Below are 106,035 nucleotides of genomic sequence, written 5' to 3' on the forward strand. Positions count from 1 at the left end.
AAACAGGGTAAAATCAAATTTATTGTAAGAGAAATCAAAAATTCCTTACGAAAAGAATACCGTCAGCTTGGTCAGTGCCGAGAGGGCGTTAAGTTCAAGGGCACTGCGCTGGAAAAATTAGTAAGACTCCCCTTCACCGTTATGATCACAATAATGATTGCTTCGAGCTTACTTGGAATTGAAAAAAAGAGATATGGGTACCGAGTTTAAAAATCCAAGGGACCCCCTAAAGAACAAGTTGATGCATTTGTACGTACATCGAACTTCCTGTTAGTAATTCAACATTTCTCTAGCACGACCAGCGACTTCACCACACGTTAGAGCTCTTAAACTGGTCTAAATGTGTCTAAATGCATTTTGATTTTTTTGGAGAAAATCAAGAAGCTAGGGTAGAAAATAAAAGCGGATTCATGAGCCGCAAGTATAGTAGTATGTTATATTATAAAATTTAAATGACGTTTACTAAAAAATAACTGAAGGGACGTCGTCAAATTGTTGCTAGGGATGATTCACCATTTTTTTTAATACCGTTTTAGCATCTACACGACAGACATAACATATATATAAAATTTTACAACAATCGGTCCAGTCGTTTCGGAGATTATCTGTGTAATAAAATCGACACAAACAGACGACAAGTAACAGACGGACGGAAACGCGAGATTCACTTTTTCATACTCTAGGGCTCATGAAATTTATAGAAAACATGAAAGTACTTCCTAAACTTACGCAACGCTCGAGAATTAAAAATAAAATATTGTCGATATTCTGGTTATTTCCCCAAAATCGTTGGGCGTTATTCTGGTCGACAACCCACAAATCCAAACACAAATTAGAGAATAAATGGAAAACTTAAAAAAAATATGGAAACGTAGGTGTAAATTTGTGTATTGTGAGCTGTCTTCGAAGTGAAATCAAACCGCTTTCCGGACTAATATTGTTTAGGTCTGTCTTTCAATTTAGGCTTTTATCTTTGTTAACACATAAATACAAATGTAAAAAAGAACTGTTTTAATTGAGATTAGCTGGATACGTGACAATAGCAGGTATTCAATTGTTTTAGATTTTCCCAGTTATAAATCGAAACGAGAACTTTTCCCCGGATTATCGGAGCGCGGAAAATATGGTGTTAAATCAATTTCTTCCTGAAAACTGTCCCGGAACCCATGATTAATTTTTGAAGTGTTCGTAAGCTTTTATTTTTTTATTATTACATCGTGTCAAACTTAAAAAATTATCTGATTTTCCCACAGGCAGCATTTTGTTACATTTACGAAACAAACAAAGTATTCTGGATGTAAACTGATTGGTAATAAAGGGGTTATTAAACATATTAACCAATTTTTCAGTTACGTTCATTACCGAAATTCAGATGAGAATATCATCAACGTCTCCTTGAATTAATTTCAGTATAGATTCGAAACAAGTTCCTGCATATCTTTTTCTCGATGTTGACGAACTAGGAATATTGATACTGCAATAACAATAACTCTTCAAAAATGTTTGAAATATGTGTGCAATTTACATATGGAAACGTTCATTCCAAGAAGAAGATTGCATAGCTCTCCTAAAATTCTTTTAAAATTCTTTTTAGGAAAATTTTTACTCCATTTTTAAATTCATTGTTGAGATTTTTGTCTTCGTGTGACTGGGATAAGTAATACTTGTATTCACAATCAATTTTTCTGAGTCGTCAACTTTTCGACTGTTTGCTTTGACATTTATGAAATTCACGTACTCACCAACAAAATCACTTAGAATGATATTAATATTTGAGAGTTGCCTTCTGTTAAGTTTGAAAGGTAAAAGAAAGGGATAAAAAAACCAACGCATGGTTGTCAACTTTAAATTATCGTTCTTTCCACATGCTTGTAAAATGTTGTAAATATGTGGGTGACACAGGGATTACTCTTGCATCACAATTTTAAATAAATTACAAAAAATAACAATTCCGACCCTTATAATTTATACTTGTGACAGTGAAATCGCAACACGCGTAGAAGAATAAAATTATCGTATTAGCAGGCGAGTTATACACATAAAACAATTATATTTACATTAATATGTATGTTCATTTATTTGTTTTACTATATCTGAGGAATTTCGTTTATCCTACTTACCTTTACCTTATCCTCCGTATTTTAAGAAAAGTGTCAAATATCTAAATAATACATGAACAAGATGTTATGTTACAACCCTTTTTTATTCTGGTCTTGCGTTAACAGGGGCGGATCTAGTTGTATTTCGAACATTCCTTTTTATCAGAGTCTCCCATAACTTTCTATACAAGGCATTGTTCTAATCCGACCTTAATCTTCTCGACTCGGATTCCGCTTAATTCATGTTCCTCTCTGATTTATTTTCTCCAGAAGCCGTTTCTGTCTGTTCTGAGAAGCGTTTTCGTCTCACGAAGACCACTTTTATTTACTTTTTATTTTCTTTTAAAACCTTATTTTCCTGCAGATATCTCATGGGGTTAGTACAAATAAGTTTCATTAACCAAGATTCGACACAAACGTTTTATTACTTTCACTCAACAAATGCTTCACAGTTACATTGTTGTACCAATTACATTAAAAATACGACCGGAAATTGTTCACCTTATAAAAAAATAACGTTAACATTATTTTCTGCACTTGAATTGATTTTTGTTTGTGTATTTATTTAAACAGTAAAATTCAAACCACAGTAAAACCAGGAATATTTATGCATTGATTTTGGTGTTTAATAACAGACAATTTAACTGAAAATGTGTTTTATAGCCAAAAATATTATATATACTTATAATAGAATTATTATTGTGTTTCTCATATTAGTTTACCAAACATTTCAATCTAAAGCACAATTTACAACATTTCTTTGAAATACACTTACTTAGTCAGACACAACACCATCTTGTCGCGACATATTGCGACGGCATATTGCACAATACTTGAATTATTAATTTAAATGGTCAAAAATTCATTACCATAATTTTTACATAACTTTTCAGGCTTCGAAACATAAGATAAGAAATTTGCGATCTTTTCCACGGGTTTGCTAATTTATAATTTGCAAACAAATTTTACAATCAATTAAACAAATAACTGCTTCCTTGAAAAATAATTCCTATAATAGACTCTAAACAAAATAAATCGGCACCCACTGGATATTAAATAGTGAGAGCATAATTATTCTAGGTACCTTAATAATAAAACATCTGTATAATTTTATACTAGAACAATAAAAGTATGAATCAGTTTTTAAAATTAATTAATAATCTACATAGATTATGCACAAACAATTCTCTTCTTCACTTCTCCCCTTTTTCGCCTTCATATAACTTCCAAACAAATTTGGGCTTTTAAAAGCTGCCTCATCACTGTATGTATTTTTTATACTTGTAAACCGTCCTCCCAGGTTCGAAAAATTTCGAGGATGATTTGATTAGCATCGATCCTCCCGAGCGAGCGTTTTATTAATTAACGGATATTAGTCGAGCTAAAGTAATGATACGAATTTGCGCGAACAATGGTCGCCAACCGCAGCCGTCTTGAGAATTACTTATTGCCATTCATAACCAACACCGTGAGGAGCACACAACACGGGTAAACGCAATAAGCGGTCCTGATAATGCCACTTAATACACGACGAATGCTAAATTTAATTTCTACCACCTCTGGTTTTCGTATAGACAACGACGACAACGATAACAGAAAGCAGGGGAATTACTCGGATACGATTCCGCTTTGCGCGGTTGAGCTTGTGCAGAAGCACTGCACTGTCACAAAAGGATTCGGATTGTTTTGTTTATTTCCTGATTTATCTAATCTAACTCGATGTTTCCACTTTGATGTTTAGTAAATATTTGATATTTAGTAAATGTCTGCCAAAAGGCGAGCAATACAACAACTATGTGGCAACTTAATTATCGTGCAATCAATAGTAATGTCCCGAGTGCATTTCAAACTGTCGAGAGAAAACTGTGAGACAATTTGTTGTGCATGAGAAGAATTTAAATGGGAATCTGATGTTTCAAAATTAATTTTATTTTAAATTTTGATCTGACCAAACTTGTTTTTATTCAAAATTTAAATCGCTGTTGTATTTTAATAACCGAAACTAAATTATCTTCCCAAGCAGTAGATGCATTAACCCCTTGACAGTTACTCTGTATTTCGCGAGGACAGGATAGATCTCTTAGTGGTTGTCGCATTTATTTAAAAAAATCTGTTTTTATTTTTTATTTTATTCGAAAAGTTAAACTCCTCTGACAATGTCCTATTCTGTCCAAGGAACAATGCAGATACTGACTAATATAAACTACATCTGTTATAATTAGAGAGCGGATTTCTAGGTTTAATGCTTTTTGTGAAAAATGTAAGCACTTTAAAACTTTTTTATATCTGTAACTGATACAATTTGGAGTCATTTGACACATTTTTTTATGCTTATTTGCTTTTTTTCTCAATTTTATGCATATTAAAACTTATATGCTTATTTAATGCTTTTTTCAACGAATATGAGTTTTAATGCATATTTTGTTCAAATGCCGGCCTTGTCGGGATGACAAATACTTGTTAGTTAGCCGTATCGTATCGTATGCATTTTACCTGGACTTGACTATTGAAGTACACTTACTCAAGGCCCTTTCTGTGAATAGGTTCCGGTCGTTTGGGTAATAAAATTTTATTATAGGATTGGAAAAATACTCCATAGATTTTATGACTTTAAATCCTTACTTTCGTTGTTAATGAATTAAAGCTTTTAACCAGATGTTCTTTTTCGGCATTTTGCGGCAAGACCGTTGAAGATTTTCTAGAAAAAAGGATTATTGCACCCAACTACCTACCTTAAAATTTTTCTAATGGAAACTTTTAAGTAAATGAACCGTTTATTTCACAACCATCAGTCTATCGCATCTGTCGTAGTACAGTGTTATACGTGGTTCACCCTTGTTGCATGTTGAGTTCTTTTTGGTAATATTACTAATATTTTAAAAGAATGCCGAAAGTAAAATCGACGCCGGATGAGTGGATAAGGGATTTTCCAGAATTAAAATTAAACAACAAAATATTCTGCAGAGCTTGTGTGAAAACCGTAAGCCCACTAACTTTTTTTTATCTATTTTCCTTTGTTAATTCTGTATATGTACGTTGTTTTAGATTCAAAGTGATAAAAAATATAACGTGACGCAACATGTCAGAACGACTCTTCATGTAGAAAGGAAGAAAATGTTTAAAGGTTCTAAAATTAAACAGCAGACCATACATGAATCTGTTGCATCTACTTCCACAAAAAATGAGCAGTTTCAGGTTAATTTCGATTTATGTAAAATGATGATCCAGTCCAATATACCTTTAAAAAAATTGGAGAAAGGCCCTCTTCAAGAATTCCTTGAAAAACACTGCAATCGACATATTCCGGTTGAAAGTACTCTCCGAAAAAATTATGTAGGCCCAGTGTTTCAGCAAGTTTACAACGAAATTAAACATCGCAGTGGAGATAATTATAATTATTTATGGTTCGCTGTCGATGAAACAACCGATAGTTGTGGAAGATACGTGGCAAGTTTAATTGTTGGAATCTTAAATGAAAATTTCCCTAGTCGAGGGTATGTAGTAAGTTTGAAAATGTTAGATAAAACAAATGGCAATACGATTACCAGATTTGTAAATAACAGTCTTACGTCACTATTTTTGTCAAATGCCGTACCGGCGAATAAAATTTTATTGATGATCTCGGTTGCAGCTCGTTATATGTTGAAAGCAGGGAATAATCTAAAAATATTGTACCCCAATTTAATTCACTCTACTTGCATTGCTCACGGTTTAAACAGACTGGCTGAAGGAATACGTTTGCAGTTTCCTACTGTTAATAAATTAGTGCCAAATGGTAAAAAGATTTTTGTTAAAACCCCACTAAGAGTGCTACATTTTAAGGAAAAATTTCCAAACATACCATTGCCCCCAGAGCCGATTATAACGAGGTGGGGAACATGCTTACAGGCCACATTTTATTATGATAAATATATCAAAGAATTTGAGGAAGTAGTTACGGAGTTTAGCGAAGATTCTTCTCAATCGATTAAAGATTCCATAAATATTTTGGAAAACAAAGATTTCCGACAAGATCTAGCTTTTCTAAGAAGCAATTATCAATTCGTATGTGAGGTAATAGAAAAGTTAGAAAAACCCAACGTATTGTTGGTAGATGCCATAAACTTAGTGAAAGAATTTAAACAACAAGCAAACGCAGTAGGGGGTGATATTGGTACTAGAGTATCTCAAAAACTTGACGAAGTGTTAAATGAAAATGCAGGTTTCGGTGTTCTTTCCGACGTTGCTCGTGTTTTACAAGGCCAGAAGGTGGAAAATTTGGAGTTAGATTCGACATTAGTTGTAAAATTCAAATTTGCGCCAACAACGAGTGTGGATGTTGGACGCATATTCTCCAATTTTAAACATATTTTAAATGCTCGACGAAAAAATTTTACAGTGGACAACTTGGAACATATTACAAACATAAATTGTTTTAAAGAAAACTGAAATACGTGTGTAAAATATAAAGTCTAGGATTATTGTAATAATATTTTATCCAAAGTTCTAAGAAGTGTTCTTTGATTTGTAATATGATTATGTTTTTAATGCTTTTTTGCTTAAAATAAAACTTTTTTATTAAAAATGTTGTGTTTATTTAAGCGCTTATTCTTAATTTTTTTGTGCTTATAAATCCACTCTCTACACAGAAAAAAGTTTACTTGTAAATTTACTGTGAAAATCACAGGTAATTTGTAACCCGAGATAATAAGGGTAATATTCCAACGAAATGTATTTTTAAGTTTGAATGTGATATTTACTTTTTGAATGTAAATCGAAATTACAAAAGAATATGTAAAATTACAAGTAAAATGTAATTTTGAAGATTGTAAATTTACAATAAAATATGTAAATTTCCGTGAATGGGTATGTAAATTTCCGTGAATTGGTATGTAAATTTCCGTGAATTGATATGTAAATTTACACAAATTATTGTTATTTTTAGTACTAGTTTTAATCAAAGAAACCATGTCGGGCAAAGTGAACCTTTTATTTTATGGTGAAAAACATAATAAACATGTAATAAAATCATAAACACAAAACAAAGTCATTGATGTTGTATATACTTTACATTAATTTAATTTGTTCATAAGGCCAATTACTTTGCGTTTTGTTGGTGTTATTCTTTTTGATTTGGATCCTTGATCTGGATGTATTTTCAAAAAAAATCTTTGCATCATTTCCAAAACTGCTGATACTTCGTCTGGATATTCTAAATTCATTATAAAATAAAATCCAAACGCCCAAGATACTGCATCTTTTAAAGTGACAACACTTGGAATCACTACTTGTCGTTCTAAAACTACGTGAAAAATTGTTTGTGGATCGCTCTCTAGAAAAATACAAAAATACATTAAAATGTTATAGGTACAAAGACGTTTTAAATACTTGCCTATTTCAATTGCACATGGCGCAGCCACCTTGATAATTTCATTTAAATTATTCATATCATCACCCTGTGATAAAAATTGCATTAACATAACAATTAAAGATGACATGGGCAAATTATAGTAAGTAATTATCCGCCTGGAAAGTATACTTTTGTAACTGGAGGAAAATAGTAAACCAGAATAGTAAAGTACTTACCTTTAACAACAAAATACACTATTTTGTACAAAATATATTACCACAACTAATGCACTCCAACTTGTTATAACCTGCAAGCGTTATAGTAATGATTGCGTGCGCATCAACAATTCACAGTATGCATGTGATTTCACCGGTAGACTGGATTATTTTACAAAGTTGGAAGTAATTGTAAAAAATGTTAGTATATTTACGGTATTATAAAGTATAATTCATTTATAAAGTGAATATACATTTACAATTGCGATTCTGTATTGTGTTTTTTCAATTTGACTTGTGAAAATACAAATAGTGACACAAGTTTACTTATTTTATGCACAATGCTGCTAACTTACGTAAATTTACTAAATTTAAGTAAAAAAATAAATAAAAAGCAACAGTAAAATAATTGTAAATTTACACGACTTTTTTCTGTGTAGTTATAATAATTATAATTCTAATCTGGTAATTCTAAAAAATAAACTGATCAGTGTGGAAGGCGTCGAACGCAATCTTGAAATTAGTTAGAGTACTCTCAGAAGGAGTTGAATTCCATGTGTTGAAAATTCGGTTGAGTAAAAAGAACTGCCTAATTCTGGTCCGAAAGTTCTCTTTCTGCAGTTTGGACAGATGACCGCGAGTTCGAAGATTAACAGAGGTGGAGGAGAGTAAACGGATGGGTGATCCTACATTGCTGAAAGCTTTAAAAGTTGTTATTATATTGCCCCGGATTTTCCGGTATTCCAGCTTATCTTCATTTTTAGGATGACGACGACTAAAAGGGACACGGATAATACGACGTTATATAGATTCTATCGCCTCCTTATCTCTTACTAGGACAGGGTGCCAAACAGTGTTACCATACTCCAGCAAGGGTCTCACATAGGACCTATGCAGCTTTACTATCGTTGCAGCGGATGCGTAAAGGAATGCCTTTTTATTAGATACACGACAGTTTTTTTACAACATTTAATGTGATTGTTTTCCGGGTTGGGACCATGTCAATTGAGTTTTTGGGCTCAACGTTTCGCACACTTTCGTAAGTGGTATCTTCAGAACCAGGATTGAGAAATTAAGAAGAAGGCAAAAGAGTACGGTAACTTAGTAAGTATGTCAACCATACCAGAGGCGAAACTCTTCTGGCGAGAAAAAGGTGCTTGTGGCCTTTTATAGAGACGTGGTGAGGGAAACCGTCGTGGTTGAAGCGAAATGGCCGGCTCCGGGCGGAATTACGAATCAGAGAACACACTTTTGTCAAAAGGCTTTAATTTTGCCACCGCTCCTAAGAAAATTCCAACTGAAGAAATTATTAGTGCTGTCGAAAATTCCATCAGAAATCTGCCAAGAGAAAACACAGACTCTATTCGCTTCGAAATATCCAAAATACTGCACTCAGGACGCCCCCAATCTGTCCAAAGAAGAAAGAATCGCGTCCTTAACATTAATCCGTGAATTGCTTTATAGTGATGGACAACCTGCACTTCTTGGCGATCTCATGGAGAAATGTCTAACCTCCACATATTTTACCGTCCAAGGCCAATTCTACAAACAAATCTCTGGTACTCCCATAGCATCCAATATTTTCATGGAAGCTTTTGAAGACACAGACATTGAATCCGCCCAACTCAAACCCAAAGTCTGGTTCCGCTACATGGACGACACATTTGTCATTATGGCCCCATGCTCAAAATGCCCTTTCACGACCATCTCAACAGTCAACACCCCAACATTCAGTTTATCATGGAAGTGGAAACCAATAATTGTCTTGCTTTTCTTGATGTTATGTTAACCAGCTTACCCGAAGGTCGACTTCGTCATTCAGTCTATCCAAAACCTATCGATATCTTCAAGTCCTATCACCACTCCGCTCAAAAACGGTCTGTCATTGACTTCCTAATTCATCGAGCCACTACCATTTGTGAACCAGACAAACTCCAAAAAGAATTAGAACATATCCAAAGATCCCTTCAACAAAATGGATACGACCATCACACTTTCAAGTCTGCCATTCAACGTCGGCTTAATCCTAACTCTGACAATACTTCAAATCGCCCAACTGATCTCGTATCGACTGAGGCAAAAAGTTACAACAGTCTTCAAATCTGCAACAAAAATTGTACAAATTCTTCCGTCCGTCAAAGATCCTCACCAAGCTCTAGACTGTAGAGGAATCTACAGCATTCCCTGCTCCTGTGGTATAAAATACTTGAAATAAATTGGAATTCAAGTCCACAAACATTGTCTCAAAAAAGGTCTTCTGTTCCACTCTGCCGTACCTAAGCACCAACATGAAACCGGTCACACCATTCTATTTGAAAATTCCCAAGTTCTGTCCAAAGCACCACATTTCTATGACCATAAAATCGGTGAAGCTATTGAAATCCATAAATGTCCTCATAATCTCAACCGAGACAATGGTTATTATCTGTCAAATTTTTGGAAGCCCACACTGAATGCAATTGCTCGGTTATCTCCGGTCAATGAGCTTCAACCACGACGGTTTCCCCCACCACGTCTCTATAAAATGGTCACAACCACATTCTTCCCGCCAGAAGAGTTCCGTCTCTGACATACTGAGTTACCGTGCTCTTTTGCCTTATTCCTAATTTCTCAACCCTGCTCCTGAAGATGTCACTAACGAAAGTGTGCGAAATGTTGAACCCAAAAACTCACTTGACACGGTCCCAGCCCGGAAAACGATCATATATTGACTCCGACCGTGGAAGTTTCCGAAATTATTTAAAATCTGTGCCGATAAAATAAGTCGGACGTGATAGTTATACCTACATCAACTTGCGAATCGACATCGTTAAATAAAAGAGATTCAAGGTAATATTTAAATTTAGGATTATTGCTAACAAGGTGGAGTATACGACATTTGTCTGTGTTCAGAAGATGAAGCTATTCATGCGCCCATTTTGATATAATTTTGATATGAGCATTTAAAAAATCGCAGTTAACCCAGGAATTATACACTTTTAGATCATCTGCAAATAATGTGAATGACACTTAAGAACTCGGGCAAAATCGGCTGAACACAGAACCTTGTGGAACTTCGCTTAACACTTCTCGCTGAGAACTAAAGAAACTACTAATTTTTACCCTGAAAGTCCTGTGAGATAGAAAACCTTGAATACACCTTAGTAAACCCCTGATACCACCATCTGCTAATTTATGCACTAGACGGCGGGTGGTAACCTTGTTGAAAGCTTTGGAAAAATTATTGTAGACAACATCGACGAGATTGCCGTTGTCTAACTCTCTACTCCAATAATAATTAAGTCTACAAAGGAGGTTACTCGATACGGATCTGTCAGAAATAAACACATGCTGTTCAGAAGGAATAACTTTATTGTCTATTAGGAATTGCATCATACCATCGCTGATAATGCATTCCATCACCTTACCAACTGTAGATGTTAAACAGATTGGACGATAGTTTCCGGCATCAAGTTTATTACATTTTTTGAAAATAGGTTTAACTGTAGCTGTTCTCGACTCATCAGGTACCTGCCCACTATTTAGAGATTGCCGCATAAGCAAACTCAATGGCCTTGCTAAAACAGAAGCACACTTCTTCAAAATGGCAGCAGATATCTCGTCAGGTCCGGGAGATTTGGTTTCATTTAGCTTCTGGAGCTTCACACGGATCTCATCCTCAATAAAATCAACATTATATAAGGATACGCCGAACTGAGGAGTTGCGATATCTGGAGGACTGTCTAAAGGTTGTATCGTGAAGTCATTTATTGCAAACGAGTCAGCGAAAACGTTTGCAATGTCTTCATTTTCTGTGATTATAGGGCCAGCAGAATTTCGAAGTTGAGGTGTTCTTACGGATCCACCAAGAATATCTCGAATATATCTATAGAAGCATTTTGAGTTTTTACTGCTAGCAAGACGAGTTTTATAAGCGACTTTGGAATCTTTAACCTTCGATGCTAATAAATTAGAAAAAGCCCTATGAGCTGCATAATCCATCTCGTTACCTGTTCGTTTGTATGTTTTCCACAAGATTTTCTTGTTTCGAACCGTGTAATATCTGGTAGTATCATGGTGTTTGGGCCGAAGGCTGACTGGTAAGTTGGCCACAATCGTTACATGATCTGATTTACCAATGAGACTAGTAAACTCTAAATTAGAGAGCAAGTCGGGACTGGAAGAAATAACAAGATCTAAAACCGAGGGCTATTGATTGATTATATACCTAGTTGGTTTAGAAATTAGTTGACACAAATGAAAATCGTTTAACAAATCCAATATCAACTGATAAGAAGGATGATGAAAGATAGTAGTGTTGCTAAAAGCCAACTCAAGCCAAGCGTATTAAAGTCGGCAAAAATAAGAAGGTCGGTACAATCGTTCTCCAAGTCAGATATTATTTCAAAAAGTTTGAAATCACTATCAAAAAGGACTCGATATTTAACGTAGGTGTATCTATGACAGTTATTGTGAAGTTAAGTAGACATCACATGAACAAATACATACATACAAACTCCTCCTCCTCTACTAAATTGCCTATCTTTTCTAAACAGATGATAGTCAGACAAAGATTTTAAGGCACCAAGTAGGTAACTTAGGGTTAAGTCACGTTTCACTGACTAAAATAAATGAAGGCTTATTGACAAAAAAAAAGCAGAGAACTCATTAAACTTTGAATATAACGACGCAAAGTTGCAGTACATTAGGGGCAACAAGAACCGAGAAGTAGAGGGTTTAGTGACGTCCATGAATTTGAAGAGGAAAATTACTCTCCGTACTACAACTCTGGTACCGAGAATAAGCCTTTTTAAGTTTCCGCTGCACTTTCAAACAATGATTTCGTAAACTAGTAGCTATAAGAGAGCGATGGATAAATATGTATGACGTTGATCACCCAGGAGGCCGATAATGTCACTCGTGTAGTTAAAAGCAATGGTTAAAACGTCCGATTCACTCACGACATCTTCCATAAATTTCACAAATTCGGAAAACTCTGAGACAAAAAGCTGATGTGCCCGTCAGGCTCTCGGTGGAATCACTTGTTCTAACCTTTTTAAATGTTCGATCAAAGGAACCTTTCACTGCTAGGGATCGAAGGTTCAGCCACGGGTGAATCAGTGGAAGGACTTGGTCCTTTATTTATGGATGCTTCAAGAGAGGATCTACCTTTTTCCTGCAGGTCTTCAGATTCCATTGTTTCATTTGTCGCCGCATTAGCGTTCCTAGTGATAATGTTATCTTGGGCTACTGTAAGGGTAGTTTTGGGCTCTGTAATTTTCTGTAATTTCTTTCTGGTTATATGACCAGCCAGATGACACTTAAAACAAGTTTGGTCGTCGTAAGGAAGGAAAATGCAATAATTTATAGCTTCATGTTTTATTACCAACATCTAAAACTGAGTACATGACTATACTCCTATTTTGAATGCCTGCCCTTAAAAAGGACACTGGGAAGACGGGTTTGTAACCTAGCATTTTAATAACAGAAAGGATACTGTGGTGGCGGATGGTAGGACATACGTTTGAAATAATTATTCGTTGTGCGGGGGTAATCAGCCGTCGAATCCCAACTTCTCGATTGTTAACAGTTAAAGAAGAATATTTCACCACAAGCTCGTCTACTAAAAGTTTATCCTTTAGATAAATACAAATACGGTTGTTCGCAATTCTTAGGCTGGACTAAACTACGAAGAGCGAGAACATATTCAGTTAATTTCGTCTCATTACCGGAATTGAGTACAACAGCTTGGTACTTCTTGGGGAATCTAACATAATTAGCAGTAGCAGGGGATGAACTCATAGTTGAAGATCAAATCGGTGCACAGTAAAGCTGGTTGCTTAGTTTTCTTCTATAAAAGCCAGTATATACCTATCTACTGGAATGTTTTTGTGAACAAAAATCGTTTGAATCGTTTGCTGACTACACGAATGAGGTTAAAGCTGTTCCCTCACTAAGAATTGACCATTCTAGTTGAGTTTTTTAAAGCGCTCACGATTCAGGTAAAATTGTTAATTAATGAAGCAATGTTTCAAAAGAAACACTCACTATTAACACTATATAACTGCGTTAACGAACTGTGACCATGCATATTCCATTCGTTGTTTGATTTCAAACAGTTTACTATAACACGTTATCAGTTCAACTCTCCAGGTCGTGAATCCATCGTTCTTCACTTATTTCACCTAAATGAATTTACGTACACTATTCAGTTTTATAGAAATTCTGTCTCTACATTCTAAAAAATTGGTAATTTTCGGCAACTTCAGTTTCCTACATTTAAAATGACCCCCGTTTGACATCAGTGGTAGATCTGAAGACTTCTTAAAAATGCTAAATAACTGTGGACTACATCAATCCGTTACAGACTTCATCAAAATCCATCATCACTTGATTTTCTTAACGAATATTTCACAGTTGTTCTCAGAAAAAGAAAAACTAATATTCCGGCGGATATCGAAGAAACATTCCCCCTGAGAATAAATAACTAAAACTAACCGTTAAAAAACATGCAACTAAATTTGCGCTAATTATAAAATTAAATACATTCGTAAAGAAAGACAAGCAAGAGGAATCGTCCCAAAACCCACCTAAAATATCCGGATCGTGAACTCTGAGGGCTGAACCCGGAAACGGACGAAACGTTGGATTAAATTTCATAAAACATTCAGAAATTTATCCCCAGAGGTCCCCTGCACTTTAAAAGGTCGAGAGTAAGTCCAGCCTTCTTCCGGATTTCACCAAACTTTTATAAGTCCAGCTTTTTTCAAGTTGGAAGATTTTGACAGTTTACAGCAGCAGCACGACCTATGGCACCTCGAAACTTGACTAAATGTTGCTTCCTATGTTTAGTGTGTAATCGTCTTAGGCCCGGTTGTACAATCGCTGGTCAAAAGTGCTAGTCAGCCAACTGGTAGTTAGTTAACTAATAGTTAAATCAGTAATGCGTATTTCAATCCTGTTCCAACTGTTGGTTGGGTAACTGGAAGTTAATATTAAATTTCCTTTCGTTGGTACTAAACACTGTACTTGTAAGCATGCGCGGCTAGTCAGCTGTTCACTCGCATTATCAATCTGTGTTGTCATATTTTGTTGACGTTTTGAAAACACGCGTTATATTAGTTCCTTGTTTTTTTTTTTATTGTGATTGAAAATTGCAATAACATTTTCTTTTCATAAAGTTATTGTGTATACTGTCTACAAAGGTATGTAACAATCAAATAGCACTATATCAATTGTTTTAACAATATTTTACAATCTACAAAGTATTTGATTAGCTATATAATAATTGTAGAATGGATAAAAAAGACAATAATAAGCGAAGCGCAAATTTTTCGAAAGAAGACGAAAATTTACTTATCGATAAAATAGCAGAAAATAAAGACGTCATAGAGAATAAGCAATCTGGGGCTCAGCACTGGAAAGATAAAGAAAGATCTACAAAAACATTAAGGGACAAATATAACAATTTAAATAAAAAACTAAAGAAAAAATTCAAAAATTATTTTGAGCCGATGTTGATGCCACCGTATTAATATATTCATTAAAGCTGCGAGTTTCAAAATTTTCGTAGACATTTTTTTTAGTTTCTATCTACTTCTCAACATAACGTTCAACTACACAATTGGACCATGTCTCTTGAGTGTTAATAAATCTACACAACGTCAGCCAGTAACGATATGGACAACCTTTGAAAACAGTGGCCTGTGTATTATTCCGAATTTTCTCCACGGGTAAGATAATGTTCTTCATTATCTTTCACATATAACAAAGATGATAAAATATAAGCAGTTGGGAGTGCCTTACTGGACAACTGTTTAAAAAAAAAAAAACAGTGTTTGCATTCAGCTGAAGAACTTGGGTTGCAGATAATTCCGATTGGCCGTCTTAATCTCTTAAATAAATGGCTATCCGGCCAAAGAAGGTCCCCAGACCAGCATCTTATAGATAAGTTTAGAGTATACAAAAGTGTAATAAACCGAAATGGAATTATTCTTTGAGGCAATATTACGTAGTGATTTTAGTAAAAAGATATTTTTCCTTCTGTTAATTACCAATATCAGCTACTTAAAAATTATAGATTTGGGTTTCTCATCATTTAAAGAAAGAATTATATTTTTGCTTTTATGTTTAGCATTAGATTATTATGAATAGCAAGTCATTGAGATAAACTATATTTTAGATCTGGGTCATATTTTAGGTATAGAGTGACATTATTAAGTTTCGCGGCATTAGGCAAAAATATGCAACTCATTAAAGATATCAAACTATAAACAATGAAGTGCCTCAAATGCTTTATTAATTTTTAAGGCAGTTTATGCAATATCAAGAGAAGTTATGAATGTTTTTCAAAATAGTACTCAATTTCAGCTTGTAGCCCATTTTCCTAATAATGGAGTAAATAACAACGATTTTAAAGCATCTGGATAATATTAATAACTCAGTTTTATACATTCATCGGATAAGATAATAATTAGTGAATGTAGCCTTAAGTTTTAATACCGATTTTACAAATTTTAAATTAAGGATGAGGACATCTTCTGTTAAGAGTTTTTTTACTGAAAGGTGATCTCACGTACTTTATTGAAAGTTAACGTCTTAAACGTGAACTTCTCAGTTGAATTTATTTTATTGTGTGTCGCTGAATCAAGAGAACGTAAATGTTTTATCAGGTTACTTGCTAAATTTACAACATAACAGTTTACCTGTTTTATTAGCAGTAAATGGAATAGAATTTTTTATAATAAGATCATTATTTTTATAAAAAAAGATTACACATACATGGCTTGTTACGGTAACTAAAGTTAACATGGTTTCAGATCGAATCCAAGGACTAACTTCCTTACTATTTATTTATACTTGAGTGGTGAGACTTTACAAATGTTAACTGTCTTAATTAATTGACTACGTTTCATCGATCCTGTGACCATTCTGAAAAATTTCAAGGAAACTGCATTTCTTCGCTTGTACTACAGGGGCGAAAGAAGTAAATAACTTACTAGTTTCAATTTCATAAAAGGACCGTTTTTTAAACAAAATGTATAGTATTCAAAGCCACAGTCCGCCTCCAACGAGTGTAATCAGTGCAATATCAGTTTATTAATGATTCGATAATTTGATACTTTCGTGAATTCGTCAACACGTAATTTTGGTTTTATCGTTCGTAAATTCACAGTTCATGTTGATTTTCATAGTTCTAACACAATCTAACTGCAAGGTGTAGATGTTCGAATAAAACATGTGGTAGAAATTAAGTTATTGATGTTCAACTAACATATACTTACCTAAAAGTTCTGGATATTTTTACTCAAATTATTACATTATCCACACTTCATAAATTTCTCACTGGATTGATTCATTTTGAGAGAAAGAACCTTGAAAATGTTCGTCTGTCAAATTAGTAGCATGTGAAGTTTAATTTATGTGTTTTTTTTTAAGTTGTTGTTCGACAAGCTGAATCTGGAGTTTTTATTGTTGAGACATTCTCGCAACGTGGGACGCGCACAAAACCCACCTCATTTGGATTTGTTTGCATGAAATGTGGAATTTACTTTCGGTCCACGGTGATGTAAACTTGATAAACTTCATTTTGATTGGATCTATAACTTGAATTAATGCATAATTTGCCATCATGTAAATTCTTTGTTGTTTGAAATTGTTGATAGAGTGTGGCATAATTTAAACTCATGTAAATTCTTTGTTGTTTAAAGGATTTTATAGAGTGTGGCATAATTAAACACTGCTTGCTCCATTTCTGGTAATTCTAGTACTGATCATTATAAGTTAGGAGAAAGATAGGATTTGAATTTTAATTGTCATAAAGACACAAGATCGTGTGGTGAATGCAGACCACTCAATTTAAAGTCAAAGCTGGCGGTTTTTTCTCTCTTGTCATTTGCCCTATCAGATTTAAAAGCTTGGTTAAATAGCTGGCTGTTTTGTGAAGACAGGACAGAGGGTATAATATGCGGCAAATTTTTTGCGTATAGGGATTTGGGGTGTCTTTTATACCTGTCAGTAAATAAAATCATTATTTGAAATACTGATAACAAAATAATGAGGTAATTTATTGTTTAGTCACGATAGATATAACTGGAATACCTACCGGTACTGTTCTGGACTAATTTACATCACGAGAGGGCTAGCGGAAAATAAAAATGTGTTTGCTCTAAGAGACTAATTTAGTGTTATATTGAAATTGCAGATAGATTCACCCAGATGTCTGCACGTAACAACATTTGTCACTCAACCGTATAGCCCGCAGGACTATTAGGTTAAAAACGTAGTTAAAAGCAGTCCGTACTAATCAGAATTACTTCTGTGTTCTATAAATTCTATTGTGTAATTGTATGCAATTCTGGATTATCACAGCACAATAGTAAAAATTAATATCGTGTAAATGCTCAATTTACAACAATTACGTTACCGCCGTTTACTAGAACTACTTAGTCAAAAATACAAAATTAATACAAGTAAATGAGAACCAAAAGGAAACTGATAACATTGTCTGTTAGTATTTAAACAAAAAACTTGACATACGTTGGGTTTCTATCGATAATTCAGCTACATGGCGCAGTAACGGTCTGAATACTACTAATCGATTCACTTGGGACCAATTCAGCAAAACCAATTCAAAAGTCGCGAAACTGGTGTAAATCCCCCATTATCGATTTAGAAACAAAAACGATTTCACGATGCAATCCATTGGAAAAAATTGCCAACGTAAACAGAACAGGTTTTAATTTGAGAAAGAGAAAAACTTCGAAAACAGAGCCCATTATCCGGCGAAAACGATATATTCCCGTATATAACGATCAAAGTAAATGTTTTTTTATTGTTCGCGTGTTGGAAGCTGCCGTTGTCACCTCCAACACACGTGAAATTTGTTTTGCGATTTGTCATTGTTACAGGAAGGAATTGTTTGCTCGTTCTCGTGTTTCCCGTAGATGTTTCTTTAACATCAGGAAGAATTGTAAAACAATAACGCTTCTTTCTACCCCCTCTCAAAGCAGCATTTTTCCGGACTCGAACATTTCTCATATACATCGATTGCATCTTTTTCTCCAACACAATAGACCAGAACAACCTATCGTTCTATTTCCGGTTGCAGATAATCGCGATAATTTCTCAAGTCGGCTGAAATAATCACATTTGCGCTTTGTTTCAGCGAGGGATGACCGGAAAAGGGCTATCGTTCTCTGTGTGCTCTAAAAAATAAGAGCTATTGAAAAATGTACGTTTTCGCTTTGTTGAGTTAAGTGTTGGAGGCTTTATAATCTCCTGGCTAAATATTCAATGCAATGTTATGCTTAGTCGTACATGCACATATATCTACTGAGTTAGCGGCTGTTCTGCTACTAACAGATTATACTAATACCGCCAGAAGCAGGATGATCCTACTCCTGATATAAATCCCCCGTCTCTTTCTTGCACGCTGACTCGGCAGGATTCCCAATGAAACGATTTGCATATTCATAGCGTTGTTTACAATTTTATGGGACAATAAGTATTTTACTTGTTTTTTTACTGCTATTCCGATCATTTTTAATAACGTTTTGCTGTTTCCGGGAGGAAAACCGTTTACAAAAAGGGGAAACATGCCGGGATCGTTTTTTATTTAAATTGTGGGATAATCACCGGTTCAGGAAATAATAATACTGTAAAACTTTTTGCTCGTTTGGAAAAATGATGCATTATAAACTGCACCACGCTTGACATAACGACGAACGGCCTTTTGTTGTTTTGTCGGAAGTTTTTAATTGCTGGTACTTTACGTTTTGATCATCACTAATCGCCAAAGCTGAAAACAAAAGGACGCAGATAGGAGTTGTTTGTGAAATTCCTTGGTCATCAAGTGTAAGAAAACTTACAGGAAGTTCAGTGGAGCACAAGTTTCAACAAAGGAAGGCGGGTAGTAAATTACAAAAATTGATCTTTAAATAGAAATTTCCTTGCCTCTGAAACATGCATGTTTGGGGGTATTCTTCAATAATACTGTTTTCGTAATTTTTCGTAAGGACTAATTCAGATGAATTTAAAAATTGTGTGTTATTGTTTGTAAATTCACAGTTCATGCTAAAATTTTTAATTCTAGTTCTAGGGTAGTTAACTTGCAATAATGAAAATGTTCCTGTAAAATAAGTGTAGCAAATTCACTTATTCAGACTTTACTTATTTTTAACTAGTAGCAATATATCTAAAGATCTGAATGTTTTTATTTAAGTTATTACGTTATCCACACTCCGTAATTTCTCACTCGAAATATATAAACATTCATTCTTTTATTCATTACATTTAAACTAATCTTAAACATCTTTACAAACTAAAAGAAATTACATTGAAAATTATCATCAGTTAAATTATTATCACCGCAGACTCGAAAACGGGATTGAATTTGAACATTTATTCCCGAATTATTATTTTAATGTTGACCGTGTTTAATATGCCGCTGATGTGCTTATTACATATTTGCTTTGTTTTATGGCATGATTTTTGGCAACTCAAATATTACATTGTCACTATTCATGTATTTTTTTCCTGCTATCTCTCTCGGTTAAACACGGACCCAGAGTTTGTTGACCTATGATTTATTGCTTTCAACATCTTACTCGTCTTTTCGGCGACAAATCTTTGGGTACTGCAGTTCAGTTAATGAACTCTTTGTGACCACTGAAATATAAAAAGAATAAATTTTGAAATGGGACGAAAAGTCTAAGATTCCGCTTTCTAAACCACGAACAGTCGAAGAAGATTATTCAGGTAAAATTTCCATGATACGTAAGAATAACATTTAAACAGCAGGTTTTTGCAGAAACGAATATTTGGTTAAAAAATATTCTTCTAAGTCGACAAGTGCATCCAAACATTCGTTAGCGAGCACTTAGAAATGTTAATATCATTAAAATAAAAAGGGGAAATTTACTTCAATTTAGAACGAGATTATCACATCATCGTTTTAGACAAGACTATCCTCCAGTTACCATAACTGAACTAAAGCACCCGCGATGCTTTTCCATTTGAAAATTTAAATGAAATTAGAAATTATTAGTATTGAAAGAAAAGGATTAGACTCTAATAAGAAGGTATTTCCGTATTAAAAAAAAATAATAATAAAGATATTATGTAAAAATATTTACAGAGAAGAAGACTTCCCAGTAATTGGTAAGCGTGTAATAAAGGTTTCGTATTTTTCTGAGCAGTGCATGGTGTTCCCCAATTACCCCGTATTTCCTTGTGCGTCTCCTTGTGTGAAACTTCTTAAAGACAAGATTTGTGTCAAAATTCGTTCTACAGAGTGCAATCTGTAAAGTTGAGCATATTGTTCATAAATTGATGATGACAAAAACTGGGGGAAACTAATACAGCTGCGCTGATTCCCGACTTAAGGGGGTCGTCTGCACGCGCTTTAGGAAAGTCCGTTCGAAAAGTCCAAGAAGTGCTGTCCTCTGGTGGTGAGTTACTGAAAATATCGGTTAAGGTCTAACTGTTCTACAGATCTCTATTCTACGGAAATAAGTTCTGCGTCCTGCTCAAGCCGATCGCAGTGCTTGTCAACCCACAATTGCAAGAAAATCCAGCTATCTGCATCTTATTATCCTTCGGTATTAGCGATCCGTTTTATTTCCAACTTTAACTATTGAAAATGAGAACACATTTTTATGAGCCTCAGGTATCATCAATTGTGCGTATAATCTTTCTTTTTATTATTATTAAGACCCACCACTGACCCGTAAATGACCGGCATTCAGGCAAGACTTCTATCATTACGGGTACTAAGTAATGATATGCATTGATTAGATTATTATTAAAAAACAAATATGACTCCTATGTTTTATTGCTGGAGAACACATAATTTCTCAATTTTTCTCAATTTATAAATAATTTAATAAATGTATAATCATAAAATTTTTGTCTAATGAGTTAAATTACGATCCGACGGTTATAGGTTTTCTAGTATGTGCGGCGATCATGGGTGACTCACCGTCCGACGGCGTTCGCTGAAGAAAAGCCTGGACGCGGACGTCGCGATGGGTATGCCAGAACAAGCCTAGAAGCGGTGACGGAGACCTTTGAGAAGGACCGCGCGGCTATTTAAATGGGGAATCTCCGTTGGGAACAGTTAGCTATGTTCAGACAATGGGAGAAGTAGAGTCTAGTGAAATCCAGTTATTAAGAAATACATTTTTTAGTTTTACCCACTTCGATTTTAATCACCGATCAACGTAACAATAGGTTCCATTTGACAAACGTGTGCTGTGAAATTTGGTTTACAATTATAATTATGGCGTGAACATCAGCAAGATATTAACAAAAAATTGTCTCTTGTTGAATGAAATTGAATTCAAAATGTGCAAAATAATACGCTTTCTACCTGTCGTTGATTCTTTTCTTCTTTTTAATCATCCATATGCTTAGTTTTAGAACAAGATTTTTGTAGTTGTTTACTGCAGTTGCAGATTTTTTAAGGTTATAAATGATATCACAAGAAAATGACGCTTTTCTTTGGGGTACTGAAAACACAGCATTTCCTTAAAAAATACATGAACGTGTCCGTTTAAAGGGGTCTAAAAATTAGTCAAGTTTATAATTTTTTTATTAAAAACAGCAGAATAGACACGAATATAAATTAGGAGGTCCCCTCAAGTTTGTTAATTCGAAATATATATTTTTTTAAGCGATAAGATAGAACTAAACCAGATCAGATGCAAGGCGTAATGGATTGGCGGTGTCGCTGAATATACGCCGTACAGATTATGCAATAAAACTGCGACAAACTTAAATGAAATTTTCCAGCATAAATGTTGGCAGTCCATGATTGATGCTGGAAAAGAAGAAGTAAATGCATTTTTTGTTTTTATTGCACGATTTTCCTTTAATAGTAAAGTATTAAGGTGACTTTCAGAATAATTCTTTTACGAAATAAACCCATACTCCGGCGCCGCCCCGATACGACGCCTATGGATTTTCTAGTATGTAGAGAGATGAGCGGTGCTAACTCATCATTAGTGACTGCGGCATTCGAATAGAGAAAAGCCTGGTTGCGGTGCCGGGGGTCTCGATGGCAAACTCCAGAACAACCTCGAAGGTCGAAATTAGTATAACTAAGACATAAATTGTTGATTTTTATCCACGCCGATTTTAATTACCCATAATCGTAACAATACAATACCATTCAGTAATAGAAGTCCAGGGGATGTATACAAAGAAAATAACCCGACAGAAGAAAGACCAAGTTATGTTTATTAGTTAAAAAAAATAATTATAATAAATACCAAAGACTGTTATGCAATTGTATTGATGGTTGCGTTTTAAATTATAATTATTAGTAATCCGGTTTCAAAACTAGTTGCAAGATAGGTAATCACTATTTGTGTAGAGTGATGTTAGTTTATTAAAATACCAGTAATTTTATCGTAAATAACAATAATAAATCAAAAAGATGGTAATATTGCTTGCATTCAAACAAAAAAGACACATTTGTCTCTGGATTTATAGAGTTGTTTTTTTATTAACCAATTACAAACGTACCATCAACAAAAAAATTCTTTAATTGTCAGTAATCAACTAATCATTTTATCAGTTACCTTTTTCATCTCATTTAGTCGGTGGTGCACGGAAGAAAGACAGCTTGGTTTTTTAGTATCGAAAAGAACCTGATTTTCGTTGACGACACTTGATGCAGAATACATTATAACAATGGTTCAGATTTTGTTTCACATTATTTAATCATGGAGTCAAAAACCAGTGGCTTGCTGAAACATACACAGTTTAATTAAACGCACGTATGACTTAACTAAATATTTATAAATATCTGTATGCATAATGATCAAAAGCTTGTATTTTAAAATTTATTATTTGTTTTCTGGAAATGTGTATTTACATTTATAAGTTGTTTTTCCATGAATGTAGGTACTTCCATTTTCCCAGGAAGAATGTATTATTTATTAATTTATTTTTTTTAATATCTTGTTTAAACAATCAAATTTTATTCTTCTAATGTTTTATCAATAATTTTAACGAATTTTAAATGACATAATTTTACAACACTGTCTTATCAAAGCAGTACCTAGTAGATTTTTTTATGAATATTATATGTTTATTGAGGGAAATCGAGTGATAATTTTACCAGGCAATTAATTTTCGACATTACATTTAACTGACTGCTTTGAAAGATTGCACGTACTTAAAAATTTTCATGGATATGGTGAAAGGCTAACAACGTGTGAATACCAACCCCTTCTAAACAACTAATGACGTCATCTAAAAACTTTTTTGTCGACACACTCTCAATTGGAAAAAATACACCATTGTCAAAGACGTTAACCGAACACACGACGGCAACCAACTGATACATGACTGGCTCTTATCGTGTTTTTGCACGTTGTTTATCATTTTTGCTTTTTTGGTTCGTAATCCTAGTCGTTCTGTGCCATTCATTGAATAGTAGTTATGGTAGGTCAAGAAATACTACCGTGGTGTGTATAACAGTTTATATTTAATTTCAAATTGTTTTTCCTAGACATTTTTACCATTTGGGAACGTAAATTTTACGCAGTAAAATAAATCTTATTGTAAACTATTTCCCATTTTTTTATTTCACACATTTCAAAAACACCCTGTAGATAATTTAATAATATTTTTTGCAATAGCGTTTTAAAGTGTAGACGTACGTAAACACTAATTAAGTAATCATATAAAAAAACTGTGTAGTCAATCCTATAAATTAGACATTTGCAGCCGCTAGGGTGCATCCCTTAGCAAATAATATATTTATAAGTTTACTCATAAATAAATTCAAGAACATTATTAAAATAGGAAAAACTTTTCCTGAGCTCCATTTTCAAAAATACTTAGTTAAACTTTTTTGGATCAGGTAATATTGGTGTGTCCAACACAAACACGCCATTATCCCCACGACACCAAAAATTTCAATAAGCCTTGATAAGTTTTGTATATGAAATCACTGTAATGAAAAGTAAACAACTTTAATTACTAATATTGTTATCACACCACAAATTTCAAGAAAATTCGTTAGGTTTTAGGTAAGAAAATTTTTACATGAGGCACATTTAAAATTCAAAATAATAATCAGTTTTGCAGTTTCCGAGATTATCTGTAAAATCTATAAAATCATCAACAGACAGCGGAACTTCGGGAAATGGAGAACCCATATTTTCATATTCTACAAGTCGTAAAACGACATCATATTAGACATCAATCGTCCAAATGACCACATTCTTTACCTGACGTTCAATGGGTAATAATAAGTTCGAATAATCAACATTTACTTTTTATTTCAGCCATCACACCGGGTGATTTTTTAAATTTCTGATCTAGTTACCCATGACGCTTAGGTTAGCAGTAACTTCAACTTGAAAAAATTAAACTATTCAAAGTTGATGCCCCCAAGATTTTAATTGTAACTTATAGGAGTTATTGTAAAGATATTAAATTCGCAAAATCATATTTTACAATTTTTCTAAAAAGCTGGATTTGCTGAACTACTCCTCACAGGCGAGGGAGGATCTATCAAATACTTACCAATTATTCACAATGCTGCTGGAATTCAGCTCCTGCCTTTATCCAAAAATAGCTCTTCTCAAACTGACACAAATAACTTGCTCTTTCAAACCGAAACTAAAATCGGAAAATTATAGTAATCCAATTTCGTATGATAACAACCCGCCAATATTCGTCTGTTTACCAAAGTGGCTGCTGTGCCAAAAATTAAATCAAAATTGAATTTTACTGTTTATCCGGAAAACATTTGCTAATTTCTCCCTCATCAATTTCAGTTAATTATCATTCTGTTTACGTTGCGGAACATATTTTACGTGCATACACACCCAAAAATTTTTCAAGTTGATTATCTAGATTACCGGAAATTCGTTAAAACCATGACGCCGTTACAATTTACAAATGGGGATTAATCAAATTGCCGGGAGGAAAATCCGTTTTCCGATTAGAAGTTGGAGAAGTCACGCGTTCCATCACCATTATCATATCTACTGAAACTTTCGCCATGATGCCAGCATTTTTAAAAGGATTTAAGAAAATTAAATCGAGGATCCTATCCGACAAGGAGCTTTTTTGCTGCTGACGATGATTCAACCAGAAAGGATGACAACATCGCATTAAAAATGAAAAGCCAATGGCGGTATGCTCTTTATTGAATACATGGCTTCCAAACTTACCATAAAAATAAAAAGTTTTTCGTGTAGTTTTCATGAAACCTGATTTTATGCTTTGACGTGCCTTCATTGTTACGTTTAATTAATATTTATTTACGTCAGATAAAACATAATACATGTCGATGTAAATTTCCCAGTGAAATTCAGTAAGTCTGAACGTACTTTTTTTTTCTGAAAAGAACATGAATTATAACAATTGCGAAATTCTCCATAAATATGAAAGGTAAAAGCGATGTCCAATATTTGACCCTTCATAATATTTTATGTGGCGTTTTTACGTACAAAATATATACCTACTTTTTAGACAAATGGACAGCTCTTTGTGTGACTGGTATGAAAACGGCAAATTAGCTCCTTTAATAATGTTCCTGCTAACAATGTTACGCTCAACTTTTAAATTTCGCGGTTTAAAAAGGTTGCCTACACGACTCTCGCATCGAGACCGTAAATTAGTCTATTTTTGTAAGGTCTATGGTTGATCGATTGAAAGGCCTACGGTTGATCGATGATTAAGTCGATGGGATGCGTGCGATGATGCGTGGTAGAAAGGTCGGAGAAAAGATGGCGAAAGGACGCTAGTGTGGTGCCCAGAAAATTCGGTCTCCATCCATATTTTGTGAGGTTCCCGAAGGAACGAAGTTTGTGTTTTGGCGATGAGAGATTGTCTGGGGCACATATTTGTAAGTTTTGCCGACCGCAGTTGTGTAGCCACGAGTTAGTGCGAAGCACGTGGAGATCCCTTTTGATAAGGTAATTTTCGGGTTGATTTTGGTCTTTAGCTAAAGTTAATTACTTTAGGGATTAAGGCTGGAGTAAAGCAAGGTAGGCTAGCTTGTTGTTGAAGTGAATGAGTCAGATTCACCAGTATTTTTGGAGCCAGAAGTTGGGTGATATTCATTCCACGTTTTTTTTGAACAAGACGCCATTTTGTGGAGAATAGAAATTTTTCTATTAGAAGCCGAAAAGCTTTCTTAGAGGTCTTGAATCAAGCAGGACATGGTGTTGTGATAGCCAAGCGAATTTTGAGCGTAATCGAAATTTTGAGCGTGATGTGATGAAGTAAAGACACGTGGAAAGGCAACGTGGCCATTATCCGTGGCACTAGGGTCAAGCAAGAGCACTAGTAGGTAGAGCTTCTGATGGAGCTGTTGTTGTTGTCGAGGTCACCACGTAGTCGACTTCAGTATATTTTTTGAAGTACGAATCGTAGCTAGGAGGAGCAACGAAAGTCGTAGTCAGATAAGTTTAGTTAGTTAAGTTCTTATTTCTGGAATTGTTAAAGAGTTCTAATATTTCACTTGTTTGGGGGAAGGGTATTTAATAGCGAGAGCGAAGCGTTCAAATAAGTACTTATTTTTCGCGCTTTCATGACTATTGATTCTAGTCAGATATTTTGAAAACCCACAGTATTAGACATTTTTTTTTTTGAGCGTTGTTGTAGTTCCAATAGTTCTTAGTAAATCTGAAGTAATCCTTTTTTTTTATGTCAACTGCTTAATTAGAATTGTCATTATTTTACTGTGTAAATAAATCAATTTTAATAAAGGGATTGCTCGAGTCATTATCCTGCTTCAGGATCAGTAGTGCACTCAGTTCAGTCAGAAGTCAAGGTAAGTTCAAAGAGAGACAAGGAGAGTCCAATTAGTTTTTATTACCGTTATCGTTCCGGCAACGGGAACGTTAAGTGACTCAGCAGGTCGTTGCTGGCGCCCATAAATAAATTAATTGAATCACGAACCCTGCTCCCAGCGAAACCCTGAGTGCCGGTGCTTAATGCTCGTTTCGTTGGGTATAACAGCCCTGGGTCACTTAAAAAATAGAACGAGGCGTAGCATTATAAAATAAATGGCGACCAACGTGTGGGACCCGATAGAATAAACGGAGACAACGTATGAGGCCGTTGATGGTTGTGCTTTAGTTAGATGCTTTGCAACTCTCTCTCTTTCAACTAAGTTTTGCGTGTTGATTTTTGAATTTTGAACTTCTTGACATCCTGAACTGTGTGAACTGTGCTCACTGACTTGGAACTAAGGTATAGGCTTACTAAGGAACTATTTGAGAAGAAATCTTGACTTCCTGTTAGAACTTGTAAACTTTCTGAATTGAAACTTTGCGTTTTTTGTTAAAATGAGTATCGAATTTTCCGCGTGGGAAGCGCGATATTTGAGTCTGTCTGAGTTGGAATATGAATTGAGAATACGAAAGCTCAAGCCAAAAAGCTATCACGCGAGTAAAGTTAAAGCTCTAGATCGGGCTGTTGCACGAGAAGTTCCGGTGTGTATAGATCCCAAATATTCGCTTGTTACGGAGATAGAAGCGATCGAGGCGTCTTTGACTAGTATAACGACGGCGATTATAGAGTTAGATGAACAGGTGTCTGCGAATGACATAAATGTTTGTAGAATTAAGTCTCGTTTGGTTCATATAACTCAGAGAATTGAACGTTTTCCTCCAAAACCTGCCGAGGATGGAGAACAGATAGTAGAGGAGAAGAAGGAAACTTGGCTCGCGAACTATCTAGAATTAGAGTCAGACTTGTTAGAAAAGGTGGCGATTAAGGCAAAGGACTTGTCTAGTAGAACGTCTAGTTTGTTGCAACCAAGCGTAAATGCGGTAAAAGGAGTACCGGTTTATAAGTGGGGAATATCTTATGATGGGAAAACCAACCTCATCTCTTTTCTGGAGCAAGTAAATGATCTTATGGTCGCTCGGAATGTTTCTGAGGATGAACTTTTTACTTCGGCGTATGATCTCTTTAAGGAGCCCGTGTTAACGTGGTTTCGCTCGGTTCGGAGTACCGTAAATGATTGGTCTTCTCTAGTGACTTTGTTGAAAACTGTGTTTTTACCTCATGATTACGATGACAATTTGTGGTCGGAGATTTCAGTGCGTATCCAAGCAAAAGACGAACCCGTTCCAATTTATGTTGCCGCGATGAATACGTTGTTTGCGCGTCTGTCGGAAAAACCGTCGGAAGACCGAAAATTGAAGATAATTAAGCGTAATCTTCAGCCGTGCTATCTTACTGCGTTAGCCCTTCAAGAGGTAGATTCCGTTGAAACTTTGTTGTCGTTGTGTAAAAGGGTAAATGAAACATTGGTAGATAAGAGGAAATTTGTGAAGACTGCTCAGTTGAATGCCGCTACAGCTCGTGTGTCTGTTGTTACTAAAGAGAGCGATAAACCTAAAGGTCGCGAATTGAAACCAAAGCAAAAACCGATTACTTCGTCTTCGGCTAAATCAACTTTAATTTGTTGGAATTGTGGAGGTCCTAATCATGTCTTCAACCATTGTATGTTGCCGAGAGGAAAATTCTGCTTTCGTTGCGGACGGAAAGAGGTCACGACAGCTTCTTGTTCAAAAAACTAATTTCCGGATCACTTTCCAGGGGTCGCGGTGATCCAGTCCGTTCAAATAGTATAAAGGCTCCTAAATTCGAGAAGTCCTCGTGGATTTCCTGGTTAGGAATTGTTCGTCAGTTCTGTCGTAAACCGAATACTCAAGTTTCACCTTGTTTAGTTTCTAAAGTACAGGATAATCGTCCTTACATTCAGTTTAACATTCTTGGACGTACAGTCGCAGCTTTATTAGACACTGGAGCATCAGTATGTGTTATAGGGAAGGATAGTATGAATTTAGTGAAACAACTTAACCTGAAAATCCAACCTTCCAAACAGATTAGAAGTATAACCACAGCTGATGGCCAAACTCATCAGGTGCGAGGTTTAGTGTATCTTCCAATACAGCTTCAAGACATTTTTCAAGTTTTGCCATTTTTTGTAGTCCCTAACGTTCCCGGTGGTTTAATTGCAGGAACCAGTTTTTGTAAGGCATTTAAGATGCGGTTAAATTTTGAGGATGACACTTGGGATTTAGTTCATCAAAAAAGTAGCGTTCCAATTCACACGTTGGATAAATTGTGTAGTACCGAGGTAGAACCTTCTACGTCAGTTTCTAATCTGTCAAATGAACAGAGGGAAATCGCGGAAAAAACCGTTTCCTTGTTTAAAGTTCTAGGTGATGATCGTCTCGGAAGGACGGATAAGATTGTGATGAGTATCGATACGGGGGACAACAAACCATTTAAAGTGAGACAATACCCGTTCTCACCATATCTCTTACGTGTTCTTAATGAAAAGGTTGACGAAATGTTGCGGTTTGGCGTAATAGAACCCTCCCAGAGTGCATGGAATTCTCCAGTCTTGTTAGTAAAAAAACCTAACAAGGAGTATAGGTTCTGTTTCGATGGCAGACGTCTTAATGCAGTTACTAAAAAGGACGCGTATCCTCTGCCAAGGGTTGATCGTATTCTGAGTATGCTAAAGAGCGCTCGATTCATCTCGTCAATAGATCTCAATTCGGCATTCTGGCAGATTCCGCTAGATGAAGCATCCAGGGAAAAGACAGCTTTCTCAATTCCGGGTCGAGGGTTATTTCAATTCAGAGTAATGCCATTTGGGTTGTGTAATTCAGCTCAGACACAACAACGATTAATGGACGCGGTCTTTGGGCCCCAGTTTGAACCTAACCTTTTTGTATATTTAGATGACATTATAATCGTCTCGTCTACTTTTGAGGAACACATTATGATATTGAAGGAGGTATGTTCGCGTCTCTGCGAGGCCAATCTCACAGTTAATCTCGGCAAGTGCCAGTTCTTTAAGCAAAATCTTCGTTATTTAGGGTATGTAGTGAATGAAAGGGGTCTTCAAACGGATCCGGATAAGATCGAGGCTATAGTCAGCTACCCGCCTCCCACCACCACTAACGAGTTAAAACGATTTCTAGGTCTCTGCTCCTGGTATCGGAGATTCATTCGTCAATTCTCCTCTGTGTGTGCTCCGTTGAACGAGCTGCTGAAGAAAAGGAAAAAGGGTCAGTCCATTGTCTGGACGGACGAGGCAGAAAAAGCCTTCTTGGAGGTGAAACGATCTCTCGTTAGTGCTCCTGTATTGTCGAGTCCTGATTTCACGAAACCATTCACTCTGCAGTGTGATGCCTCTAATACTGGATTAGGAGGTGTTCTAACCCAGACTATAGAGGGCAACGAACATGTTATTGCTTTCGCTAGTAGGTCGCTCTCAAAGGCCGAAAGGAATTATTCAGTGACGGAGCGAGAAATGTTGGCTCTCATTTTTTCCATAGAAAAATTTCGACCATATATTGAGGGAACTAAGTTTACGGTGATCACGGATCACTATTCATTGGTATGGTTGAACCGGCTAAAGGAACCCACAGGACGACTAGCTCGGTGGGCGGTGAAAATACAACAGTATGATTTTGAAATGATACATCGTAAGGGAAAGTTTCATGTAGTACCGGATGTTCTTTCGAGAATTCCTTATGAGGAAGCAACCGTGAATGTTGTTGATAGTACAGTTAATGTTAGCGATACGTGGTATGAAACTTTAAGAGGAAAAGTTACAAGAAACCCTCATAAATTTCCTAAGTGGAAGATTCACGATGATTCATTGTATAAGTATGTACCGATAAAGAGTAAGGTCCAGACGAATAACTCGCCGTGGAAATTAGTGGTGCCTGAAGGTCAAAGACCAGAGATTTTGCGTGCATCGCATGATGTCCCGCAAGCGGCACATTTAGGATTTCAGAAAACCTTGAAGAGAATACAAGAAAATTATTATTGGCCCAAGATGCGAAAAGATGTGGAGACCCACATTGAAAGATGTAAGATTTGCGGACAAAATAAACCGTTGAGACGCTTACCTTTTGGACTTATGGGAAAGGAAAAGAATGTCCAGTTTCCGTTCCAGATAATCTCTGTCGATTTAATAGGTCCCTTGCCTAGGTCCAAAAAGGGCCACACCTTCTTGTTAGTCGTAAGTGACTGGTTCACTAAATTTTCGTTGTTGAAACCGTTAAGGAAAGCCACCGCGCAAGAAATTTCTTTGTTTATGGAGAATCAGGTATTCTTAGTGTACGGAGTGCCGCAGAGAATCATAGCAGATAATGGTACTCAGTTTGTCAGTACGCAATTTCAGAGTTTGTGCAAAAGGTACAAAGTACCAAAGGTATGGTATACCGCAAGGTATCATCCTCAAGCGAATTTCGTAGAGCGAAATAACCAGACGATAGGTACAGCGATTCGGTCATTTCTGACAGATCAGCATCGGCTGTGGGATGAACACATTCCTCACATCCAATTTGCGTTGAATACAGCAACTCATGAAGTTACAGGGTTTACACCCGCCTTTTTGAATTTTGGAAGGATTCTTCCTATATCAGGAGAGTTTTACGGGAAGTTCCCAGAGACTAGTAGTAATGGAGATACGTATCCCCCTTTGCTTCCTGAAGACCATAAGCAATACGGCGAGGAATTATCGCAACTTCCAGAACTATACCGTTCAGTTCGAAAAAGTCTGCAGAAAGCTTACAGAGAGCTTCTACGAGGTATAACCTTCGTCGTCGTCCTCTCTCATTCAGACCAGGCGATAAAGTATGGAAAAGGAACAAGGTCTTATCAAACGCTGCCAATTATTTTGCCGCTAAACTAGCACCAAAGTTTGTTCTTTGTGTCGTTCACAAGAAAAAGTCTGCTGTGGTCTACACCTTCAAAAATCTAGACGGATCACCAGCAGGGGATTGGCATGTGCAAGATCTTAAGCCATACAAGGAGACCGACGATGTTAGTCAGTCCAACCAGTAATGTTTTTTTGTTATCAACTTTCAGCATTTCATCCTTATGAGGAAGACCCTTACCAATTTTGACCTTTACCGATTTTGACTCTTACCGATTTTGACCATTACCGATTTGACGCCGTTGGCCGTGTGACACGCGCAGTTGTCGAAGCCTCATTAAGGACCTCTTTGTGTGTTAGGACATTTTCTTGGTGAAAAGGACGGACATTTGACAGATGACTTGTACAGTCTGGCCGATGGAGTATCGCCACGGTGAGCGAGACCGTGCTGCCAGCGAAGCAGCACGTGGTGTCGTCTTGGTGGACACTACCACACCACGTTAACCCCAGGATTTGACTTTTAGTTTTTTTAGTTAGTTTTCTACAACCCTACCGCGAGACTCATGAAGTCGAAAAACTCCCTGCATTAGGCGAGGGTCGGTAAGATTTTTCTCAGGGCTGTTAGGACGTGCCGATCGAGGATGAAATTCCTTCTAATTTTATTTTTTTGGCAGTGCGTCAGTTTACTTTTGTGATACGGGATCGGACGTGATGTATCAGCGTGAGTTCTATCTTGTCGAGATATTTTTTTTGTAGATTCTTACCGGATGTTTAGGTACAGAACAGTAAACCTTTGATTGTGGGTATAGAACATTCGATTTTCTTGTCTAAAGAACTGCTTGGTCGAGCTCAAGAGCCTGTCGATGGCCACGACGCGTCTCGAACATCCTTTCGCGAGGAATTGACAGAGCGGAGCCTCGGTTCGCGTAGTTTCCGAAGGCCAGAACGTCGTTTGGTTGGTGCTTCAGTTCGATGAGTGCAGTCCTCTATCTGACATTCCGTTTTAGTAGGTTAAGTACAATTTTACGGCTTAAGCCACTCTTTCGTTATTTTGATTTGTCTTCATTCAACTTTCTTCCTTATTTTTCTTTTCTGCAAACCCCGTCAGACCAAAACACGGTGGTGAGTGTTTTAGAAAAATGATGACTATTTCATTCGAATTTCCAGATTCTCGTCCAGAGTCTTCGTCTACTTGTTGCTGTCCAGCATTCTGGTTAACTTCTCCATCAGCATTCTGTTCTGGATTGCTACAAAAAAAAGTTTTAGATACTTCGGTATACAATATACTGGGTATTTTCTTACCTATATTCCATGTAATGTCGAAGTGAAACAACAAAACGTTGTTGCTCCTCAGGCGAGCTAAACATTATCAAAAGGTCAAGTCTTCTTCGATCCAAAAAATTAATTGTTACAGCATCGATCACTTCATTGTCAAAATTCTCAATGTCCTCTTTTACAATAACGTCTCGTTTTTGTCTATCACTTACGTCAACGGGAATAATCGTTATTCCGAACCCTTGAAATATCACTACATTTGCACTAAAAATTTAATTGTCGGCACCTTGCTGTACCCGCACATTGTTAAATGTAGTCATATTTGTTTTGTTTTGGCGACGTCGTTGAAGTCGTTCAAGTTGTAACTGGCGCAACTCGCTTATCATTACCTTTAATTCCCTCATGTGTAAAATAATCACAAAATACTATTATTTTATCACTGTTTTTACACGTACCTTCTTATTTTCTTTACCACAAAAACACACAACGTGCACACAACGGTCCTGGTCGTTTTTCGTTTTCGATTACTGCGCAAGCTCATTAGCTTGCAGCCGGATGTATAAATAGTTGCATAAATTGCAAGTATTAATTCGATTATTCCTCGACGCCAGGCTTCTACCTGTTATTTCCAAACTACATATTTGCAAGTCTAGTATGCATTATTATTTAAGCTCCAGATGTAAGAGTAAATTACCCATTTTATAGATTCGTTCAATAAACCGCCAGTTAAATGAAATTTTCCCCTCATTAGATATAAATTTTTATAACTTCATCTCGAATACTGAAAATTAAACTCATTATTCATACCTACATTAAATATTTCTTTTAGAGTAAACAAATGAATTGAACCACAAAATATTTTTAAAACAAATCATTTTAAGTAAGGTCAACAGCAGGTACACAAATTCAGTTTTAGGTACCTTATCTCCCATAAATAAATAAATAATAATTGTAGTTATTTGAGTAGATATTTGAATTTTCCAATTTATGTAAAAAATTACATAATAATATGTAAGTAAAATGTTGAAATTTACTATAACAGGATTAATATCCAAACGGTATTGTGTCAAAGTTTTCCAGAATAACTCTCTTGTCATAAACAAAACCAAATTCCTTTGTTTCTATTTTATTTAAAAGTTCTTTAGTTTTAGTATCTCTGGTAATTCGATTATATTGTGTACTGATTTTACTGTCTTTGTGTTCTAAAATATTATTCATGCTATCGGAATTAATCTTTTCGGACGTTTCATAGTTTAATGTAAATCCTTTAATTTTGCAAACAACTTTACCTGTATTAGTTTTATAACAATAACTTTTTGGACCTATTGATACCCAATCAGCAATCCATACGTCCTTACCTAATTCATCGGTCCAATCTCCCAATAGACAACCTGTTTTAACAGTGTTTTTACCATTATCTATATATACAATGCTATCTGTATCATAATATATTACACTTTCTCCTAATATGTTTAACATTTCGTACAATCTTAGTCTAGCATTTGCGGTTGTAAAAGCCGCTATGAATATATTGGTATTGAAATCATTTTCTACATAGCAACCTTTATACTTGTAATCAATTTGTAACATATTTTCGTTTAATTCATTGATATGTATATTATCAAGTCTGTCGTCTAATAAGATCTCATAAAATCTCTTAATATCTGTAACATACTCTGTTGCCCCCATATTTTGTCTTTGACCAAATTTACCCCATAAGGAATTTAAACAGATTTTTGCAACAGCTCTCTTTCCAGGATTATTTTCTATTTTACCCAATTCAATACCTAGATTTTCTTTTACGGCTTTTCTATATTCTTCTTCTGATTCAAAATCATTTCTCCATTCACTTGTCTCTAACTTTATTTTCATAAATTCTTTTACATATCCTTTAAACAAATAACTCGATTTTTGTTCAAAATGCCAAACTTCATCAATAGTTATTATTTTGTATCCTTTTTCAATTGCTTTTCTTACTTCGTTTGTACACCAGGTTCCTCTGATAATTCTTTGAGATTCCGTATGAGTACACTTATCTTTTTGATTATTTAATTTTGCACACAATTGACATAATGGGAATGTTAGTTTTTCATCGCCAGATTTCCTTTTATTTTTAACAGGTAAAATAGGGTGATACAAACCTCTTGGTGGTAAAATTGCACATTTTATTAAACCATACCATTTTGAATTATACGTAGGAGGTTTGAATATTTTAGTAGGATGTCCAACTGGATAATCATCATAACATTGTACTGTTGGATATAAACTACAAATATCTATATATTTCATTTTCTTTCCATTAACTTTTAGTTTTGTAGCATTAGTTCTTCCTCCGAAGAACGCATTTCTAGGATTAAGTTCTTCAATTTCTTTATATTTGCTTTTAATTTGTTTCATTTCTTCTTTATATTCTTTAGATTTAATCCAATTGCATTCCCACATTTCTATTAAATTATAGCCAGCTTTTTTTATTTGCTCGCTTCTTTCTATTGTTTGTTCATAAAGATCTTCCATAGTTGTTTTATTCTTATTATTAATAAAATTTGAACTATAACATTTTGTACAACCATGCTAAAAACAACCGTGATATTGATAGACTGTATTAGATTTTTCATCAAAGCCATCAACTTTTGATCCACATATTCTCACTTCACCATCGTTTAATGCATGTTTTATATTTGGATTATGAAAACTATTCAACCAAGAAATTGATTGTTGAGAATATTGATCTTTTTTTAGATTATCAACAACTGCAATTGTATCTTTCTTAATATATTTTGATCTATATATAGCCATACAAACACCAGCAATTGTAATGTATCTAAAAGGATCTATGTTAGCTATTTCTAGAAATTGTTTTCTTAATTCAAGACATCCTCTTCTTAATATATCCACATCAGAATTACAATAATCATAAAGTTCATTTTTAAAATCAAATAAATAATTTTCTTTTCTTTTTTGTTTATGCCATTCTAAAAACTCTTGCCTATCTTTTATTTTCATAGAATTAACACCATAGTATTTTGTATTTGGAATTTTTCCAATATAGTTCTGATTTTCTGTTGTATTGAAAAAATGTGGAAAATAACCTTTTTTAAGTTCGTTTAGGCCGAATGTTTTGGGGAAGTTTTTTAAAGGTCCTTGAACAAAATTACTACTATCAATAATTCTTAAATTAATTGATTTTATTTCCATTAACATTATTTTAGATCCATTATATATGCAGAAAGGTTTAATACCGTTTTCAACGCAATATTTTAGAATAAAGTAAGAATCATAACCTTTGCCATAATGTGCAATAGCTGTGTATCCTTTATGATCTCTAGAAACTAACCATTTACAGAAATCTTTGTTAGTCTTAAAAGAATCAACATTACCGTAAAAATCGTGAGCTATAACTAAATTAGGTACGTGTTTGCCCGTTTCTTGCATCGCCTCATAATCAAAGAATAAATATTTTTGTGTGTAAGAGCATTTAGTTGTACTAAATGAACATCCGCAATTAAGACATTGATAACCGTTTTCGTTCTTTGTCTTCGACTCCGGGATTTTTAAATCCCCTCGTGAATCGTCTTTGACTTGTGCTCCGCACCCTTTGGTAAACTCTGGGCTGACCCTGTCAGTCTTTCTTGGTATTTTAACACAATTTTTACATTCTTTACATTGATAAATGTGAGATTTTACTCTTTTGTTTGTTTTATCAGGAAAAGTTACTGTACAACCTTTTCTATCACAATTTTTACAACCTTTTACTTTGTATTCTTTACTACCGTCTTTTATTTTAGTTTGACAGATTCCACCTTTTTGCCGCTTCCATTGCATGTAACATTTATGTTTACGTATTTCAACCTCTTTATAACAATTTCTACATTTTTCCCAGCCACATTTGTGTTCTTTACTACCCTCTCCTATCATTTTATTACCTCTTTCAATAATTTTATTACATTTTTGGACCATTTTCGGTTTTGTACAAATTAATCTATTTCCTTCTTCAATCATTTTTTTACCTTCGTCAACCATTTTATCACCTCTTTTGAGTATTTTATTACACTATAAGCATTTATGAAATCTTTCACAAACTTCAGAATGATTTTGTAAACATTCTTGATTAAAACAGTATCTATTGCATTTTTCGCAATATATTCTTTTAGCAGAGTCTTCTTTGTGATTAGATTTGAAACACATTATGCATATTTTATCCTTTGTTTTGCATTTATGTTTATCTTTGTTTTGATATGGTTTATCACATTTTTTACAATAATAAGATTGACCATAGAAAGCTGTCATACTACCAATTGTATCAAAATGATTTCCATTTTTATATAAATATATTTTTATATCTTTTTCGGGCCCCGAATATATTATGGAATTAAAGCATTCCGCTGCTACGACTTTTATTTGAATATTTAATACTTTTTCTATACTTGCAATATCATGTAAGGTAAAATACTCTTCATTGTGTTCTTCAAGCTGATTACATAGCTCTTGAGCTAAAGTTGTTTGTAAATTTCTTCCCATTCTTATATATTTTAATTCATTATCATTATATTCCTTACCGAGTATAATGTTTGTATGATAAGTTAATCCAACAATAACGGCTCTTGGACAACATAATCTATCTTTATTTTTTATTTGTGTTATACTTTTCTTTGTTCTTGAGTCTTCTGCTATATTTAACAATCTTTTCGCATTAGTGGCACCTTTAGGCATATTAACTACTTCTACATGAAACGTACAACCGTATATATCTAAATCTTGATTTGAAGTTAAGATACTTTGAATTTTGTTTAATAAATTATCAATTTTAGAAGTTCTTGATAACCCTGTGGAAATAGGGGACCAAAGATCATTGTGATTAACTACTATATTTAATAAGTCTCCTTCTTTGAAATTTGTTTTCTCTTTTACTGTTTTAATCATATCATTTAAACCCTCTCTAATGGCAGTAATTTTTTTCATAATTATGTCTGAAAGATCAGACTCGGATGATTCTCGCCTGTCTTTCAATAATATAACTTTATAGTAAACTTTATGTTTCTTCCATTTTTTGCTGTATTCAGCTTTTGTTTCTATTATTTTAATTTTAGGTTTTTTTGAAAACTCTGTAAAATAATCATCTTCGATTGCAAAAGGTTCCTCACCAATTTTTTGTAATAATTCTGCCTTCTTCATTTTTGAGTAACCTTTGATATTCTTTTCTTTGGCAAGTTTTCTTAGTTCCTTCAACGTTTTATTTTGAGTCGATTTCTCTAATATTTCTTTCAATATTTCTTCTAAACTTGGCAATTCAATTTCATTAAGAATTCTGTTTATATTATCATTGTTTACATTATCTGAAATTTGTTTCAATAGCTCTATTTGTTTACTATTTCTCTTTATCTTTAAGTTTAGTTTGGTAGCAATTGATTTTAATTTTTTAATACTAACCCTGCTTAATTTTCTATGCCAATCTCCAGCATCCGACTCTTCTTTTAGAATTAGCCGTATAAGAACTGATTTAGTCTTTGAGTTATATTTTGAATAGTTCTTTAAGCTCTGTTTTTTTGCAATAGATTTTAATTTTTTTAAGCTTAGCTTATTTAGTACAGATTCATTATTTGACGGTAGTGGTAAAAAATATTTATCCATCCAAGACAATTTATGAGTTGAAGATGAACTAGAAGACGATTCTGGTTCGACATCTTTATTAATTTGTTCAATTATTTCACCCACTTTTTTTAAATCCCCTTTAGTAAGTTTTACAATTTCCTCAAGACTCATTTTAAGAAGTTGATCTTTCTGTATTTCCATTTATAAGAAAAAAGTTTTTGCAAAATATTTTTTTCAAAACTCTTAAACTTTATCGATGATTATAATATGTTAGTAAGATATGTTTTGGATAGTATTGCTTTCCTACTAATTTACCGCACTTGCATAATATTTTTTTACCTCTATATTGTTTATTCCAACATATGTTACACAAAGTTGAATAACCACCTTTGCTTTTTTTATTTGGATAAAAATTGTCCAAATCTTTTTCAGTATTGCAGTTTTTACAAACTTTTTTATCCATTTATTAGGAAGATATTATTTCATAATAAATGACTCATAATACCAAAAGGGAACAGTCAGCTAAACAAAAGATAAACATAATAATTAAAAAAGATTACACATTAACAGAGTCTAGTATTCCGTCAGTGAAGAATTTAAATAATATGCGATCAAGACAATTAGCATTAAATTTTTTAGCACAAAAAGGAGACCCTACTTCTAAAAATATTACCTTAAAAGAGTTTGCTAAACAGAATAAAATTGGTGAAAATACAATTAGGAATCAAATAAAATTTCTCACTGGTGAAACATTAATTAAACATAACAAAAAATCAAACAATATAGAACAATATAACAAAAAACAGAAACAAATTAAATCTAAACACAAATCAAACACATCCCAATCAGATTACAAAGCGTCCCTGAAAGCTGGCAGTACAAAAGAGGCTGAAGAAGAATTTGATAAAAATTTTAATAAGACTATAAATTCCCTATCTAATAAATAATGGCACTAATTGATGTTGCAGACAAAAATCAGGTAAAAATTATTCTAAATAGAATAAAAAAAGACTGCATTGAGTTTAATAATTTATCTGTTGGCAATAAAGTTAAAGCATCTAATCAACTGTATATGGAAAACAGAATTTTAAAAGAATTAGGAAATGCTGCAGTTGAAACAATAGAAAAGATGGACGAAGAAATCGAGCATAAAGATAACAAAATTAATGTATTGGAACAAGAATTAAAAGATGTAAATAGTTATGATGAAGAAAAAATAAACGCATTACTGAATAAAAATCCTGTTATTAGGTATAACAATAAAGAACGAGCAAAAAGACGTTTAGCAAACACTCTTTCTCTAGTTAATAAATGAATACAGCGAATTTATTAATCAAGGCAAACTTAAAGATTGTTGAATTAACAAAAGAAAAGAAAAAAATTATATTTATTTTTATTTGTATTATTTCAATAATTTTTATAATAATGTTAGTTGCATTTCTGCTTCGTATATACCCTCTTTAATTTTTTCACCATTAAGATCAGAAACAAAATAAATCCAAACATTATATACACGTTTTTCTACAACTGTAAATATTTCTTCTATCCAATTTGTTTTTAATTTGTTACGATATACGTCAACCATATTAGATAATCTAATTCTATCGCCAACTTCAAATTTTGGTTTTTTATTTGTTAATGTAATCATATATACGGTTTCTAACAATTTTCTTTCATTTCTTTTATTTACATCTTTTGGTTTCATTTTAATAGTAGTATGATAAGAATTGTTATAGGATTTTATAATTTTTGGAAGTGGTGAAATCCAATCAAAACTGTCATATAATATTGGCTTGAATTTATTTCCTAAAGTACGGTTGAACCTCTCAACAAAGAAAGCTTTATTCTTTGTTCCTGTACTGTAAAGATTGATATTGTATTTATTTAAAACGATCCTCATATCTTTATTATAAAACTCTTTTCCTTTATCAGCATGTAAATTTTTTGGTGGATTGTGTTTATCTTTAATCGCTTGTTGTATGATTTTTACAAATGCATTAGCTACTTCTAATCCTGATTTAGTTTTTAAAGGTTCTACCCATACAAATTTAGAAAAGGTGTCTTCAGCAACTAGAATATAGATAAATCCCTTGTTGATCTTTTTAAATTTATTAAAATCATTCGTCTTCGCCTTTGGCTCTTTTGTTCTTAAAGTATAGCTTGGATCTTCTGATTTTCCTTTTGGTCTGTAAAAAACATAAATATCCATTTGCCAAGTATCATCAAGACCTTTGTGTTGGAATACTCGTGTTTCATAGTTTTTCCTAGCGGGTTTGAATAATTCAATAATTAAAATATCTTCAGGTGATTTTGAAAAATTATTTTTCACTGATTGACAATTTCTGCAAGTTGATATTCTTCTCCAGCGTTTATATTTTACAATAAATTTCCTTCGGTCATGAGCGCTTCGCACGAATTCTGGTTCTTCAGTGGATTTAGTTTTCGTTTTGCATATTTACCATAATCCATTTATTTGATTCTAATTAATGAGCGTCCCTGAAAGGGACTACGGCTCCGCAGGCCGATTTTTTTATATGTACTTTTTTTTTACCGCATGCAAGACATACTGATGAGTAATAATTCTTACCCTTTTTATCTTCTTTAATAACTGTATTTTTGTTACCTGTGTTTGTTTTACATTTAACACAATAAGTATTCATTTATAAATATGAAAATTACGTTAAAGAGTTTAATATTTTAAAACAATATAAAATCGCCGAAGGGAATTAATCCTAACCATTGAGTATATTTGATAAGAAAAACATAATAATAATAAATGATCTTTTATACTTCATTCAACATGGAATTAAGAAAGATTTAAAGAAAATTCGTCTTCGACTCATGAAGTGTTTCACACGAATTTTAGAAAAGAATGGAACAGAATATCAATTAATAAATTACGATTTGCTTCGCATGATACACAGTGGTCCACTTTGGCTTCACCCGAATTTTAAAAATGTTTTCAAATGTTTTTTCATTTCCTCATAAGGTAATTTTGTTAATAATATAATACCAATTTTTCGTAAAATTTCAACTTCTTCATCTTCTGTCAGATTAAGTTCAATTTCTTCACCATTTACTATACAACAGACAGTAGAGATACCATTTTCATTTAAATTGATTACTATATTGTTTTCCATTTATATGTATATGTTTTATTTTGTAAATAATTCAGGCGAAGCCCTCATGAGCGTCCACACAGTGGACTTGTGCGTAGCATGCGAAGCGATTGTGCGTAGGTCAAAGACGTTATACAGAAAACTTGACTAGCATATAAAAGAAAATCGGAGTACTTAATAGATAAGGTTTATTATGATTATAACCACCGAGATTTTCATCCGTGTTTACTTTTTCTTTTTTTATCATAAAAGATAGAAGATCAGATTCTCTAACAATAAAGGGTTTAGAAACATCTATTGTTCCTTTATTATTACTGATATTCAAATCTTTCAAGAGAGCTGTTGAATAGAATTTTATAACTTCTACATTCATTGGTAATCTAAGAAATCGTTCGCCATCAAAAGAAAAGTCAAGCAGATTTTGTCCATGAACTTCCTTAATAAAAATAATTTTTCCTACAAACTGTAAAAAAGAATAATGAGCATGCAAAGCACTAGTCAAAGACGGTTTTTTCATGAATTCTGTTTCAAAATTAATTAACCTTTCTCCGTAAGTATCTAGTTGTCCTTTATTGACAACATCATACTTATCAATTGCATCAGCAGTTTTAACTAATCTTCTATTACCAATATCGATATATCTTTTTGTAGTGGTTAGATTCGCTAGCGGAGCTCTCTCATCTTTTTTAATCATATTACTGAGTTCGGGTTTAACAATTTTTAGAATACTCTGAGAATCATCTTTTTTAATCATGTTTTCTAATTCGGGCTTAACAATTTTTAAAACGCTTTCTGAATCATCTTTTTTAATCATATTACTGAGTTCAGGTTTAACGATTTTTAAAATACTTTCAGAATCATCTTTTGTAATCATATTTTCTAATTCAGGTTTAACAATATTTACAATAGTTTCTGCTGCAAAAAATGTTTCAAAGAATGCAGAAAGCGATGATGTAAGCGTCCCTGAAAGGGACTACGGCTCCGCAGGCGAATCAGATCAATTATTATCATTACCGAAATCACCTTCGGTGCATACCGCAATAAGTTCAGCGAAGCCTCACGAAGAATCAAAGATTCTGAGTTTAGATCCGGATAAAGATTTCAATTTTGATATTATTGAAAAAAAATTTAAATTTGAAAAACCTTCACATTTATTATCGTTAGACATTAGAAATCGAAATACAAAAATTGATACAACTATACCCGAAATATCAACTAAATTAAAATCATTAAATGCACACATTACAAATGCAAAGAAATCACAAGAGCAAGAAAAAATTGATAATTTACAATATGTGTATTCACAGTTGAAAAAATATAAACGTGCTTTAGAAGATATTCGAAAAATTCCTTTCTACGAAAGACAGCAAACAGGAAGCAGTATTTTTTCAGATCCGAATGAAATGGTAGAACGTCTTGATCTATTAATTGCGTCAAAAAATGCTGGAAATGATTCAATTGAAGTATATAATGAATGCGTAGAAATACTTGATAAATTGTTTAAAATGAAACTTATAAAAAAGTCAGATCACAAAAAGATATTCACGACACTTGGCATGCTTTTTTAAGCTGAATAAATGAGCCTAATACACATCAGATCTAAAGAAAATGATTTTGAAATAAGTTATTCTGAAAATCCTATTAATTTATCAGGATTAAAAGGTGAAATTGCTTTAAAAACAGCAAGTCTCTGGTATAGTTGGGATAACATTACTGAAGAGTATAAAAATAATGAAATAAAATACAGGTCGTCCCTAAAGGGACTAGTGCAGCGCATGTCTAAAGACCCTCGTGAGCATAAACAAAATGAAATTAGAAAAGATGGGGTTCGGGTTGAACAGGATTGGAAGATATTAAAATTACCAAACGGTCTGTACGATGAAAATGAATTAAATAATTATATCCAAGAATATTTTGGAACGTTTGAAACACCCCCGTTTTATTTTGATGTAAATTATGCAACTAATCGTTTTATGCTAATTATACGCGACATAGATTGTGAAATTGACTTTTCCCACGGAAAGATTCATGAGCTTTTAGGATTTGATAAAAAAATATATAAACAAGGAATAAACTATGCAACAAAAATTGGTAATATCACCAAAGATATTGATCAAATTTTGATTCACTGTTCCTTAATTTCATCTAGTTATCAAAACAATCTTAAAAGTGATGTTATATACGCTTTTACTCCAAATATTTTCCTAGATCTTTAATTAATATTGAACCAACGCATCCAAAATATTTACCAATTAATCGTACGGATTATATATTTCATATTCGCATTTCTGTTACAAATCAGCTAAATCAATTGATAAATTTTAATGGAGAGTGCTTAAATTTTGTTCTAGATATTCAGTAATTGGCTTCGCCTTTGGGGGACGTCTTACCTGATTCTTTCTTGTAGAATAAATGGTACTTGTCGTTCATAGAAAACAATTATTTCCGAAACAATATGGGTTTGGTCTTAAATATCACAGAGATATTAGAGGTGGAAATATTTTTCAATCTATGAAAAAATTTGCTATACCAGCATTAGGCTTCTTATATCGCAATATACTAAAACCTTTTTGGAAAAATAATAAAGAGGATATCATTCAAGGTGTAACTTCAGGGCTTAAAAATATAGCGTCTACATACGTAAAATCACCGCCGTTTTCTACATATAAAGAGGAAATTATAAATCCCATTCTAAACAAAATGAAAGAAAAATCGTTGAATGAACATTTACGAGGCGACGGATTAAAAACGGTTAGGTCAAAAAATCGACTAACTAAAAAATCAAAGGATACTATTAAAAATCTGATAAAGCCACAGAAAACAATAAGAACAACGGATTATACGTGGTATGAAAATGTAATTACAGATATACTCAAAAATAATCAATTTGAATATGAGATAAAAAAGAATAGAAAAAACTCTATGGATATTTTTATAAAAAAAAATTATGATGAAGAAAGATTTAAATATGGAGTAAAAGAAGCTCTAGAAGATATACCAAACTGTGATGGAGATGGTGTGCAAATTAATAATCCACGGCATATTAGAGATATACATTTTTCGAAATCTGATATGACGTTTAGCTTTTACAAAGGGTCTTTGACTAGTGCTCCGCACGCTTCACATGCCTAATTCATTTTAAAAGAATGTAAGCCGGGCATGCCCTTTTTTATTTAAATAAATGGAAAACGTTGTAGACAATTTATGGCGTATTGATGAAATGCCTGTAATTGATGAATCAACAAAAAGTTATACTTACAATGAAATAAGAGAAAGTAATATCAATGTGAAAGAACTTGAACAGTATACGCTCGAAACTAACATAAGCGGATGGAAACATTTATCAGGTGCTTATATTTTTGTCAAATCTAAAATTAAAAACGATCCAAATAATTATGCAACTATATCAAACAATGGAATCAATGATTTTGACTATGTGAGGCTATTCTATGAAGAGGCATTAATAGAAGAAACAAATTATGTGGGTGTTGCTACGTTAATTTCAAATCTGATTGAATTTTCAGGAGATGTATCTGATACTTCAGCATCACAATTATGTTGGTATCCAGACACAGCAGATTCAGCAGATACATCTCAATATAAATATGATGCGCAAAATAAATCTGAAAATTTTAAAGATTTAGATGTTGATATAAAAACTATTATTTCAAAAATCACAAATAATTCTGCATTCAATAAAGGATATTTAGAGAGATGGTTGTTAACAAAAGATGAAAAAACTATTACAAAATTTATTCCTTTATCTAAAATTTTCCGGTTTGTACGAGACTGTAACAAAGTTTTGAATGGAAAAATTCGCATTGAATTACGTAAAAATAGGGTGAAAAATATATTACATGCTAAAGTTGATGGAAATTATGATTATGAAATATCTGATATTAGTTTGTGGATCCCAATAGTTAAACCCTCATTAGAAACTGAAAAAATGTTATCTTCATTATTAGTTAGCAAATCTAACTTTCTTTGTGGATGGAATGCACTTAACTGTTACCGTAGTAATTTGTGGTCTTCTGGAAGTGGAAACTGGCGCGTTGTAAATAATCAAAATAAAATATCTAGAGTTTTTATAGTTTTTTCTAGAGCTGAACGAAACGATAATTTTACCAAGACAATGTTGATTTTTGATAATATGAATTTAGAAAGAATAAATATTAAAATCAATGGTACCCAACATCCTACTTACGAATATCAGGTGAATAATGAGGATTTACAACGCTTGTATACCGCATTCCTCTCTTGTAATTATAAAAAAGATTTGGATGAAGGTACGTGCGTTAGCTATAAAGATTTTTGTAACCTCTATTTAGTTGTTGCTTTTGACGTAACAAAAGAAAATGATGAAAATTTATTTAGTAAAACAAAATCATCTGAACTAGAAGTTAATTGGACATTAAAAGATTATCAAAATGTTAATTACTATATGTATGCCGTAGTTGAATCTCAAAGAATTGCAAATATGAATATCATAGATGAAAAGATTTATTTGGAAATGAAGTAAACGAGCTTTTATTTAATTAAATAAATGAATGATTATAAAGTATATTTATCACCCAATCAAATAAAGAAACTCCGAAGTTGTAAAGAAAAAAGAATAGATTGTAATATAAGATTCGATTTAACAGAAAGACCTAATAATACTATTAAATTAAGAGAAAATCAGATTGATAAAATTAAAAAGTGTAAAAAAGAGAAGAAAAAATATTGTAATATCAAATTTTCTCCAACACAGATAGGTGGATTTTTACCTGCTTTAATTCCTGCAGCGTTAGCTGTAGCCAAAGTATTGGGGTTAGGTGCTGCTGGTTATGCTGGTACTAAATTAGCACAAAAAGCCTTTGGAGATGGTATAAAAAAAAAGAAGACCGGCAGCGCCAGCTCAGAGTCAAAGACGAAGACAAAGACATATGGACAAGGAATAAAATTGATAGGAAAAAGGGGTTAAGTAATATAGAAATATCTAATATTATGAAAAATTCGGGTTTGTCTCAGGAAGCTACGCGAAATTTTCGAGGTGTTTTTGCAATTGACATGTTACCAAAAAAAATTAGAAAAGATGAATCAGGTATAATTAATTTTCAACCCTCTAATTGTTATGGCTCACACTGGGTATGTTACATAAACAAACCATATTTAAGAAATATTTTATATTTTGACAGTTTTGGAATATCTCCACCAGAAAAAATTAAAAAATATTTACTAAGTAGTGGAAAAAATATTGCGTGGAATAGCACGCAGCTACAAATGAATTCTTCTGTTTTATGTGGTCATTACTGTATATATGTGATAATTAATGTCAACAGAGGCAAAGATTTTTATGATATATTATATTCTTTTAAACAGCAAATGCCCACTGTCTGTTGTGGGGGAGCAAAGACACTAATGATAGAGGAAGAACACTAGCTGAATATCTTTTATCAACAAATCTAGAGATTCTCAACCGAGGCTGCGAACCAACTTTCGTAACATCACGTAGTCAGTCAGTAATAGATATTACACTGGCTACATGGGATATCTCACAATATATAATGGGATGGCACGTCTCTAAAGAGGCGTCAGTGTCAGACCATAGATGGATCATGTATACATCAAAATGTATAGACATGGAGATAAAGACGTACAGGAACCCTAGGCTGACGAACTGGGCTTCATACAACGAAGAACTGGACGACAGACTGGGGACCTCCGTGCAGTCTATACCAACAGAATACAGTTCGACAGAAGACATAGAGAAAACCTTGACCATTATCAACGACTCTCTAATGTCAGCGTATGAGAAAAGTTGCCCCCTAAAGAAGGAAGGTCTGGGCAAAGGTACACCATGGTGGAACCGAAGGCTCAGCCTACTTCAATCGGGGCTAAGAAAACTTTTCAATAGAGCAAAAAACACTAAGAAAACTGAAGACTGGGAAGCCTATAAAGAGCACCGGAAAGAGTTTAAGAAAGAATTAAGAAAGAGGAAACGGGAAACGTGGAGATCCTTCTGCAGCGACATAACGTCGACTGCTTCGGCCGCAAGGCTGAAGAGAGTTCTCTCGAAGGACCACACACATCAACTAGGTTTCCTAAAGAAAGAAGATGGCACCTTTACAGCCACCTTAGAAGAGTCCGCAGAACTTTTGCTGCAGACCATGTTTCCAGGCAGCACACGGACTACCTCCCATTCCAAAAGGGATGTAGTCGGTACTCAACCTTCCCCGAAGGACTGGGCGCTGGCTGCAAAGGTAGTCACGGAGGCAAGACTGGAGTGGGCAGTGGACAGCTTTTCCCCATACAAATCTCCAGGAGTTGACGGTATTTATCCCGCCCTCCTGCAGAGGGGAATGAGCAGACTACGCCCTATTTTGTTGCCAATGCTTCGGGCGTGTCTGGCTTTCAGCTACATACCGAATGCATGGCGAAAAGTAAAGGTTATCTTTATACCTAAGCCAGGACGACAAGATTACACCTTGGCTAAATCCTACAGACCAATTAGCTTAACATCATTCTTGCTGAAAACGCTAGAAAGACTAAGCGAAAAAGAGATTCGGGAGACTGCTTTGAGCAAGCAACCTCTACATCCGAACCAACATGCCTACATCCAAGGAAGATCCACCGATACGGCCCTACACACAGTTGTAAACCGTATAGAGTGGGCGATGGAGAACAAACTCTTCACCTTAGGAATGTTTTTGGATATTGAAGGAGCGTTTGATAAAACGACTTTCAAAAGCATAGAGCTAGCCCTACGAGAGCACGACGTGGACCCCACCCTGAGTAGGTGGGTGGCCGGTATGCTGAGGAACAGGGAAGTAATGATTAATGTAGGTGGCACTGAGATCGAGGCTGTTGTAGACAGGGGATGTCCTCAGGGAGGAGTTCTCTCTCCTGTACTGTGGGATACTGTCGTTGACAGCCTGATACGACGCCTCAATGATCTTGGCTACCACACAATTGGATACGCGGACGATCTAGTCATTCTGCTAACAGGAAAAAACGTAGATACATTATGTGAGATAATGCAAGCTGCAGTAAAAATAGTCGAGGAATGGTGCAGCAGACATACCCTCTCCGTTAATGGAGAAAAGACGAAACTAATCCTGTTCACCAGGAAAAGGAAAATTGGCACACTACAGATGCCAAAAATATTTAACACAACGCTTCAACTTTCGGACGAAGTCAAATACCTGGGAGTTGTATTGGACTGGCGACTGAATTGGAAGAAGCATGTAGATGATAAAGTAGAAAAGGCACGCTCGGCTCTTTGGCAATGTCGTAGGGTGGTGGGAAGGTCGTGAGGTTTAAATCCCAAGATCGCCCTCTGGATCTACACGGCAATAGTCAGACCGATGCTGTGCTATGGAGCTTTAGTTTGGTGGCCCAGAGCCAGACAAAAAACAACAGCCCTGCAACTTGAACACGTTCAGAGAATGGCGTGTCTCAGTGTTACAGGAGCAATGAGGACCACTCCCACAGCGGCTCTGGAGACTCTTCTTTGCTTAGCACCTCTTAACCTTTACATAGAGGAAGCGGCAATGACGACGTCTCTAAGACTTCACTCTCTGGGAGTATGGAACAAACAAGGCCGCACAACGAAGCACACTCGGATCTTAACGGAGGCGTTCAACAGAATACCCTTGTTAAGGATGGGCTGTGACCGAATGGGCACAAAATTAATATATGAGAAGACATATAGAATATCAATGAATGATAATTCAGAAGGACGAGCCGACATACATATCTATGTCGATGGTGCCAAAACAGATAGTGGTTCAGGAGCCGGCATCTACTCCGAACAACTGAACGCACAAATTAGTGTACCTCTCGGCACCCACACGTCTGTCTTACAAACAGAACTGATGGGAATAATGCTGGGAGCTAGAATCATTGCTGAACGTGAAATCGGCAACAAATCAATACGCATACTTACTGACAGCAAGTCTGCACTACTAGCCCTGGACAGCTGTATGGTTCGATCCGGGCTGGTTTGGGAGTGCAGACAAACGCTAAAGTATGTAACGCAGAGGAATAGTGTGGAACTTTGTTGGACCAAAGGACACAGTGGCAACGAAGGAAACGAGAGGGCAGATGAGATGGCGAAGCGAGCCGCGCGCATGCCCTTCTGGGGACCCGAACCGGCAATCACGCCTTCGGTCGCCCTCTCGAACGAACTCGTAAAGCAATATACCCAGAGACGCCATGAGCAGATATGGGTGAAGTTGAGCAGCTGTCGGCATAGTAGAGCTTGTATGGCGACACCAGACCGTAAGTTGACGAAATTTTATCTCTCACTTTCAAGGGACAAACTGCGTAAACTGGTAGGATTCCTTACGGGATATTACCAGTTTAACAAACATCTATATACGATAGGGGTGGTAACAGACCCAATCTGTCGTGGATGCAATGAAGAAGAGGAAACAGCTGAGCACATTCTTCGTGAGTGTCCAGCCCTAGCCTCCTACAGGGAATCCATACTAGGGGACATCTGGCCTAGTATGGCAAATATCAGGGAGTTTCCACCCTCTGCATTACTCAAGTACATTCAAGCAGTTGGGTGGCTTGACGAGTAGAGGAGCGGGAAAACACCTTGGGGAAGGTACAATGGGCCCAAAGGCGAGGCCTAAGTGCCGGCTGGCCACGGTCAGCCCCCATAAATTAAGAATCCAGAATCCAGAATTCTTTTAAACAGATACCGTGTCGTTTAAATGAGAAAACTACTATTTCAATATTTGAACGTAATTAAAAAAATATATTATCTATATGTTATAAATGGAAACATATCTACAAAAACGCTTGTATGTATACAGAAAAAGTTACTTATATTTTTATAAAATTGGAATCGGATTATCTATTAGTAAATTATTATTTAGTGCATCGGGATTATCATCGTTAGCACTACCTCCACTAGTTTGTTTATCTCTTGGCGCAGGGGTAATAGAAATCTTAGATAAGAGGTTAAAAATATCAGAAAGAATTGAAGAATATAAGTTGGTTTATAAATTTTATCGACAGTTATTGCATTTATATAAGGCTGATAAAATAAACGAAAAAGAAATAAATTTACGTGAAGAGGAATTTATCAGTAATTTTAATTATTTTCCTAGAGAGAAATACCTAGAAAAAGTCCGCTTAAACGGAAATTAAATTCGTCTGCGACGTATGAAGTGTTTCACATAGTAAATAATTAAATAAGACAATTATTTTTTAAGATATTTCAATTGTTTAATTTGATATTTACTCTAATAAATGAAATATATTATTCTTTTCTTATTTCTCACTACTGTAAAAAGTTCAGATGATGTCTGGCACGGCCAGCCCAGAACAGAAGGCGATGTTAATATTAATAATTATTTAGAAAAATTTGGGTATTTAGAGAGTAATGGACCATTAATAACTGAAACCAGTGAGGCATTAATAAAGTTTCAAGAATTCTATAATTTACCTGCTGATGGAACATTAAATCAAGAAACACTTGTTTTGATTAATACTCCTAGATGTGGTGTTAGAGATAATCCAACAGCTTATAGAGTTCACACTAACAAATGGTCTAAAACAAATCTTAAATGGTATTTTTCGTTGGCAACAAACGAAATGAAACAATTAGCACAAAAAGCCTTTGATCAATGGGAATCTGTTTCAAATTTAAAATTTGAGTTTAATAGTATTAAACCGGATATACTTATTTCATTTGCTAATATGCCGTTTCAACATAATCATAATTCCCGGTGTCAAAAAGGAGTATGTTCTAACAGTTTCGATGGGAAAGGTAATATTTTAGCACATGGATTCTTTCCAAATAATGATGAATGTCGAGGAATTCATAAATCAGAAAACTGGTATTTTGGAGAACTAGGTAATACCCCTGACGGATAAACAAATTTTTATACGGTATTATTGCATGAGATTGGACATACTTTAGGTATTGAACATTCTGCCAATGATAAAGCAATTATGTATGCTTATTATAAAAGAGATAGTGATAAATTAACGCAAGATGATATTTGGGCAATTCAATATTTATATGGAATACCTGAACGGTCAAAATATGAATCAATACCAACTACAACTACCACAACTACTGCATCTACCACAACTAAAAAACCTATTACTTTGACTCCTAGAAAGACTGATTCATTACCTGATTTATGCAGCTTAAGTGAAACTATTAACACATTTTTAATAGCAAATCATAAATTATATATTTTCAACAAGAAATATGTCTGGATTGTTAATTTAAAAGACATGAGCTATGATAATAAACCAAAATTAATTACAGATTATTTAACTTTTTTACCAGATAATTTTCAAGAAATATCACATATTTATCAGAGACCAGATGGAACTATTTTGTTAACAACAAACAACTTATATTATATTATTGATTTTCCTAGTTTCGTTGTTAAAAATGGTTATAATGGAAGATCTATCACAAGTTTGGGTGTTCCTAGTGGAAAGAAAATTAATGCAATATTTAGTACTTATTCTGGTCAAACTTATGTATTTTATGACAACACAATGTTTATACAATTTGATGAATGTCTGTTTAGACCTAAGAAACATGGTATGATAGCTGAATTGTTTTCTAGTATTCCTTCTAATGTTGACAAAGCGTTTAGATATATTAATGGAAAAATTTATTTCTTTAAAGACAATAATTACTACGAGTATCATGAATTTTTGCAAACGACAAAATCGTATAAATTTGATTTATCTATTTTTGGAATTAAATGTATTATAGATAAAATTATGATTTTACTAAATAAGCTTAAATAATTTTTTAATATAAATGGATACCAAAATAACCTTATCTTCAAACAGGAACGGTGTTTCTAATCTTTGTTATAAAGTAAACGAAGAAGAAACTAAAATTGATCTAACACCAGATGAAGAAATTGAACTACTACGAAAAATTTCTGTTATTATTCTCACAAAATTACCTCCAGAAGTAGCACATAAACATCTGAAGAAATTTTTGAAATTCGCCTAATTTGGTAAATTAATTTTTTATATCAAACTTCATAGTTAATAATTATTTATTTTTTTAATAAATGACAGAACCAAAAGTTGATTGGGAATGCATATCACGAAAACAAAAATTATCTGAAGATTTTATAAAAGAATTTCAAGATAAAGTTGAATGGGAATGCATATCACGCTTTCAAGAATTATCTGAAGATTTTATTAGAGAATTTCAAGATAAAGTTGATTGGAAAGGTATATCAGGCTATCAAGAATTATCAAAAGATTTTATTAGAGAATTTCTAGACAAAGTTGATTGGTTTTGGATATCAATTCATCAAAAATTATCTGAAGATTTTATTAGAGAATTTCAAGATAAAGTTGATTGGGAATATATATCAGAGAATCAGAAATTATCAGAAGAATTTATTAGAGAATTTCATGATAAAGTTGATTGGAAAAATATTTCAGAGAATCGGGAATTATCAGAAGAATTTATTAGAGAATTTGATGATAAACTTGATTGGTGTTAATTCTATTATTTATCAAAAAAGTTGAGTATACAAGACAGGGTATTTTACCCCGTCGGAAAAAGGGTATAATAAGCTTAATATTTTTATAATTCAATAGTAATTTAAAATCTTTGGAATTTATTTCGATTTTTGGTATAGCATTTTCGTCTTCTTGTGGGTTTTCCTCCTTACATTCCGAATTTTCTTGTTTATTCATTATTTTTTTGTAGCAATCCAGAACAGAATGCTGATGGAGAAGTTAACCAGAATGCTGGACAGCAACAAGTAGACGAAGACTCTGGACGAGAATCTGGAAATTCGAATGAAATAGTCTGAACAATAATAAAACATTAAGTATTTGCATTTTATAATACAATAATTATTTTCATTTTATAATATGTACTTACACTAATTATTTTCATTTTGTAATACACTTTATTTGAATGATTTTTTTTCATTTTGGATTGGTTTACTTTCTTTTTGAATAAAGGTTGGAGAAGCTTCAATGAGTTTTATTTCACAATAATTTGATGATAAAAATTATAGTAAATGGTGATTGAAAGAGTTGATTATTATTTAAATTTGGTAATCAAAGGTTTCAATTAAAGTTAACTGAAATAAAAGAAACAATAATAATGGTAGTAAGTATAAAAAAGAGCAAAATCGCATATAATCCTATTCATCAATAAATATAGTTTTTACAGACAGGGTGTTTTATCCCGTCGGAAAAATCTATCAATTTTCATTTAAAATCGTTATCTACATGAGTTTGATATCATGCCTTCTACCTTATAAAACAGGTTTGTGAATTCGCTTCGCATGCTACCCACTAGTCCACTTTGTGGACGCTCATAAGGAACTTGTCCGAATTTGTTTAGACGAAACTGTATTCATTTTTGTGCTGAAGTGGCCCAAACAGGGGGTAAAAGGGCGAATTTTAACTTTTTTTTAACAAAGGTACTTTGAAAAACGGGTAGATTTGATAAAAAAATGGTGTGTGCTGAAGAAGCCCATATAGTTTTGCTTTTTTTAAACATACCTTTGAAAACAAGGTCAAAATGCTTAAAAGGTGTTGTGTGCTGAAGGGGCCTTCTTAGTAGTTTTTTATTTACTACTACAAAATCGGTGTTTGTATTCGTCTCACAGTGTCTCTGTAGCAAAAAAGTCGACACTCTAGTCGTGATTTCCCGAAATCAGAATCGCCACTTAATAAATTATATATGATAGTTCACCTCAAATTCTGGCAACCGACGAAACTCTGACAAATATTTTACTACATCGATCGAGACAACGTATTTTGCTACAACTCTACGCTTGTAATTTTTAATTTCTCCAAATCTGTCGGAATTCATGTGGAAAATAAAGCAACTCACAAGATACTTCCAAAATTACGATTTATGTCAACAAAAAAACAATTTAAGTAAACTTTTTCTCGGTTACATAATTACTGCAAAATTAGAACAGCCTGAAGTTTTCTCAAACAATAACCATCACTAACACTTTCCGCTCATACCAATTAAAACTGAGGAAACACTTGTGTTTAGATCCGGCAATTTATTGCCGGTAATTATGTAGTCATTCGTGGCAATATAAATGGAAATTAATTGGGCGCTCCCACAGATGAATTTATGTGAAAAATAAGTGGGTAAGAGTTAAAAATTTCTACCATAACAACGAAATTCTTTCATCGTTTTCCGTTTCCGTCTGTCTGTCGTCTGTCTGTTTGGAACATATATAACATAAAAATTAATGATTTAACTTCTGTCTATTTTATTAGAATGCATTTTAAAACGTACCTTAAAATTATTCTGAAGTTGGTAAAACAGTAAGCACATTTGTTCTCTTTTAAAAAATGATGACGTTATCTTAAAATATTTTTAAGTAAATTTCATTATAATTAATTAGCATCACATTACAGCTATATAATAATCCACTTTTGTATTTAACCCCACAAAAACTACCGTTTGTAAGAATAAAATTTGAATAATCAAATTTTGAAATTTTTAGCAATTAACACACCTATACTTCATATGTTTCAGGCTGCCAGCTCTCAACTTCGTAGATGTACCGTAAAAATCGAATAATAAAAAATTGTTTTTTCATTAGTCCGTACGCTTTAATAATAATATAACGTTTATCTCCACAATATCGAAAACACGCAAGTACTTAGGTAATTGTCGACGCGTTTAGGCAACCAGGTTAGCTAATGCCAACGTTATATTATATAAAAATTCTGACAACTATCGGGATTTTTTTTGGTAAAAATCAAACTCGCAAATTTTCAGAAGTCTGAATAATTCAATAAGGGAATGAGTGCCGTTCATTTGTCCGAAAACGTGCTCAAAATTGTTACACATCCGTTCACGCTTTCATTCCAAGCCAGTCAAAAATGAGGTATAAAAATTTTAATCTAACTTCCAAAGCTGGCAACAAATTAATTAACTGTAAAAATCATCAATAAAAGTTTTTTTCTGGCGCATTTTCAACAATTGCTCGGTTCATTAATACACACATAATTTTTTCTTTATTATCAATCTAAAGTCATACAATGTCCTACCCTTAATTACTACTGGTGAAAAGAAGAGAGATAATGTCAAAAGTCGACGATTAGTTTACATCCTCAGGTCTAAACTTTTTTCATTCTACGCTTATTCGAAGTTGAACATATGTTAAATCCTGATACATTATTCATCTGCTGCATTATTTCAAAGAGTTAAGGTCAAATCCAAATTATGGTAACAATCTTGCTAGGACTTCCCTGGCACCTGAAGACACATATTCAAACAAATTCAATACTAGAAAAAAATGTCGACAAGAATGGGATCGAACTAACGCGAGCAGAGCTCAAGTTCTCTAAGAAATCCAGACGTCCACCGTCGTTATGCACGTAACCTAAATATCTATGCGCACAAAAATGTTGGTAAAGTAATTGTGACAAAAATCAAGGCAGATTCATAAATCACAAATACAGGAATATGGTATGTTAACACGATATTCTTAATTAAATGAGGCAAATTATTTTATTGATTAAATGAAGAACGGCTCACTCCATTTTCTCGAAATTTTGGGAATACAGTACTGTTATTATTAACATTGCACTGCATATATCCAAATTGATGTATATGTATTCTTGCATAAATGTTCATGACATGATCACAAATTTTTATTATTATTATTATTATTATTATTAATATTCACCCCCACAGTACAACCATTTATTTGGGTAAGATGAATGTATTTAACATTAAAACTAACTTAAATTTAACACCATCATTCAGCCTGTAACAAGCATATATTTTTAATTTTTCTTGAAGTGGTGTTAAAGATGTCGAACATATCCTGGTTTCTGTTGTAATTTTCGCAGATGGTATAAATTGGAGAAAATTTGCGCACATTAGTGCGAGCTGTAAAAATGTAAAATGTGTCATATCTACGCGCATTTACCCTTGGAACTAACAAATTTATACATTTCAATAAATCTTGGCAGTCGATATTTCCAGAGACAATTTTGTATAAGAATATGAACGAAAAATATAAACGTCTTTTCAGTAAACTATTGATGGAAAAGGTTTGTAAGAGTTCTTCTTCAGGAAAACCTCTTGGAGGGTAGAAACCAAATTTCTTATAATGTAAAAATTTTCTCTAAACTTTTTCGATCATGTTAACATATATCATATATCCTGGGGCCCATATATTACACGCATACTCTAATTTAGTTCTCACAAACGCGAAATACAATGTTGATAATGTTTCACTGTTGCGAAAATTACGACCATTGCGTAAGACAAAGCCGAGAGATTTCGACGCTGACATGATCATTGTTTCTACATGATTGTTGAATGACAATTTCTTGTCAAATATCACTCCTAAATCCTTGACAACGTCAAATCGTTGTAATACTACATCGTCAATCATGTAATCAAACAAGAGGAGTATATGTTTCAAAGAAAATGTCATCACGCCACACTTACCGATATTCAATAAAAGACCGTTTTCCAAACACCAAACTAATAACCTGTGTAGGTCATTTTGCAATGTGAGACAGTCGTCTATGCATCTTATTACTCGAAATATTTTTAAGTCGTCCGCATATAGTAAACAACGACTTTCTAATGAAGATGTTATGTCATTAATAAAAAGGATAAACAAAAGAGGCCCAAGAACTGATCCTTGAGGAACGCCTGATGTTGTATTTATTTCTACCCATTTAAATCCTTTACAGATCACAAACTGCGTTCTACCAAAAAGATACGACTTCATCAAGTCTAATAGACGATCACATAAACCAAAAGAATTTAATTTGTTAATTAACTTAAAATGATCAATCCTATCGAATGCTCTCGAAAAATCGGTGTACACCGTATCCACCTGGTGGCCGGTGTCGATTGTGTCTGATAAAAATTGTGTAAACAAACATAAGTTGGTCTCAGTGGAACGACCCTTAACAAAACCATGTTGCAGTGGTGAGATGTAGGACTGAACATGACGCATAATACTCTTGTGTAGCAAGATCTCGAACACCTTGGAAAAATTGCACAAAAGAGCGATGGGACGATAATTTTCAATTTGTTTTTTATCCCCTTTTTTATATATTGGACAAATAGAGGACTGTTTCCATAGTGAGGGGTACACACCAGAGTTGAGGCACATGTTAAAAATAAGCATAAGCGGAGATTTGAAAATATTAGCACAGTCTCTCAGAATAAAAGCTGGAATACAGTCTGGCCCAGATGTCATTTTATTTTTTAGTTTTAACAGTGCTTGATACACCTCCTCTTCACTATAATGGTAAATGTTTAAATTAGGAAGCGACGGTATGGTATGTACAGCAGAAGCTTGAGACTGAATATATTGCTGTTGAAAAAACTTTGCGAAAGAGTTGACAATTGATAACGGATCATTTAACTCTTTTGAATCATAAGTCATCACTCCTGGTATAACATTTTGAGATCTCAACCTGTGAACAAAGGACCAGAATTGTGTAGGATCTGACTGTATATTACTTTCAGTTTTTTCTAAATATACATTATATGCATTTTTTATTTCAATTTTGATTTGTGATCTTAAAATCTTGAATTTGGAGTATACCGCAGGATCCCTAAACCGTTTATATTTCAACCAAAATTTCCATTTTAGCTTTAGCATTTGTTTTATATTTACAGTGAACCAGGGCGGATATTGTCTTTTATTGAAACGCTTTGTCATAGGAACACAAACTTCAAAGATTTTATCTAGTCGGGAATATAACTGCAATGTTGCCTTATTAGGGTCCGTAATGTCTTTTAGAAACGACCAATCAACGTTTAGTAACATGTCATATAAGAGGGCAAAGTCTGCATGTCGAAAATTGTAAGATTTAAAGTTGCCGTTACATATTTTTTTTTCTTTAGATGATAATTTGTGTTTTATAAATATCTCAAGACTGGGATGATGATGATCTTCATCAAGTAAAACATCAGTAGCTTTTGATACTCTGCATTCAATGTTAGACAAAATTAAATCTAATAGTCGCAAATTAGAATTCCGTACGAAATTATATTGACGATAGCCACTCATCTCTAAGAAATTCAAAAGGGGCTTTAACCTTCCATCACTACCTATTTGATCCATTAAGGAGTCTGAGTATGCCGGAATATTAAAATCACCTAGGATGATTACGTCCCCTTCGAGAGTAAAGCAAAGAGCTATTAAGTATTCAAAAAATACATCAATGTCTTCCACACATGTTCTTGGACTAGGAGGTACATATGCAACCACTACGTAAAAATTTTGGAAGGAAGAGTTAATTTTGACAACTAGAATATCGATCATTGGCACGGAATCGAAACCTAAATTAGAAATGTCGAGCTTACATGAAGTAAAGGAAGGATTAATTCCTATTAAGACTCCTCCACCTCTTGTACAATTAATACGAGAAAAGTTTCTGTCACTTCTATATATTGTGTAATTACTTGATATTTCTGAGTCTAGAACTGTGTCATTCAGAAACGATTCAGTGAATGCAAATATATCAAAATGGAAAACATTTAGATAACTACTCAAATCATTTAATTTACTGTTAAGACCTCTTACATTTTGATAATAGATTATTAGGTCTCTATCATGTACTGAGTGAGAGCTATTGCAATTAACTGAAGATGCTAATCCGGAAAAAGTAGAAATGTCGCTGATATTAGGGTTTAATTGCTATTGTGAATTAAATATAATTTTTTTAAAGTTTTCAACATGAGTTTTGTAGACCGTGCATTTGTTAATGTCCCAGGCTGCATGGTTTGTGTTTATATTAGCATTAGTTGCCTTCAACATACTACAGTTAGTACACTTAAGAATATCAGACTTACACTCTTGTACTTTATGTTTTTCTGAACACCTTGGACAGATGGGAAAGTTCTGATCACATTTATCAGAATGGTGGTGGAAACCACAACAATTATAACAACGGCGAACATCGATAGCATCCCAAACTTTACAATATTTATAGCCTATTAATAGTTTTCCAGCTTTCATTATATTGTTGTATGACACTGTGTCAATTTGAACTACGGCTTGAAGATATTTATCACTTTTGCGTTGGCTACTGTAGCTTACAACTTTATAATCTTCATTGACATCATTAAACAATAATTGGTTTTGATGAACAAGCGATTTAGAGAACATTTCTGAGGTTATTTCTTTGGGAATACCTGATATTCTTATTCTGGGGCACAGATTTGACAATTGTTTTATATTATAATCTTCTCGTAGTTCATTCTCTACAATTTCAACAATTTTTTTAGTGTCCTTACTACTATTGCAGCTGATTATTACTCCACCACTACGCGACGACTTTACGTTAGATATGTTCAAATTATTTTCCACAGGATTAACTTTTCCTAACAATTCGGCTTTCGTTTCCGATACTTTTTTCTCAGTGTTCTTAGGCTGTACAATAACTGTTGATTTATTAGTAACACTGGCATAGGACGGAACATGATCCTTTTGAAAGGAGCTAGGCATTTTTTGCAACAAGTCATTAATTATTGTACCGTGAGAGTTAATTGTTTGATTTTGGTTTTCAATGGCAGTTAAACATTTATCAATTGACGCTTTCAAAGAATCCACTTTCTCAGAATTTTGAAGTATTAAACACTCATCACAAATGTATTTAAAATTATTTAATTTCTGCAAGATTTTAAATTCGGCATCTTCAATTTTTAAACATTTTGCATGAGATTTGTTACTACAGAGGAAACATGAAAAAACCTTTTCATTTCGGCGATTGATGTCTCCATCACATGCTTTACACGTTCCCGGCATTACTAACTCCTATCAAAGGTGAGAGGTTCACCTTTGATTGGAACCGGCAAAAAATGAGGCTACCCAATAGATAAAATTACTAGTTTTCTTGCACACATTAATTAAACTAACTACACAGAGAAAAAACGACTAAACAGATGCGAAAAACAATTACACTGTTCTCAATGCGAGAAACGCCCTTTACATATGTCTCATTCAGTGTAAATTTGTTTCCTCAAACCTGAGAGGAAGGAACAGATTTTGGAGCACAACACACATGCACACATGCACTATCACGCACGATCACCTTGTATGATCGTGATAATGGAAATACTCACTTAAAGCATATACGGAGCACCTTTTTTACATTTGCTTTATCACAACATACATATCTTTATTTTAATATAGAGACCCCCATAAAAAAACGCAAAATCAATTTTATAAGTTTTCGAAAAAGCTATTATTATTAACAAAAAAAAGGATTATCTTTTATTATTATATCTTATTGTTTAACTTATTTATGAAATATGAATTTTAATTGAGTTAAACTTTGAGCCCCAGAGAAGGTGGAAACTTTAATTCCAAAACAAGTTTATACTAACACAATATAGCACGTTGGCGTTTAAATAAAGAAAAGAAAAACGGGTGTTAAAGAATCAGTAGATAAAGTAAAACAAAAAGATTCGATAATATGTATTTAATGAGAGAGAAATGCTTATTCAGTATTCAGTTATTGTTATAGAAGTAGGCTTAGAGAATGTTGTTAGATACGTAAGAGATTAGAATAAACAAATAATTGTAGAAGCTGGTTTTATTAATATTCTAAAACCAATATAAAACATGGCGCAGTCGGTGCAGTAGTTTGATGAATGAATAATTATAGTTGAAGAAAATGGATATCAAACCGCCGAGAAAGTTTAGTTTTGAAGGAAATGTGCAGGAAAATTTCACAAAATTTATACGCCAATTTGAAGTTTATATGTTGGCAAGTGGTGGAAGCCTAAAAGGGGATCCAGTAAAAATTGCCATACTCCTTAATGTGTTGGGAGAAGAGGGTATTGAAATATACAGTAACTTTGAGTTGACAGACGCACAGAAGAAAGTATATAAAACGGTCGTGGAAGAGTTTATGAAGTATGTTAATCCTAGGAAAAGCATAGTTTATGAAAGATTCTTGTTTTACAATCGAAAACAAGAGTGTGGTGAATCTTTCGATCATTTTGTGAATGATTTGAGGACTGCAGTTAAGAGATGTGAATTCAAAGACTCCGAAGAAATGCTACGATATAGGATAATCTTTGGAATATCTGACAAAGAAGTACAGCAGAAGTTGATTGTTAAAGGAAGTGTCACCCTGGCAGATGTTGTCACTATGTGTAGAACAAATGAAGCAGCCAAGGGCTATATACAGACGGTGCAGACAGAAGGAGCGAAAGCTGTGGAAGCACTCCAGAAGAAGAACGCAAGTTCAGCAACTTATAAGAAGAAACAGCAAGACGATAGTCAGAAGAAACAAGAAACAGTAACGAGATTTTTGTGTACCAGGTGTAAAACAAAGCATTGTGTTCGTAATTGTCCTGCCTTTGGAAAGAAGTGTCACCGGTGTGGTAAAATGAATCACTTTAAAATTTGTTGTAGAGTTAAGGAAGTTAGAGAAGTTAAGAATGACGAATTCACTGCTAGTGGTTCAGAAGCAACGCTTATGGTGGAAGGCATTAAGAAATATTGTTCGGGTGTTAACACTGTTGGTAAAGCGTGGTATGAAGATGTAAAATTGTACGGTTCTGTTGTGAAAATGAAATTAGATACTGGGGCGGAGGTTAACACAATTCCAGAAAAGTTAGTGAGGCAACTCAAGTGTATGAATAAGATAGTCAGGGACACAAAAATGTTGTTAGAGTCATGGGGAGGATATAAAATTAAGCCTTTAGGATTTATTGACTTGGACTGTACTGTTAAAGGTAAACGACACTTGATTAGTTTCTATGTGTGTAATAATAATAATCAACCTTTGTTGGGATTAAATGCGTGCATTCAGTTAGGTCTCGTCAAGAGAGTAAATAATTTAAAAACATTAACTGAAGAAAATTTTCTTGATGAAAATAAAGATTTGTTTGTGGGAACAGGTAAATTTGGAGGTGTACATAAAATATTGTTAAGAAAAAATGCGATCCCTGTTAACAGACCACCTAGAAGAGTCCCAATTTCAATTAAAAATAAATTAAAATTGACTTTAAATGATTTAGAGCAAAAAGGTATAATAAGTAAAGTTAATAGACCAGTTGAATGGGCTAGCAATTTGGTTATTGTTGAAAAACCGAATGGTAGTTTAAGAATTTGTCTAGATCCAGCTGATATAAATAAAAATATCGAAAGGGAGTATTGCCTTATGCCAACAAGGGAGGAAATAACTGCAAAATTGAAAAATAAAGTTTGCTATACTGTACTAGATCTTAAAGATGGTTTTTATCATGTGCAACTTGATGATAAATCACAGCAGATTTGTACATTCAGTAGTCCGTTTGGGTATTATCAATTCAACAGGTTACCCTTTGGTCTGAAAACAGCACCAGAGTTATTTCAAAAATTAAATACAAACAATTTTGGAGACATTGAGGGAGTTACTGTATATATTGATGACTTATTAATTGCAGGGGAGACTGAAGAAGAACATGATGCAATACTCAATAAAGTTATTGATAGAGCCAGAAAGTTAAATATTAAATTTAATCAAAGTAAAGTACAATATAGAAAAAGTCAAGTTAAATATTTAGGTCATTTATTTTCAAAAGATGGCATGCAACCAGATCCAGATAGGATTAAATCAATAATTCAATTAAAAGAACCCAAAAATAAAAAAGATTTACAAAAGGTATTAGGCATGTTTAATTATTTTCTAAACTTTGTGCCTAATTTGTCAGAAATTACAGATCCATTGCGAAATTTATTAAAAAATAATGTAATTTTTTCATGGACTGAACTACATCAAAATATTTATGATCAAATCAAAAATATGCTTACTGTAGCACCTGTGCTGACAAATTTTGATGATAAAAAAGAAATAACGATACATACAGATGCTTCTAAGAGTGGTTTAGGTTGTTGCTTTTTGCAAGAAGGAAGACCAGTCTCGTTTGCATCGCGTAGTATGACAACAGTAGAGCAAAATTATGCTCAAATTGAAAAAGAGTTTTTGGCTATGGCGTTTGCAGTAAAAAAAATTCATAATTATATATATGGCAAGCAAGTAACAATCTGTACTGATCATAAGCCACTGGTTTCAATAATGAATAAAAAAATTGTTGACATCATTTCTCCTAGGTTGCAAAGAATTAAATTAAAACTGGTACGGTATGATATAAAATGTGAGTATATGCCAGGAAAATTTTTACATGTTGCTGATTTGTTGTCCAGAAATTATTTAAATGATCCAGTGGAAGATGATGAATCGATGCTTGAAGTAGTACATAACATACATGCAATTGTAAACATTTCAGAGAATAAAAAAGTAACATTTCAAAAGGAAACTCAAGCAGATCCTGTTCTAAATAAAGTAAAAGAATATTGTTTAACTGAATGGCCCAATAAAATACATGATATTGATGACAATTCCAAAATTTTAAAATTTTATCACAGTGTTAGAAACGACTTGACTATTGTTGACGGAATAATTTTGTTTAAAAATAGGTTGTTAGTACCACCAAGTTTACGTAGAAGTATGTTGAATTTACTTCATGAAAGTCATTTCGGTGTTAATAAAACTTTAAGTCGAGCAAAAGAAGCATTATACTGGCCAAATTATGATAAAGACATTATCACATTTATTAAAAGTTGTAAAATTTGTGAATCAAATCGTTCATCAAATGCAAAAGAACCATTGATAAGTCATCCTTTACCGGGTAGACCATTTTCTAAAATAGAATCAGACATATGTGAATATGCAAAGAATAATTATTTAATAATTTTTGACTATTACTCTAAATGGCTTGATGTAGTCCCAATTAGAGAGAAAAACTCAATTGAATTGATAAAGCAGTTTAAAAAATTTTTTGCTAACTTTGGAATACCGGATTTACTGATAGCTGATAATATGCCATAATATTCTTCTTATAGTTTCAAAAAATTTTCGGATGAGTATGGGTTTAAAATAACAACAAGTAGTCCACATTATCCTAGAAGTAATGGGTTTGCAGAAAGTGGGGTAAAAATAGCCAAGTCACTTTTAAAAAAGAGCTGTGAGTTAACAACAGGTTTAATGTCTTACAGATCGACAAAAATTGTTGGTATAGGTCTATCTCCTGCAGAATTAGTTTTTAATCGAAACATCAAAACCAAACTGCCAGTTCCTCAACGTACTTTAGAATTTAATACAGTTGATCCAAACAATGTAATCAAGAAATTACACACCAAACAACAACAGACAAAATACTACTATGACAGGACTACAAAAGCTAAACCTAATTTTGTGAACAATCAAAATGTTACCTTACAAAAGGGAGGTAAATGGGAGTCGGCAAAAGTTGTAAAGAAATGTAATGAACCTAGGTCATATATTGTAAAAGATAGGAAAAGCCAATTGTTGAGAAGAAATAGTATGACATTTAAGGGATTCTCTTAACGAATACGTTCCTATTATTAACTGTGACGACAATGATGATGACAAATTTATAGATGTATCAAAGCAAAGTGTTAGTCAGAGACAACGAAGAACACCCTCGCGATTTAAAGACTATATTTTGTACTAATTGTTAAGTATTAGAATTAAGAAGGGGGGTGTTATAGAAGTAGGCTTAGAGAATGTTGTTAGATACGTAAGAAATTAGAATAAACAAATAATTGTAGAAGCTGGTTTTATTAATATTCTAAAACCAATATAAAACAGTTATCAATTTTTGTATACATGAAAAGAAACTGATCACTTGGAATACCGAAATTTTAAAAAGCTTATATCTACAAGTCGTTCTAAAAATAGAGGTTAAAATGAGGTCGTATTGTTAACACGCAGCAAAAGCCTCTTGCACCCTACCGGCAATTCGGCCGGCCAGTCGTTTTCTTTACATACAGCGTAATGAAATGTTTAAAATAGATTGTGAACAAAATTAAACAGTAAATAAAACGGTTCATAAACAATTAATATTAAAAAACGTCATTTTTATCTCCTGCACCAAAAATCGAAAGGAAAAAAATATCTGAATACTCGAACATAAGAAAAAGTTTGGATAAAAAGTAAAATAAAATACAACATATGTAATAAAAAGACGTCAAAAAAATTTTCGATAAAACAAAAATAAGACAAAATTACCGATCAAAATAGCTTTTATAAAAGATACAAATCATGATAAAAAAATAACACATGCAATTTTAATGTACACAAAGAAAAATAGCACTAACATCACCTTTATAAGTACATACTAATTTTTAATAACGCCGCAATTCAACATTACACAGTTGTAATAAGTAGACAAGATTAAAAAAAAAAACAAATTAAAAAACAAGTGTTGACATCACAGTGTAAATTCTAAGCAGAATTTTACATTTACACGACGCGATTTTTAGTGCAGGTGAACAGAAAAAAATCTATATAACAGACTCAAAATATACCTCAAAAAAAGAGTTTCGGAGAATATTAGCCTAAAAATTCTCTAACAAACAGATAGACGAAAACTGAAAATCGATATTTTCATTCCTCAAATTGGAGAATGTCCAGAAAACGAGAAATGAAAGTTTAATAAACATAGCCTTGCTGCACAACGTTTGGAAATTACCAACATTCTAAAGTTAATTTAACCGAAACTTCAATAAACTCAAACATTGAAGACCACTGTTTTCAATTAAAATGGTTATCTGAAACGTTTTGTTTTTAGTAAACGTCTTTTATTTTTAGCTAAGTAGGTATATCACAAATACAAAAATATTTCCAATTTTTAAATAATCGTCATTGATGAAAACCTATTAGATATTCTAAATTATTTCAGCCGAAAGGGCCTGTTTTAAAGAATAAATATCCTTATAATAACATCCCTTAACGTCCGTATTTTTATATCAATTTAGAATAAAAGAACTGAAGAAATAAGGCGCAATACATTGAATAATAGACCGATACATGAACATAAACCTGCCTCACAAAAAGAAAATGGTTGTCGTATATAGTAACCTTGGTTAATAAATGTCATTCAACCACAGATTTTAAAGCGAGAAAGCCAGAAAATACCACGTCTACAGATGTCACAAAAGAAATAACTTAACCTAACTTTCTTTTCGTTTTTCACTAAAAGTTCGTAGACATCTTGCCGCTTATGTTATTGGGAGAAATTGTAACCGAGGTGGACTTTTAATAAAAAAGGTACTTTAGCTTATACTTACATACATTTTTAGAAAATATGGATACTATTTACGAAATACATTCAGTAATTGCAAAACTAATGGTATTTATCGAAAATGCTTTTCTTCACTTGTTAATGACGTCATCCACTTTTCAACTACGACGCCACACTTATTCTTTTTATTGAAATGCTATATTTTCTGTTTCATTTTTGGTTAGTTCTCTTAAAGACCTTTTTAAAAAATTTAAAAATTTAAAATGAGATCTGTTAAAATACGTACATATTTTATCTAATCAAAAAATACTGTAGATAAAGCATCACACAAACGTATAAAAATTATTTATCTATGTAATAACAAAATTGAAGATCCGTTAATAATGTAGTATTCTAAACGGTCAAACAATTATTATCAATTGTTTATAACTTTTTATTAATTGTGCATACTATTTGATTGGAACGTAAAAAAAGATACAGACGAGTACGTACATAAATTGAATTTTCTTTCTTTCTGAAGAATTTTCAATTACAAAACTGTGATTAACTGTTAGTATCAAAAATGAGAGCCTACGATTAGGTGATCAGTGGCTAACTAAAAACATACCACAGAGACCGTTTTATCTCCAAACATTTTTTCCTATATCGTCACAAGTTTTCGGAAGAAGCTGAACTACAGCCCATCTGTTTTAGTTTTTCCATGATATCGTAAAACTCATTCTCTCTTTTCTCCACCACCGATACTTTACGTTATGCTGTGAGAAACAGAACAACAAAGCTCTATCTCATTTTAACTTAAGCGGATGTGCCAGAGAGAAAACATATAGCTCCGCCTGTTGGAGTGAAACCCGAAATTTGACAGAGGTTCTCAAACAGTTATGTATTGTTGCAGGCTTTATAATAATTTATAATATACAACAAACAAAAAAAATGCACAAAACGTGTTCTGAAAATTAAACATAACACTAACTAAAAATTTACATTTCATCTGTTTCATTAAACATCTCCTTTCCAAGTTCAACAGTTTTTTGTTTGAGAACTTCTGCTTTGTACGAAACGTTCCGGTACATCTTTAGGACCGCCCCTAAAATGCTAGGCAATACGTACCATCTCAACCGCAATGAAAGAAAGTGAGACAAAAATAGTAACGTTTGAGAAGTATTATTTGATGGACTGTAATACAATGTATATATTGCAAAGTAATGACTTAATAAGTAATTTTTATGTATTACCTTCCAAATAGAATAATTATAATTTGCAGATATGAGGAACTGATTGTTGTTGATCATGCAGTAAGTTACTTTAGCTGCTTTTTAAATAAAACTAATTACTTCCGAACTCTCCCACATGGACAAAATACAGACTCCAATAACAAAACACATTTTTCTCCAAAGTTATAAATACTTATATTGAATAATTGATATTTTCTCAAGAAGTGTCAAAAATAGTTATGCCTTAACACTGTAATATAAAGCAGATAGTACTCGTCCATTTTCTCTTTACATTTTTGTGGTATAGGTAGGTTTTCAACAAAAAAAAAGTGAATGAAAATTTTACTTTAGTTGAGATTGCAGGAAAAACTACTTCTGTAAATTATTTACAATTTAATTTTTTATCTGCATTACGACGTTTCGTCTAGCTCGTAATTATTTGCAGGGTAGCTATTTCAAGAAACATTTTTTTGCAAATAAAACTGAATAAATAATAACTGTAAGACTAAAAAATTGTGTTGAATATATTCATTCCCCAGCATATTTTTTCGTTTTTCATTTATTTAGTACATGTATACAGTAAATACCGTTTTGAAATGGTGCGGAAAATTGGGAATCTTGTTTATTAAAATTAATTATAATAATTTGTCTGTGTAATATTTAACAATTCTCCTGTCCTTAATGTAGATTTTGTTAGACTTTATCGTTGTTGAAATTACTACAAATATAAACCATAGATTTTTCTTGCCAGAAGAATACAGAATATTTGTTACGTCCCGTGCGTAACTTAAGGAAGTATTCTAATAAGGCGAATGACTGCTTTTATTTTGTTTTCTCGGCATTTCATGAGCCTTAGAGTATGGAAAAATAAGCTTTATGGTTTATCGATTTCATCTCTTATGTTTATTTCTTATCATATTTCAACTACAAGGATAAAAAGATTAAGTAATATAATACAGAATATATTATTTCATAAAATAAAATATCATTTTTTTACGATCCACCGATCCTTTCGGCAAATACTAAAAAGATAACGCACCATAAAATTTTGTTCAGGTACGTAGGTTTAACAACCATCGATTAGCGATAATACAAGCTTTAAAAAAAATAAATCGTCGATTTCGCCCGACAAGTGGCTTTGTCTGGGTGTAATAGCTCAGGCAGAAGGATGACAACACAGCATTAAAAATTAAAACCCAATTTTTGTGTTCTTTTTGCCGATAATATCAGTTGTAAAATTCACCCCAAGGTCCCATAAAACCCAGATTATAAATCCTCCCCAGCCTCCACCCTCTTCTACTTGTAAAAATTTCACGGGTGCAAGTGAGTTGCAAACCGTACACATGGTTGCTTGACGTTACCTCATTTAATAAATCATACTGTAACCGGATTGCTTAGGGTGTATACACTTTGCGTTATTATATTAGTTCGAGGGGTGGTCTGGCGCTCCACTCACTGTTTAATGTGCTGAAAAGGCTTCCGGGCTATGGCCAATAAAAAGACACATAACTTCGCAATTAGATTCATGTGTAATGTCAGAGCAGAAGCCATATAAAGCTTTCGTTAGGATGCTGCACCATCAGCTTTCAACGCGACATCGACGTCGTAAAATTATACAGATCGGTAGAATTATAATGGACCGCTGACACGCACCGAACTTTTCCCTTCAAACCCTTAATTCGCTCTAATGTTTTATCCGCGATATCCTATTAACCGCTCATTTTGATGCAAAATTGTCGCATTAGTGACGACGAAAAGTCATCAGACATACAAAAAGCTTAAAACAGAACACAAAGATAACAGAATTTGTGGTACAACACTGGAAAACGTAGCAGATAATTTCAGCACTAGTTGCCGAAAAAGTAAAAACGTTCTTATCTCGAAGTTACAGTAGACTAATCAAGACATTGGTTTGTGTCGTTGAACTTTGTGCAGAATCAGAATCTTTTCTACTTTAGTTGACCTAAATTATATAACATTAGTTCTTTTCGTTATGACCACATTTAATTTAAAAAAAGTACGAATGTTTTTGGTCCCGTATCAAGATGACAGTTTTTTTTAATAAGAATGATTTATTTTTGTAAAAATTAGACATCCTGTACGCTAAATAAGGACAATCTTGAACTAAGGTTAAATCAGAAAAATAAGGCGAAGCTGAACCCACACATAATTTAGAGCATAGATGCTCTTTCACTCTTATAAATCACTCATAGTTTTAGAATTCCCGTGTGGTCCAGAATACCACAGTTTTTAATCAGTTGGTCAATTTCCCAAAGACACGGCGTTTTCACTTACAGGTGTCTTAATCGTCAACGAAAAGTTTCATTAATAATAATAATTAACCAGTGTCAGTGAAAAATTATAATTCTGAATAAGAAAGAACATGGACAGACAAATTGACAGGTTGTACCTGTTCGTGATATGTGTGGCTTGGGTTATAGCACTGATGACCCCTCGAGGTCAAAACTGATGCAGTGTGGGATAAAGACTTCTGATGTAAAAAAATGCGGGTTTTTACAGCACAGCTGAGTAACTATATTTTGATGACTTCTGATGTTTATTCATTTTTTATATAGCCTTCGGTGACATTTAGTTCGTAGTTTTTCCCACCGAATAATCTGAAAAATCATGACTTAAGAAATGAAATAACTTGAATAACATTGAAACATTGATTTTAACAGAACTGTTTTACATGAAAAATTCCTTACTACTGTTTCACCACTGTGTGTGCTTTCACTTTTAGATAATTCACCATCACGGGGTACTTTTTTAGATTTCGCGGTTTTTCCTTTAATTTTCATATTTCATCTGAATTTTTGCGATCATCATAGACTTAAATATATACCTGCTGTAGGAGATGATTCATGTGGGAAAGCAGTTTTAGAAACTTCATACAAAGTATTTGCAAATGTTTCCTTGTCCGCCCATCTTGATATTTGCATATTGTGTAAATTAAAGCTTTTACTGTTTTGTACCATGTAATTTTTGTTTGATTTATCATCTAGTTTTCATCATGTCACCAAATTACGTAGGTCATCGCTTAGGATATACATCTTGTAGTATGGTGGTTGCCTATAATCTCTTGGCCCAACAACATAAATTGTGCTTGGTTTTCAATTTTTCGCAAATTCGCTTACTACTGTTTTTTCAAATTTTCGACACAAATCAGTTTTTTTAAGGCTGGAAAACACGCTTCTTTGGCCTGGGTTTTCGTCAAAATGGGAGGTCGAGAATAACCCATCTCAGATCAGTCGACTGTGTCGTCGGGTCAGGTCAGGTCAGGTTAGATACAAACCTCCTGAAGAGGCGATACGCTGAAGCTGAAACGAGGCTATGTAAGGAATTAGAGGTGTTAAGAAATTTGGTACAAGAAAATATAAATGTTCATATGCCTGAAAAATAAATGTATGAAAAGCATACAAAAGTGTTTTAAAAAGCTAATTAAAAGTAAATAAAGTAAAAGAGGAAGAAGGAGAAGAAAAAGAGTTCCAAAAAAATCGACATCCTGATTGGGACAGCAAAAGAGATAGAAAAAGAACATAAGATGACAAAAAAGATCCTAGAATAAAGCTACCAGTTACATAAACGCAAAACTAAATGCTAACAGCAAAACTAGGAAAGGCGGAAAAAAGAAAGAAAAAGAGAGATGATATGATATGATGAAGGACAAAAAGTCTGGCGTCATAAAAACTTCGACAATGTGGAGACAGTTATAAAAAACGCACTGAGCGAAAACGTGAGTGAAAACATGGTAGTGCAGTATACATCACGTATCCAAAGATGGCCCATATGAGTGATAAATTCGTAACAATCGAAAACACGCGTAGGTAAAACAAAAAATGTAATGAATATGAACGGCTAAAAGAAACAACTAAAGAGATAATCAAGATAAAGGCAACAGATACAAAGGACGATCTATGGAATCCGAACTCATACCCGATAGTGGTTGAAAAAAAAAGGGTAGGCTATAACACCCTTCTAAAAGAAATTAAAGCTACATTGACGACAATGGAAGATAAAAAAGCCATCAAAACTGTAAGAAGCACAAAAGATGGAAAAATGGTGATCACAACGGACAAAGACCAACAAAAGGAGCAGAATATAAGAAAAATAATTGTAGACAAAACTGAAGAAGGAAATGTTAGACAAGTAACAGATGCACAAAGAGATAAGAGGACGTTATACATAAGGAACCTAGACGCCACTATGAGTAAGGGTGAAGTAAATCAAGCAATTAGGAGTAAATTAGAAGACGGAGGAGAAATATAATTGAAAGTAGGTGAAGTAAGACCAACACGAAACAATACAAACAGTCACGATCACTATCGACAAAGATAATGCGGAAATGATGTTTAGGAAAGAGTTTATAGTGATAGGAATAGTCAAAGGAAGAACTGAAGAATGCATGTAGATGCAGAAATGTTACCGCTGCTGGGACTATAGACACACAGCGAGCGGATGAAAAGAAAAACAGTGTAGTAAAGAAACAAGATGTCCACTCTGCGAAAAAAAGGGACATGTAGCGGACATTTCTTATGTAAAACCGCCAGGGCAGCCTTTAAAGAAGCAAAGAGAAGGGCAAAGCAATACAGCTCAACATAAATACATCCGGCTCGGTAATGGTCCTGCTGGCTGAAAAGATATGGGAAACAAAATTTGACGTGATAGCACTGTGATACGAGAAACGATGCTGTGATATACTATATGTAATAGAAAAAAACTACATGTCTGTGATAGTGGGAAGAGAGCCTGATACATGTGCCTAAGCTTCTCATCGAAGGTGGCGTGAGTGAGTGTATTCGCTGTAGTGTCTCTCTTGATTTAAAGTGCTCAATCTATGGTTTTTTCTTGGTTTAATTGTGTTAAATTAGAGGAACTGTCTTGGTTTGGTGTTTCACGTTTGACACCCCCATCCTGGGGGGTGGTGAGTAAGCCTTAACCGTAATTTTTGATAGATTTATCGGGTTGAAATTCGCTACAATCTTATCAGTGGTTCTTCGTCGAGTTCTTATCGCTTTTCTTGCCCCCATCATTTGGTCATCGTTCACCTGCTAATAATAATAATCATGCCGGTCAAATGCGGGAAATGCAACCGTAATATTACTCGTAATGAGAATTACATTTCATGTAAATCCTGCAAACTGAATTATCAGTGAATTGCAGTTTTTGTTTGATAGTTCCTATGTCCGATAATAATCCTGATCATAAATCTGCAAAAATGAAACCGTTGCCTTTTACCAGTGAAGCTAATTTATCATCTAATGCCGTAAAAGAGGTAGATAAGGTCGTGTCCAGTCACGTTAAACCATTATTAAATATACGTCGAGCATGCAGCGTGGGATTATTCTAAATGTCATGCGCGCGATCTTGTACTCAGCAAAGTTAAAAAAGATCTGTTTGGATTTTCAGCATAGCAAGCAAACGAATCAGTTTCATCGATGTTGTCATATTCTCTGCTCTCCATTTATTACCAAAATGCTAGGGGAATTAACTCTAAATTAACGGAACTTCGTAATGCACTGACCTGTTGTAGCTTTGACATTGTAATTCTCACTTAAACCTGGTTAAATGACTCCGTCGGTAATTCTGAGTATTGCTCTCCTTCATATCAAATTGTCATAGCGGATAGAAACTTTCAAAGAATAAAAATGTCTAGAGGCGGATGTGTGTTAATAGCCGTTCGTTGCGAGTAGGTATACAATATTCGAACTCGACTTGTCAGCAGGTTTTAATTCTCTTCAGTTTACGGATGTAGTTGGTGTCAAACTTGTTCTTCATCATTCTTCTGTCTTTATATTAGCCGTATATATTCAACCTAAAGCAACTGTGGATGAATATGATCTATTGTTTAACTTATTAGGTAGTATAACTGAACTTCTTAATGAAAGGGTCATCTTAATTGATGATTTCAATATTCCTGAGTACTCTCCAGATGTATCTGACTATGGTATGAACAAAGGAACTGTGTCGTCATTACTAAACTTTTTGCATTATTCTGATTATCAACAGTTTAATAATATTTCGAACAATAATAACCGTTATTTGGACTTGGTTATTTCTAATCTGAACTGTCAAGTTAAATGTTCTGGCGAAAGTCTACTGAATAAAGATCCGCACCACCCGTCTCTGTTAATTCCTGTGACGGTATGTACATCTCGAATACGTGTTATTAATAGGAACAAATCCAGTGATAAACAATGGAATTTCCGTAAAGCTGATTTTGTGAACCTATATACGTATATAGCAGAAATTGATTGATCTTGCCTAGTTAATATCGACGATGTTAATGATGCCACTGTTTTATTCTACGATAAACTTAATGCGGCCTTCGACTTGTATATCCCTAAAACAAAACAGTACCGAAAATCATCCTATCCACCGTGGTTTACCCCCGTTATCATAGGTAAACTTCAACTGAAATGGCGTCTATTAAGTAAATTTAGATCAAATAACTGTCTCGCAACATACAATGAATTTAAAAACATTAAATCTGAAATTAAGCGTGATTTAAAAGTAGCCTATGATAACTATTTGCGTGATTTGGAATTGAACATTAAATCTAATCCTAAGAAATTCTGGGAATTTACGAACAGCTTAAAAAAATGTTATGGAATTCCTTCTAGTATGACCTATTGTGACAATCTCCTAACTAGTCCTCCACTTATTGTAAATGCGTTTGCTGAATCTTTTGGTCAGGTCAGGTTTAAAAGGTCAATAATATTAACGGATTGGTTACTGACTTTCCTCACACGACAACCCATTTGCCTCATATTTCTGAAGCTGAGGTTTTAAACGCTGCAAAAAAAAATAAAGACCAATTGGGTTTCTGGTCATGATAATATACCTGCATTTTTGGTATCTGATTGTGCGTCAGCTTTAGCTTACCCATTAATGTTATTATTCAATCTAATCCTGAAAACTTGTATATTTCCTGAAATTTGGAAATTATCCATCATAACTCCTATTTCTAAGAAAGTTTAAAAGAAGTGTGATGAGAACTACCGTCCTATCTCGCTGATCTGTAACTTTGGTAAGGTTTTTGAACTTGTTTTGCATAGATTTCTTCTTTTTAATATTCCTAATAAGATCTCCGAATCTCAGCATGGTTTCGTGTATGGCCGTTCTACTACTTCCAACTTATGTACTTTTACTCAGTTTGTGTCTGACTCTTTTGATAAGAGACTGCAAGTAGACGTTGCATACATGGACTTCTCAAAAGCTTTCGATAAGTTAAATCATAAAATTCTATTAGTTAAGTTGAACAATATTGGATTCTCTGTCGCTCTCCTGGAACTAATCAAGTCTTATCTAGCTAACAGGCTTCAGATTGTAAAATATTTAGGGCATGTGTCCAAGACGTCTGTTGTTTCTAGTGGAGTACCGCAAGGCTCAGTCTTAGGTCCTCTCTTTTTCGTAATATATATTAATGACTTAGTCCAAGCTATTCACTCTAATATTCTTTTGTATGCAGACGACGTAAAAATATACAGAGATATAATATGAGGACTGTCTATTACTGCAAACGGATTTACTTTATTTATTGCAGTGGAGTAAATTGAATATGCTTCCAATAAATTTTAATAAATGTCACATAATGTCCTATACTAATAAGAATTCACAAATCTCATATGATTATACTTTAAATGAAGCTGTGTTATCCAGAGTAGACTACTTTTCTGACCTGGGCGTGACTTTCGATCCAAAACTTACGTTTCGAGCACATATTAACAACATCTGTGCAAATGCTCTGCAATCCCTTGGATTCATTTTGCGTTGTGGCAGTAATTTCAATGACTTGGAATGTTTGCGAATCTTATACTTCTCTTATGTGCGCTCTAGGTTGGCATATGCAAGTATAGATGCCCCCCTTTCTGTCAAAACCACACTGACGCTCTAGAAAAATTCAGCGCCGCTTTCTTAAATATTTAGCATATCGAGTAGATGGTACATACCCAATAAGAGGTACACCCCAAATCTCTCTTGTAAACCGATTTCAACTTACGGATTTAAACACTAGACGCATTTCTTATTCATTGAACTTTCTTAGAAATCTAATGTGCTCACAAGTTGACTGTTCCAATCTTCTCAGCAAGCTCTATATCTATTGTCCAAGACTTTCTCCTCGTGACCACCGTTGTTTCTATCTGCCTACACCGCGTATAGATGTCGAAAAGTATCGCCTGTTTATCAAATGACCAATAATTTTAATCTGAGTCAGACTGTTTTTGATATTTTTGTTAAAGTTCCCTATGGGATAAAGTAGTAATTTTAGCTACTGATTAGCTATTATACATTTATTCCCATTTCATTTGTAAGTCTGTAATTGGGTCTTGCACCCGTTGACTTACATATATATAATAATAATAATAATAATAAGGTTTGATAATTTGGCTTATTTTTCTTGCTATTTTTCCCCAAATAGGAAAATAGAGGAATATATGGAATTCGTAAAAAGTCTAAAAGATGAAATGAGAAAATAGGAAGGAGGAAAGATATAGTCACATCAGGGCATTTTAATGCTATTTGGGGTGAAAACGCATCAAACTCTGGAAGTATACTAACTAAAAGTCACAGCCGCACACACGACCTTCAAATGGAACAGATGAGTTCACGAAAGGTGGATAATGATGCAGAATGGAAATGAAGTAGAGGATGTACCGTAAGTCGAATTACCCACCGAAGTAATATTGAGAATTGTAACCGAAGGGCATTCGATATTAAGAGGGGCTTTAGTGGGTACATTCAGTTTAGAAAAGAGGAGAAGGTTTCCCCTCTACTTAAAAAAAAGATCAGATGTTTACTTCAAAGAGACAGGATGAACTTTCCTAGGGGCTACATGCTTCTGATAGCTTTGGCATCGAAGTTCGGCATTCCCTTTGTTAGACTCCGTGGTAGGTGGGGACCCAGAAAACGAAAACGAAAACTAAATCCTAACTTATGGTTAAAGATACGAAAGAAATACAACACACTGAGAAATTGCCTTTGGGAGAACTTCAGAGTGGTATCCCAGCTACTGCAGAGCCGCAACCTCCTAGGAGGAAATGAACCTACGGGACTGAGGTAAAAAGGTGGAGGAAGGGTCGTTTGCAAGCGGAGGCGGCAAATGCCGGCCGTCGAAATGGAGCCAATTTCCTTCGAGAAAAGCGCCAAAAGCAAAGGGCAGGCTACTAAAACCAACCCAAAACAACCGAAAAAGACTACTACAGGGTCAAAAAAGAGAGTGTGGTCTTCAACCTTCACACCTCCAACAACAAAAACGCAAAAGAGGATGAGGTAGCGGAAGATCACCTCTAGAAAACATATGTATTTACAGAGAGCTAGCCGCAAGTTATCTCTGTATTACTGTAATCGCTGTACAGCATCCTCTTGGTAAGCTAACTGCAGGTGGAGTTGTTACAAAACGGACTGATGGTAACACTAGATAAAAAACTTGAGCAACGCCTGACATCAGAAAGACAGGCAGCCGTCTGTGAGAACGAGATGTCCTTGGAAAGGTTGAAGCACACATTGCTGATCTGACCTGACCTGAATTAACACCTTTGTGGAAAGGCTCACAATTTAACGTGGTCCGCTTATCTGACTACCAAGGCTGTTGAGGCCTACCCTGTGAATACCGAAAACAGTGGTGGACGCAGAGTCAGAACCAATGGTCCCGAATCAAAAAATAACTTCTCTTCCACTCCGAAGCCAAACCTGAGGAACGAGGACTATATGCCGTCCTCTCTCAACCTGAAACTTCAGAAGAACAAGACGTCGGCACAGGAAGAGCGGTACCCTTTGGAGGAGACAGACACTCTAGTGAATTAGGTGAAAATCCAGGATCGTTTATTTGAGCAATTTAAATGGCAATAGAATTTCCAAGGACATGTATCTACATTCCCAGGAATATTAAAGCCGTCCTCCCAGCGCAGGTCCGTTCCAGGAATATGACTACGGTTAATGTTAAGTGTAACACAGCCAAAGGCGTAGAGTAATTGGTAATAGAATTCGTGTACCTACTTACCACAGGAGGCACATGAACGATGTCTAACACAGGAGATGGCGAACTTGATGAACCACTAAGCCACCTGAAATATAATAAACTTTATCATTGGTAACAATGCAAATGCCCAGAGTTCCCTATGGGGGAGCAGAGATACTAATGAGAATGACCGAGGGAGAACACTGGTTCTCAAATTATTGGAACATACTTTGCAGTGACAACATTGACATCGCGATTAGAGTAGGTAGATAGTTTCAAACACAGTAAAGGAATTTCAAAAAGTAGCATCCTCGTACTTCGAAAAATAATTATAGGTACTGAGTAATTATTCATTTATGCAGTTGTACAAAATAATAAATATTTTTATACTCTAAAATTGTTATTTTTCTTAAAAATGTAACAACTTGCTGCACAATGAAAAATGTGTAACATTTTTAAATTTCTGTAATATAATATCCTTGTGGCACATTTGACGCTACTTATTATTGTGCTACTTATTATTTTTTTCGCTTTGTATTCTTTGCATTATCCTTTGTTTATCCTTTATTATACAAACATTTCTTTGGCCAAAAGCTGCATTCTAATTTTCATTTATTTAGCTGTAACTGCATTCCGTCAAAAAATTGTTAATTCAGTTTTGTAACTGGCTACTGTATATATATAGAAAGCACAGTTTTACGATGATATGTTCTAAAAACACAGCAGAAATAGTAACACACAGGTCATTTCTCTAAGTTACTTAGTAAAACAGTTCATCGAACGCAATGATTCTAAATTCACAGTTCAAATGTCAGAGTAAAAAGTAGAATTTTGCTTGAAGCTTAACTCATTAAAATGGCCTAACTTATTCCTCTTTAACCACTGAGCAGTAAACAACGAATTTTGACATAATACTTATATGGTAAACGTTTAAACTTTTAGGTACAGACTTTAAATTAGGCATCACACAGTGCAGATTTTAAGTTCCCACTAAATCTACTGTTCTGAAGAACTAATTATCACAAAATCCCACCAATGAAAACTACTGTGATATAAACAGAGAGGGGAGGATATATAAAAAAGAGTACGAAGCTATAAATGATTACTCCAAGGCAAACGAGCTGTTATCAAAGCTTGAAAATTGCTACCGGTAACAGTGGCGTAGATTGTATTTTTACTGAAGGGGACATGAATTAAAAATTATTAAACGAAAGTAAGGCAAAATAAAGTTAATCAAATATTCTTTTGTTACAAACTAAAAATAGAAACAGGTTTCCCTCACGATTTTGTATAATAAATAGCAAACAGCGTGAACGAAAGTACATGACAAAATGGTGAAACCATAAATACGAACGCAATGGCGAAGATAATTTCTAGGACGCTTAGTTTGAAAAATGCAATAAAATATACCAAAGATTAAAAACACAGGTGTTAGCGCCAGAAATTTTGCATTGTGTAATACCTCCAGTACATTAACCCTTCCCCAAGTGTTAAGGCTACACTGTTATAAAGCAACTCTTAGACACTTAAAATTTCTAAGTCATATTTTGATTCTCATTATCGCGGTTCTGATTTAAAGCTTCGTTTATCAAAGTTTAACCAGAACGTATTCTTATTTACTTAAAAATTGGATTTTAGTTTGTTTAGGTTTTTCCATTAATCACAGGAAAAACTTCCGTCGATAATATTCACTAGTATAGAAAAAAAAAACAAAATTCAAAGGCAACAACTAACTTAGATCTTACCATTGTTTCAAGTATCTAACAAAAATCGTTATTTTCCTCGTAGCAGCTGAATAACGTGTGTGCTAATTAAAATATGTATTTATAAAAAGCAGATGCTTATTAAGACTATTGAAACAGCATAGTATCTTCTTATAACAAAAGAATCAATGTCTCTATACTGTTATTCTGGAGATTAAAAACGACCTCTTCAGGTTGAATAACAGACAGCAGAGTGGAATTTCAGCTTCTGAGGTTCTATAATGGACAATAATAAAGCGGAATTTAAAGTTTACAATGCGGTGCCGGTTTTGTATACCTTACATTGTATAGAACATGGAGAGCAACTATCAGTGTGTATGAATCTACATATAGTCGTAAGTTCTCGTTTCCGCTCAGTTTTTGATTCAAAAGATAAATAAAATGTGCAGCAAAAATTGATATAAGGTTGTTTGGACGGTACTTTCCTCGCCCCTTAAATACAGTACATACAACATTTACAGCTTTTCCAAAAAATTATAAAATTTGATTTGATTTGATGACTATTTTGCTTAATTCATTATTTTTTGAGTCATCCTGTGTGTGTAATTCTAAAAAAATAGAATCCACTGATAAACGACAAATATAGATTCATAATATTTTGTATATTTTAGACACGATGTATTCAGAAAATTTTGAGGAATTTTGATAATCAGCTTTTTTTCAATAAGAGTGCAGATGGTAAAACTAAGTTAGTAACGCTGGTTTGACTGACTCATAGGTCATCATAGGTAATGCATATTTTGAACTGTATTAAATTGTTCTTTTTCGAATTATATTTTGCATTCCATTAGTGGAACGAAAATATTGTACACAGACCAAATTATAACTCTAACAAATAGCCGAATTTTATAATTTACCTTTTTAGAGATATGGAGGTCGTAATTCGTTCATTTAGTGGAGCCAGATATACGCATCATATATATTATCTCTTTCTGGTGGACTTGTTTTACTACTGATACAAAAATCATAAAAAATATACATACTTTATTTACACTACATTTATTTACTTTCAAATAAAGTGTTCTGACGTGTTACCAACATTTTACGAGTAGAAATTTGTATGCCATAAACTTTCTCAAAACGTGCAATTTGTAAGCAGTAGTAATAGTAAAAATGATAATATTGATGATTCATTAAAATCGCACAACAGGAAATGTAATAATTGATGCTGTATTTAGCATTAAATTTGTACATCTTTATTATCGTTAATTCAGTAATAATTTATTATCCAAAGTTTGCTTATTGTAGATAATTTTTTAACACATATATCTTACAAAACACAAAATAATTTTCACTATACGGGAAATTTGCCAGTTTCAACAATATCTACTTAAAAAAAAACAAAGACTCGCTTAAGAAACAGTTTGTTACAAATGGTATATTTACAATAAAATTACAAATAAAGCTTTTATTATTACTTCAGAACAATACCTTATTATAGTGATTGTGTTCCTGCGTATTATTACACATCGAGATCTGAAAATGTTAGCTAATCCATAGGAAAATATTGCGTCGTGGTATCATGTAAATCATGTATTAAATCACTCAAAAGATAACTAGTTACTCATGTCGCCTATGGATAAAGAATTACCAGTTTTATCAATTATTACAAAAATTCTACCGCTACTGTGATTAAAGTTAAGTGAATAATAAAACCACAAATATGTTAGAAAGATAAATTAACAAAAACACACATATACACACTATAAACATTTTATTTAACCGCAAGAAGTAACATTGTTTCCTCAGCCAGATGCTTACCAAAATTCATTAAATCACATATTTGTTGTTTGCGGTTAAAATTGTTTAGCATTTTGACAATTTACGGTGTACACTAATTAAATATATTTAGACACAAAACAATGTGAACATTGTTAATTAGTCTCCAACTGACGCTATAAATAATTGGCGCTGGTAGTAAAGTCTCATGAACGTATAGATTCCAACGGTACATATCCCTATTAATTGGAAATTGATTAAGCAAATATTTATCCCCTATATTAGTACACAGCGCGTAATTGCACAGTTCCGAGTCGCTTTTTCGCTAACTACAAAGGTGGTAAAACACTTTCCGCTGTAGTCAGAGCTGTATTCAGAAATTTGGCGCCTGTAGGAAACCAAGAAAACTGATATGCTGTCTGTTAGCGATATTCTTATGTATATTACATATATATTTCTATAAATAAGTTTCCGGAAAAATGTATCGCGTTAACCAGCACAAGTTAACTCCTAACAGATTAGATGTAATATCGAGAAACTTGTGAGGATGGAACTAGGTTAGAGAAATCATGGTAAACAAATCGTTATGGTGTACTTCCAGACAGACAAATATAATATATTTGTACATTTAAAATTTACAAATTGTTACAGAAACAAAAAAACACTGTCATATTGACCCTTCCCAAAACATTATCACTTGTGTGCTTAAAATTCCCATACTTTTACAATTTACGTATAGTGATGTCTCACACATGATATTTTATCCACTATCTATAAAACGACTCATCTTATTTCCACAAAATTCTGGAAATACACTAACATTATGAATTACTTATTCTACACATGTCAGAATTAAAATGATTGTCCTCAAATATACCAAATAATTTTTTTTAACAAATAACTACGCTTTGAAAAAAATGTATTTCAATGGCTCCTAATATCTTTGAAATTAAAGGAACCGAGAATATGAGATGTGCTTTAAAACCAGAGAATTCAAACAACCATCGCTACAATCGGTAAATGGTAAATGGTACCACAATCAGTGGTACCGGTCAGTATTCATTTTTTTATCATATGTGAATAAATAGGTTAATCTTGTGTATATATGTGTGTAAATAAATCGTTCAGTTGAAGCGTTTGAGATTTTCATAGAACATCGTAAAATTCCCCATCATGATTCGTAGCTTTCTTGATCCTTCGATCCGGATGTAAATTTTTAGACTTAACAACAAATTCTGAAGAAACCGAAACTTTGCTTAAAAATGCCTAAAAAAGAAAAATCAGTATTTTCTTTATTAGTTACACTCTGAGTTTCAGATTTATAAAATACTTCAATTTTAACATTGCTCCATTTTGATCTTCTTATTGAATAAGTTTGACAATATTAATTTTATTTTCTAAGAATTTTAGCAAGCTTTTGTGGTCATATAAGATCTTTCTCTTCCGTTGGTGTCTCTCCAAGTGAGTTGTATCACTATAAACTAATAAAATCTCTCAACTTCTCGGAAACGTGTGGCAGAACATCGTTCCGGATGTGGTCATTTTAGACAGTTGCTGTTTTATGCGGGGATTTTCCCTAGTGGTGTGGATATCCATGGATTGCTGAACGCAGTTTCCATTTTGATAGTACTAAGTTAATGAAAAACCGACAATAATCTTGATGGCCTTAAAACCAAATATTTCTTGTAAAGTCGATACTGATGTTATCAGTGCCATCGACAACTACAAAGTTTCTACAAACAGATTTAGTTTTGAATTTGGGACTTGATAATAATATCATTAATAACAATAATAATAGTAATGTATTAATTATCCAATAGAGAAACGATGTCTAAATATATGTAAGTATATAAATGTTTTCTTACAATTAATTACTAATGTTTAAAATACAAAAAAAATATCTAACTTGACTCAAAAAAATTGGTCTAAGGTTATTTAGACAGAACTTCTCTCACCCCTCAAGTACAGTCTAACAAATCCAGCTTCCTCGAAAAATTATAATATTTGATTTTGCGAAATTTTATTTACTTTATGATAACTCTTATAAGTTAAAATAGGGTGTCATTTACAGCAACCATAAACATTGAGATATCAAAGAAATGATTGAAGTTTCCGCTGTCAACACCCGGACCGACTCGAGGTTCCAGGATTCAATTTTGCATTGAAACAAACGCATTATTCTGAGAAACTGTAACCTCAGAATAACAGGAAATGGAGATGACGGACAGTGACTGACTTATTATTGTTTGTGTTTGATAATAATTTGCTTAATTCTTTAAAATATTTCTTAGCAACATTAATTAAACAAAAAACGAGATTTTCTTATTACAAAAAATTAGTCCAAGGTGACTTGGACCTCCTGAAATACAATCCAAACAAAAGGAATAAGTTATTCTATACAATTTAAATGTACTTATTATTACAAATTTTGGGGTTACGCCATGAAATTATTGGTGAGGATGATTAGACAATTTTTGGTTAACGTAATGATGGGACATCTGGGGACATTGGCAGAATTTTTCCAATAAGTCTCTTAAAATTTTTTTTTTTTTTCGTTCGATCTTATCTCGTTTATTATTCTTCCATATAGTATCCTAGTTATACAACTAATTGCGATTTATTGGAAAGATTGCAGAAAAAATTTCTTGGCTTATTGAAGCTTCGCTGAACTCATATCTTGCTTATACTTGGACAATGTGTAGTTTTCACATTAATTCATTTAAAACCCATCGCAAAAACTCCGATGAGTCATAATAATCAACTCATCTTCAGAGCTCCTTTGTCGACAACAAATAAATCCCAAAACCATCCAATACGTTTAGACAGCCAACTGACGCGCAGATGACTATAAATTCAACTTATTTGACATCAGCAAATCCGCATTTAGAAATTTAAATAGTAAATATTTATAAATTACTTCGTAAAGATAAGTTTAATTAAAATAAAAACAAATATAGTCTGAGGTTATTACGACAGAACTTCCCTATGAAATATGTTCCAATAAATCCCGTTTCCTTAAAATAAAAAATTTGATTTTGCGATTTTGGTTTAGTGATAATCTCTATAAAGTGAAAACCAGTGATGTGAGTAACACACTATTGACTAAGGATTTAGCATACGGGCGATAAGGTTTGCAATTTTTTTTTTTTCTAAAAATCTAGATGCCTAGGGCAAAAACTCAACACGGATTCGTAAACTACGAATACAGGAGGATTTTATTTTATTAAATTTAAATAATATTTGCTAATGTAAATTTTGGAGATGACGTCATCTAAGTTTTGGTTAGCGTTTTACTATCTACACTGTATGCTTAATACACATAATTATAAAATTTGTTAACAATCGGTCCAGTACTTACGGAGATTATCTGTTTAACAAAAATTCGGGCAGACGGCATACAGCCAGACAAGCGGAAACCGGAGATCCATTTTTTTTGTTCCTAGGGGTCAAGAAATTTCGAGAAAGCAAGAAAGTAACAGTTGTCCGATGAACCCAAATACAATACGTCATTAGCCTACCCCCAAGAGGTAAAAATTAATTTAAATTTTGTTAACACTTGATTATATATTTATTATTATTATTATAAATTTTACGTATAATTAATAAGATTAATAATAATGCCCCATTAACAAGTAATTTGCAAAATAAATAAACATTCAGTTCCGTAAGATTATTGTCGATGTAGACTTACATTTTATAAAACCATGTTAACCAAGACTTATCTGATTAGTGATTCTGATTAGACACAGAGATTTTTTGCGAACACTCTTTCACATATTTTACAAAAATTTGAAATAATCGCTATAGATCTACAGTTTTCTATGTTGTTACAACTGGAAGAGAAGACAAGAAAAACTTAGTCACTTTTTGATTGGGGCTATTAATATTGTTGCTTTGTCCTCTGCACCGTCATTTTTATATTCCGAGTGTAAGCTAGGGAAGTGTCGTAATCGAGCGACTAGGTACTACTATCATGTTTTCTCGATGTTTCATCATCATATAATACCAAAAAAAAGGTCCATTCTTTGATGATTTTCCTTAAATTTTTTTGTAAACGCCATTTAAATTTTATAAAATAACATATTCCTATTCTTGTGGTTAATGAATCGGTCTTGTTTTTTTACCCTAGGAATACAGACTAAAAAAAAAAACAAATTGTATGGCATGGCCGTGTCAAAAAAATATAAAACTAATAACGCGGAAAGCTGCTTTTATGGACTCATGAGTTACATTTTTTTATTAATCAAATCAAAAACGATATTCATCCCTTTTTCTTGAACATTTGAGAATGCAGTAATATTACATCCACCTATATCTATTTAAGAAAAATAAAACAAAATTTGTCAAAATAACAGCTACTTACCCAAAATAATATTCGTTTTGCTTCATTCCTTTGATATACAGTTAAACAGAAACAGTGGAAGTTAAACATGTGCTGATAATATATTTTTCGTTATCGGCTTCATGGCGCAGAGTTGCGAGGCTATTATTTACCCAACTACTACGTAGTATGCTTCTTTACCTTTATCTTAAAACTACGGACACATTACTTTCCCAGTGTAAGGTAAAGAAGTATTGTAATCAAGCCTCCCGACATTTCATGACGCCTAGAATACGAAGAAATAGGTCTCCCGTGTCTGTTTGTCTGTCTGTTTGTCTGTCTGTTTGTCTGCCTGCCGTCTGTCCGGATTTTTATTAGATAGATAATCTTCAAATCTACTGAACCGATTGTTGCCAAATTGTGTATGTATATTAGGACTATTATGTAAATGGTAAAAGCCCAACCAAGGAGTGGGTAATCATCCTCACCTACAGTTTGATGACGTCATTTCCAAAATCTAGAATAGTAAATTTGTTTTTATTTTTATAAATTATATACTCCTTGTATATATACTTGTGGTGTATGAATCCGTGTTAAGTTTTCACCATAGATATCCAGACTTTTGAAAAAAATAAATAAAATGTTACTTATAACAACATTTTGCAATTTAACTTTAAAACTGCAAAACTGAACGCTCAGAAATATTGCAAACGCTTTAAGAATTTAGTAAACATGGGTAAACAATTAATACAAATTTATTCGTTTATCCCTTTCCAAAATATTGATGACCTTAACTGCAAAATATTATGACTCCATATTTATGTTTTATCAATGTACTCATAGTTTTTAGAATCGCTTAGACAAGGTGACTCAAAAAAATTTATGAGTGAGGCAATATATGTATTGTATTGATTAAATCAAAACGACTCCATTTTTCCGAAAATTAGGAAATATAATACTGTTCTTGTTAATATTACACTCCATTTATCCACATTGATATACGTGTCCTTGTAATTTTGTAAAAGAAAAACTCATTTAAAATATACGCGCAGCACGCTTCTTTACATTTGCAATAACATTACATACATATCTTTAAACTTACTTATAGGAGTTCCCATAAAAAAATAAAATTCTCTACATCAAATTTTACATTTTTTTGAAAAAGGTACTTACAGAGACTCTGCTTGAAATACAGCTGAATAATAAAAATAAAACAAAAATTAAATTTTAATGGATCTTCTGTAATCACCAATTATCAAATCAGTGTCAGTGTATTAGGAAAATTTAAAAAACTTCTTTAAACAGGTTAGAAGACAAATTGCATTTTATATTGAATTTTTTTGGTACGATAATATGGTCCATCGGACGAATGGACTGTCATGTTTTCTAAAAGTTTCATGAGCCCTGGAATACGAAAAAATAGTTCTTCCGTTTTCGTCTGTCTGTCATTTGTCGGTCCTTTGTCTTTCTTCTGCCATTTATTTGTTTGTTGTTCGTCTCTAGTCTGTCTTTCGGCTGTTTATGTCGATATTTACTAAACAGATTATCTCATTAGAGATAATAGAGATAATCTGTTTGGTAAATACAATTATGTACACGTACGTTAGGGATATCGAGTAGGTAGTAAAACAGCAACAAACACTTTTTCAATCATCCGCACCAACAATGTGATGACGACCCTTCAAAATTTTCTATATTAAACATTATTTAAACTTTATAATTGTGGTTTATGAATCAGCCTTGAGTTTTTCCTTTAGATATCAAAAAGTCCGAGAAAAATCTAAACTATATCACGACATTTTATGAGCGGGAGTTAAAGTTGCCTACCTGAAAGTTGCAATGCGAAAACGGTCAGGAGTTCGATTCCCTCATGGACTATTCTTTTTTGTCACACAGTTCCTGCTGTTAAGTATTTATATTTTTTAATTTATAGAAATAAAATGTCGCATAATCAAATTTTATAATTTTTCAAAGAATCAAGCTTTTTTGGACTGCACTTTAGGGGAGATGGAAGTTCTATCGAAATAACCTTCAACCAATTTTTTTTCTGCATTTGTTCGAATGTACTTCAGAGGCGAGGAAAGGAACTAGTACACTCAGAACATTATTTTGATATTTACTAAAATTTTATGTTGCGTTTTGTGTGTTTAGACAGCACAGTAGCAGGGTTCGCGACGATTGTAAAATGATTTGTACCTCTTGGTCTTCCATGGAAATATAGAGTATATTTAAACAAATTACAGTGAGTATATTACCTTAATCGTTCCGGATCAGGTTACTTTTTTGAGGATCAGTTTAAAACTTACTGCCATGATTCGCTGTCTGCCAAACTGTTAAACCTTTAAGTATTACATTTTTTGTTAAAAGTAGTCATGACCTCACTGTTGAACTTCAATGCTCCAGGCAATCCGCACTCTGCCTGGCGGCAAGTGCGGCCCTGCACTCAGCTATCAGTTCACATTCGCTCCACCAATAAACATAATATAGTGTGTTTTGAGAGCCCTTTATCGTGCCAGCTTCCGATTTAATATAAAACGTTTTATTGTCGACATTATCTGATTTAAGGTTTGTCGTAAATGCGTTTTTAAAATGCACCACGTGGGTAATATTAGGAGATAAAAACGCTCGTCTATCTTATTCGTAAGCATCATTGCGATATATTTGAAATGAACACAAACTACATCCATAAATCAGCAACAGAACGTTCGGTGGATATCTTTGCTGTACCCACGTTCATCAATGATGTTGATAGGTGGAACACGCACACGTCTCGGGCCGCACCGCGCCCGGAGCGCCGTGAATTTCCGGGTAGCGTTAGATTGCTCCTTCGTGATTCTGACACTTCATTCCGGACCTGCCGTGAAGAAAATGGAACACGGGGGAGGTAATTTGCCCTGGTTTCACGAATTTACGCTGATTTTTATCCAGGACGTGGCGATTAGTTAACTTATTAGTACGCTGAGGTCGGCAGATGATGGTCATTAAACAAGGAATATTACATGCAATTGATTTCGGTCTGATTTAATACAAGCAACTTTTTGTGTGGCCGATTTGAGAAGATATCAAATTTAGAAGTAGATTAGGGCGAGCGCAACTTTTGCCATAGGAAAATCGGGAGAAACAAGAAGAGAAACAAGAATGAATGTAGTAGCAATAACAACAATAATAGTAATGATAATGGATAGACGAAATAATCGCTTAAGGCAAAGGCAGTGCCGATTATTTTCCCATAATGACGCGTTTATTAGTAAGAAGAATACTCCGAATACTTTTGTTTTTTCCACTCGTGATATCATGATGTCCACGTTTAAATGATATTCCTCCGTGTTTCCCTTTGTTTTTAGAATTCTGTTGTGGTTTGTCTGAACCGTGTTATTTTTTTTCTCATTTATTTCAATAATTACTAATCTTCACTGGTGTAGTCAATAAAAATAACTAGTCCACGTGATAAGTGCAGGTTTTTTCGATTTTATAAATATTTACAAGCATTTTTACCCTCATTTAAATTTATAAAGCTTTATTTTTATTTACTTTAATACAATTTCAGTGTACGTTAACGTATTGGATCTTCATTTTTGGTAAAGGTAGAAAACGATCTCCATAGTGACTCACCGACGTCATCCCGCACACGCACAGACTGAGGGGCCAATTCGGTCGGTCATTCCACTGGCGCAGATGAAAATACGTAACGAAAAGTGACCACCTTGACTGTGGAAACTTCAACCACAAACAGTGGTTAACAACCAGCCGGCTCCCTTTGATATTAATATACTCGTTTTGATTACCTCACCGATTAATACATTGTTCTAGGATCTTCATTCACGTATGGTTTTGGGTTGTTAGACATTATATTAATACATATGTCACGTTTAAAACAATTTCTTGTAATAATTACTTCCCGCATTGGGTAGATAAAAATACTAAATTGCTAATCAAACGCAAGAAGGAAGCTCACAAAATATATAAAAGATCTAGGTTAGAAGCGGATTATGATAACTTCAGTACGTTAAGATCGTTATGTAGGGAATCTTTAAATAACTGTAAACAAAACTATATTTGTAGTGTCGAGGAAAGCATTATTTCTAAGAGCGAAACTTTTTGGTCATACGTAAAATCAAAGTCTAATAATAGCGGTTTACCAAAAAAAATGTTTTTAAATAACATCTCTTGTGATGAAAATAAAGATATCGCTAATCTATTCGCCTCACATTTTGAAAAGGCTTATTCAGCGATAGTATCTGACAGTTTTCCAGCATCTAATGACGTCAGTTCTAATTCTCTTGGTTTAAATAAAATTGAAATTGCAATTGAACTTGTCTATGCCAAGCTAGTTGGTCTAGGTAATAACTATAAGCCTGGTCCTGACGGCATCCCTCAAATATTTCTAAAAATGTGTGCAGAACAACTTGCATTACCTCTTCAAATGTTATTTCAAAAATCATTAGTTCAATCAAGATTTCCTACAGCATGGAAAAAGTCTGATGTCATTCCGATTTTCAAGAATGGCAAGCGCGAGGACATAGCCAACTATCGTCCTGTTTCAATTCTATCCTACATACCAGGGGCGGCTCATGACTTGAAAAGTTGATGAGGCAAAGCACAATACGCTCCAAAATATAAATAAATCAAGATTACTTAAATATTTTCTACTTAGTCAAATAAACAAATTTGTAAACTCATTTAACTGTCCACCAGGAACCAACGTGAAGGTGTAAGGAACTCTTGTAAGGAAAGGATGGGAATGACAGGACAAAAGAAAAGGGAAACGTGGGCAGAAAAAACTAATAGGTATAACTTAAAAAAAAAAAACAAAATTAAAATAAACTTTAAAGAAAACATATCGAAAAAAATCAAATACAACATAAAATAAACCTATTTGATTTATAACAAAAAACAAAACGAAAAACATATAAAACATAAATACTCTGGATTTATTTTAAACTTTTTTATAGATCAATAATTAACGATTTACTCAAATCAGGAACCGGCCGTTTTAATTCCTTAACTACATACAATTTATCATCATACGTGAAAGTAGAAAAAACAGAACTACTATTGTCATTTAACGTTAGTAGAGAAAAATTCCGATTTACTCGTAATCTTAAATAACGATTACCGAAATCAAATTATGACAAGCACAAAGCACTAACGCGACACACACAAACGTAGGCACTTTTAAGACAAAATTCTGTTACCGAAATTTTGAAACAATTTATACACACACAGATTTGTGGCAAAACAATCAACGGCCTAATTTTGAATACTTCTGCAAATGCAGACTGCATTCATGATCTGCATTGTAATCGCACGTTCTTTGCGCGCAAATATTGTTGTCCATCTCTTTTGCAAGCACGGAAATGAGGCTAGCCTCAATTTTTTCTTTTTTCAACTCATACCGCTTATGAGTGTATTGCAGGTTGCTTGCCTATTAACGATATGATTTCTATATCCGCTGTAGAGGCAAGCTCCGAGTTTGCCTCATTCGCGTCACAAAATACATGTTGTGTCGAGTGTTTCAGCGCGCTGTTTAATTAAGGGAGCAACGAGTACCTACTGAGATAAAAATAAGAATATAATTTTCCATATTTGTTTTTAAAATTTTAGAAAAAAGACACAAATTATTGGCCGAAATGTGTCGTTAAAAAATAGTAAAAATCCTAATAAGGCGTAAAATTCATTGGTGAGGCACTGCCTCACCTGCCTCATAGGACAAGCCGCCCCTGCTACATACCTAAAATCTTCGACTCTATTGTGGCGGACATAATCTCATTTTCGGTAAAGACAAAAATTATCGATGAACAACATGGTTTCTACAAAGGGCGATCAACCGCATCAAATTTGTTCGTATTTACAGAATATTTGAACAATAATATTGAGCAAGGTCTTGAAGTTGACTGTGTCTTCACAGACATGTCGAAAGCGTTTGACAAGGTCTGCATCAATCTTCTGATCTCAAAGCTCGACAAACTGGGATTTGGAAATTCTGTTCTGAGTTGGATGCATTCCTATCTAACGCATCGCACACAACATGTTGTCATTAATAATGTAACATTACATGCTATATATCCAAATTCTGGTGTGCCACAAGGCTCCCACCTGGGTCCGGTTCTTTTTTCAATTTATATTAACGATGTAAAGTATGTTATATTTAACTCCAAGTTTCTGTTATACGCCGATGACTTGAAGATATATAAAACCATAAGTAGCAATGATGACCAACTTAAATTACAAGAGGATCTTTATCGTCTAGAACGCTGGTGCAAAGTTAATCATCTTGAGCTAAATATCAGTAAGTGCAAAGCCATCAGATTCTCAAAAAAATCAGACTATCAATTACCTAACTATGTCATTTCGGAAGTAAACTTAAAATCCGTAAAAACATTTTGTGACTTGGGTGTGACTGTTGATTACCAATTAAACTTTAACACACATGTAAATGCTTTGTTATCCAAAGCGAACAGAACATTGGGTCTTATTAAAAGACGCTGTGCCGAATTTTCCAATCTTCGTACTGTGACTGTATTATATAGGTAATGCTTACGTTGGTCCTATATTAGAATATTGTTCTGTGATTTGGTCACCGCATTTCAATATACATATTGATAGGTTAGAAGCCGTACAAAGACGGTTTGTTAAGTTTGTTTGTTTTCATTTTAACATTATTTATCATAGAAACAACTATGACAACCTCTTAAAATATTTGGGTCTAGCACCCTTATCTTTAAGACGAGAATTTGTTGACGCTACTTTCGTGTTTAAAGTTTTTACTGGTCACATTAATTGTAATAGTATTTTGTCCATGTTTTCTTTACATGTACCCAGTCGCTGTGTTCGTAATACAAGATTTTTAGATGTACCATACCATAGAACCAATTATGGGAAAAATTCCTGTACTACCAGATTATCGAGACTAGTAAATTCTCTACCACACGTAGATTTCGTAGGTGTATCTTCTAATTCTTTCAAGTACAAATGTAAAGCTGTTTTAGGATTATGAAATGTTATTGTATATTCATATATATTTTTATTATATACTAAGTCGTTATATTTAGGTATATGTAAAATGGCCAAGTCCGTTAATAAAGTCTATATATTATATATCTATTCTTTTTTAAAAAATATTAGAAGTTCATTTTTATAACACATTATGTTTATAATTTATGCTAATTTGTTGTAAAAAAACTTTGTAACTAAAATGGTAATTAAATATAATCTGAAATTATATCCTTATTATTGTTATCGTAGGTACTGCTGTCGGATGGAAAGAAACTTAATTCAAGTGGTTCGGATGGTTGTAACCCCTATTGGAAAATTTTATGAAAAAACTAGTTACTCCTCTAAAACGAATTTTGATGGAAGAAGTTTACTGATTTGAGGAGCATTTTCTAGAGTGAGGGTGCTTATTCTTGCATTTCCTTCTTCAAAGATGAATAATGAAGAATACAGAACTAATTCGGAGTGAAATATTTCGATCACTTGGAAGCGTTGCACGAAGATGCAAAGAAATATCTCGAGTCAATTCAGCCGTCATAAGACCTCGACCCGGACCAAGAAGCCGACGTCAACTGTTCAGACTACAAAAAACCTCTACCGAAATGACCATAATAAACCCCTGATTTGGCTCAAGGCTACAGCAGAGCCAGGTATGAACTTCTATCCGAAAAAATCCAAGATCAGTGGAGAAGCCTCGCAGAACTGTTTGAAGAAATCTATGTCCATGAAACTGATTTCGAAATAAAAAGAAAAAATCAAGTCACCGTTCGCTCATCAACGTGAGTGGCTCTCCAAAATTGAAAATATGGAGTATCTAAAGACGTATATCAGAGATGAGTCCAGCAGAATCATGCAACGTCTCCAGATAACTGAAAACAATTACGAAACAGCATAGGAGCTGTTGGCTAAAAGATTTAGCAACACAAGACTTGCTACATAAGTTATTAGACAATTTTAGATAAGCCAAGAATACAAGAAGAATCAGCAGAGAAGCTTAAAAAATTACATGACATAACAAAAAAATGTCTAGAAGCATTAAACAATTTAAACATTCAGATCGAAACATGGGGACCAATACTCACCAGAATAATCTCTCAAAATTGGGACACAGAAACAAACATGCTGTACGAACAGTCATTAAACAACCCCCACGATATGCAAAAATTCGAAAAAATAATTATTATAATTAGTAAATGCAATAAATAACATACTACTCCACTTGTGATTTATGAATACAAATTGAGCTTTTACCCTATATACATATAGATTTTTGGAGAAAAAATCAAAACATCAAAACTAATTTTGAAATTACAAAACCGAATGCTCTGAAATCTTGCAAACGTTTTAAGAATCCTACAAAGTAAATCGTTAATCAATCCAATTTACCCATCTATCCCCTCCCAGAAAAATTGATGATGTCATCTCAAAATTATCCCGAATAAAGCTCCCAAAATATTATGAATCTATACTTGTAGTTTATCATTAGGTACATTCAGCTTTGGATTTATAATAAGGCACACTAGGCACTGTGCAGAGGCGGCCAGTTTGCAAGCAAATCAGTACGGAATACTGAACCTTATAGAACCCGTCTCCTTATGCTAACAAAGGTTGGTTTGCCGTACAAACCGTGTGCAAGACCATAAAGTAGTTTCCGAAATTCCTGAGAATTTAAATAGGAGATTTTCTAAACAGGTCATTTAAGAAACAATATATTTCAGCATCGTACAGTAGCAGGTTTAGTAGCTTTCGGCGCTTCGCAACTAGTGCACTAGCATTACAATTTGATTTTTATTTTAGTACCTTTGTACTGTAAATGTTATTGTTGTCAGTCATATTTAGAAAAGGTAAGTTTTCAGTTCTTGTAATTTTCATAAAAGTGAAGGCATTTCATTTTTTATTGAAGAATTTTTTATGTTTAAAATAAAATTAAAATTCGTAAATTATTAATAAATTTAAAAAGGCCCTTTGACATTGCCACATATTTAAAAAAAAAGTCAAATTGCTGTTAATTTTTTTTTCTGTTATACAAATAGTGTATAATTTTTTTCGGCTTCGACAGGCGGGTAGAATCTTACGAAATCTGCTATTCAAAATGACAACATTTTGAAGAGACTTTCGTTCACCCGTTGGGAGACTCATGCTGTGCAACTTCAGCAATCTTGGAATCATTTAATAAGATATTAAATATTTTAGACTATATATTTATAAGTATAAACTTGTAAATGAAGGTAGATTCTTGTTCAATAAAATTAATAAAGGCGCTATGCAAACACTCCCTTATTCCTGGGGAGGGTTGGGGGCACCACCAGTCTTTGGTGCCTAGGGCATTAGAATTGTTAAATCCGACCCTGAGTGCATTCAAATTTTTTAGAAAACCATTTATGAGTTCTCACCCATATTACGACTTATTTTGACGGTTCTGAACTTGTCGTCCTTACATTTATAAAATAGACTTATTTTCCGAAACATTGAGATACATGCCCTTGCTAAAATGCTGATGACGTCATCACAAAATTGTATGGAAAAAGTCACTTGAAACATACGCAAATCTGCACTTTAGCAGTTACTTTTTTTTTAATTACAAGATTTGGTCGCTTCGACAGCTAGATCATTAGGAACGTTACATGGCAAAGTAGACTTATACAGTGCTAAAGTAAAACAGATTAGATGCACTCAAACAGATGGATATCTTTAAGGAACGAAAGACTGTTGACCAAGTTCGAGATGGTACTTCCTAGAGCTTCGGCGAGGTTGGCTTGGGATACCCGGAAATATACTTTAACTTATAAGGATTATCATCAAAAAAATATTTTCCTTCGGTAAAAGTTATTTAAATTTTATAAAATAACATACTCCTGCACTTGTGATTTATGAATACGAGTTGAGTTTTTACCCCAGACATCTAGATTTTTGGAAAAAACTCTGGGAAAAGCGTAGTGGGTCACCCTAAGTAGACAATGTTATTTTATTACTTCCAAATTCTCAGCCAAGATGGTACAAGTTGTCTTCCGACTAACAGGTACCAAAATTTTAGATCGAAATCGTTAAATAGACGAAAAAAGGGTAAAAACTTGTCACTGTACTAGTCGGAAGTATAATATAGTGAACAACATAATTATTAATTAGTAATATCAGTTGGCTGTGTTTCAGAAAGTATATGTCAGTACTTTTTGCACTTTTAACCTATTTACGCATTTATTTATATGTAGATAGCGTACTTTTGGGCTTCCATTTTTACACCCAAAGGATGTTGGAGTTGCTTTGGAACTGATTTTGCTGATTTCATACCAGAAAGTTAGTCGTTCGCCGGACAGATCCGATAACAGTACTTCCTTAGTTTACGCTCGGCAAGTAAAAATGAATTAATAAGACAATTGTGCGGTTTTTTTGTTGACAACTATCTAGAAGAAGATTGGTGATTTCCTCCTCGTATATCGACTGAGCATCCGAAACATTCCAAATGAATCTTTTCACTCCACATACAATACTGTTACGAAACAAACCCATAGGCCGCCCCGGTACGACACCTATGGATTCCCGAGCTTTCTAGTACGCACGGCGTTACTGATCAGTCAGGATGGCCGAGCGGCGGTCGCATAAAGACAAGTCTGGAGTATCCAGGAAAGTTTCGAGGCGGCGTTCGAAAAGCCTGGAAGCGGAAGTCGCTATGGATATTCGAGAAAGATCTCGATCGCAGAAGTATGGGTTGAAATAATCGGGAACGATTACTATTCAGCTAGCTGAGTCAAGAGAAGTTGCGCCGCAATTATTTTATAATCGCTGTAATAGTTATTAGTCGTGTAAATTCGAATTAGTAAGAAATAAATTGTTGAGTTTAACCCACGCCGAATTTAGTCACCGAAGAAACGTAACAATACCTTATTTTATACACCGCATCGAAACATGCATCACTTTTCAGATTTTCAAATAGGTAATTATATTAAAATCAGGAGCGTAGATAATGCTGTTCAAATATAAAATACTAAAGTATTGCAAAGAAAAAATTTTAATATGAAATAAATGAATTAAAAAATAATGTTTCAAACGATTCGAATTTGTGAAGGCAATATGATATACTTTTTTATTTTTTTTTATTTACGTTGTTATAGGTCAATAAGTCATACACTTTTTTCTTCTGTTTTAATGCATTTACCTGTTTCCTGCATTGTTGTAAAATATTCGATCGGTCGGTGCACGATAACCCTATGATATTTATTACTTTCAACGCCGAAAATACAAAATTGCATAAGTTGTCGACACGTTTCGCCAACCATATTTAGTCAATACTAACCCAAAGCGCAATTACAATTACGTTAGTCTGTATCCTATCTACCATACTCCTAATACCCACCTTTCTTCCTAAATCCACACGGGCGTAGAGACTAGACTTTCGTATATGCCTAATAGTGCTAGACCTACTTACACAGAGCCCACCAACCGGACGCGCTTCCTTTACGTAGATATTTACAAACATATGTGGTTTTACCGAGTATGAGTGAACTGAGGTTAACCGCAGAATTTTTGTATGGGAAATCAATCTATGTAAACAAAAATCCGAATTGAATAAAAAACACAACTATTAAATTAAATTAAATTAAAAATTAGATCACAATATAATACGTAGTAATCATACTTAAATCTTCAAATAAACTATATGGCACACTAACACTGATCTCATGATTACAAAACAATAAAATTAAATTTTAAAATTTTTCGAAAAAGGCGGATATGCATTTCAGGGGCAAGGGAAATTTTATTTAATTAACTTTAGACCCGTTCTTCTAAAATGCAGCAGGTTTTCTTATCTTCATGCGTTGATTTGTAGCTCTGATGAAATTTTTGTGGTAGCAAGTTCGACACTACAGACGTAACCGCTTTTGTTATGACGGAAGCATTATCGTCAGTACCTTCCCAAAACTTGACGATGTTTTCAGTAATTATTGCACAATCACGGATCTAACGTCATATCGACGAAATGTATTTTTCTATAACCAATTATTTTTTCAGCTTCAAATCAACTGTTTTTGCAGTTTCAAGAAAAATTGAGTCCATAATTTGTAGAGAGCAAATTGTTCTGACAGAATAGGTGATGGAGTTTATATTTACCTAAATAATAATATATTTTCTTCCTTTCAAATAACTTCTGCTGTTTGTTCCGCTGGAACTTCAGAAGCTCTTGTTCTGCAATGTGACTCTAAATTGATATCTATTCTCTTAATTTGCGTTTACCGCCCATCTTATTCCTCTCTCGTTTCTGATCTTGAATTGTTCTCCTCTTCAAACTCTATTATGAACACCTATCAGCACAGTGGCAATGTCATATTTGGTGATTTTAAGTATTCATCTCTCAAGTGGCCATTACATGTTACTTCTGATACCTATTCTTGTAACCACTTCTTAGAACTTCTTAAATAAAAACAAGCTAGTGCAGCTTGTTGATGCACCTACCTGATTTAGATCTGGAAATATTCCCTCTCCTCTTGACTTGGTCCTAACTAATGATCCGAATATTGTCACTGTTCTCGTAAATTTACCCCTTATTGGTAAGTCTGACCACACTGTTCTTGAAACCAAACTACAAGTGCTTCTTACCCAGTGCCCTGCAAAATCTTCTATACATAGACAAATTATTAATTATCTCGCTGTGGGTAAAGAGCTAAATTGCACCGACTGGAAACTAGCTTTTTTCAGATAATGAAGTTATTGGGTGCTGGAATTATTTCTTAGACACCGTTAGGTTAGGTTAGTGGTTTTGAGAAACTCCTACAAAAATCTAACTATTTTCCTTCTCAAGCCATGAATTGAAGGCGATGTTCAATCACTGATCATAAATAAACGACACCTACCGCACAAATTCAAATGAACTAGAAACCGTGTCGACTACATTGACCATCGAGCCGTTTCTAAACATTTGTCGCTATTGATTAAAAACAAAAAAAAAATCTTATATCGAACAGCTTGTTAATGGAGCTAATCGCAAAAAATTATTCAGATATGTTTGATCTTCATTAAAAAGTAATATATCTACGCCTGTTTTAAAAGACAGTAGCATTATCTTATTTTATGGTGATATCCGACTCACCCTGAGCCTGGCGTTTCCTCAGTTCATCTTTTAATTCTTTAAATTGTTCAATCTGGGAGTCCGTTTTGTCGTCAGAACTTGCTAGGAGCATTCTTATTTTTTAACAACGATCGAGCAATGAGTTGAAAAGAAAAGGATACACGAAGTATACGGAGATTTTGAGGACGTCTAAGGGTACAATTACGAGAAATCGAGTAAGAGTCTTGAGAGCTAGGGTTAATTATCTGGCATAAACTACAATATTCTTATCATACTCAAGATCGTCGTTAGAACGATTCACGCGATCAACAATCTCAGAGATTAAAGAGTTAGATGAGGGGGCAACATTTGTTGAAGAAACCGTTTTTAATAATTGAGTCTGCAAGGACCAAGGACGACAGAGTATTGGTAATAGAAGTGACCTGGTCTGACATGCGAGAATGAGAAGAAGTTCTTGGATATGTCCGGAGCAATTTTCCAATTTGTATTCATGAATATTCAAGGTTTCACTATGCTTATCTATATTAGCTGTTGTTTGAGTTGTCTGAGCTGATAGCATGGATTGACTGTTCTTAATTTCGGCAATATCGCTACCAATTTTTGCGAACTTATGCATGATAACTTTTAAATAATTATGAGATGAAGCGTCTCCGGATGGACCAGAAGAAGCAGAATTCTCTGCTGCAATCCACATAGCACATTTCCAAGAATTGTTGGGGCGTTTAGTATTAACATAATTACAATGGATTTTTTTTGTATAATTTTAGTGTAGATGAACTGCAATATTTATTAGTTTCAAAAAAAGGCTATATGCAGCATCTTAAGAACACGTGCCAGATTACACGGTAGACCAAGCTTGTAGTGCAAACAAAATCGACACTGCTAAAGGACAGAGAGTGCTGATACAAAAATTTATCGTAACTTTTTGAAACGGTTTCTGATAAGAAATATGTAGTTAAAACCAAGTGTAAGTGTAAAAATGTAACGGGTACTTATCTAACCACAAGCACTTCCACAATGGAGCACAGCAATGGTTAGTCACCCACACTTTCGTGAAAAAAGGGAAACAATGTGTTAGTAATTCCGCATAAAAGACGAAATAATGCCGGAGAGCAACCTTTACCTTGGTGTGTGAATTCAAGTTAAATTTTATATTTAAGAATACGTTTCCATACATGCAGTTTTAATTCACTGTTGCTTTCTGGATAAAAAAATCTGTTAAAAATTTATCTACACCTATGCTTTATCAATGTAGACATATTTTTAATCTCAAGTATGTAAGTTTATAAAAATCAGAATTATACAACACAATTTTAGAATTTAACCTAGAAACTAAAAAAAAATAAAGACGCTGAAATTTGCACACACTTTAAGGTCATCGTGAACCTAGTAAATCACTAATAGCTGTAAGGTTCATCCCTTCCAAAATTTTCAGTCTCACTTGAAAATTATACTCCGGCATACTGCCTTATTTGTGGTTTAATACTAAATTCGTATTATTATATTGACATATCGGGGTTGTCATAAAAAGATAAAACTTAAAAAATCAAATCCGATAAAAGGGACATGTTCGACTTTACCTCAGCTACTAAAAAACGTAGACACAATTTTCTGAACCCCGCTTCACATATCAAATTCATTTTAAAGCAGTTAAAGCGGTTTGTTAAGGGGACTTAAGTTTTTCCAATCAGTACTTTTTCAAAATTCAGATCGGAAATGGGGAAATTTGCATCTACAAAGTTGTAATTCGAATGCGTTAAATACCACCACCTCAAAAACTAGATAAAATGACTAAAAGCTGATTCACTTTATGGTATATAAACAAACGCGCGAGTTCTGTACACTAGTTTCATAATACAAGAAGTAAACGCGTATAAGCAATGAAAAAAAGATCGCGTCATTTAAAATTAATTGTTGGTGTTTTTGTAATTACTATATTTTTGTTTGCAACAGTTTATAGAAATGGTAATTGAAGCACAAAGGTGTTATTAATTATTACTTGGTGTATTAAATGTATATTTTTTTGTCATCACAGTCGCAATTAAAGAATCTTGCAACAACTCCAAGTCGTGCTCTTCTGACATCAATTCCGTTGTTACACCAGTGCATGAAAAACCGGGCAAACCTGAAGGTCTAAAATTGACTACCACCAAACCTAGCCCTCCCAAGAAAAGGAAGAGTATAGCAGCTTGCGAGGAATATGGCCAGCCTTATGAAGATCACAGGTTTAGAAATACACATTACAACCCATCGAAGGAAACACAGCAAGTGCAAACCGAAAATTGTATTACGCACATAAGCCACCTGCTAGCGACGTTAAAATATGTGGATACAACACAAAGTAAAAAACCACGAGCTAGGAAACTCTTGTGGACACCAGCGGAAATATCTGACGATAAAATATTAAGCAATACTAAACAGATAATGGAGACAATAGACAAAAAAAAATTAGAGAACCTCAAAGAGAAAATGAAATTTTTTGTAAGCAAAGGAAAAGTATCCTACGCACCTAATATCGAAAAGATGATCAATGATTGCTTTTCGTACCTGAAAAGTAGCTTCAAGAAACTAAAATTTTTAACTCCAGAATTTCCACACCTGTCAGCTTTAGCGGTTAACACTAGTAACAACAGATATGAATTTGTGTGCGGTGGATCTCTGATTTCGAGCAAATTCGTAATCACAGCAGCACATTGTGTAAAGCCCTCCAAACCAGATTTTGTTAGAATGGGCATTACATTTATACCCGATTTCGTTGAAGAATTCGACCCAAATTTTGACTACAAAGTGAAAGAAATTATTCCATATCCAAATGACAATAAAATCCACGACATAGCTTTAATTGGACTTATAGAGCACGTCACTTTTAGCAAAATAGTTAAACCAGCTTGTCTTCATACACAAGAACAACTTCCTAATAATTTGATCATAACGGGATGGGGTATGCGAAGGCTAAGTAAATTATGCCTCTTAATTTGTCTGTATTTTATTTACAAATACAACTATTTCAGATGAGGGACGATCCAAATATCTATTGAAGAAAGAGGTACAACTAGTTTCTGCCGAAGACTGCCTTAAAAATTATGCAGATAACGCCGGTACTTCTCAAATTTGTGTTATAAGTCAAACAGGAAGTAGTTGCATGGTACGTAAATAATTATCTAAATTACATTTTACTAAAGGATATTTTTATTACAAAGGGTGACTCGGGATCTCCACTTCAAATAGAACAAGAAGCCAAATTCGTTATAGTTGGAGTAACTTCCAATGGAAAAAATTGTGCAACCGCAACTCCTAGTCGTTACATTAATATATTTTATTATTTAGAGTGGATCGAATCTGTTGTTTGGCCTGACAATTTTGGCTAGTAAATATATAATAAGCCTCAAATTTTGCTATTAAAAGACTAGTCACTGCACGCACTACCTAGAAGGAACTCTCATTCTCTTTTGCAAGCAGATATTTATTGAATTTCGTTATTTATTTGTTTATTTATTTCTTATTATATAAGTTTTATTTAAGTTACCATTGGTATCGGCAGTCGTTGGTGTGACTTATTTATTTGTTATTCATGCTTACATCTGTTTTTTATTTGAGTTTTTAGATTTAACGCTATCAATGTCTCCTTAACTTTTTGCAAAGGATAGATAATAAAAACAATTGTTTAATAAACATGGCAAATTTTGATGAAAATAAATTTTAAATTAAGTGTACCCTACTGCTAATAAGCGTTTCATGTTCTCTCAAAAACAAACCTAAGTTTAAAATTTAGATAAGTTTAGTTGTCTTGTATCTACTAATAATAATTTATTGACTTCTAAATCTAAGAAGTTAAACATTATTATTTAATAATTTAATGGTTCAAAATTTAACTTCAATTTTTTTTCTGGGAAACATTTCTGTTATGATTCACAAAATTCAACTAAACTTAAAAAACGGTTAACATCAAAGACATTAATTAGTCTCCCCACCATAAGATAAGGAATTTCATTAGGAACAGAATTAATAAAGACGATGGCAAAACATCCCTGTATGTACAATGCGATCACAGTAAAATCACATGATATCAAAGTATTAAGAAATGAATGATAAAATAACAGCCTTCTCTATCATTGCAGCCACAAAATCACCTATTTGTGACAACGCTACCTAATATGTATGACATATATTTCCTAGTCTGAACCAAAAATACATCGCTCATTTGCGTATTTCCAGTTGAACGAGAAATTAATTTACACACAATACAAAAAATAGGTATTATATATGTAGTGAAAATCACCAGTAATTATGATTGCAATAAAACGTATTGATCTCTACGAGTGTATTAATTACTAATTTTTAATAATTTAGTTCAGTAACAACCATATGAATTTGATAGCACAAATAGGTACTTTAGATCAATTTACCAGAAATACTCATTGCGTGAAGTCGGAACCTACAATGAACTTCCCGGACATGTTCATGACTAAGACCGGTTGACGACACTATTGAAGTCATCAACATCTTGTACCTTATCAGAACTTTCAACCCGGAATAAACATATAACGCATCCTGAATAGTTGCAAAACAGGATTGGGACAAAGGACGCATTTTGAGTATTTTAGTATGTTTATGTGTTTGCTGTATAGATGATATTTGCATGACACAAGTATGGTTGATGAACTGCCACAAGAAATTATTGCAAAATTGATAATTGTAAAATGGAAAAGAGACACCATATTTGTAGATTTGCAAGTGTCTTTCCGATATTTAAGTTTAATCCATCTTCGAATTTATAACATTTCCTGTACTTATTGACTGCTATTTGGGTGAATATAGAGAAACAAAAACAAGTAGTCAGAATGACAAAAATTATCGCAGTATTTAAAGGTTTGATATTGGTTTCATTCATTTGTAAGTAACAAGCTTATATAAATAACTCTTCATCATTGACGTTCCTTTCAAAAAATGTATTTGTTTATGCCCCCCCCCCCAAGTGATGACTTCATGTGTTACACTGTTGCTGAATACATATTCTCAAAATTACGAATGTGCTTAAATATTTAATAAGTCAGTCCTCTCTTCTGTGCTGAGAAGACAAATCACTTTCATTTACTTTTACCACAAATGCCACCACTAATGCCTGTGGTTTGAGCGTACTAATATGTAATCGAATTCTTTCGAAATATAAATATAACAAGTCGAAGTTAATCATGTGGCGAGAAAGTGGGAATACATTTTTTCTGTTTCTTTAAATATATTCTATATTTTCTGTAGTTGTACGGACTGCGCCCTCTGCGCAGGGGCTGCGAGGGCGTTATTTACTACTGTTTTGTTTATAGGACTTATCAGAAAACAAAAATCTGAAAAAAAGATCCAAAATCAAATTTTATAATTTTTCAAAGAAACGAGCTTCAAGAACAAGGGATGTTTTGTTAGGTATGTATTCAATAAGAAGTATGCCTCTAATGTCCAAAAAAACGATTGTCATCAATTTTTGGGCAGATGGTTCCGTCCGTGCCTTTTTTGAGGGTGGAGATCCTTTGTGAACCCATTGCTTTGATTCAGATTTTGTTTTAGGGTCCCAGTGGTGTACCCAATTCTCGTCATCGGTCATAATTTGAGACAATAAGTCGCAATTCTCTTCAAATGTTTTCAAATGATGTCGTAAAATTTCCATTCTGCGCAGTTTTTGTTCGGATGTCAGCAGTCGTGGAACCCATCGGGCAGAGACTTTACTCATGTTCAAATTTTCATGCAATATGGTTATTACACTAGATTCGGATATTTTTAATGTCCTGCTAATTGTGTAAACCTTAATACGCCAATCTTCGAGGACCATAGCATCAACTTTTTGAGTGATTTCTGCATCTGTTGCTGTTTTTGGTTTTCCATTTCTGGGGTCACCTTCGATGGATTCACGTCTCTACCGAAATTGTTTAGACCAAAATTTTATTAGATAATAAGACGGTGCATCATTTCCATTTACTGCCACCATCATCTCACTAATTGTCTTTGGCTACTGGCCTTCTTTTATGAGGAACTTTATAATAATAATATTAATAATAATGATATTTATTTTCTACAGGTGTTATCACCCAATTACAGAAAATAACTTAATATTAATTCCCATATTAAAACCTACCTTTTACACAAATAAAGTAAAATAATTAAATTCCATAAACCTCAAAAAATTTTTGTTTTATAACATTAACGTTATCAAAATTAATATCACACAAATGAGATATACCATTAAATGTATTACACATGACAAAAATAGGCGATCTAGCTAGTTCTACAAGTAACCAGATTAAAACAGATTTTATATCGCGCATTAATCCTTGGAACAGTCTGGCAAATTTTGCTAATTATATGAATACAGTCGATTTTGTTATTTAGGGACTTAAATAAAAAAATAATACTCTGCGTTAACCTGCGTACTCGTAGCGAATTAAGAAGGAATCTAGTTAACAAATTAATTTCACTGATGCCCCTTTCAGGATAGACTCTATCTAATTATAGCAAATAAATTTTAGGAAGCGTCTTTGTACTGATTCCAAGTGATCGATATGTACGTCATATAAAGGTGACCATATTAAAGCGCCATATTCTAATTTAGAGAGCACAAGAGCAAGAAATAACATTATTAATGGTTGAATCTTGGTGAAATATTTACAGGAACGAATAAATCCTAA

At 33.7% G+C, this 106,035-nt stretch overlaps 1 protein-coding gene and 2 long non-coding RNA genes across 3 annotated transcripts; 2 read left to right on the forward strand and 1 right to left on the reverse strand.

Moving 5' to 3' along the window:
• Window positions 1–7,054: 7,054 nt before the first annotated feature.
• Window positions 7,055–8,019, reverse strand: LOC135132929 (uncharacterized). The gene is made up of 3 exons (XR_010281110.1): window positions 7,665–8,019; window positions 7,471–7,604; window positions 7,055–7,410 (listed from the first exon to the last, which is right to left on the reverse strand). It is a non-coding gene; the product is annotated as an uncharacterized LOC135132929 (long non-coding RNA).
• Window positions 8,020–26,245: 18,226 nt separating this feature from the next.
• Window positions 26,246–54,120, forward strand: LOC135132159 (uncharacterized). Its single transcript, XR_010280976.1, has 3 exons — window positions 26,246–26,563; window positions 26,612–27,061; window positions 53,971–54,120. It is a non-coding gene; the product is annotated as an uncharacterized LOC135132159 (long non-coding RNA).
• A 7,606-nt stretch (window positions 54,121–61,726) lies between these two features.
• LOC135131658 (uncharacterized) lies at window positions 61,727–102,903 on the forward strand. The gene is made up of 5 exons (XM_064059503.1): window positions 61,727–61,786; window positions 61,899–62,976; window positions 101,397–102,317; window positions 102,373–102,506; window positions 102,562–102,903. The coding sequence occupies exons 1-5, from the start codon at window positions 61,727–61,729 to the stop codon at window positions 102,727–102,729; spliced, it is 2,361 nt and encodes a 786-aa protein (XP_063915573.1). The 3' UTR covers window positions 102,730–102,903.
• The last annotated feature ends 3,132 nt before the right edge of the window (window positions 102,904–106,035 follow it).

The sequence above is a fragment of the Zophobas morio genome, unplaced genomic scaffold (assembly GCF_036711695.1).
Source record: "Zophobas morio isolate AGI-343-1 ecotype UQ-CSIRO unplaced genomic scaffold, CSIRO_AGI_Zmor_V1 ptg000021l, whole genome shotgun sequence".
Taxonomy (NCBI): domain Eukaryota; kingdom Metazoa; phylum Arthropoda; class Insecta; order Coleoptera; family Tenebrionidae; genus Zophobas; species Zophobas morio.

Bases quoted from the DNA above. Each gene is read 5' to 3' on its own strand.
- LOC135131658 (XM_064059503.1), top strand. From the start codon at position 61,727: ATGCTTATTCAGTATTCAGTTATTGTTATAGAAGTAGGCTTAGAGAAT. The intron at 62,977-101,396 runs GTAAACGACACT...TTGTCATCACAG, and splicing joins CTTGGACTGTACTGTTAAAG to TCGCAATTAAAGAATCTTGC. The intron at 102,507-102,561 runs GTACGTAAATAA...TTTATTACAAAG, and splicing joins AAACAGGAAGTAGTTGCATG to GGTGACTCGGGATCTCCACT.